General features: G+C 36.5%; 2 protein-coding genes across 2 annotated transcripts; both read right to left on the bottom strand.

Annotated features, from left to right (window-relative positions):
• Positions 1 to 11,117: 11,117 nt before the first annotated feature.
• On the bottom strand, positions 11,118 to 80,845 carry LOC145681573 (uncharacterized). Its single transcript, XM_081753208.1, has 7 exons — positions 80,762 to 80,845; positions 78,061 to 78,135; positions 55,288 to 55,405; positions 39,716 to 39,897; positions 22,991 to 23,095; positions 18,767 to 18,928; positions 11,118 to 11,392 (listed from the first exon to the last, which is right to left on the bottom strand). The coding sequence occupies exons 3-7, from the start codon at positions 55,372 to 55,374 to the stop codon at positions 11,389 to 11,391; spliced, it is 540 nt and encodes a 179-aa protein (XP_081609334.1). The 5' UTR covers positions 55,375 to 55,405; positions 78,061 to 78,135; positions 80,762 to 80,845; the 3' UTR covers positions 11,118 to 11,388.
• Positions 80,846 to 105,319: 24,474 nt separating this feature from the next.
• On the bottom strand, positions 105,320 to 129,135 carry LOC145682098 (uncharacterized). Its single transcript, XM_081753693.1, has 4 exons — positions 129,051 to 129,135; positions 110,316 to 110,399; positions 107,944 to 108,055; positions 105,320 to 105,464 (listed from the first exon to the last, which is right to left on the bottom strand). The coding sequence occupies exons 2-4, from the start codon at positions 110,392 to 110,394 to the stop codon at positions 105,320 to 105,322; spliced, it is 336 nt and encodes a 111-aa protein (XP_081609819.1). The 5' UTR covers positions 110,395 to 110,399; positions 129,051 to 129,135.
• Between the last annotated feature and the right edge of the window lie 15,044 nt (positions 129,136 to 144,179).

Here is a 144,179-nt window from a genome sequence, read left to right on the forward strand (position 1 = left end):
TACAAACTTATTCCACAATATTTTAATGGGTGGGGGAATCATGGGCATTTGCGCGCACCATTACCCCATACGTGCCGTCGAAATAAACTTGATTCGCAACAATGGGATATTGAGCGACAGGGCAACCTCATTATAGTATGTTCTACAGGAAGGAACTTCCTTTCGCACTATACCTACTTTAATGTCATAATTTGCAAAATGCAGGCTTACCTTCTTATTTTTCAGAGCTCGTAAATAACAAATGTAGGAATTTTCTTCCGTCGCGTCTAGCTCACTCATCAACACTGAACGCACTGGGTCGTGTCTGCAGTATTTCGCCTGGAAGCACCTAGGAACCAACACCTTACTGGAGTCGCTATTGATATTCCAAATATGAGAAATTGTGGTGCGCACGATTACCCGCCCCGCACGATTCCCTCACTTTGCCCTACATGGCCAAGAGTTTCCATAGCGGATTCGATATTGTTAGAAAAAAATATGTCACCTTCCTTCGAGAAATGTTCAGAAAGACAGCACGGCGGTCACGAAAAATACTAAATAAAAATGCTTAGACAAATTTAAATCACAAACAAGATCGTTGAGATCACCTTGTGTCAAAATGTGTGGGGTATTTTATTCACAGGGCAATTCAAATGTTGGGTCGGCATGAGTGGATCCCCTCTTCTGAAACTTCTTCATGCTCGTTATAAGATTCATCGCCACTCACTATCACACTTTCTGGGGGCACTGGTACCGGCAATTCCTCACCGTGGCATACAGGTCTCATAGCAGATGGTAAATTCGGGTAGACCCTTATTGCTCTCTCTTCTTTGTTTCTGTAATGCAATCCGTTGGTTCTCGCCAAATCATGTAAACGGCATATGTCGTGAATCTTTTGCCTAGCCTGTCAGGAATCTAACACATGTTAAGAAGCATATATGGGGGTGGGGACGTTTCTTGTCTTGGACGCCAACCTTACAGCCGAAATAAAGTTCATAGCACTTGTCTACGAGCGGAGTCAATTGTCGTTTTTGTGACTTGATACTCACCTCTCCACAGATATAACAAAAAGAATATGCACTATTGACAGAGGTACGAGGCATTTTCTTCTCCTGAATGACCACAACACTGAAATTTCACTAACCTATTAACAACATGCAACATGTAGAACAACATGCAACCACTTCCCACGCTATCAGAACACACAATGCTACGATACAGGTGGCAAGAACCACAACGCAATTCTATGTGATTGAATACGACTCTTCGGCAATGTTGCCAAACGTCACTCATTTCCTGGAGTATGTTCCTTGACCTCAGGGTCATGCATCGGAATTCCCTGCACTTTTCTTGATTTTATCTCACTTTCTCTCAACTTTGTTTTAATCAATAAATCTGCAAATTCAGCCATGGCAGAATCAACCATATGCACTTTTTTTTTTTACCGATTTTCAAGGATTTCAATAAGGAGGGGGTAGCATGTCACAAGAAAACTTAGCCCAATAGTCAAAAACTGATTTCATTTTCGAATTTAGGACCCTCGACTTAGCTTAGAACACTTTTCAGATTCCTTGTTGACCATATTTTGTAAACAACCCTTGGGCCTTCATGTCCTGTCCTGGAAGGGGACCAGAAACAGGCCCGCAATCAGCCACAGAAGTTTGGGGGGGCATGAATATGTTAGGGGGCATGTCATTAAACATTTTCTTATTAATAGTTAAATTATATTTTTTGTATTAACAATAGCATTTTGTGTTAGTATAAGATGGAGGGGCCACGGAAAGTTTAGGGGGGCCGACCCCCCTCTGGTTGCGGGCCTGACCAAAAATAAATGTAAATTTCATGTTAAATTAATGAAAATAATCGATTACGAAGAAAAACGGCGGATGGTCCTTTATGTAAATTTATTCTATACAATAACCGCCTGCAAGCATGTAAGATTTACGAGTAAATAGTTAGTTACAACAACCAAAGCCGTTTGAGCCAATATAATGTGAAAATTAGTTATATAAGTGAAATTACCAGAGACTCATTTCAGACAATATACGAGTCTAGAAAATAATTTCTTCTAGTGTTAATATGTTATGAAACACAAACAGTAAAAGAACAATAAAGGTCTTCATTTACTATTAACACTATCATTCTTACCTCTAATTTGTTAAGAGATTTAGAAAGGATCGTATGATGTATCAAAGATTCCGTCAAACTATAGACTGAACACGTTCGACGCTGAATTGTATCCGATTTTGAAATTGTCTTCAACATTTTGTTGCAACATGCTATACATTATTACTTCAAAGAATAAAAGCGGAAATCACTGTGGAGTAGCATTAATATCATCGGTATTACCTTCGGATGAAAACAAGAATTATAGGAATGATGAAAAAAATGGATCAAAAGATTCGGATCTTGGCCAAGAATTAGTTCTTGAATTACGTGTCACAAAATATTTGAACGATTCCTAAATCAAGTTTTCGTATTTTCTACGGAATAAGCACACCTTACTCAGTTAACTAATAGTTTGGGTTTGGCTACACTGCATTTAGTTCTCCAGATATAAGGCGTATAAGAACATTTTTGATTGAAATATATTGGATATTGGAACAAGGGCCGCAACATTTTTGAACGAACTGTAAATCAAGTTTTCGTATTTTCTAGGGAATAAGCACATCATACTGAGTTAAATAATAGTTTGGGTTTGGCAATACTGTATGTAGTTCTCCAGATATAAGGCGTACAAGAAATGTTTTGATTGAAATATATTGAATCATTTGATCCAATAATTTAAATTCTGAATTTCATTTATCATTCCCATTGACATAGAATTATCAGAATGACGGCTGTGATAGAAAAATGAAGCAAATCGGAAGCATATTGGTATGCTCAGTGTATGAGAAGTATTATCAACATTTTAACACAGTGCTAAATACATTTAAAGAGAATTCATGATGTGGTAGAATCATTTGCGTGCAGATTTAAATAGATCGTGAAATAATAATAATAATAATAATAATAATAATAATAATAATATAATAATAATAATAATAATAATAATAATAATAATAATAATAATAATAATAATAATAATAAACTTTACTTCTATGGTTAAGATAATTGTCTAAGACATTTTGCACTGTTATTTTCCTGGCGTATGTTAAAATAATTTTAACTTTATTCAGGTTGATAATATGAGTGCAAACTGACATCAAAACTTATTCATGCAGAAAAAACTCACCAATGTGTACTACGGCAGAGTAGAGCAAGACGAAGTAGAGTAAGATAGGATAGATTAGAGTAAAATAAAATAGAATATGGTAGGGTACAGTAAGGTAAGATAAGGTAGAGTAGAGTTGTTGTGAACGAGAAATTTAAATACGAAATTTCATATCGCCAATGTATCTCTATATTCAAGAGATTTTGAGACATGATCTTCTTATTATAAGAATTGCAACTTTCTTCCTCTCTTCTCACCTAAATATCAAATTTCATGTCTCTAACCTTAAAGAATTTCGAGGTATGACCATCTTATTACAACAATTGTAACCCCAACTTTTTTCAACCCACTTATTTTCTTCCCTTCTACAGGTAATATCTAAAAACGCTTGAACATGTATCTAACTATTTTAAATCGATTGGCCATATATCACATTTCATGTCCTTGCCCTTCAGAGATTCGAAGGTATGAAATTTCACTATAAAAATTGTCACCTTCATTCTCCCTTCACATTGGTTGCCATGTGTATCAAATTGATACACAAGATGACTTCTTAGGCAGGACATGTGCATAAAATTGATATACATATTGCAGACAGTGTGTATACCTGAAAAAGATCTCGGCCTTTTACAGTCCGCAGCAAAATAATCTGCAACATGAACATTTAAGTTTATTGTGAAACTTACTACGCCTAACAGGGCCCACACACGGTCCACGGTTTGTGCAAACATCGTGTTTGCGCAAACACTCGGCCATACACGATACAACTGTTTGCACAAACTTCAGTTCAATTTTGAGTTTAATCGCGTAAGCATGTCCACTGAAGCAGCTTGTTTAGCAATAGTAATTGCTTGTGCTTTGGAAGCACATTTCCTTTGGTACATGCAGCAAATAAACGCAGTGTGTGTGTGTGTGTGTGTGTGTGTGTGTGTCGGGAGGGAATGTGGGGATGTTCACTTTCTTTTACGCAAAGACGGCGCTACAGGACGATCAATATCCTATAGTCAGCGAATTGTTTACTGGTACGTTGAAACTTCGGTTTATAATTTTATTATTCTAAAAAGCACAGCCTAACTGGGCTCTACTCAAATAGCTTAGACGAACAAAACTTATTTCAGTTTTAGTACTTCATTGTTTCTGTGAACAATATTACATGTAGTTAAACAGTTTTATATGTTTATGTTTGTGAGAGAGAAGTAATTCCGATCATGTAATATGCAAATACATACTGTACTGTATAATTATTTTATTCTCTAATTTCTAATATACGTTAATGTATAGTATATAAATAACACCTACCCTCAGTGGCGCAACTTCAAAATCAGGCCCCCCACACAAACACAGATACAGAAAAATCTTGCCAGGACTTATTAGGACCTATAAAACAATTTAAGCATTTCATGTTTCTTTCCAGCACAGACATTCAAAGTCAGGCAATGAATGACACCATGTAAACACGAGTAACTACATGTAATAATCAGAATATTATCGCTACTTTGAATTAGGACTATTTACTAATTGTTTAAAACTGAATATAATATATATGAATGGAGTTTTCATGATTGTTACACTGTTATAATTCAACGAGGATATGTATGTGTACACGGCTGATTGACAGTGACAGTTCTGGAAAAATATTATGTTGCTTATTTTCCTAATGATCTTTTGATTACCAGTTACATACGCATATATTGTTGTGAAATCTAATTAGTATTCAAATAAATTTTGTAATATATTAAATTTACCTCAGACTTGTAGCCAAACGGATTGTAACTGTTCCGAAACTAGTTCTAAACTTACTCAGAAAAATAAAGATATCTCTTTCCCCAACTTTGATCAAATCAGGAATGACAAAATCAGGTGTTATACCCGCTCAAAACCAATAATCTTAGGGTAAAATAGTGCGTATAGTTTTCAACGGGAGTAACAAAAATTATTTTTCTTGATTGCGATTTCATGTCTGACTAAAATAAAACACATATAATCAGGGCCTTCTTACGTCTTGGGCCTCCCTGCCGTTGCAGAGGCAGTAGCTCCGCCACTGCCTACCCTACAGTTATTTTTTTTCTGTTCGTAAGATTGCTCTAATTTAGACTTTAGTCTGGCAATGTCAGCTTATGACCTTTGTCTGATCACGTTTTTCACCCTGGCAGATGTTATTGGGTACTAGAGTAGACGAAATTTGTCGCTTGGTGTTGGTGAGCTCATTGCTTGATGAAATGACAAAGCGACTGTTTGTAACAAGCTGCTTGCAAAATGGGTCTGCAGTCATTCAGTCAAAGATTTTTTTATCTTATCAACTAGAACACAAAACCTTTTGTACGAATGCAACAAAACTCCGCGTGCTGTTATGCTCAGTGGAGGGATGATCGGTGGCGTTGGGCGCTTGAAAATGCCTGTTACGTGATGTCATGCAGATGACGTCACTAGCAGAAAACCTTGTATGTGGAATTATCAATCATGTCATTGCTGGAACTCCCGCGCTTCGGTGTTGATCCCACCCCCTTCGGCCGCACGGACGGCCGCGAAGGCGCGAACTCCAGAAACTATTGAAGTTAGCAGCACAACGACTGTTGTTACCAACAGGCACGTTTGAAATGGTGCGGTGTGAAGAATGAAGCCTATGTCCATTTTTTTTTTTTTTGGTTGAGAACAAGGTCACAAATGAAAATACGTACCTATCATAACATATGCACAAATTTACCACTACTTATATTAAATGAAAACATGTGTGGTCAAAAATATAAAACTATACTTACTAGTGTTTCTTCCACATCAATATTTCATCCAAGGTCGAAATACCGGATAATTGCATTTCCTAGTCCCTCAGAAAGTCCATATGGGAAAAATACCACAACGAGGGTACATACACGTTATCTGTTCCACTTCCAGATAGTACTTGCTCTTCATTAGTTCTCTTCGGTATGCAGAACGAAGTGAATTGATTTTATTCTTCACTCACTCTCTATCCGTCGTTTGATCTATTTCCTTCATTTTATTCACTAACTTCTCATATGCCGCATTTTTCAAATTCCTGTTTTTATAATCTTCACTCTTTACCTTCCACAGTTCAGGTAAATTTCGATAAAGGTCAATAAATTCTCGCCAGAATTCTTGATTCCTATTCATTGACGCCATAGCGCAAGAAATAAGCGTCTGTACACTAGGCTTCCTACTCGGAAATAAAGCTCGTGTTTGCACAAACATGCCCATACACGGTCCACGTATTTGCGCAAACATCATGTTCGTGTAAACAATTTTCGAACGAGTTCGATGTGGAAAAGGTTTGCACAAACGTTTGCGCAAACAGTTCATACAGCGCCACACACGGTCAAACTGTTTGCACAAACAGTCTTTTGCGCAAACCGTGGACCGTGTGTGGGCCCTATAACAGCGCAGGGAATCAACATAACGTCTAAGTGGCACGAATCACTCCAGGAGAAACCTCGGCGTCCTCCCCTGCACATTTATTTTGGAACAAAAGACTTCGACGTTTAACAATAAACTTACATGCTCAAGTTGCATTTTTTTTTTTTTTTACAAATCTTTTCCCCTGCCTTTCTAAGTTTCTAGCATAAGCGATTTGGTCTGGGCGTTGTTCAGTCAATAAGTTAGTCACTTATTAACTCATTCATAACTTCCTTTTTTATATGTAGACGTTAACTGAAATGCTAGTTCTTCCCATGGAAAGAGTAAGTTAATGTAAAAGTTTTTGATTCCTTAGGATACGCATGAGGGATGAATTTTGACTTAAACGTAACCTACAACGCTGCTGTACATGTCATGGATTGGACTGTAATATCGAACGTTTTCTATTAGTTTTAGATGTCACCCACCTCATAGCCTAGCCGATACGGTTGGGGATGAACTTTTATTTCAACGACGTCGGGAGTGTAACTAATAATCTCAACAGCATCAAAAACAATGGGTTGGGCAGTAATATCAGTTGGTTTCGATTATTTTTACATGTCACCACTTTAGTCCTTCTCCTCTCTTGCTGAAAATGTACCAAAATCTAAGTTAGTCCACACATTTATGTGTTAAAAATAATCAAAATCGGTTCAGTTAGGAGTAGTTTGCAGGAAAATATTGTTGAAGTCATTTTCATGTGCGCAAAAGATATCCCACTCCTTAAAGCAGAAATTTTCGAAAATATTGAGACACGGGTCCTATCGAGGAGATTCGGACCCGTGGAGCTCTGTGCGTGCACCAATGTCTGCGAGTTATAAAGAACGCTGAAATAGGCGATAAACAAAGGAGCCTCAGTCTATAAGAGCCTTTGCAACGTAACGCAAATTATGAAACGAGTAATTATAATTATGCCAACTTCGCAAAATAATGCAAAACACAAAATTTGCATTGCGTTGACGCAAACTGCTACGGAACGAGGCTCAAGATGTCCGAGACAATTCCCTGAGATCCACAAAATGCATTGTCCCTCTCGCATAACTTTCCTTTACCTTCACTCACGCCCAAGAAACCAATTACTCTAGAGGAAACTGGTTTTACCTTTTAGCCCGTTCGTACGGTGCGGGCAAAGGTGGAGGGAAGGGGAATGCACTCATAACTACACGATTCTTCTTGTAGTTGAATAACTACAGGTGGTTTCCTGCTGCGTTGCCAGATTGAAAATCTCCTAAGAAAGCGAGACAGAATGTGGGAAAAATTCATGGACTTTTCTAAATTCATACATTTCGCAGAAACTTTTAACATTGAAAGAAGGTAGCAAGTATAAAATGATCAATATAAATTAGTTTATATTATATTAAATTTATTTTGTAATATTCTAAGGCTACCGCCTGTAGGTCCGGTAGGCCACAAAATACGCCACTGTTGAAGCTGTAGTGTTGACAATTACTACGAGCTTAGCTAGCAAGTCAAAGAGAACGACTGGAACTGGTCGATAGGAAAGTGTCATATGCCACGTTGACAGACCAGATTGCATACATTTTTAACGACCCGTCAGATATGGAGAGAAGTTGTCTGTGAGGTTTTAATGCTCCACTGTATATCCCGGACATGGCACCATTACCCTATAAAAGTGTCAGTCCCTGCAGAACTCTTTGAATGCTGTTAACTTAATGCGCTTCAAAAGAGTGCTGTAAAGATCACGTGTCACAAGGTTTTAACCAAATCTACAAAAGTTATTTTGCGACGGGATCATGGTGTTGCCCGAAAAATGGCAGAAGGTCATCCAACAAAACGGTGTATATGTGGTTTCATGATGTTGTTTTCAAATGACAATACGTATTTTCTCAATTTTGACATCCAAATGCTTAATACCTTTTAGGTACCTGATAAATCAGCAAATAAATTATGTAGTATAGTGTATGAAGCAACTATTTTCATACTTAACAGAAAATAAGTCATGTTATATTCTATAAATAATTTATAGGCTGATAGAAACTAACTCTTTGGCTTAGGGAGCTCGGTAGTTCGTTTCCGCATAAATAAATATGCACATATGATTTGCGAATTCAAACTAGTCGGGTTTGTACACTCTACAGTGCAAAGATTGTTACATTCTCATTTTTCTTACACTTTCCGACGTGACTCCATTCAGGTGGTTTACAGCAAGGACTGTAATCATCTTGTGTGATACCATCATTTCAAGCATCATGATTGAAGAACTATTGTATCATATAACGAGTTCCGTGTTATGTATTTTTTTCATTCACCAGTTTGTCCCTTTTGAGTACACAGACATTTCCTAAGATTTTGTTTTCGAAAACCGTTAGAAGTATCCATAGTAGACACGAATATCTGTAGTAGAGTTTCCAAAGAGTACTCTACTACGAGCAATATTATCCTTTTATAGATTCACAATTTTAGTTTCCTCGGTATCAGATGGGATTATTGCAGTTTTTGTTCTGAGTAATAAAATGCATTATCGTCATCAATCTACTTTTCAGATTCTTCGTTAATTTCAATTTTATTTGTTATAGCTACACTGAACTATTTAAATAATTACACGCTGATAGTACATTGTTTCTCAAAACCCTCCTATTAAGTGTCACTATTTCAGAAAATAATAAGTATAACTGTACCAAACTTGTATGATTTATTCGTGAAAACAAAGTATCTGTTAACCGTGCTTTTGTTTCATTTTCGTAGAGATAAAAAAATTGGCCGCTTACGAAACTGAGTAATTTATATTCATAATCGAAGAATACATTCGGATGGCCCAGCGAGTCGAATGAGTGGAACGAGCATTCCAAGTGGCATTTAGAGTGGAATTTGACCCAGACAAAGACACAACAACAAATCGACTGTACAAATTATGACAGGTTTTCTTCTGAATGATTATTTTCACGGGGGGATTTCATCTACATCAAGATGCCAAGAGAACATTGCCAAAGTCCATGAAACATTCATAAGAAGCCTCGCAAAGTCCAGGAAGCGGTCAGAAAGTCAACATGTTGCGATTACTTCAAATCTTCACCAGATTGTATGACTGTTTCCTATGCTCTGTGTCCACGGTTGAGGTTATGACACCTGTGTTTTTAGAGCTGAATGTGTCTTTCCAATTGTACTTCCAAATGTTTGAGAAATGAGTTCATTCTCCTCATTCAAATGCGTTATTTGGGGCTGTGCTCACAAATCATTGATTTATGCAAGATGGTGCACGTTTCCATAACACAATTGTTATCTTCAAACTGTAGCACAAACACTTGCGTGTTCAAACTTGCGTGTGTAGGTACAAAATGTTACAGCACTGAATCATCCAAAATACTATGGCTGTATCGTCGACTGTCCACATATTCACCTGATCTTAGTCCGTTAGATTTCTTTTTTAAGAGTAAGAACCATACCTACCACACAAACACTAAGATCTTGGACAAGGTAAAAACATGTATCAAGTGTGCAAAATTCTGCTGCCCCCTCCCCCGTCAACATTTTCATGACTGTGATGTCCAGGTTTGGAATATGATTTTGTTAAATAATTGCTGCGGATGGCTAATACATCGAACATGTTGTGTTGTAAATGCCACATCCTATACATGTAATCATCTTAGAGTGAACTGTCCATGTTTCTACATCCGTGCTGGTAGGTAGGTTTTGGACTATCCTGTAACTTTAGAAATCCAAATTTAATCGAAAGGGCGGTTAATACCAACGTTTCGTTGAAATCTTAAATAGTTATGCCAAAGTGAACTTTTCAAATTGTTCTACTGGTTATGAGTTCGAGAATTTGAACCAGAGAACGCATTATTTCCCCATAGCCTTTATAGAATTCTTCAAACATTTCATTTTGTCCTTAAATTCTGCAACTGATTATATATTTTACCTTTTATACGATTTGATTATGTTTGAGCATACGTATTAAAGTAAGGTCATCTTATTTTGGCTTAAACACAAGAAACTACATTTTATCTGTGATAATCATCACATGGATCAACATAGAAAATGAAAATCACTTATTTATGTTTTCTTTGGCAATAATATGTATTAGAATAGTGCTGTAAATATTCACAATTAGGAAACACAGTAACATGGAAAGTTCTATTTCAGTTTCTGTATTTGTTTAATATCATGGAGTTTGAATCATAAAATAAGAATCATTTTCCTGAATACACATAGATATTATATAATTTGAAAAAAAAAAATACGTATAAGAGTAATCTCCGCCCATGGATAATCAGGACAATGTATTTAAAATTCTATAAATATAGTTTGTTTTATTCGTAACCGATTGAGAAAACAAACTATTTTACAGGGAGTATTAATTGCAAACAAGTGTTAAATTCCATATGATTGTGTGTGTTATGTTGTAAAAATGTACGAATTTGATTGTATCAAAAGTGATGTGAGATTGCTAATTTTACGAAGGTGTGTAAAAGTTTAATTCGCTCTTGTATATGAAGAAATATGTTGAGTTACTTGAACTGTGTTGTGAGAAATTAACAAGTTTTCATTAGTTAAAATTCTTTATTTTTACAGTATTTTATGTGAATCTTACAATTAAGATTCGTAATTATTTGGTACATGATTATCATTTACTAAATGTTAGACATTTTAAGCTTTTTCGATTTCTTCGGTATACAGTTCTGCAGCACATTCGCATCTCCAACGGTGAAACTGCTTTCGTTCTCAAAAAATCTGTTCTCATTACATTTATATAGAATGTGTTTGTGTAATATTTAGATTATTGAGTTAAACTTGTTTCCTCCAAACCGTGGTAGATTTTAATGAAATCACCTATAAAGAAACAAAAATACTTTGAGTATAAAAGGGTGAAGTTTAAATATAAAAGAGTGAATTAATTTACGTCAAAATCTTTATACAAAATGTAGTCATATTGAAGAGTAATATCTATCTATCTATCTACACGATTTTATCTATCTATCTATCTATCTATCTATCTATCTATCTATCTATCTATCTATCTTTACGTATGCCACACACGATTTTATTTCTTAGTGTAGAAGTACCCCATCGCGATGTCAAATAGTTCTCTAGCCCAATTCCACGACTTTTGACATTTAAGTGTATGCACTTTCTTTAAGGTTTTGTTTAATAAACAATAAAATTGTTAATAAGAGACGACATAATTAAAATCGGTGCAATCAACCAAGGAGATCTCATCAAAATTATTTCCACTAATCACCTATACTGTGGATCTTGACTACAAATCCTAAGATTCAAGGTCTGAACAGAGATCAACCAATCATATTTCTGCAAATATAACTTTTTACCAATTTCTTCAGACTATGAACCACGTCTACAAACCGCAAGGCTCAAAGTATGAAATTGCGATTTTACTATATTAATTTCTTTTAATTATTGATTTAGAAGAAGCGTACGATAAACTGCAACGGAATCTTATTTGGTGGGCACTGAAGAGGAAGTGCGTTCCGAAGAAATACTTCTGTATAATTCAAGATGTGTATGATAGATAGAACAGGTGAGGAATGCGTGAGGAATAACAGAAGAGTTCACATTTAAAATGCAACTTCATCAGGGATCTAGGCTTATCCCATATTCTTTTGCACTTGAGATGAGCGAGCTTAAAAAGGATATTCAAGAGTTTGCATCTTAGGATGTGCTATTTCTGAGCGATATCATGCTAGTGAGTGAGACCAATGCAGTGCTGCAAGAGAAATTATATATGTGAGGATAAGCATTGGAGAACAAAGTGTTTAGAATTAATAAAGACAACATTTATATTGTTCTTTTATGAAAAGTACTTGAAAATACAAGAATACGACTGGATGAAGGACGGGTGGTAATGACTAAGAAATTCAAGTACTTGGGGTCAATACTGCAGGAAAATGGAGGAATAGAAGATGTAAAACGCAAAAATAGAAGTGGTTGGGCAAAATAGAGAGAAGTAACTGGAGTACTGTGTGACAGGAGGAGCGTACCAATACGCTCTAAAGGAAAAGTTTACAAGACAATACTGAGACCTGCCGTATTATACAGAGCGGAATGTTTGACAACGAAGAAGATAGAAGAACAGAAGTTGCACTTGCGGTGATGAAAATGCGGTCGTGAATGTGTGGAGTGACATGGAAGGACAGAATTAACAAGGAAGTTATCGGGGAACAGTAAAAGTGAGATCAGTAGTAGAAAAACTGTAAGAATGTAGGCTAAGATTGTTTGGGCATTTAAGAAGATTTTCGGAATATGTAAGTTACGGAGTGGGTGCTGTACAACCGAATGGGAAACGAGCGTACGGCCGGCCAAAGAAGAAGTGGAGAAATTGTGTGAAGGACGATATGGTGCAATGTGGTGTCACAATGGATATGGCACAAGATAGATGGAGGACAGCAATCCGAAATGCCAAACCCAGGTAACTGGGGAAAAGACTTAGAATAGCAATAATTAGTTTTATCTGTCAGATTTCACGTTCTAAATTTATAACTTTTAATTTGAAGACATAAAACATGTGGATATGACGTCAGGACACATAAATCAGATTATAAAGATGTATCAAGGCTCTGTTCCACGTTTCAAATTTTCAGATGAACAATTTAGGCTCATAACACTGTCATAATGTTTGCTTTGAAGACAAGAAATATGCGGATGTGACGTCAGAACATTTTCCTTCTATACATTTATATGTAAATATACAATGACACTATATAAATGTATTATTATTATTACTCAGTGTTTCAAAATCATTAATTGGTTTAGTTTCTAAATTTTGAGAACTTTAGTCAAGGACCTACCTGTAGAACTGGTATACATCTCCTAAGATAATTATTATTTGGAGAAAGTGTCTTATAAATCATATTTACCATATTTGATTTCAAGCTTTTGGGAGGTTACCTTGAACGAGATCAGTCGTAACACTTGAATGCTCATATGGGCTACATAAGACTTCATCTAAGATGCTTAAAATTAATAAAAATACATCCCAAATATATCTACCAAATTTCGTTCCCGAATTTTGGGAAGTGGTAACATTGACCAGGTATCATCGCATCAGAATGTAGCCCTTGTTTTATCTTCTAGGGACCTAACGCTCAATCTACCATAAGCTATAATACAATTCCGAAGTAATGAGTTTATTATAACACAACCATTTCATCTGCTTTACCTAATTTTTCACTTATTGAAGGTGAAATATGGATTATTTAAATATACTGAGACATAAGCCTAAGTTATGTAGTACAATTACTAACTTTTACTTTTTGACAATTCACAAAATTGAGAGGTAGACCAAGTAGCTCTATCACATTTGGAAGAGAGTGCATCACGACACCAGTGTTTTACGAAAGAAATTAGTCCCAATATCCATCCAAGTAATAGTTGCAATAAAACCACTTCTTAGACTATAAATTAGTTCATAAACCTTCCAAATCTGAATTTTTGGCAATATGGAGGGGGAAAGTATGGACCTTCCAAACTTACAGAAATATACGTTTTGGTTTGAGAGAACATTTCCTAATATACAAATTTAGGAATTAGCTAAACGTGCTCTGTCCCTTAATTTAAGCGACAGACATCAATGTACTTATATCCTGTGAAGGAGAATTGATTCCTTTATTCATCCATATGATCACATGTTGTAATAAAACTACATTGTCTCTTCCACCCAAGAGAGCCTCAGGCACTGTTAATATAAGCTCGATCTTCCTGCTTTCCACAGCGTTTATTACTTTTTTCCGCTTTCGCTTATTTTTAACAGGTGTTTCACAGAAGGATATTTTCCCTCTTCTTGGAAAACAGCCCGTCTCTCTTCCATCTATAAATCCGAACCGAAAAATCACGTGTCATCCTATAGGCATATTTGGCTTCTTTCAAATATACATCCATCCTGTGCGAGAAAATTCCCGAATACAGACTTCTCAAAACCTCTCCCTATATTAACACAGCCCAACATGGTTTTGTGTCCAATAGCTCTTGTCTTACTAACTTAAGTAACATGCTTAATCATGCCATAAATGGTATCTCCAACAATGCACAACTTGACACAATCTATTTCGATTTACCTAAAGCCTTCGATTCCATTAACCACCCTTATATAATTTACAAAATCTCCAATAGATTCGGTATTCATGGGCCACTCTTATCCTTATTGACTAGCTACGTACAAGATCGCACCCAGAGAGTCGTCTTGCCGGGATAAATTTTTACCCCGCTGCCTGTAATATCCAGAGTAGCACAGGGTAGTGTACTTGGTCCACTCTTATTCATATTGCATATAGATGACCTGGCTAATTGCTTCAGCTCAACCTCCAGTAGAGTCTAGTTATGTGCAGAAGACTGTAAAATCTTCAGGGAAGTCAACAGTACAGAAGATTCTGACCTACTTCAAAACGAAATAGATAATTTTTCCTCTTGGTTTAAAACATGGCTCTTAAAAGTAAATCCCGATAAGAGTAGATCCATAACATTTTCCCTAAAGAAAAACATTGTACACATCTCATACAACACAAATGGTTCACCCATTCGAGAGTCAATAGTCATAAAGATCTTGGAGTTACTTTTGACACAAAACTAACTTTTGCAGGACATATTATATAAACGCTATCACTAAACAATCGATACGTCTTCTATTACTTTTGTACAGATTAAGAGAGATAAGGAACCTGTCTTCCTTAGCAACGTTCTACAAGACAATAATTTCTTTTAAATTGGAATATTGTTCACCTATCTGGACAATGGAAGCTCCTACAAACCTATCCCGGCTAAACTCAGATCACAACTTCTTCCTGGCAATAGTACGTTTCAGAGTACCTCACACACGTGCAATGACAAAGCACGAATTGCTACGAACACTAAGTATTCAACTACCTGACACTCGTCATAAAATCAGTGATCTCAAATATCTCTACAAACTCACGCATTGCCAATTCAGATCCGAAATGTTACTCTCAGAATTGTATTTCCGAATTCCATTCAGACAAACTCGTAACATACATCTTTTTCATTTTGTATGACGTAGACTGTCAATAGATCAACGTTCTCTGTTCTACTACAGGCTTCCTGAATTATACAATGAAATATCACATACACCCGTAGATATGAAACTGCATATAACTGCACTACGACGTCATTTTAATGGATTAATTCTAGTCACTTATTGTCAAGCTTTCTTTTTATTATTTGATGTTGTTATTTACTATTATTATTATTATATTATCATCTCTTAGATTTGTTAGATATTCCAGTGTAAATTGGTATTGAGCTGTATCCGGAATTATGTTTGTAAATATATAAATAAACAAATAAATAAAGATAAATTAGACTAAAAGTGTAGTAAATTACGGTAAAACGTATTGGGTATGTATGTGTTTGACAAAAGTTCTATTCATTAATGAAACAACGTGGCCATGTATATTTATAGAAGTACATACTTTAGCCCTAAAAGACAATTGATACTTTTTAGTTTTTGACATTTTCCAAAATTTAAAGTGGGTCAACAAAACAGTCCCGAAATTTAAGAGGGGTACATCATGGGACCTATGTCTAATGAAATAGAATGGACCCAACCATCTATGCATAAGACTCTACGATTCTATATAGCTTCATCAAAGAAGACTAATTAAGATAAAAACCGATCACAAAGCAATTCATATTGCCTATATATCTTTCGGCAACTTTTTACCCATACAAGTAGATTTCAAGTTTACAGAGGCGTGTACTCACGACACAGAAAATTAAAAGCAAATTTTATTTCTTTAACATTTCCCAAACTTAAGAGGTCACTCACTAAATTCTCCCCAAAATTTGAGAGAGAAGCATATCTTATGAAAGAGAATGGACTCATGTACCCAATCATATAACCAGATAACGTAATAAAGCCTTGTCAAAGAGAACAAAGTAGCTCAAAACTCTCCAAAATTTGAATTTTGGCATTTTTAAAACCTTAACATGGGAACGAGTTGAGACATCTAAACTTTCAGCAATACATCTCCAGTCTTATACTACCATACATAATTTTTATTTTTGGTTATTTCCCAAATTAAAGAGGTAGTACAACACACGTCTCCCGAAATTTGAGAATGATTGACCAAGGTATCGCGTCAAAATAAAGAGAAGAGTTTCCGGTATGAAATCATACTACGAGGTCAGGTCAAGTGATATCCCACAGTCAATCAGCGATGAATTCGATCAAGTGTCAAGATTAGTACTTCGTTCAATAATTAAAAACACGATATATATAGTAGCATGAGAACCAGAGGAACGTAACCCCAAAAATGTGGTTTTCGTTTTCTTCATGTTTGGACATAATTTTGAAAGCCTCACTTGGTGTAAATGGAACGTAACACCATCTGTTCTCCTTGTCAATCTCTGTTGTAATGTAGCTCAATTACCATCTAATTAAAAACATATCTTTCTAAGAAAATAGTATTTTTGTCCTCTCGCCTGTGAACCTACGAAAATGGAGTTACGTTCCTCTGGTTCGCTTGCGACGATATGGCCTTTCTGAAAGATCTGTTCAAAAAGAAAGCTAACTCCCAAAAAAGGGTCAAAGAAACTGTCCTTGACTTTTCCATTTTTGTGGGACAAGTATGTAGTTGTACTCCATACTTGTAGCGATTTTGTGATATTAGGATAATGGAGATTTTGAAGGAGTAATATGTGGGCTTGAAATATTGTTTCAAATTGGGAAAGACATTCACAAAAACAGTGAAAATGTTGTAGGATGAGTACGTGGAAGAATGTACGAGCTGCACTCAGTGTTATGATCAACGGCTCCGACTTTCCAAAATTTATGTGGGTGCATATGAATGGCGGGACGTGTTAGCCTATATGCTTTCACGGTAATCTCGATATTTGATTGATTTATTTTTAGTTAAAATCTTTTATGAACACTGTCATAAAAGGCTGTGCTGTGATAAAGTAAATATACCGGTACTATAAGGATAAGTTGAGGCTGACCTAGCTCAGTCGGTAACACGGCTAACTTAAACGCAAGAGAAACTGGTTTAAAATCGGATCCAAACTAAAAACTTGTGGGTGCGCCGCACCCACAAGATTATTTGTGTGGGTGCCGGAGCCTCGGAGCACCCACGTAGTTGGCGCGCATGGTTTTGAGTGTTTACAGCATTTCAAAGTGGGAAGAGCATTCATCCAAGACGAGGCAAAGCTTTGACGACCGCGAACATCATGTGATTACGTTAACGTTTATATAGTGAGCTATGTTGTACTGAAAAGTCGTTGTTTGATTGATCGTCCGCAAAATAACTGAGGAAATAGAAATCTTTAAATGGCCCTGTCATGTGATCTTAGCTGATAACTGAACTTGCATCGTGTTCCTGCAGAATTATGTTCAAAGTTGCAAACACTGAACACAAAGAAACACCTGTGGAAACTATTGAATCCGAAGATCTTTCGAATTGTGAAAACTTAGGCGATAGCTTCTTCAAATACATCATTACGGGTGACGAGACTCTAGTCTGTGCCTATGTTGTTGAAACAAAGGCACAGTCATTCCAATAGGTGGGGATTCTTTCACCTTGACTTAAAACAACATGTCAAACACACCCAAACGTGAAAGTAATGCTTATTGTTTTCTTTGACTTTGTGGTACTTACGTTATTATGAATATGTGACACATGGTAAAGTCATCAACAAGGAGCATTACTTAGAAGTGTGAGGCATTTGAGGGAGGTTATGAGGAAGAAGAGACTGGAAGCTTGGAAACATGGATTATTGGTGCTGCATCATGGCAAATCTCATAGGCACTCGGCGCTCCTCATTAGGGAGCTTTTGGTGAAGAACAATGCGACTGTTGTACTCCAACCACCCCACGTGCCTGATTTGGCCCCTGCAGACTTCTTGCTATTCCGCAAGTTGAAATTCGCCCTGAAAAGTCATTGTTTTCAACGTATAGAAGAGATAAAAAGAATAGCTACGAGACCTCCAGTCTATTGCAGAACGTGCGTTCCCACCAAAGCGTGTGTTAAAGAGGCGATGGGAACGACATTAATCATGAAGGGGACTATTTTGAAGGAAATGAATCTGAATGATTTGCAGAAACGTCAAGCGCCATTGAAAATTAGATTTCTTTCTTGATAGACCTAGTATCTGAATAGGATTTCTCCTTTCTGTCATTTCTATAGTCTACAATAACAGCAAACACCCCAGTGAAGCACATGATAGAATAAATATTGATACCTGAAGTATGGATCTTGCAATAACTCCTCGCATGATGGTCGCAAAGCCGGTCGCCACTTAAAGATAAGTCGAATCAACTTTCTAACATCACATGGACATTTATCGAAAGGAATATACGGATCTGTTGCTCCCGAAAAGTCAAAGTCCACCGTTGAATGTCTCCTGCAAATCAAAATTCAATTTATAGATGTTACTCATGTAAAATTTTCATATTAACTTCTATAATAAATTAATTTTTCGAGAAATAGAACACAAGTCAGCACCCACTCTTCAATTATGGCACAGGCGAAATATGAAATGTGTAAAGGGTTGTCAAAAAAATAAAATTGCAAAATTGGAATCATGTAGTATTTTCGAATTAAGGCAGTTGGGAGAAGGAATTGATGACGACATATGGAATAAATAGTAAAAATGAAAATAACAACCGATTAAAAAGATTTAAAATAGTGTTTCTATAGAATGTAATGAAGAGAAGAAAATATTTTACTTTTTTTTTGATGGAGTTAATTGAAGAAATGAAACAAGCCCAAGCCCAAGAGCATTGAGCGCTTGTTAAAATTTTATCCGCAACTCTTTCTAAATAATTTTTTGGCTTCTTTAAAACAGAATATTTCATATAATTTTTAAATTGACTCAAAACTAAATATTAAAATATTATAATTTTATTTAAGAAATTTAATTCAATTCAACAGATTTGACTCATTTCTGTATGAAATAATACACCCTAGATGCGCTAAACACTTCCTGATTTGCTTTCTCTCATTTCAAGGATTTCAAACATAAACAACCTATTATTTACACACGTCAAGCATCTAATACTAGCTTCCAAAGAATAGCTTGTTGCGTTGAGGTTTACAACATGAACATGTCCAACTGTAAACATGATTAAACTATAGTGTTCCATTTAATTCGGGAGATGGTAAGTTGAGTGTAAAGTGAGTGAAATGTAGCCTTCAATTGTATACCGATACCACTCGAAGTTCCTACAATATAATCATTTTAGATTTATAAAGCAAGGATCTACTTCAATTTTAGTAGTTAAAAGGAAACATAATATCGCGCAAAACATCTGGATTAATTAGATAAGAAAGAAATTAAACGGAAACAATATTGTCAGCAAAGATGCAATCTTTAATTAAGATAGTTTAAAGAAAGTAGAATTCAAAACTACAAGATAATAATGGAATACTGCAATGAAACGCCGGCAATGAGTGGATAGAAAAAGGGGAATGCGAACCCTGTTATCTGAGGATTTGAAGAGGAACATTTTGCTTGTTTACTATTTCAACCACTAGGTGGATTTAGTTGTTGCAAAGAGACCGAATCTGTTTCTGAACTAAAAGAGTTCTCCGATATTTATCAATAACTTTATAGGTTTCTCAGTATAGGGAACATTACAACAGAATGCATAGGATAGAATTTAAAGCGCTTGTTGATGCAACGTTGGGTCCGGCATTTAGATGTTACAAGCAAGGTTTTCAAACTTCTGGAGTGAATAAAGGAATCCAAAGTAGGATAGGACATATGTGTCTTTTTATATTGGGCAACGGGGGGATGAAGGGGTAAACACTCCCTTAAAGAGCGAACATAGGGCAATATGTCACATTTTAGCAAAGCCATAAGTAGCAACACACAATGCGGATTTGCTTGAAACTCCTGCAGTGAATGAAAGAATCAATAGTAGGACATACGTCTTTTTCTTATCGGCCAACGTGTTGGATGAAGGGGATAAACACCTCCTAAACTGCGAATATTGGGCAATATTATATCATGTAGGAATGTCACAACGAGCAACGCAGTCTGTCGATTCGCTAGACGGTTTAGAATTCGTAGAAAAAGAAAGAACAAGGGGAAAACATTGTAACAGCAGTCGATAGTCTGACAAATGGCGAATCAATTATGAACACTGTATTGTCATCTGCATGCAATATGAGAAGTGCTATGAATTCCTGTTGCTGTGGAGAGTTTTAACACACAATGCTCATAAAATTTAGATGAAAGTTTTCGAAGCTTTAAAAATGTTTAAATTTCAGTTTTAAAGTGATAATTTAAAATCTTTTAAATGTATGCAAGAATTTTTTACAATAGAAAATTTAATTAAAAAGTTGAAAAAACTTTTAATGAGAGCACAATTTTTTAAATTGAGAATTTTAAATAAAGCTGCGCAAACAAAAATTGAAACAATTCAATCTTTTTTTTTTGTAAAACAAACAAAAAAAAACATTTAAAGTTTTGGGAGCAATGAATTTAACAACGCTATGATGTTTGCTACGCGTAGACACACATTTTGTGAGATAACTGTACTTGTCAAGCTGCTGCCTAAGCTTAGTATATTAATAATAAATAGATGTTTTAGGATAAATTAAAGCTTGTAGTATAGTTTTTGTTATTTTTCTCAATACTTGTTTTTGCTGACATGTGTCGTTTCACAAAAGCGATTCAATTATAAAAAAAAATTAAACATAAAATTTCAAAAACTTTTGAAATGTTAATGACCTTAGAGAAATCTAGACTTTAGACTAACTAAGGCCGTTGAATTTGTATCCAGCAATTTAAGTTTAATTTCATTTACCATCAGACCTCTATTTTCTCCGACAACTACATTGTTTATAGTAATTCTGAAAATCTTTTGTCACCACACAAGGAAATACGAATGCAAAAATAATTGCAGGTATATTGTGAAAATGTAAATAGCTCTGGGGTAGTCTCATGTATCGAGTTAGGTGGCTTTCACTATTTGTAGTTTTACCGAAATAATCAAACATTAGAAAGGAATACGTAACTGATGATGTTATGGATTTTTTAGTAACCTGTTAACCAGCGAGGCTATATGAAACTTGGATCTACAGCTTAATATGGGATCCGAAGTTTGCTCCTGCATGGAATCGGACCCCGGTTTCCAATGTCAAAGACACATACACTGTCTACATAGCCATAAGGGAGTTTCATTGATGATTTTATGCTGTATAACTACAATAATTTGATACGTAATATTATACATTTTATCACTATAAGCACTTACTACATTACAATTTAAATATATTATGTTTTTTAAATAATCTTTGATTGAAAACTAAAACCAGTAAATTGATAATTACAAATTGATAATTCCCTTTCAATTTTGTTATACATCAAAATTCTCTTGAACTTAGCTAATCATCAGAGCAATATTTTGCTGGTTTGAAGATAATATATGGCAATAATAATTTCTTCGTTGAATAATATGCGAATATGGCTTAATACACACATAAATAAATTTATATTGATACCGTCAGCAAAGCTGCTGTATCGGACAATCGTAAGTTACCAATAATGATCATATCTTAGACAGAGTATATAGTATACACATTTGCCAAGCTTAACGTCTAATCTAAGTTTAAATACAAATTCACATATTTTAACTTTAAATGAAGAAAGTCTTAAAACTTCACACATAACGAAAATGAAATGAAAATAAATTTTTCAGTTTTACGTCTCACGCGTATGCCGGTTAGGCCAAAGAAGACGGTGATGATGAGAAATGAATGAAATGATGGGATGAAAAAGTGGGAGGAAACGGGAAAACACCAAGAAATCTCACGAGCACGGTGTTTGTCCACCACAAAGTCCACACGGCGCGAGCTGGGATCTAACCTGAGATCAGAAGCACCGGAGATGTATGCTCTACAACTGAGCCACCGCACCCCCTTAACACATAACGAATGTTAATACTTTTAAATGAATGAGTTGTTCTGGAAGGAACACACAAAGATTACTGAACACATCCACTCTGATTTTTTTGTAAAATGTTTACTTCTATTTGACTAAATATTAGGAAAAAGCTACCAAATACAGTGCACTCGCTTTATATGACAAATTGGCATTGTTCAATACTACGAAGTTTGAGCATTGATCTCAAGGACAAGTGTAGATAATTTGATTCCATATAACCCAACTAAGTACTGTAGTTTGTTTCAATTCGGAATTCTACCAAGTTGAAGATAAAAAAAAGTTGACACAGAAGAATAAAGAAATACTACAATCAACATTATCATCTAAAAAAATGAATAACAACTGAAAAATTTAGAAGTTGGTCTTAGAATATACTTTTTCAAATTACATTTAAGAATACTTGAACAGCTGTTCCTACTTGACAATACTAAGTTTTTTTTTTTTTTTTTTTTTTTTTTTTTTTTTTTTTTAAGTTATGAAAGATGTGACATTGATTCAGTTGTATTTACTTACGTTCTGCGATACCAAAGTTTAGTGTCAGGATCAGGTTCACCGATAGATGCTTCAATGTTTTCTAGTAGTTCTTCGGGAGAGCGACATTCAAATGGCATCCATCTTCTATAAAAACGAAAAACTTAAGGCAAGAAGTAATTTCTGATAAACCATTATTCTATATTGCTACAAATATATTGATACATAGAACAGTTTCACAGCGAGCACTTCATACTCTAAATGTAGATTTTTCGTAATTTGTTTCATTGGAATTTCAGATAATTTCATTCAAAGTGGACAGTACTGCAGTAGCAAAAATACTACTAATAGTAATAATAGGATAGTAATAATAATACTACTAATACTAATAGTAATACTACTAGTAATACTAGTACTACTAATTAGAGATGCAAAAAAGCCGGCTTTTTTGAATCGATGGTTTTTTCACATAAAAAGCCGGCTTTTTTGGGAAAAAAACGAGAATTTTGGAAATTTTGGCTTTTTTCATTTTCATGATTTTTCTATCTAAATAGCTTTCTTATAGTATATTCTATACTTAAATAAGAATTCCATGACCTAAATGCCATATTTCGCTCTAAAATTCACCATCAAGATGGATGGAGCACATGTTTTACGAATTAAAGCTAACATGAAGAATGTAGTATTTGAGGGCAATTTTAGAGGCTATTTAACTTTATTTTAACTTTTGAGTTACCGATATTTTTTCTTCTCGATATCATTTCAGTTTGTCGTCTGTTTCATTTCTAAGAGCTTAGTACTCTAGCTTCTAACGCAGAAGTTAAACTTACGTTTTTCTATATATCCGTCAAAGCGTACGTTTTTCAATATATCCGTCTAACCGTACTTCCACATTTCTGTTATACTGTAGCTGTGCAACGATTTAGCAATAATTTTCCGGATACAACCTTGAATACTAATTTATACAAATAATCAGTAGCGGATTTAGAAACGTACTTTGGGACGGTTTTCTCTGATTGTTTCATTTTCTAAAATCTCCTAATTTTTATGGGAGGAGCTTGAAGTTTATGAGTACAGGCATAACTAATACTGTATTTCGTTTCGTTTATATATTTAGCGATAATCTTCCGGATACAATCTTGAAGATCATTTTATACTGAGAATCAGTGGCGGATTTAGAAAAGTATTTTGGGAGGGTTTTTTTCTTACTAATGTTTAGTTTTTCTAAACATTCGTAATTTTTATTTGACGGCAGCTTAAAGTTAATGAGTAAAGCCTTAACTAATAGATATTTCGTTTGTTTTAGACATTCCGTAATTTTGGGGAACAGGCTTCAGTCCGAAAGACCGCCCCCCCTAACCCTCGCAAAACCGTCACTGCTGGTAATTAGTAATAATAACGATTTAAAAACAATAAGAAATGAAGTCAGCCAACTCACAGTATACGCACTATTTCTACTTCATAGATGGAATGAAGAAAAGTTTTGTCAGAATGGTCGAATGCTGAGTTGAATTCCGGACTTCTCGATAGAAGCGCAAAAGCTCCAGTCAATCATGTTTGTTGTGCAGTTGTATTTATCTTAACTTAAATATATTCCGTAGTCCTTTTTTTGTGTGTGTGTTGGTGGGGTGGGGAGAGTTCCATAATGATATGAAGGGTGTGAGCCAAGAACATGGTAACTAACAAATTTTCATTGCTGAGTTACGCAGCGTCATATAGGCAGCAACGCATACCGCTTCGTTTAATCTCTCATGTATAGACTTATGTGAAAAATCAGCTTTCCGACTTTCAAAATGGATTGTGCAGCAGAAAATTTCTAATTTCTTAAAATAGTAAAATTATGGGTTACCATGTTCTTATCTCACACCCTTCATGTTCAATCCCTCTTGTTAAAAATACAGAAAACTTGAGGACTGAATAAACCATGATGGTGCTTATATAAAACTGTAGAATTTCAAGAATATACAAAACCAAAAGCTCTAGGTGTGCAGCCTTTAAGTGTATCATATAAATCTAAGTATTTTTCTTATGTTTTATTTTAATTTTATTTTGTTCCAAAAAGAGGGTATGGAATATTTTGAAGTAAAAATACTACATAGAATTTTGCTACTTATTTGAGTATTTTTTTAAAAGAAGTATTTACTTTTAGGGTTGCCTGGTTTACACCAGCTGTTTTTCTTCTTTTTTTTTTTTAATAAACAACTGGTTTAAACCGAAAAAAAATAAAAGGTACGAAAAATGCGAATCGTGTGAACTTCATGGTGACGTTTCCATACATCAAACCATCTGCATTAGTTTTATTTCCTTTTCACCTTTTAATCAAGGTGTCCCATGTTCAATTCTCGGTCGAACCACAACCCTTCTTTCATGCGTAAACAAAGTAGCGGTTCGGATGTCACTTTAAGAGAAAGTCTTCTCCTTGATAACCTCCGTATTACGTAAGGATGTTAAGCCTGAACAAACGAAACGAAACTAAATTGTATATTTCTGCATGCCTGAATGCCTGTTGTTTTATAAAGAAGCCAAGGTTGCTTAAATATACTGATATAAATTAACAAAATTTATCGATTGCCTACGTAGCTTCCAACATTAGCTTGGATTGTATTTTCAATGATATGTACGCACTAAATTTGTAATTTAATACCTCAGTTTTAGCGTACTTATTATGATACGTTGACCTTTAAATTTTACATGCAAAGCAATAACAGGATTTTTTCCGTTATTGTTTTACATTTAGAGTAATAACGGGATTTTCCCGATGGCTAGGGCGGGAGTTTCTCAATTTAAGAAATTTACTGACCGGACTTCTTTAAGCTTATGTGACCTCTTCCAGCATAACCCCGTTGTTGCATAATAACACCAAGGCGAAACAAACTTATTTCTGTCAATATGTAATATAAATACATAAAGCAAAATATCTAAACCCAAAAAACCTGGTTTAAACCAAAAAAGCCTAGTTTAAACTCCCCCCCCAAAAACGGGTTTTTGGCATTTTCAAAAACAACCATGGCTCTTGCCAACCCTGCTTACTTTTGTATGTAGGAGGTTAAAAAAAGTCTTATTATATACATTGGTTAATTCTTTGGAATTCATAAGGTAAATATGTTGAGAAGTAAAACTGTTTGAAATATCTTTTCGAAATTCATGGTTTATTTTCGAGGTTTTATATTATTATCGGCATCAACCACTAATTAAATGACTTTTTGTGTTGTAGAGAAGCGAAACAAAATCTGGTTTATCAATTTAAAGCAGAATTTTCAAAAAGCCCAAAATTTCCCAAGCAAAAAAGCGAAGCAGAAAAAACCGAGTTTTTTTTTCCAAAAAAGCCGGTTTTTTTCCGAGCCCTTGCATCTGTACTACTAATAGTACCTGGATAATTAAAGTTATTGGACAAAAATATTCACCATCCAAATAATATAGAGAACCGTCTTTTACATGACAATCACACGAATCTAGTCAGGAAAAGATGCATGCAATATTTATATCCAGTCACATAAAGAGCAATGAATAGGGAAATACCCACCATACTATGTACGTTGCTGCTTCTCGAAGCATTTCACCTGCTGTTACAAATGACATTAGGTTGATACACAGGATTTAAATCTAAGAATTTCACAGGATTCATTGAGATTAGTAATGCAGGATGTTCTTTGTGCTACTAAGTTGATTCTTCGAAGACAGAGTAGAATAGGTCATGCATGGAGAAGACGTAGGTCAACGTGCTGCAAGGTGCAAGGTAGCAGTAAACGCTCAAAGTACTTGAAAGAAATTCTGGTACCATCAGGGTTGTTCATTTGCACTAAAAATTCTTATTCCGAACAAGTTTTTAAACACACTTTTGATTAAATTCATGAGTGGACTTATGATATGGTGTATGTTCAACCATAAACTTAGAATACAAGTGAAAGGACTTCGAACAAATTAGCTTTTTTTTTTTTTTTTTTTAAATCTTCCAGAGTAAATTATCAATCGTTTTGAAAAGAAATATATTTGTAAGGTTATGACGCGCTTTAAACAGTGATCTCTTCTAGAAATCTGTGCTATGATATCCCTCACATAGAATTTTGTTTTCCCTTTCCTTTCCGAAATTGGTTATTATGAGCCTTCCGTGAAAGTTTGGAGCGAGTCTTTCCTAGATGAACAGCGGTTCTCCCCTAGATTAATGCTACTGCTTATTAATGTTAATGAACTTTTAATGCATATTGCAACAATAACGTTTATGTATATTTAGTTGTAGGGCAACAAGGACATAATCTGGTACCTTATGAAGACAAATCTTGTGGCTAGACTTGTTTAAACTTGTTTTATTTATGCTGTTTAAGATATAATAAGTGAGGAAGCCATAGGTGATAGAAGTATATTTTTAATTACTGCGAAACGAATGATAAATATTAAGGAAATACCAAGTTTAAAAGTAACAAAAATAGTTTAATTTATGGAAATAATTATCGTGATAAGTTTCTTTGATTATTAAAGTAATTCTAATCGAAGTGGGACCGCAATATTTAATTGTATATATTTGTTACAATATTATATTCTTTTCTATAAAATAATCAAAAATTACATACAAAAGGCAATACCATTAACGATTTCTTTACAACTTCTGAAAAAAATATTGGTGGAAGCATATTAAGGAAAACACAACACATTAAGCAACACGAATGAAAGCTATTCCAGAATATATGTCAGAAGACGGCGACACTCCATTTTCGGTGTTTTTCGAGCGACTCTCGGAGCATATGTTCGTAATATTATTACAAGATGGAGGGTGCTATAGTTTCAGAACTGCATTACTGAGATGGATGACAAGTACACAATCGGCATTGATCACAAGATGGATAGAAGAAGATTGTGCGATTGTTGCCAGGGAGCAGGTATCCTAAGCGAAGTGGAAGGGGAGACACTAGCGTATCAGAAACTATTTTAAGTGATTTATCGCTACTAAATTACTGCAAAAACTATATCACCTTCATTTCCTTTACTGTCAAAATATATTAGCAAGGACAAATTAAATCAGTTCATAACGACAAAAATTCATAAGTTCCTCAGATTCATGGTTCAATAGACTAATCTTCTAAACAGAGAATTTGATGATTCATCATATATTTAAACAACAATATAGGCCATAATTTCAAGCTAAAACAATAAAAGTCGGAGCTATTCGAACCCATAAACATAAAGGTCACCCATATCGCCCATAAACATAAAAGTCCTGATATTTGGACAGAAGTTATCCTATATGTGAAAGAATAGGATAAGGGAGTCCTCTGGATTCCGTATCAATTATCTACAGATACATAAACATTTTACTTGAAACTTCACAAGGAAAATATCTTATTTATATAAAAAAGACATACTGAATAAAAATAAAAAAAATACCTTATTTATAGCTCCAAGAGATGATTTTAATAGGAATAGGTAACTTCTAAAATGTATGTTGTTATTTATGTTCTTTTAAAAATCGAAAATTAAGAAAAGAAAAACAAAAATTACACTAAAATTAGTTTTCGCGCCAACACGAAAGCATGAAAGATGTCGACGTTCAACACATGTCATATGGCAACTTGAAATGGTAATAAATTATATGGATAACTGAAAGAATGTAACGGAACAATTAAAAGAATATAACGGAATAACGATCCGTTACACGCTGCCCTGTCCTCATAAAAATTAATAAATATAGAGGATCTTTCCAGTTACGATACTTTGCTAATAATTCTTTCTTACGCTCTAATGAATACTTAAACGTCTTGATGTCCCGAAACTTAAGAGTACCTATAGAACTTTGTCTAAAGACATTAATATCAGACAATGCGTGAGAGTCTTCGTAATTATGATCGGTCCTGCATATGTATACATATATTTATAAACATGTCATATGCAACTGCAGGTAAATGAATTGTCCTAAGCATAACCAGATCATTCATACTCAATGAGCGCAGTGCTGAGGAATTTATAATTTTCTTTTTATCTCGTTCAGTCGAAATGTCCGTCATCAAATAAGGATCCTGCATTTTAATCTTTGATAGCTCCAGTGGCTACACTGAAACTATCCAGTTATGAAAACAGAATGAACAACTCTGACGGTCATCTACCATTTGAACTACTAATAGGATTATTCAGTAGATCCTGTGCTTTCTCTATTGATTTGTTCCATCAGGTGTGATCTTCATGGCATTTCCATCTAAGTATTCTGTTTAGCTCCCTATATTGTCTTTCGATCAATTTGTTAGCTTGAGGGGAATATAAAGAGATGGTATGATGGTTGATATCGTGCTTCCAATAAAACTTCTTCTGCACACCTGATAACAATTGCCCCTAATCAGTGATTAGATGCCCAGAGTGTGGGAAATTAGATTTTCGTTAATGCCTGGATTATTTCCCTGGTATCGTCATTCCTCAAGGAGTAGAACGTGACAAATCTAGTGTAGACAGCAATTATCGATATAACAGAAGCCTTTGCTTTTGGGCAATTTACCGACAAGATATACGGAGAGCTTAACTTTAATATGGCATAACTCCCCTATAATCGGGCTTTAGTTTAATTGCACTTGAAGCAGTCATCGATGTGCTTGGCAAAATCTTAGTTTTGTCCCGGCCAACAAAATAAGGACCTAGTAAAGCTCATACATTTTAATGTCAAAATGTCCTTTGTCATGTATCTTATCGACCAGTTCATGCGCCATCACTCCTGTAATTGTCAAGAGCCACTTCGTGTTAGTTATCTTTTATAGTCAATAAGTTGTCCATTTGAGTTATCTCCTTTGAGTATTTCCCTCACTCAAGTAGCCTTATTTTAATAGAATAATTGTCCAAAGAATGGTCGCGCGCCACCTTACCAATTGAAACCATTCCTGGTACTTCATGGAAAACGAAGTAGCACGCAAATTCTTGAGGTCGAAAGTTTTGGGTTGACAATTTGCAACCGTCTCCCCCTCTAGGCAGGTTGCTCCTGACTAGTGGTCTCAACGGGTCGGGTCGGGTCGGGTTAAAGACCGACCCGACCCGACCCGTGACCCGAATTGACTGACCCGACCCGATGACCCGACCCGACTGACCCGAACCGTGATCCGATCTGATTGACCTGACCCGATAACCCGACCCGAGCTGACCCGGTTGACCCGACCCGACAACCCGACCCGAGCTGACCCGATTGACCCGACCCGACAACCCGACCCGAATAACCCGATCCGACAACCCGACCCGAGCTGACCCGATTGACCCGACCCGACAACCCGACCCGAATAACCCGACCCGACAATCCGACCCGAGCTGACCCGACTGACCCGACCCGAGTTGCCTGACCCGACAACCCGACCCGAACTGACCCGACCCGACAACCCGACCCGTTTGAGAGCACTATGGTCACGACACTGGGTGAACGCCAAAATGCACTCACATTGGGAAACTAGTTTTAAAAGCATAATTTTAGAAAATAAAGCATAAAGCATAATTCTTGGAAAATTCTCTTTAACTGAAAGTTTAACATACTGTGTTAATATTTTTTAAAGCCGATATTTACAATGCAAAATCATTGAGAACATACCAATGCAACAATGAAGAGCTTATTTTCATTTCTGTAAACTTTCCGGTGCAATCCTTTGATGTGGAGAAAAGAAAGAAAAAGAAGAAATTTTTCCGCCAACAATGAATAGTATGCAAGAACTCCATATTATATTGTTACAGTGACGACGCCAGCTTTAAGTTCTTAGGAGGGCAAAGGAGGGGTAGATACATTTTCGGGGGGCGGCTATTTGCCATACCAAAAATGACATATTTATTACGTTTGACTTATTTTACATTACATTGTGTATTTCGTTGCTGTTTTTATGTTAGATCTATATGATTATAAATTAAACTTATTTCAAATAAAATTTGTAACTAACAAATAAGTAACGTCTGCACATGAAATATTTTTCAATGAAACTTTTGAAGCCTAAACATAAATTGAATTACTTTCGCGTATGCTACAAGTAACACATTCGTCTATATGCTACGTATCTCTCGCTCCCTCCCTCCCTCTCTCTCTCTCTCTCTCTCTCTCTCTCTCTCTCTCTCTCTCTCTCTCTATATATATATATATATATATATATATATATATATATATATATATATATATATATATATATATATATATATGTGTGTGTGTCTGTAGAGAGAGAGAAAGAGAGAGAGCCAGAGAGAGAATTTACGAGGAGCTGCTGAAAATGTCGTAGTCCAATCCAGAAGGAGTGTAGATACTAGGTAGAAAAATGAAACCGTACTTTAGAAAAACATATCTCTGTATGTACAAATATAAATTTTTATATTAATAATGAAATTCTTATTGTTTCTCAGGCCTCTGAAGTGATTGTGTGTGCCCAAACAGATAATTTCACGAACATCCAGATCCTTACTGTTATAACATTTTTGTTCCACCAAGGAAAGTCACCGAAGTAAATTAATTAGGAAATCAGTGAAACACCGCGGGACTCTCCTCCGTTATATATAGTGTTGAAGAAGTAATTGGCTTAGTATAAACGTAGCAATTTCTCAACAAATTATGCTTTACATCCAGGATGATTAAAAGCAATGACTCTTCCTGGAATCATGGATGCAATTTGTGACATTATTCTTGAAAATTGCAGGATTTCAGCCAGTGGTGGATATAGCCCGGGGCCGGAGGGCCTAGGCCACCCCAGTTTTTGTGTGACAAAAATAATTTAAGCTATTTATATCTATTATAGTCTGAGGTCTGCACCCCGCTTTCTCAGTTTTTACCTTCTCAGCAAAACTTGTGTCAGGGATTCTGGGCATTTCTTTGGAACTCGGCGGTAGCATAATTCAGAATGGCTTGGGTATGCGCAAGTTCTCGGCATAATGGGTTCCCAAAATATATGTCAGGAGAATAAAAGGGTAACGGCATTAAGAGAAGTATTCTTCCAATTTGACCGTAATGCTGATCAATTTCGCTGACGAATAGTAACCATAGATGAAATATGGTTGTACCACTATGATCCTGAATCGGAACAACAGTCAATGGAGTAGTAGCACTCATTTCTCCATCGCTCCAAGAAGTTCAAGACACAGAAGTAGGTTGAGAAACTGTTTGGAACATTCTTCTGGTATAAGTATGGAGTGGTAGACTACCTCTTCAATGGTCAGATATTTAATCCAGAATCTCTACATTACTTACAAAACTGAAAGAAAAATTCAAAGTTCAACGCTGCGGAAAATGAAAAGAAAGGAATTCTGTTCCTTCAGGAGAATACACCTGTCCATCAAGCCCCTGCGAACATAACTGACATTGCATAATCTAGGATTTCAATGTCTAGATCATCATTCTTATTCCGCAGATTTAGCTCCGTCTAACTATTACGTGTACTTATTTCCCAAACTTAAATAACACTTGAAAGATGCCATTTTAGATCTGATAGGTGTAGTGCTACGAACAGTGGTGCGAGGAAATCTAGATTTTTTTAACTTTTCTGCAAAAGCTGGAGCACTGTACAGCGGGGGACACTTCTAAATGGTACAGCCATATGGAGATTCACGGCTAAGGTGTACCATTTAGAAGTGTCCCCCGCTGTACAAGGTAGTATATTGACTTTCGGGGGAAGAGAAGAAGAAGTAAAACTCCACCAATCCACGTGCACTCCTTCTGGGTTGGGCTACGAATTTTTCAGCAGTTCCTAGTCAATATGGTAGACGTCACGTCAGTACTTTGAAACAAAATAAGTAAAGGAGCACTAGTATAAACCAATTACTAACTAAAGATCAGCACTCTGACAATACATTTTATGGGGAATCAATTTCATTCCATAATTTTATTATTATCATTTGCAGGAAGGGAAAACACAACTCTTTTTATCTCCTTCAAAAAATTAAGCCCTAGTAGTTGCAAACTAAGCTGTTATAAGCACATCCTCTGAACATTGGAAGCCGAGAATAATGTTTCAGAAAAAATAAGTTTTAAATAAAACAAAATATGAAACTGAAAACTTCAAACCTGGACAAATACAAGCAAGTTACGTAACTGGTTTTACCATTCTTTTGTTTCCAATCGAAGTTGATCCAATGAGAAGAAAACAAGTCGACCAAATCTACTATAGTTCGCTAGGCACAATTATTAAAAAACATAAGAAAGAAGTATAACTAAAATTTACCTCAAAAGGGGCTAAATTAGAAAACAGAAATATGCGTGCATACCCAGACGCTCAAAGAAGAAAGCTTGAGGATTAATCTGCCACATAGTAAATTCATGGAAAGTAGACTACAATTTGTCAATGAGATTGGTTATGATACTGATATATAATACTACATGAAGAATGTTTAAAGATTGTACGAGTCCGGGGGGGGGGTGCAGTCCAGGCGGCAGTCAGGGGGGCAGAAGTAGGTACTAGGGGGGCGCTCGCCCCCCTTGCCCCCCTCTGGCGTCATCACTGTATTGTTATGTTTACTTTTTGAACTTAAGCACTTTCTGTACTTCGGTGGCATCTTTTACTTTCCCTTTCTGTATATATGTACCTGTAAGGCGCACACAAATGATAGAAAAAATTTATTCGAGCAAAGCACATCTCTTTAAAATGAATTAAGTAGAAAGTCCATTAAATATGAGAGAAACTAGTTGCAAAAAAATATCAATAAATAGATCAAGATATTTAGAATATTTGATGTATAATAAATATACATTATACACGATTAATGTAAAATAATCATTGAAATTAACAATAAAGCATAATTTTAAAAAAGCATAATTAAACAAGAAATAAAGCATAATGTGGGTTGCTCTAACAATTAAGTTGTATGAAGACGAGAAGAAAACGAAAGCTGATTCCTTAACGAATTTCGTTGATCATCTTTGTGTCTACAAAAACGCATTCCTAGAAACCTACAAGCTAGGTATCATCTCTGTGATTATATCAGTTTCTAGTGCTACATGTGAAAGGTCATTCTCTTCTTTGAAAAGATTAAAGACTTGTATATGCAAGTCAATGACTCATGATAGGTTGAAAAACTTAGTGTTACTTTATATTGAGAAGAAAATTGCTAAATCGTTAGATCTTTAACAAGTTGTGGATATGTTTGCTGCTGCCAACACAAATAGAAAGATCCTCTTCAAGTAGAGGCATGAACCTATAAGTTATTTTCTTTACCTGTAAAAGTGTATTTGCTTCCACTTAAGTCAACCAGCTACACATACTTTAAACGCCATGATTAAATAACTATTTACTTATATTAGAAATCAATTGCATTAATGAATCCTAGTTGTTTGAGGTACTAAATTCTTATATTTTCACTGTTTTCCAAAGAGTAAAATCATGAACAATAAAGATGGAAACATTCACCTTGAATACACACACACACACACACACATATATATATATATATATATATATATATATATATATATATATTGGAGATGTCCCCCTCAAAATCCTCTTGGGCCCTTCATTGCCCCCCCTTCCCCCCTGAAAAAAACTCTAGCTACGCTACTGGACACCATGCACCAGAGATAAATTCTCTACCACTGAGCCACCGCGGCCCTGCTTGGGCTTGGTCGTCCATACCCAATCTCTCTTTTGGCGTTGCTTAAACAACTTCTAGTTTTGTTCTATATCCAGACTCCATATTGGCGTAGATATTAATATTATAGTCGATTGGTAAAATCAATCTTCCACATTTAAAAATTAAAGTACACACAAGTATAAAAATAAGCATTTATCATAAAAACACTAGCTGCAAGTGTTCAAAATAGATTTATGGTTTCTATAAAATCAATTGAAAATTGCTATTTTTAATTAGGCAGCTAGTGAAAAACAGCAGCTTTCGACTCCAGCCGAGTTTAAACTCAACCTAAACTCAGTTGACCAAAGTGAACTGACCCGACTGACCCGACCCGACAACCCGACCCGATAACCCGACCAGATAACCCGACTGACCCGACCCGACAACCCGACCCGAGTGACCCGACCCGATAACCCGACCCGAGCTGACCCGATTGACTCGACCCGACAACCCGACCCGAATAACCCGACCCGAGCTGACCCGATTGACCCGACCCGACCCGAATAACCCGACCCGACAACCCGACCCGACAACCCGACCCGAGTTGACCCGATTAACCCGACCCGACAACCCGACCCGAATAACCCGACCCGACAACCCGACCCGAGCTGACCCGATTGACCCGACCCGACAACCCGACCCGATTAGCCTGACCCGACAACCCGACCCGAACTGACCCGACTGACCCGACCCGATAACCCGACCCGAGTTGACCTGACCCGACCCGACCCGTTTGAGAGCACTACTTCTGACATTTCCCGGAACAGTGAGTACTATTGCGTGTTTTGGCACTTAGTTGCTGAACGATTCTTTCGTTTGACATCTTTTATCCGTTCCATATTTCTTACGAAAGCCGGAATAATATCAGTTGCATCGTCTTTGGTTGTTCTCGTAGTCATCGATTCTATTTTGTTCTTTCTTCTCCATAATAATTATTTTGATTCCTCCCATCAGGGTGTATAGAAGCTTCATTTTCCTTAGGTTGAAACTTCACTGGAGTCATTCTTGTGTAAGAAGTTTTGTTTGAGCCATCGTTCTTGTAAAGATAATTCGAACTTAAATCAGCAGAGTTTAATTCCATTAATCTAAGTTATAAATCCTCGACAGTTTTCTGGGAAATAACCCGTACCAGCCTTGCTTCCTCCGGTGGTAGACAGATAAGTAATACATCGAATAATTCTTTCTCGTCGTACTATTCAGAATTGAATTGAATAGGATTTTGAATTTAGCATTCCGATAACAGTGAGGCTATATGAGACGTAGATTTACAGATTAAGGTGGGATCAGGGTTTGATTTGTTAATTTACCACTGGGGGAAGGAGTAGGTGGATCTCAATGTGCAGTGCATTTGCATACACATTAGGGGCAGTGGGGCTTCAAAGTTGTGAGATGGCCAAAAATATGTGAGATGGAACTTCCTCTAATCAAAGTTGTGAGATGGAACTTCCTCTAATCAGAGTAATATTTTATGTTCAAATTCAAAATCTAGCTAAACAAAACATTCAATTGTCAAAAGTAACAAAACAATAACAGAAAATGTAGTAAAGACAGAGTAATACAAAATGTACGTACATACAACAAACTAAAGTTGTCTTCTTTAAAAGAAAAACATTACTTACGTTTTAGTTGAAAAGGCGAGATGCATGTGAACATTCTTCGTTATTTCTTGCTTTCCTGGTAGTATTGTCTGTAACACTGTGACGCTTCAATTTTATCAACATTGTTGCATATTTTTCGGTATTAAAGAAACGCAAAGATGGACCATTTATATATACGAAAAGAAGCTTGCTATGTTACAATCTGCATACGATTTCTCAGATCATTCAATGTTTGATTCATAGCACTAAACCCAAATTCACATTCAGCAGTTGATATCAGTATTACTTCCACAGCTTTCTTAAGTTTCTAAACAGCTGGAGGCATATAAGAAGGATTGTTCTTATACAAACAAAATTCTTTCACTACGAAGGAAACACCATTCATTGACTATTTCAACAATTTGGATAATCGAGGGATGGCATCATCTCCGAAGAACACTAGTTCATTTTGATCAAAGGCCAAGAAGCAGGGTTTAACACTGAAGCATCAACGAAGAAGTCTTTATTTGGAAAACGGACAACTTATCTAAAAGGGATTGAAGAAATATCAATAGGAAAGTGTCAAATTTTGTTTTATCACTAGCAGTAGGCTTAGTGATGGACACTCCTTTGAATGTATTTCTTTGCTCTAATTCATTAAGAGCACTTCTTGATCTCGGGGGATCAACAATTTTTAACGCGCAAATTGATTGATATATCAAATCGACTTCTCGTTTGGCTTGAACTGCAGATGCACTTCCGTTATGCAAATAGAGCGAAAGACCTTTCAAAATTTCAAGAACATCATAGATTAATATAAATACTCTGATGGATAACCAGTTGGTTAACTTCTTTACTAAACCCTCGAATTTCGATCTCTCATGCAGCCGACCGGATGTAACTTTACTACATTTAGTCAAAAGTCTGCACAATGCGATGTAACTTTCCCACAGTAATCGCACAGAATTGAATGAAGATGCAATCCAACGTTTTCCAGACACACGACCCGATTTCAGAATATTTGTTTACAGTGCCTCTGATTGTTTAAGTAGTATCTGGTTTGTCGTTGCGTGAGTACGTATTGGTTGTCTTCCCGTGGAGTAAAGAAAACTACAGGAATTGCATTTTAATTGCCACAGAAAATAACCCAAAAATTAACCTATTGGAGCACAATACTTCCAGCATACTTTCACTTCTTACAAGGGCTTGATATGTTAGTCAGCTGCTTTGAAACTAATTGGGAGAATATTTTGAAAAAAAATCACAAGTTATTCTTTAATTGCACAAAAATTGACAGTTCCTAAAATATCTTTTCTTCTTTCTGAAGTAAGGAATATTGATTAAAAGAGCGTAATAAAAAAAACAACTACCTTTTCCATTGTTTTGTAGTGTAATATACGAGAGAAGTGGTGTGTTTAGGAGTGTATATACAATTAAATTTAGTGAATTCAACATAATTATAGATTTTAGTAGACCCTATTATTTTGTATAACTGGAGTGTGGAGTGATTTTAAGTATCGTTGTGTTTTGATGTGTTTCAAGAAGGTGAAAACTGCACCTAAGGGCAACGAACATGTTTCGGGAAGCTGCAAAAGTATTTCTTTAAATGTCGTAGCATATGCTTGTAGTATTTACTGTCTTGCATTTTTTAAGAGTAATAACATACATTTAAAAGCATGTGTGGTATTAAAAATTAAGTTGTTCATTAATCAAAGTTACAATATAACTTTGGCAAAACATGCATCATTATTCATTACTATGATTAATATCATCCTTCCTGTTTATTTGTTTCGCAAATTTGTTATTCAATAATCTCATCACACAATTTTACAGACAGAATTTTAAGATGTTCATGAGCAAGGAATCAAATCTCTTCTTAAACTTTCGTTGTCTAAGGGCACAAAGGGCTATTACCTATTGACTTGCTCCTATCAATTTATTTAATAAAATATGAAATACGATATACGGCATTTTAACTGAAAAAGATAGTATCCTATTAAATATATACAACCTTTCGTCAAACTAAGTGTTAGAAACAACCAGAAAAACTAAGATTTATATAATTGCCCCTCCACTTTTAACATCCAACCACCATAACTGTATATATATATATATATATATATATAGTGGTGTGCAAAAATTGAGGTCGGGATATATAAAATAATATAAAATATTGTGTAGTCGGTGGCAGTAAATGAAAATTCACTCGCACGTTGCCAGAGATCTTCAGGAAGTATACACGTTCCATGTCTAGATGTCAGCATGACCATATCACCGAATGGATCTGATTCCCCAACACGAAGCAGTTGAATAAAAGAGACGAGGCAATGTGTGTCGGTCAGAGAGCAGTTGAGATGCATTCCCGTGTCACAGCAGCATGGTCAAGAGAGAACATTTGGATGACATAACACGGAGAAGAATCATCGAGAAATTTCAACTTCGAAAGAAGGACGAAGTTGACGAATGTTGTCTAGGACTTTGGGATTGTTCAGAGCATGGGGATGTTCCGAACCACAGACAATGTTGTGGGGATGAAAGGTGGTGATTGACCACGATCAACAGCAGCTGACGACCATTACATTGTGCAAGAAGTAAGAAGGAATGAACCTCAAACAGTCAATTACAATATAATTCGAAACACATTATTTTAGGACTGTGGCCCAATCTCACCCTTTACAGTAGCATGCTAACTGGATGTGTTTATATCTTTGCTTGACGAGCATTGTTCCGCTGACACCGGCAGTTCTGTTCGTAATGGTGTCAAGAACACCAGAACTAGACCGAGGTGGCAAGAAGTGGATAACGCCAACCAATCAGAAATGTGTTTCTCGTTTCTACTTCCGGGAGCATTACTCTCCCGAGCTAGTCCTCTTATCTTTCGAGAGATAGGAACACGCAATGAAATCAAAAACATTGTTGTACGTCGTCGTTTCGGTAGTCCATTTTTTTTTGTGGGGAAACATAGTGTTGAATGGGTATATCAACCTTCAAATTTTGAATGCGGTACATTCCTGGTCAATGTTAGTATGACTCTTTACTCTTTCCCCACATTCGTCTTTTCAGAGTTGCATTCTCCGCCAACTTTGTCTTTATGGATGACAATGTGCTACCGCATCAAATACCGCAAGTGGTGGAGCTTTTGGGACGAGAGGATATTAGATAAAAGAGTAGCCTGCCCGTCTCCCCGATTTCAAGCCCATCCATAGGATATTATAGCAATATGTTTTGCAGTATGTCCAGTTGTTCTGAAAATATATATATCAGGTGTTCTGAAAATGGAGCCCACGGACTACAGAGCATTATTCTACAAGAGAAAATAACGCGAAAAATGTATGCATATCTTTCGTGTCCTTGTCTGAAGACGTAAATTGTTCTATGTGGGAACGTCGCAGATAAAGAACCATAGAATAGATCTACTAATCCATCAATTCTTTCTAGATGGCAGTTAAAGTCGACAGATGTTGACACTAGCACCACTTATTTCTGTAAAAATCGATGTAACTGCTTGATGGATTCGTAGAGCGATCGATGACTTTTGCTTTATTTTGATCTGAAGAGTAGGACTCTGCTGCCAGTGGGCGCCATGTTTAGAACACAAGTACTGTACATATGTATATAGCATCAGTATTATGCAAATACTTACTCATATAGCTCAAATAAAATTACTCCAATTGACCAAATATCGGCTTTAACACTGTAATATGTCCGTGTCATCGTAATTTCTGGACATTTATAGGCTAATGTACCAACACGACGATCTGTATACGGAGGACCTTCCCGTTGATTTGTAAAGGAACCAAAATCCGAAATCAGCACTCTTTCTCCCTAAAATATAAAGGTAATCATAACACATATATTATAGTGCAGTAATAATATTATTTGTAATTTAGTTGAAATATGTTGCATTGAATAAAAGGGATAATTTACACCTGCATGTTGAATTACTGGTATTCATACAAAATGGTGTCCCGACAAAACGTACCAGCGACAAAACGTACCACTTGAATTTTCGCGACAAAACGTACCACTTTTGACGACCTGTCAAAAATGACAACCTGTCATGGATTAATTAAAGCATTTCTGATATTTATTCCACGACAAAACGTACCACTTCAAGCTTTTTTTTTTTCAGCGTGTTCACAGATTATTTTCCAGATCGAACAAACTTCTCTTAAAGGTTCTGTACGTGACAAACGTAACACTAAACACGTTTATCAGCGAGTAAGAGAACACGAGTCTTCCAAAATACATTAGACCAATGTGGGTGCTTACATATCTAACAAAAGAGAACATAATGTTAAGAAACTACTTCCTCATGAACAGGTAAAACAACGGCAGTATAAGATTGAGAAGAACAGACAGGTAATGTATCGAGTTGTCAAAGTGCAGAAACTCATTTGTAAAAGAGGGCTCATTTACAGAGGAAATGTAGCAGCCTATAAACTGAAAGACACAGCTATAGATTATGGAAACTTTTTGGATATTATTCCTTTCTTAAGCAAATTTGATCTTCCGCTTAAAAATAATTTAGATAAGGTCACCAAGAAGAGTCATATACGAGGAAGTAAGCAGAATAGTGGTCGCATAACTTTTACTAAACACGGTGAATTATGTTTTGAATGCTATCAACACACTTATCAGAGAAGATATTTCGAAAGAAGTCTCTCAAGCTTCAATATTTTCTGTTCTATTAGACACTACTCAAAATATAGTAGTTTCAATCCAGTGTTCTGTTGTTTTACGGTATGTTTTTAAAATGATTGTTAAACAAAGTATTGTTGTCATTGTAAAATGCATATCTACCACAGGCCAGTGTCCCTGCGGTTTACTGCTGGAAATTCTGCAGAAGTTGAACCTTGATATTAAGAAGTGTATTGGCAATTCAACCGATGGCTCAAGTAACATGCAAGGACAATATTCGGATTTTTTCAATTCACCTATGATCAGTTACATGTGTGACTCAGTTGATTTTAAGTTTAACGGCCCTTTTAGCAGCGAGGCTATATGAGACGGGACTGATTTACGGGAAATCCGAAGCACATGAGCTCCCGCCAGGAATCGAACCCAGGTCTCCCACGACAAAGGCGCATACGCTAACCGCTTAACCGCTAAGAAACTCAGTTACACGTGTGGTGTTACGCTCATATACTCAATCATGTCGTATGTGATCTGACAAAAAATTGCATTGATTCTGTGTCATTGTTCTGCTGAATGACTGTGCGATATTGATGCATGAGTCTTATCAGCGAATGGACATTTGGAAGATCAAATGTTAACAAAGGCGCCTTACAGTTATTGCGGAAACAAGATGGTAGAAAACACACTGTTCTTCAGAAAAGTTTGGTCATTTTACGAATCCAGAAAGTGCTTTGTATATAGAGTAGACCACAATAGTTAAGAAAATTGCTTCTACAGAAAATATCAAACCAAAAGCTAGATGTAAAGCGAAAGGATATATAAAAGATCTTTTCAAGTTCAAAACAACTCGGATAGCACAAATGTTCCTTAAGATATTTCAAGTGACGACCTCTCTGTCAAACTATCTCCAAATAAAGGGTGCTGCTAGTGTAGTTTTATCGGATGGTGCAGATTACTCTGTTCCAAGTGAAAGAGTAGAGAGATGATTTTGAATCCGTTAAGAATGCAGCATTAAGCTTTGTAGAATGGGCCAATTACAAATTTGAAGACTTAGAACGTGATTTCTTTTATTTCTATTGACCTGTCGACAATTCGCCTTCAGAGATGGACCAAGATTTTCCTGTGAATATGAAGTTGAAGCTGCTTCTATCCAATGACCAGGTACTGCATTGACGCATTCAACACAATATTGGACGTGGTAGTTTCGAGTATTTCTTCAAGATTCAAGAAGCAATGTACTTTATGGATTATTTGGACCCTAGACACTTCAACCAAGTAACAGAATTTCCAGACGTGCCTTTCGATAAACTTACATATTTTCTGAAAAACTTCAGTAAAGAAGTTTCCAAGGATACTATAAATGTATTCTCTTGGACTTTTGAAGGACGTGGATACCCTTGAAAGTCAGTCTCGATGACGAGCACAACCGAGAAAAAATGACTATGCTGATGGTGCAAGTGATTCAGAATTAGGAGAAAATACATTTGTTTACAAGGAAAGCGAATGCAAGACGTGTTGCAAAATTGTCCAATGTGCTGCTTTTTAATTTTGCAGAATTGTAAATTTTGCAGTAATACTTATCCAGGTTTCCAGCATACAAATTTTTACTGACTTTGCCCGTAACTCAGGTAACATGTGAAAGAAATTTTTCAAAACAGAAATAAACTGAAATGCATTAAAAATAGGCTAACGAGTACCGTGTCTCAGGAACAATTGAAAACATTTATATTGATGTGTATTGAAAAAGATTTATTAAAAAATATTTCAAATGCAAAAGTGATAGATATAGTAGCATCAAAAACTAGTACACTAAAACATCTGTTAATTTTGTAATATAGTATACGTTCTCCTTGAACTTCATATATTTTGAACAATTCAGAATAATATACTGATGAAAGAATATCAGGTTTTAATTGTCAATTGTTAATACTATTGACTTACTGTAGAAAGAAAACTGTGCAATTGATTTGTGACATTGAGATGCTGGTAGCCCTTGTGGGAGAAAGCGTCCGCGCCCCTCTAATAATACCTATCCGTCCCTGGTCCAAAGCCTGGATAAAGTGTGATGGAAATCAGCAAATATTCAAATCTTGCATATGCAAGATTCTTGCTGGTCTTGGTCTGGCGAGAATCTTGCAGGTATGGTCTTGGTGTTTCGAGAATCTTGCATGCATGGTTTTAGTCTTAGAATTAGTCTTAGTCTTGGTCTTGCATCGGTTCTTTTCTCACCACCAATCTGTTCAACTTTTAACCTTATTTTGGCCCATATATATATACTTATATACCATCGTATAAAGTGGTACGTTTTGTCGCCTGTCATTATTTGATGGCTGATTGGAAGACTCTTCGCAAGTAGCCTTCCAGGCAAGTGGTACGTTTTGTCGCTTGTCATTATTTAAAGTGTTTTTAGAAAACCTTTCACAAGCATCCCTCAGGGTAAGTGGTACGTTTTGTCGGTGGTACATTTTGTCGCTAGTACGTTTTGTCGCGTATTCATACAAAATATGAATTTTGGCTAAACGGCTCCTGAACGGGACGTGTTATCATCTGCATGATCTTCAAATACACTCTCAATAATTAGTCAGGTTTCTAGCCTCAGCAAGCCATTATCACACTTCACATCTCTCAACAACTGGTGTTTCATGCTTGAATGAACTTTATCTTTTTCCTGAAATCAGAATTGCAACCTTCTGTCTTAAGATTAAAAAAAATTAAATCTAAATATTTAACAGAATAAGGGAATATCACTAATAAATTTAATTTTGAGAGTATACTAAGTAATATGAAGTACATCGCATATAATATTATTATTAACTTCCTAGTAATGATAGGAGACAAGACTTGAAACTTAAGGCTTTTATAAGATTCAGGAGTAGTAGTTAACTCTTGCGAGTGACATCTTTCTGGACTATCTTCTCAAACGTAAGTCAGTTTTATCAAAAACGGCTCAGGAGATTCTGCTTATATTTCATAAATAAATATTTAAATCCAATAACCCAAGAGTAATGTGTAAAACAAATTCTTATATAAAAATATGCAGGAAAAATAATTTCCTGTTAGGGCTGTTTTTTTTCTCTCTCTCTCTCTAATACGGCATGCGATTTTATTGATACTTCCTTCAACTTGCAGAAATAACTCTGTTTGGGATTGCAATACATCAAGTTTACGTGAAGTAAAAGGAGTAGGGGAGACTTGCCCAAGATGGGACAGGTCATAAGACGGGACAGTGGCAACACTGCTTCAGAGATAGCATGGGCTTAGGTGATTGTGGCGTCAGTTTGATGAGTACTCAAGAAGGGATTACATACTGTGACAAAGGACCAGCAGCTGGACAAAACGAAAGAAAGAGAAGCAACATTTAAGAATATACCATATTTTCTAAAATATATCTGAAACATTCAAAACCGGTTTTCTACTACTCTGGCACACTTTTTTAAAATGCACAGACATGTGTCATTTTTTTAAAGAAAATGGACAAAGCATTGTAGTTCCACGTTGGCCAAGGTGATTTGTAAAAGGTGATGAAAACTGGAACGGAAGTGTATTTCCTAAGACGGGACAAGCACGAAATCCTAAGATGGGACAATGTCCCGACTTAGGAGAAAAGATAAACTGAATGGTATTTCAAGTTGTATCCCTACCCGTGCATAAACTTTCAAAGGTACTTACTAAGAAAGGTAAGAAGCAGGTTGGTGCCCTAACGTCCGCTGAACGCGGTTGAAATGTTACAATTGTGTATGCTGTGAACGCCTGTGGAAACTATGTCCCTCCAGCTTTCATATTTGCACGAAAGAAGGAAAATCCTGAGTTGACAGACAAAGATCCAGAAGGTTGTGTTCAATTTGTTAGTTCCAATGGATGGATCAGAGGTGAAGTATTTCTCGCGTATCTCAGGCATTTTGCCTCTTATGTTAGACCAAGCAAACAAAACCCGGTACTATTGATTGTTGACGGCCACACCTCGCATACAAAGAACCTTTCCACTTTGGATTATGCGTCAGAAAACGGTATAGTGCTTTTGAGCTTACCACCACACTGTACCTACAAACTCCAACCACTAGATGTGAGCGTGTTTGGTTCTTTGGAACTTTATTATGATCAAGCGGTGGAACATTGGCTTCGGCATCATCCTGGAAGGTCTTTTACTGAGTATCACGTTGCGGAAGCGTTTACAACAGCTTATAGTAAAGCAGCTACTGTGGCTAATGCTTCAAGTGGTTTTCGTAAAACAGGAATCTGACCTGTCAACCGCCATATTTTTTAAGACCATGAATTTGTAGTTCAACCTGTGGTTAGAAGGCTTGATACGTCTGATGTTCGAGATATCAGCGACGGTTCAGAACCTCCCGTTCCTACAAATACCCAGCCTACGCATTCTGTTGACCTCGTACCTAGGGCTATAACCCTTTCCCCACTTGTTAATCAGTCAGTAGTCAACCAAGATAATGCCCTTCCATCTACATCCAAAACACCATATTCTAGCACGTCTGCACCTCAGACATCGCATGTAAACCCAGAAGACATCAACCCAGTTCCTACATTAGGCCTATATTCTCAAGAAAGCAGTCCAGGAAAGAAACTTAGAGCATCAATAGGAGCGACTATACTAACCTCTACTCCATATAAAACTCTTCTTCGATCAAAAGTGTCATATGTTCGCCCTACCCAGGCTGCAAAAGCGTCTCACAGTGTTCCAAAAAGGAAACTCCAGCTGGGGCCTACTCAAACTTTAACATTTTGAGTAACCAAGAAGGGAAAGGTAGTCAAGAACAAAAAGGAATGGTATTGTTTGGTGTGCGAAAATCCATATTCCACTTCAACTGTAGGCTGGATTCAGTGTATGGGTTGTAAGAGGTGGGCTCATGAATCATGTTCGGCTGCGACCAATGGTGTGTATTATTGTGCGGAGTGCAATGATTAGGAGTGAACAGTGTTGACGATTGTGATCATAATTCAGTAATTAAGGCGTATCTAAGGTACATTAGTGAAAGATACCGGTTAATGTAGTGCCTAACTATGAATCGTTCCTTGCTAATAATAATCACAATAAACTAGTTATGACGAAGTGTGTCGCACAGTATCTCCACTGTTGTGTTCTGTAATTGTATCTTCATGTCTAGCCTAATTTTCTTTGTGTGTTTCTCTTTGCGTCATTTTCTTTGTATTCCAGATATTGATATTACTATCATAATTATCTAATTGCTCAAAATATTGTGTATTTGGAACTGAATTTGAGTTGATGTCAAATTTACAGTAATCTATGGTAGTGACTTGTGCTTGTGATAAACAGTTTATAAGTTCATAACAAAACCTACGTTATAACTTTTATAACCTACATCATGTCTCATCTTTGGAACTGCCTTGTCCCAACTTATGCACACTATCTCTTAAGACGGGACAATCACAAGCCTTTTTCTTTCTTTACAAAAATAATGTTTAGTATTGTGGCATGCCACTTGAACTTTGCATTCGTGGAGCAGAAGGAACATACATTTGAATGCATGTGTTACCTTTCTTATTATTACATTTGTGTCTTTTAAATAAATTCTTATTTGAAAAGTGTCCCATCTTGGGCAAGTCTCCCCTAAATTCTACCCGATGTTGCACGTTTGAACATGCTCATACAAAATAATTTTCCAGTGAAACCTACCGAATAAATTATTCGATTTTATTAATATGTGTGTACAGTTATCTTCTTTATCGCATTCAAACAATCCTCACTTGTTGCGATTGAATATAGAAGTGTAAACGGGAACAAACACCCCAGTCTTTGGGATTTCCATATTTTAAATAATATAATAAGAAAATAATTTTCTGTGAAGACGTTAGCCAAATTGCTAGATTTTGACATAATAAAGAGTATAGTTTGTTTATGGCTTAACAAACATCCCAATGCATGTAGTTAAAATAGATCAAGGCCCCCTTATTCTCCCGATACTCTGAAAGTTATTTCCGCGATAATTTTCGTGAAAAGTATTCGCTTTTGAACAACGTAGTATATATATTGCTTGCGATTTAAATTAGTGAAGAATGCGGATAATCCTAGGTAGGTCATCCCGTTGGCACTTGAAAGTCTCTTCAATGGTAACTTTCGTTAAAAAAGAAAAAAAAATGCAATATGTGCATTGTAGTATATTATTTCTGATTCTTCAAATTTGCCTCAATTTCCTTGAGTTTAAAATTTTCAAGCCATCTTTCAAGCCTTTTTTTTCTTTTTCCGCAGCGCGGGTATATGAGATTTGGACGTACAGTTTAATGTCGAATCCGAACCACTATCATTCAATAATCTCCTGCCGGGAATCGAACCGGGGCCTCGTCCATCTAAAGGGCACGTGCTAGACATAGACCAGCTGGGAGGGCTTTCCATCTATAGACGTAGCCAGAACTTTTCGTATGGGTATGCACGAAGGTAATTAATTCCTATTCTTCATCTTACTATAACGTTCTTACGTGCTCATTTGATCTAGCTTTAAGTTGATTTCTAAAACATAAAATGTTATTTTAAGGAATCACTCCGTGTCCTTTTGGCCTAGCCGGCATAATGTGGGACGTTAAACTGAATGAATGATGACAAAGGGACGTATATTTCCCCTGCAATTTTTAACTTTCAAGTACGCCAATGTAGTGGTAATAATTTATACACTACTATTACACTGCCAGTCCTAAGCCTGGATAAAGTGTGAAGGGAAGTTGACATTGCGCCTCGAGGTTGTGGCCTACTTAGTACAACCTACTAGCAGAAGGCATATAATTTATCGTGACATTTTATAAATGACAATATTGCATGTTATAAATTCATGTGGATATTCTAACCAGTAGTATTTTGCCTAGGATGTGCTAACACACTGAAGAATCTCTTGAAGAAACATCCAAATTTAAGGCGCCAACAACTGGAAATCCCCCCCCCCCCACCAAGAAAAGATAGTTTTAAAATGTTAAATTACACTCGAATATTAATCTAGCAAACAGTAGGAAATATTTTTCATACTACAATTTCTAATACTATTATTATTATTATTATTATTATTATTATTATTATTATTAGTAGTAGTAGTAGTAGTAGTAGTAGTAGTAGTAGTCTATTATTATTATTATTATTATTATTATTATTATTATTATTATTATTATTATTATTATTATTATTATTATTATTATAAGCATCGCCGATTTTCTTCTGACATGGTCTTTATTTTTAGTTTAATGTTCCATGATTATGCTTCGAGGCAGTGGCATAGAGAGGGAGGCTCACCCAGCTCGACCCCCCCCTTAGTGCCGTAATATCGAATATGATTTTGTATTCTTATTTGTGATTCCGGTGTTTTGACTTTTTTAAAAATATAATTTATCATCACAAAATATATTTTAAAGTCATGTTCAAAAGAATAACTTGTTCATTCTTGATTGATTTTAAACTCAAGGAAATTGTGGCAAATTTGAAGAATCAGAAATAATATACTACAATGCACATATTGCATTTTTTTTTTTAACGAAAGTTACCATTGAAGAGACTTTCAAGTGCCAGCGGGATGACCTACCTAGGATTATCCGCATTCTTCACTAATTTAAATCGCAAGCAATATATATACTACGTTGTTCAAAAGCGAATACTTTTCACGAAAGTTATCGCGGAAATAACTTTCAGAGTATCGGGAGAATAAGGGGGCATGATCTATTTTAACTACATGCATTGGGATGTTAAGCCATAAACAAACTATACTTTTTATTATTTCAAAATCTAGCAATTTTGGCGAACGTCTTCACAGAAAATTATTTTCTTATTATATTGTTTAAAATACGGAAATCCCAAAGTCTGGGGGCGTTTGTTCCCGTTTACCCTTCTATTTTCAGTCGCAACAAGTGAGGATTGTTTGAATGCGATAAAGAAGATAACTATACACATATTTTAATAGAATCGAATAATTTATTCGGTAGGTTTCACTGGAAAATTATTTTGTATGAGCATGTTCAAACGTGGAACATCGGATAGAATTTACTCCTTTTACTTCACGTAAACTTGATGTATTGCAATCCCAAACAGAGTTATTTCTACAAATTGAAGGAAGTATCAATAAAATCGCATGCCGTATTAGAGAGAGAGAGAGAGACAGAGAGAGAGAAAACAGCCCTAACAGGAAATTATCTTTCCTGCATATTTTTATATAAGAATTTGTTTTACACATTACTCTTGGGTTATTGGATTTAAATATTTATTTATGAAATATAAGCAGAATCTCCTGAGCCGTTTTTGATAAAACTGATTTACGTATGACAAGATAGTCCAGAAAGATGTCACTCGCAAGAGTTAACTACTACTCCTGAATCTTATAAAAGCCTTAAATAATGAAATGAAATCTTTGAGTTTTACGTCCCATGTGTGTGCCGGTTAGGCTAAAGGAGACGGTGATGATGAGTAATGAAATGGTGGAATGAAGAAAGAGGGAGGAAACGTGAGAACCCCGAGAAAACCCACGGCCACGGTGTTTGTCCACCACAAAGTTCACTTGGCGGGGGCTGGGATCGAACCCGGGACTTCAAGCACCCGAGGTGAACGCTCTACCACTGAGCCACCGCGGCCCATATAGATATAAAATCCTTAAGATTCAAGTTTTGTCTCCTATCACTACTAGGAAGTTAATAATAAGATAATATGCGATGTATTTCGTATTACTTAATATACTCTCGAAATTAAATTTATTAGTGATATTCCCTTATTCTGTTAAATATTTAGATATATTTTTTTTTATCTTAAGACAGAAGGTTGCAATGATGATTTCAGGAAAAAGAGAAAGTTCATTCAACCATGAAACACCAGTGGTTGAGAGATGTGAAGTGCGTTAATGGCTTGCTGAGGCTAGAACCCTGACTAATTATTGAAAGTGTATTTGAAGATCATGCAGATGATAACACGTCCCGTTCAGGAGCCGTTTACCCTGAATGGGTAACCCTGAATTTTTAATTACAGTCAACGAATGATGATCACACAAGAAAGTTCGGAAGAAATTTTAGAGTCGATTGTAATTTCTGAGTTATTTGATATTAAATAATAAATGCAAAATTGACTGGAATAATAATAATAATAATAATAATAATAATAATAATAATAATAATAATAATAATAATAATAAATGTATGAGATAATTTGCAGGTTTAATTTTATCTTAATCGTTAAAGGTCATTTACTACTAACAGGTACAAATAGGTTTACACAACATACTTCAAATACACAAGATACTTTACACTTATAAATACATGATATTAAATAATATAATTTTATCTGCCACCATCATAAAGTTTAACGTGATTTTTTTTTTATGCGGACTATTATTTTCATGTGCACTCATTTTTCTAGACAAAAACCACTAGTGTTCGGAGTAATTGAATTTATGAATACATTTTCTGTTATTTTATATTTCGTAGTCAATTTGAATTAGATCCATGGTAACGTCTTCAAGGGTGGTATCGAGTAAAGCATTGCTTTTATAAGTAGAGTATCTCTTGGTATTTGGTTTGTAACATGCAATACGTATCGGAGCTTCTTCCTGGAACAGAATACGGAACTCCTGATTCAATGGAAGAGACGTTAACCACATATACTCCGCGAAGTTCTATGCTACTCTGTCCAAGTATATAAATTCATTTCACTTTTTTTTTTTTTTTTTTTTTTTTTTTGCTTCCTTGCGTCTCGTTTATTCTAAGGTTAAATATCACCTCGAGGTCTGCATAAAGAACCTGAACTGTGATTAGGTGCACAAACTTCCACACCACTTTAAAGTCAGAACCCAAAGTGCTACAAGCACGGGCTAACCTGCTTCCGGGGATTGCGGTGGCTCAGTGGTAGAGCGTTCATTCTCTGGTGCATGGGGTCCCTGGTACGATCCCAGCTCGCGCCAAGTGAGCTTCGTGATGGATAAACACCATGTGCGTGGGTTTTCTCTCGGTTTTCCCGTTTCCTCCCATTGTCTCCATTTCACCATTTCATTCATTTCTCATCGTCACCGTCTCCTTTAGTCTAGCCGGACGTAAAACTTAAAAGATTTCATTTCACTTTTCTAACTTGCTCCCGTTCTCGCTATGTAAATAATCGAGCACAGGCGAAGATGCATTCCTTTGTATCGTTCTTCCTGCGTATAACAATGGTTCACTTGAAGATGACAGTGAAGATGGCGAATATTTGATGTTGAACAAGTGAGAACGGCCGCATTTGATCGCATGGAGATTAAGTGGCACTAAATATTTTATTAGGTATGTTTATCATTTTAATTAAAATAGTCTTGAAGTAACATAGCTTTTGTTTCGTAATATATTCTTTTTATCGATACAGGGACGGTTGTTTCAATTTAACACCAAAAAGTACAGTAGGCAGGGGCGTCATTTGGGGGGTCGCAGGAAGGGGCAATTGCCCCCCTGCGTCTGAGATTTATACAGATGTTATCATAAAATAGTAGAAAATCAGCAAAAAACGCGAAAATTTACTTATATCAGGGATCTTGCCCCCCAAGCAAAATCTGAAATGACGCTACTGACAGTAGATATATGTCTCACATTACCTACATAAATATGCGATTTAGTTGGTGTAAAACTCTCGTTAAATATCTGTGAGTAGATATTTATGATTTTCTAATAAAAGAGAAGTGTAAATATATTTTTCTTTTCAACATAATTAGCTATACCAAATTAAATTATTTTGTAACAAGAACATATTTGAAGATCTGAAGTAAATTGAGATCTAGGTGCCATTTGAACAGTTTTGAGATAATTATGCTTTTCCTAGAGAATTTGTGCCATGTACATACACGTCACGCATTCTATTGGAATGAACTAAACTACTACTTACAGGTTTGGCGCTTAGATCCGAATATACTTAAACTGGTTTGGCTCATAGACCATCATTCCGGTTATAACTCGAAACTTCAGAAAATTGCACTTAGATCGAAATTTACTTCAGGTCTTTATTTCCCCTAAGAAAAGTTTTGATATATAGCCAATTTTTCAATTTTGTTGTACATTGGAGGCGTTTCAACAAAATCTAGAATGTTATTTTTCAACTAAAAATCTATTTTCATTCTTTTCCAGTGTTAAGTTTCAGATAAAAGTTTATCTTCATTTCTTTCAACAACATTATTGTAATTTTTCAACCTTTTAATACGTTCAAATTGGCTTTGCGGACTAAACCGTTGACTCTCTGGATTAGACGCGGTGGCTCAGGGTAGAGCGTTCACCTCCGATGCTTGGGGTCCCTGGTTCGATCCCAGCACGCGCCGTGTGGACTTTGTGGTGGACAAACAGCGTGCTCGTGGGTTTCCTCGGGGTTTTCCCGTTTCCTCCCACTTTCTTCATTCCACCATTTCATTCATTTCTCATAATCACCGTCTCCTTTAGCCTAACTGGCATAACCCTGGGACGTAAAACTTACATATTTCATTTATTTATTTTTTTTCTGGATTAGAGCAGCAAGTGTACTAATTTTTACGTTTCCAGCTCAATTTTTCTAGTACTTTGCTTTTCAGCATTTCTCCCCCACTATGCGTCGTGTAAAACCACTTCAGTTTTAAAATTGTGCAATGTTTCGACAATCGATCGATTGATATCAAATGTAGAAATATTGATATCGAAATATTTCTCTGATCTATGTATCCAATAATTCGATATTTAGATATGGTCGATATTTTCCATCTAATACAGTAAGTAATATAAAGTGATCTTATGTAAGATTGTATTGTACAAAATCGGCAGAACCGTTTGATTTTTGGTTGGAATATTGGTTTAGTTTTTCTGTCAGCATCAAAGCTATGAAAGATGTGGATCTACAGCTTAACGTGGGATCCGAACCACATGAGCGTTAACCGAGAATCTGAAACTTTTGAAATGTACTTTGGAACACTTTATCATCTATCTTAAACTGTGTCTTTATATTGTTACTTTGATTGAAATGTGTTTCCTCACGGAAATATAGAAGGTTCAAAACTAATGTAGTGAAAATAGAGAAGGTCACAAGCCCCTCAAGTTAGGATGATGAAACTGATGGTATACACAGTTCATTATAAATAAATGGACACGAGCCCTTACTTTTTAAAAATTCCCGTTACTTTTTAAAAACTCCCATTTTAAGGGTGCAGGAAGAGGACATGTTGTACATTTTTGCGCCACACTGAAAGCGAGGTTGGTTCGTTGTTTGTGATAGCATCACGAAAAAGAGGATTGTTAGTTGAAATGAATCTTGGAACATGATAGGCATCTCTTCCTCAAAGTGGGTTATTATTCTGCCATTTTGATTATAGAACTCATTCTATGTAGGAAGATCTTCATGAAAAAAGAAGAGTATTTTATGGGATTTTTTCATCATACTTTTTGAAGTGCGTATCCTAAGGAGGAAAGAATTTCGAATATAATTTCCATAAACCTATTCTTCCTGTGCGAAGAGCGAATATTGCAGTTAGTTTCCTTATAAAACTTACCTATGTATAGTTGTTTATATGCCCTATTCAAGAACGAATAGTTTAATTTCTCAATGATTCTATAATTTAACAGCACACTTGGATCGTTTATAGGTCCCATCGATGGTAAATGCATAATCGACCGCTATCCAAGACTACAAGTTCTGAGATGACGAAGAGTCAGGGGGATACATTCCGGCTTTATACAGCTCACACACGAATTAAACACTGAGGCAAGCTCTTCTTAAGACTCCAATGAAAAGTCGACGATTTATACAGGGTGATTTTTTAAAACTCGCAGATTTCATTTGGGTCTAGAATTTCTAACTGAAGTCCGATTTTCATGCGATTTATGGCAAAAGATCAAGGAAAGATAGGAGATTTATGGGATTATGTTTATTGGTTTAAATTCATCCGGGATAATATCGATCACACCTCAAGAAAAACAGCAACTATTCGCCAGTGTACTTTACAATTGGAATGAGGTTTCGGATTTCTGAAGGGAAATTGCAGATTACAAATTAAGTGTTAGTGAGAATATAAACTAAGTGTTAGTAGTAACATCTATAAATCACATGTTAAATAGCTATAGCCGGTTTCTTGTGTCAAACGACGGAGGGATTTCTAGGGCGACCGAAGGAGTCGATAATTGACATCTTCCATAACACCCGCCTGCGGGTTTCGATGCTTCCCTCTCTCAGTCAGAATCGATCCTTTCACTAGCGACCATATTATGTTCCTGTCTGAAGTAGAACGTGAGGCAAATTTGTTCCTAAATGCCCTTTGCGTAGCAGCAACAGATTGCGTTCTCCAAAAACTTTTAACGATAAACTTATGTTGCTGCAAAAGCACACTATTCTCATTCTGTCCTGATAATATTCATACAGTAGCACAGAACTGTACAGTACATTTACCAATACAACGGCCTAGTTTCCTGTTTCTTATTGACCTTTGCGAGGTTGCTATCTAACGAAAAAAAAAAAAAGAAAGAAAACCCTCAAATCTCCACACCGCACCGCATCTCGTTCCAGTTGTAAAGTACACCGGCGAATATTTGTTGTTTATGTTGAGGCGTGGCCGATATTACCCCAAAAGAATTTAAACCAGTAAACATAGTCTCATAAATCTCCCATCCTTCCTTAATTATTTGCCACAAACCGCATGAACATCGGACTTTATGTAGAAATTCTAGACGCAAATGAAATCCGTAAGTTTTTTTTAAAAAAGTCGCCCTGTATATAGATACAAAAACGCTCACTACAACAAAGTAGAATAGAAGATAAGTGCCGCTCAGCTTTGTAATTGCTACTTTAAATGTCGGTTCTTTTTGTTTGTCGAGTATTGATTGCTATCTCCTGTTGCGAGCTGAAATCTAGATCTCCAAGAACTGCAGTGTACCGGAAGCTGAAAATTTGGGAATAGGAAGGGAGAAGATACCGTTTAAAGTTTACTTTTTATCTATCACACTAACATATAATCCAAAGACCCGATGAATTTTCCTCTTAAGGACTGTTTAATTTACAGAATATGTAACATTGAGTGGAATTGACTTTGACATCCCTACTGACGTAAATCGTCAAGATTTTTTTTTTAATTTCACGCATGTATACTAATGTCCAAAATTATTGTCGCATGTCTATCAATATGTTGTTGTAGGAATATAATTTGATAACGAATTCGCCCGGTATTTCTTATAATGTTAGTATGTGTATAATCGGCAGACATGTATGTGGCAAATTTCATATCAAAAGAGCAGTAAATAAGAACAATAAAACTAAAATAATACTTTCTTGCAACATTTAGTTTCACTCATTCTAATTTTCGTATTTATAATTCTTTTCCTATGAAATCTTCCACATCAGTATTAAAAGTACCCATCAAAATCATTATCAAATTATATTCTTACAAGAAGACAGTTATAGATATGCGACAATCATTTTGGACATGAGTGCACGGTACATATAAAGGGAAAATATGTGATTATAAAGAAATCCGGGCTCTATATATAACATATCTCTTGAATATTGACTTATGACTTTTAACCTATTTTAGTTCATTCCTTTAATGATTATTTTTGTACAGCAAAACAAAATTAAAGACATATCATAAAATTTGCATTAAATTAGTATCGAGGGTTACTTACTCTAATTAACAAGTTGCCTAACTTCAAGTCCAAGTGAATTCCTCCGTGGTAATGTATGTGTGCGACGCCAGAGACTACCTGCTTCATAATGTGTCTTCGAGAAAATTTATTAAACACCCTAAAATAGGTGAAATACTTCAAGATATATTCAACATGGACGCAATGAAATGTAAACTACATATCCGCCCTAACGCTAGATGTACCATAAATATAAAGGTACAAGTACTTTTAGTTTTTCAAAAAAGTGGAGAAAGGAATTGTCTAACATGATATTTTGAACGAAAATCGAAATTTTCGATATTTTCTTTTACTTTAACATTACACTAATAGGTTCCGAGACTAAGGGGGTGGGGGTGAGTGATGATGCTAATGAATTAAATAGTAGTAGAAAAGAAAAGTGAACTTCCTCGTAGTAGAATCAGGAAAGAGGAAGGAAACGGAAAACCTTTCAGAAATCCACGTCCATGATGTTTATCCATCATAAAGCCATAAAGCTCGAATCGAAACAAGGACCTCAAGCACCAGAGTTGTTCTTCAAAACAACAATCTTTTCTTTGAAACGACAAACAACGATTGATTGGGTTTTGAATCAAAATTTGAAAGTGAAAAAATCAGTCTGAAGTTGTACATCTAGATATATCTTTATGCTTTTCGGAACAAAAGATCTTTTCTTCCTAATAATCAATAAGAAACGAAAAATAAATGATAATTTGATTTGGAATCCAAATTGGAAAGTGGAGCGATCAGTGTGAAATTGATCCTACATTTATTTTGAAAATATCTCTACGTTTTTCAAAACAAACGATTCTTTCTTCAAAACAATAAATAGCCAATAATTGACTTCGGTTTCGAATCAAAATTTGAAAGTAGGGGTCCTGTGAAGTTAGTGTTCTAATATTATGTAAATAAGTTATATCTTTACGTTTTCAAAACAAACTATTTGTTCTTCTAAACAATTAATAACATAGGGAATTTAAACTATTGACTCGAGTCTTCAATCGAAATTTGATGGTGGTTCAATGTCAAGTTGTCCCAAATTTATTTTATAAATATCTCATTATTATTTTGTAAATAAACGATTTTTCTTCAAAACAACAAATAACAAGGATTTATTTTTGTTTTGAATCGAAAGTTGAAAATGAAGATATTAATGTTAAGTTGGCCACATCCCAACTTCAATTTTTAAATATTTCATTATACTTTTCGAAACAACTGTGTTTCCCTTCAAGATAATCAATAACAAAGGAAAAACAAACGATTGTTAATCTTAAAAATATCGCTGCTTGGATAAGTACAATTTAATATTGGAGTAGATATATAAGTATCACTTTCAGCGTACTTTCGCTTTGGACACATTTTTGTATAGAAATCTCACTATCGAAACACAGTTCCCCTAATTATCTTACGTTAGTGCAAAAGTATTTAGAAATAAGAGTGCAAAACTATTAATCAGAAGTTTAAAGCATTTAACTATAAAATACTTACATATAAATATTTTATGTATAAAATAATTACATCTAAACTTAAACCTAATCACACGTACGATATATTAACTTAACTCTTCTATTCTCTTTTCTTCTTTTTCTCTTCTACTAATGTTTTAAATTTAATATTTCTTCTTTCTTTAAATCAATCCTGTAATGTCCCCAAGCTAAAGTATGTATCCCATCTTCTAGTACAAATCTTTTATCATCGAAGGAGCTTAATGCTAATTTGTTTTCTTCTACTGAAAAATGAAATGAAATCTTTAAGTTTTACGTCCCACGGTTATGCCGGTTAGGCTAAAGGAAACGGTGATGAGTGAAATGAAGAATGAGGAAACGGGAGAACCCCGAGGAAACCCACGAGCACGGTGTTTGTCCACCACAAAGTCCACACGGCGCGAGCTGGGATCGAACCAGGGACCCCAAGCGCCGGAGGTAAACGCTCTACCACTGAACCACCGCGCCCTCCTCTCTTCTACTGAAATTATATATACCTCGATTGTGTTCTGTATTTGATGCATTTCTTAATTTTCTAAGACACAATCGTTATAAACCTTAAAAATATTTCTGGATTAAATATATTTGATTTTAGTCCTTTGGTTTTCTTATTAGATATTCCTTTTTCTTTGTATTTCTTCATCATCTCTATCTCCTTTTTCCTTAATAGCATATATTTTTGATTTAAGACCTACAACCTTCTTTATTACAACACGTTTAAGCTCATCTTGAAATTTTCTTACTACTTTCTTGTTAATCTATTGCAACAAATATTCATTATTTTCTTTGTAACCAAATGTATTTAAGTGCTCATATAGGTAGGAAATTCGTCTTGGCTTGCATCGACTACCTCAGTTTCGGCTACTTTTTTTTTTTTTTTTTTTGAGATTACATACAGATTCTACCACATAAGTTTTCTATACATATAAGTGTACAGAATTTCCTACCTGCAGATTTTACAGCATATTACCCATACATATATTGCTACATAAGTTTTCTATAGTTTTGTACACAGATGATCTTAATTATACATTCAATTTCTACGAAATAGATTTTCTAGTTTTCTTTTTTTTTTTTTTTTTACAGTCGAGTTGCAGCATAAATGTTACATATAAATTTTCTTCTAAGTTTTTGTCACAATTTTTGCACACATTTTCCCCATAATATCTAAAACTCGTAGTTTTGCTATTTTCCAGTTAATACAGTTATTATTATTATTATTATTATTATTATTATTATTAATATTATTATTATTATTATTATTATTATTATTATTATTATTATTATTATTATTATTATTATTATTATTATTAAAATCTTACTATGAATGTGAATGCTCATGTGAAGTTTTCGAGGAAGCGGAGAAATCATCATCATCATAGGTATTCTGCCTTTATTGGCAGGTCACTTGCCGCAGCTGAGAAGCTTCCATGCTCCACGGTCCTCCACTAACCTCTTCGTCTCCGCGTATGATCTTTCTGTTTTTATATCACCCATTAATTGTAGTCTCCTTCGCCTTCTCTCTCTCTTTCCCGCCACCATACCTTCTAGGACGTCCCTCATGATACAGTCTCTTCTTAGGCAATGTCCCAACCAGTTTCTCAACACCGTGCTCGTGGGTTTTCTCGGGGTTCTTCCGTTTCCTCCCACTTTCTTCATTCCACCATTTCACTCATTTCTCATTATCACCGTCTACTTTAGCCTAACCGACATAACCGCGGGACGTTAAACTTAAAGATTTCATCTCATTTTTTTTCAACCAGTTTCTCTTCCTCTTCCTAATAATATCTAAAAGTGTTCTTTTCTCACCCACAATTTCTAACACTCTCTCATTCGTTTTCCGCTCGACCCAACTAATTCTTTCCATTCTTCTCCAAGCGAAGAAAAGAACAACTAATTTGGAAACAAAAATTGATGTGCGAGAACGGTTTAGGTGAAGCTGCCCTCATGAAGTTTTTCATTGTTGAATAAGATTGGCCTAAATTTATGATAACTTTTAAAGTTTAATTTCTGTCTGATTAAAATATTGTTCAAACATAAGATATATATCACATCAATCTGAACATGATAACAAGCCAGAGGGTAAATTCTCATGTGAAGTTTTTGAAAAAATCGAAGAAAACGTACTTTTGAGGCACCAGAGTCTATGTCATTCGTTGCCAATAATAATTGAGAGTGTTTATTTTGTGGAAGAAATGGTTATTTATTTATTTACTGCATAACAAAATACAGTGTTAACCAGCAGATTGTTCTTTGTCTTTTCTTTAATGCTCTTTTCGCACATACCACTTGTAATTTCCCTGTTTGTGTGATTATTTATAATAATTACAGTCACTGTTATGTGCATATTTTCTAATCCAAATTGCTATGTTACTAATCAGTGATAATTTATATTTGGTGACTTAAAAAACAAAAAAAGATAGAACAGTGACCATTTTAGTTCTGTTCTCAGTGGAGAATCACTGTTTTGCTATTTCATTTTTTAATAAATGAAATACTAAACTCTATATTCACCAACGTATGAGAACATATTACAGCAAGCGTTAAATATTCGTTTAAGTTCTTTCTTTGAGGTTGATTACAGAATATCCTAATGCAATAAATTAAGCGTGCCAGCAGCGTTCCACAATAGTGTTAACAATTATATTTCAAATAAGGGCATTAGTTGTGTTATAATCAGAGGCGGATTGTCAGGGACGTTACACCTGTAAAACTTAAATCTTTTCAGCTTCAGATTGAAAGAGGAAAACTTTTTCTGCTAATTATTGCTAATTGTGCTAATTGTTGTATACAACATTTAATACATTAGGCAATCCTTTTCCCTTACTGCCAACGATAATATCTTGATTGTTTACCAGTGTGACTTCCCTCAGGAGCCGCCTCTGGTTATAAACAAACATCATTTTATGCAACAAAACAATCTCTTATCTATACTTATTCAGAATCAAAGTATGGCAAGCAGCATTGGATATTGTGCGATAATGGTAGAGTTGCACTCATTAAAAGAATCGATTTTAAAATATGAATGGATGTAAACGTAAAATCACTTTCCCATGCATTACCTTACACAAGGTTTCATAAATGTGTTAAAATGTTTCAGAAGTTCGTTTCTTCAATAGTCAAGAATAGTAAAGTCAAATTACTGTTTTTATAAGTTAAATAATAATAATACTGGAACTACTTCACTCTGTACTCTATGTTTCTAATTGTAAAATACTTGTTCTAATTTTTTACGTTAGAAAACACTATAAAATTGTGTAATTTAAATACATAATAAATATACTATGGGAAAAATCGCTCAATTTAACTGCTTTCAGATAGGAAATAAGTAGGGATGCGCACGAGTCGAGACATGTCTCGAATCTCGACTCGACACGACTCGAATTCGAGTCGAGATTCGAGTCGAGACACACTTTGTAAAATTCGAGACGAGTCGAGACAAACATATTTCTCGACTCGAATTTTCGAGTCGAGACACGAGTCTCGACTCGACTCGCATGTCTCGAAAATCTTTCTATAATTTTTAATATTATTTTGAAGAAAGTACTCACTCAGAAACACTCGGCACGAGAATTTCGGAAACTGCAGGACTTGTCAGGTGTTCGAGGAGTGCTGTGGTGAGTGTCTTCAACAAATATCGAAACTAAGGGGACACGACGTCCAAACGTCGAGGTGTTGGGCGCCCCCCACCTCATTAAATATGTTGGACGTCGTAGGCTGGGCAGACTGGTAAAGCAGGACAGCAGCGAACTGCGTCGGAACTAACATCAAAGTTTAATGCTGGGCAAAGTACTAGTGTTGTAACATTTCCGGAAATTTCGAACCCCTTTGTAAAAAAAACAGTTTTTTCGATTTCTTTCCGAAAAAATTGGAAAATTGAAAAAATGATAAATGTTTGTATTAGGTTAATTTTACTAGTAATGATATTTTTTTTCAAACGCGTAAAAAATATAAGTTCAAAAATTTCAATATTGCGAATATTAAAAAATAGCACTCGAAAATCAAACTATTCCAGTTAATATCTACATATTAAAATACTAAATTTATACGTATATGATTGTCCTCATAGAAAAGTTTATATATTTGTCTCCAGTCCTTTCGGCAATGACATCTCGAACCCAGAAGTGCTAGAAACGTGTCGTTTTCATTGGTCGATTCCAAATTGAGTGTAAATTGTCCAGTTCTAATTAATATTTTTTAAAAAAGCATGACCATTAGTTCTTTATTACATTTTTAGTGGTACACTGGAAGTTCTGAAATTTTTGAAAAAGTAAAGCATCATACCCTACGAGTTATATATTCCAACATCACATACTTGTACATAGGGGTTGTATATCTCTCATGGTTGTATATCTCTCATGTGTGTTTTTCATGGCCAAATGATAAGAAAACGAAGGATATCTATTTTTCCAGTCTAAGATGAATCTTCATTGTTTGGACAGTTTATTTTTTATTTTATTTTTTATTTTATTTTTTATTTATTTATTTTCCTTTTTTTTTGCCCAATGAACTCCGTATATCACTAACATAATTAAACGGCGTGACAAACATCTTAGCATTTGAAGGTGGCGCTCCAAGTTCCCTTTAAATGCTGCTAGCAAATGAGAGGCCAGCGGTATTGCCACGTTTATTTCGTACACATCCACGTCTATCCATTGCCACCTAATCGAGGTGTAGTTCGTCTGTTTACCATAACCACACCCCTTAGCCTTTCAGCAACATCGCGTCAGAGCTTGTGTTTTATTCGTTTAACTGAAATGCCAAGATGTTTGTCACAGGCTTTAGTTGTGTGTGTGTAACATTTACTTATTACATATTGGATGCAAAAAGAAAGAAAATACTGGTCATATATGAATTCGAAATTCCAACCACAAGTGGGCTCAAATCTTGCAAACGGTAAGAGATATTGAAAAAAATAAATAAAAAAAAAACCTTTATGATACCCCTTGCCGATTTTTATGAAGGCGTCCTTCACTTGTATCTGTAAAGGGACATGTACAGGTATGAAGAATGACAAGGAGATTCATGCTCATATGTGAATGATAAGCTGTGTAGAGAGGGCAGGTTCAGCTAGTTGAAAATGAATAGTCTGCGCTTATTTCTCTTATGTCGTTTATTCGTGGATGTGCATTAATTACAGAACTTTTACAGTTCCATACAAACCTACCAACATGAAGTGCTTCAATTGCATCAAATAGGTCTCTTGAATGAAAGTGAGTCTTAATATGCTCTTTGGTCGTGTGAAGTTTTCTTAATTTTAACCAAATTACTTCTTAAGAGAAAGAGCAGTAGACAAATTTCACTAATACTCATGCACTAAAACATAATCGTATAATCACTATTACCGTATTTAATATTTTAATATAGACACTTATATAAACTTTAGGTACAAAATCCTGTATGAAAAGAAATACGTTTTCTGCTGCGACAGATTATCTATTACAACCAAAATGAAACTGACTATTTTTCTTTGAACTCTTGAATCATCAGACCGACCTCGATAAAATTTTCGGGACAGAAGAGAAGAGGTGAAAATGACCGGGGTCGCTGAAGTGAACAATGACACTTCCGGCCGTTTAAATCAAAATTCAGCCCCACAACTTGGAGGAGGGAGGATATATATAAAAATTATTGAAAATGAGCTATATTAGTGTCAAATCGATAGTTTTTGGGGTCGCTGGGATGAACAGTGACACTTCTGGCCGTTTAAATCCAACTTCAACCCCGTAACTTGGAGGAAGGGGGAATATATATATATATATATATATATCGATTTTTTCTGGTGGTACGCATCGGTACGCCATACCGGCATCTTTTAATGGTAGCGGAATATTTCCTCTTCTGTCTTAAAAATTAGTTGACAAGAAAATCTAAAAAATACCAAATAGTAAATGTATAAGTTTATTCAAAATCAGAGGTATTTTCGTTTTCCTTTTTCCTTTCTGGAGACAGAGCTGTGAATCGTTGTTCCTTCTTGAAGCCAGTTAATAGTATTCAGGGATCTTCGCTCGCTGGTATGTCCTCACGCTTCCCTTTGTTCATTCCTTTTTCGTACGGTAATATAAACCATAAAGGTTCTGAACCGACCAGATTTTTTTCCTGAAAAGACTGACGTCTCACAACAAAATAATTCCAACAAATTTGTCGCTAATTCAATGGCTATTAGAGATGGAAAGATGATGGTTGAATCCCTGAGATAAATGAAGCAATAAGGAAAAAGTGGACGGTGAGCAAAAGTCAGACTCTCTTTCTTTCACACATACACACATATTATATATAAAATTTCCATTTAACTATCTATACAAGCCGGCTACGAGTCTTTTGTTTTGGCCACAGGTGCAGTCCAAACTACCCTTTCCTCCTATTTTACAATTTTACAATTTTAAATAGCCTATCGAAGGACCGCACAGATGTTATCGAAACTATTGTGCTATTGTTTCTTTGTATGCTTTGGCAGAAACTGCTTTAGATATCGAAGCCCGCTCACTTTTGTTACTTGCGGATACGTTGAGAAAAGCAATTTAGTAAACCAGGCTTTCTGTCTAAAATCTTAGTTTTTTCCACATTGACAAACAACTTAACTTGTCGCGCTCTCGAGTTTGTGCTCAATTACAGGTGGAAAAGATTGAAGTTCCGACCACAGCGGCTCAAGAGATCCTGTGAATCTGAACATTTTGCAAGCGGCTTCGGTTTCGGGAAGACTAAAACGTCGTGGGACACACTGAACCACAGACGCGTTAGTTGACACAAAAAAATGCATAACTTTTGTGACTCCAGCAAAACGTTTAGCTGCATAATTTTTAAGGATGCAACTAAATGCATAATGAAAACTGTGTTAATTGATGCACTTGTGTGCATAAAATTTATTATGCAGATAAACGTTTTGCTGAAATCACAAAATGTTATGCATTTTTTTTGTCTCCTACTGAAGCATTTACATGCATTAATTGAAACAATGGTTGGTATCGCTGGTTGCATATTCCCTAAATATACAGGATTTCCAAGGGTGTGAAAACGATTAAATAAATTTAGAACACTACTAAAAATATGTAATCGAGGCTTTTTGGGTAATGCAGGACAGAGTACAGATATTCCATATTACATGAGAGCCTCTACGGCCATTTTGGAAGTAGTCATACTGGATTTGAGTTAATTAAGTGAAATATAGACTTTACGATACACTACTATTTTTGAAATAAAGTGTGATTTTTAAAGACATTAACAAGATTGTTTTCTATATTCTTTGTTAACGAAATTTTGATCACATAGGTCTAGATACAAAAACTTGTCATTGTAAATTTATGATCATAATTTTGTTCAGGATGCAAACAAGCAGAGAGGAAACTACCATAATATCGTTACGAAATCACACCTTATTTCAACAATAGTATCGGATCGTAAAGTTCCCATTTCACTGAATTAATTAAAATCCAGTATGATACCTTCCAAAATGGTCGCAGAGGCTCTCATGTAAAGTGGAATATTTTCACTCTGTCATGCATCACACTAATAAACCTCGATTTCATAGTTTTGGTAGTGTTGTAAATTTATTCCATCGTTTTCACACCCTTGACAACCCTGTATATCAGATGTGCAATATACAATTTAGGCCACTCAATTTAGGAGATCCATCTAAACTATGTCACAACCATTATGAGAAAATAGTTACAAAAATAAGGCCTTCAAATAGTATATCTTACAAGTCAAAAAAGGAAAAGAACTCAATTTATTATACCTAGGTACATAGCTTTTTTTTACAGGTTGCTCCACAAGAGCAGTTTTGCCATTTTCACTAAAGCTAAAATCCCAAATTATCTTTGGTGAAATAAAAGAACATGGGTCAATGTTAGAAAAATCGTACCGATAGCAAATCTAGCGATGGGAAACACAAAACTTTACAGAGTAAAAAAAAAAAAAAAAAAAAAAAAAAATGGAAACTACCAACTCAGATTATAAATCAAACTTTGTATGTCTATGTTCTCTGAATCTTTCTATCGCTTTTTCATAATATACTTTAGTATACTAATTTATGCCCGTTTGGCCTTTTTCCGTTTCGCCTTATGCTCTCAAAACATTTTGCCATACAACCGACAAGGATGTTATCTTAAGGCGGAAGGGGAATTCCCGTTTGGTCTTTTCCTGCTTGACCTTATAACAAACAAGGGAATTTTCACTCTGTTTCTGTAACAAAGAGGGATTTATCTTATTCTCAACTGCAACGTCTCTTCTATTTCAGACAAATTAAACTCAAATATCTTAGAACATAAATTTTATTATCACACCCGAAATAGCATATCAAGTTTCTATGTGGATATAATATGAAACAGCATCAGTATATGAAATTACATCAATTTCACTGTTCTTAAGTCTATCTTTTAGGCGGTGAATCCTGTCGTCAAACCGTCTCTACCTTAGCTTTCTAAGTGTGTTTTCTGATAACCACTTGAAGAAGTACTCGCAATCTTTCATTTTTACGTTGCCTGTCTTTCATTAATTCAATGAAAGAATGTATGTCTAAGTGATCCCTTGATGCCTTTCTTCGTAATTTGACGTGCCACTGTCTTGCATTGTTAGTAATTTGTTCTTGATCGTTTTCAAAGTGATTCCACAAGTCACTGCAAATAGGTAAAAATACATCATTGGCACATTAAAAATTCAAAGGATTGCAGGAGAATCTACGTTGGAAAGTCGATGGCAAAATTTTGGGTGAACCTAATTTATTTCTTTTGCAAAGCAAAAGAATGTGTTCTTTTGATAATTTACACATCGGTGAATGTAGAATCTTTAATACATGCACGTCGCAAGAAAATCTATATTACACTTTACATTAGGTGTTAATGGAAAAAATGCTATACTGTAGAGTGCTCGGGATAGCTTAATTAATGATTTAATAATAAAAAACAATCATTAATTTTTTGCACTAAACGCCATCTATTTATGTAGGAAAGAAAACATACTTACAGAGAAAATAACGTGTCACCATCATCCAGCCAAGTGTCTATAAGATAATCATGGAACTTCTCCTTCATAGAACGTCAGGCGCATCTTCTTGCAAACGTACAAACACTACATCTAAATGGGAAGTTGGTACCAGAGGCTGTGCTGCTGCATGTCGAATCCATCTTTTTACTTCAGTGTTCTCTTTGTACAATTGAGAAAGTTCTAACTGCTGAACCTTCCTCCAAACAGACTGAGAGAAGTGGAAGGAACATCCTGTGATTTTAACCAGGAAATACTTTATTTATAGCATTGATTGCTACTTTCTTAAGATCAATAGAAACTTCTTTCAATTTGAAACGCAGTCCAAATTTCTCAGCTTCTTCCATGATTATCTCCAGTAGTCTTACATGTGTCTCTTGCTTTTTACTGGGCAATATGCAGAAGAGGAGAACAAATACCTGGCCGAAATATTTTCCGTGCAGGATGTATATTTGGGAGAAAAGGAGAGGTACAGTCTTAAGTGTCCCTCCATTACAACCCTGTCGCACTGACACATAATTTTCAAAGTTCCAATAGTGCCGAAAACCTGTTGAAGATAAAAAGACTAGAATAAACAACACAGACATTCTAAAGAAAATGCTTATTAATATTATTACTCCTATTACTATTGTCATAACAGATTTTCACGATTTCAAAAAAAAAAAAAAAAGAAAAGAAAAGAAAAGAAAAGAAAGAAAAAGAAAAAAAGAAACAAGAAGAACGTAAGAAATGATAAACTATTTTCTTGATTACTAAAATATAACTTACAAGAATTCTACTGGTGTCATCGCCTTCATCCCCCAATAAAAGTTTTTGCCGTCCTGCGTTTCGCTCCACGATCCTTCCACATTCAATTTATTCAATCTTTGCGATAGTGGTGCCCGATTCATGCTCGTACGTTATATAGAGAGTGTTTAACGGCACCAAAAATAGAGACAACAGATGCAGTTTCACCACAGTAATTTCCCTTAGCAATCTTCTTCCTGGAGAGAAGAAAATAAATTCATTTTAAACATCAACGAAAAAAGAAAGAACTTTCCCTCTAGAAAGTAAAGACAGACGGAATATTGCTTAACTACGACCGGTTAATTGTGTTACACTATAAATAAAAAAAATGGACTATGTATTTGTGTGCTAGCTAGGATGCCATTTAAGAAAAGTTCCACATCTAAAGTTCTAAAATAACTTTTGGAAAAGTTGCACGAGTAAATATTAGAAACATGCAGAGAAGCTTCAGTGTCAAAATTACTTGTACCTTATTACAACTATTATATATACTTACCTATATGTCTTAGTAATTGTTGATGTTCGTTCTTCCGCCGCTCTCTTCTTCATATGTGAGGTACAAATACAAGGCTACATGAGCAATTTTTTAAACAGTGACGCAGATAACACAAAATTCTGAATACTTGCTTTGATTATACGCTATTCTGTTCGTTCAGACGTAAATACTACTAGCATTACAAATGTTTTCCAAAATGACACTAAATTTCCCTATCATAACTTGAAATCCTCTTCGCTGGTGTAAGGCGAAATGGAAAGGGCAAAGAGGAATTCCTGTTTCGCCTTACAATCAAATTAGCATATACTATACTACATCATAGCCTGAAGTAATGAAAACAGGCACAAGGCGAAACGGGAAAAGGCCAAACGGGAAGACATCCAAAGTTTCATTTTAAAATCATCTGAAAGAATTGTTCACTTACATTTCCCTGTTTTTAATTATTAAAGATATATTTTGCAAACGGACAAATACGTGGACGTTTCGAATTAGGTACAAAAATATGAAAACTGTTCTTGTGATATGTAATTACAATATTCTAAAAAAGTTATATTTCTGGGATAAAAGTCTGTAGGTCTATAGTAATTTACCATGTTAAATTCAAATCTGAAATCAGAATTTCGCTATCAGGTTTACTTTCTCAGTAATATAGGATGTTACGTAAGTACGCGACGCATGTTCTTAAAAAAAAAAAAAAAAAAAAAAAAACTGAAAATGGAACAGTAACTAAGACATTACTGGTTTAGCCTGTAGCATGTTTTCTAGTACGTGTGTCTCTTGTCTCTACTGACACATCATCAGTAGCCTTCTGACATGCTGAGTTATGTTTCTTTCATTTCCCATTCATGAAACGACGAATTTTATTTAAAAATGAAGTAACAGTCAGTTTAAATCTCATAATCAAATTGAATTCATTGGAAGAACATAACACTAGTGGAAAATCCTGTTAACCTCTGAAAAGTTAATCTGATAATGATACCAGAAATTACATTTGAAATTTCCTTTCCTTATTATACGCTGTGTTAAAACGGCACCATTCACATTTCCCTATCATGTCCCTGAAACGGAAAGTTTGAGGGGGAAAATAAGGCTTTTGGTAGAAAAAATCCCTTTTTTCTATTTTGGGTCCCTCCGGAACACCCTGTGTTAACACACAGATCTCAAATAAACTGAAAAATACTAAATGGTGTACGAAACGTGTGTACAAAATTTCAAGCTTCTATCTTGAATAGTAAGGATGGGAGAAACAAATTACCAATCAGCTAAGAACATCCCCACAGTGGCCCAGATAACTCAAAAAGATTCGGATGTAATATAAAAATTTTCTGAGACATCCTAGGGTCATGTTTTACACTTCATTCTCATCAGAATAGAACAGTCTTTCAAACGGTACCATTCATATGTTTCCGTCATGTATCTGAGGCGGGAAAAATTGCAAAAAATGGGATTTTTGTTAAAATATCCCTTTTTTAGCATTTCTGGACCCCTCCCCCCTGTGTTAACACACATATCTCAAAATCAACTGAAAATGTTAAGGGCATAGTGAATATGTCTACAAAATTTCAAGCTTCTATTTAGAACAGTAAGGTAAATATATATATATTAACACATGTGCTAAGAATATCCCCACAATACCCCAAATTCCCGCAAAAACGGGAAATTTTCTAAGACATCCCTATTTACCCTAGGATCATGGTTCGTACCTCATTTTCTTCAGAATGGAAAGTACTTTCTAACGTTACCAATCACATGTCTTCATCATGTATCTGAGGCGGGAAAATCTCGATAAAGAGATTTATTAAAATATCCCTTTTTAAAACCTTTTTACCCGTTTGAACACAACTTGCGGCACCGCAGAGATCTGAAATATATCTGTAGAATACTAAGGAGTACACTGAATGTATGTGCAAAATATCGATCTTCTAGGTGCAAAAGTAAGCCCGCCAAAAAATAATATGCCCACAGTACCATAAATTCCCGTTTGAAACAAGATCTCAGGTAAAAATTTCCTGAGACATCCTTATTTACATTAGCATTATGGTTCGTACCTCATTCTCTTCAGAATAGAACAGCCTTTGAAACGTTTTCCATTCGCATGTCTCCGTCGATTATCTGAGCGGGAAAATCGAGAAAAAGGGAATTTTTGTTATAGGTGCAAAAGTATGTAACTCAAAAAATAGTAAAAATAGGCCTAACAAAAAATTCTTTAGTTTTAAGTTATGACGTATCACACCCTATGTTTCGACCCAGAAAGGCGTAAAACCATACGTAACGTGTTCTAGAACGCTTCCACTCTAGAAAAAAAGCTTTATTAGTACTTTTTAAATCGAATAATGAAAATGCAACCCTAACGTATAAACATATACGATATATGTAAGGGTTAATGCCGTGCTACTGTTTTTAACCTTCAATTTATTTCCTGCTCAATAGTAGGCATACCCGTGTTTTGTCAATATTTACTTCAATATCACGAAATCGGGGCTTTTGGCCCGATACTCTAACCAAAACATCACAATTATGTGACCATGTGTGACTTTTAGTAGATACTCAACTATTGGTATGTGCAGGACAAGGGCGCCGTTTTCTGTGTAACTTTGGAGGGCCCTAAGAAAGATATGCATTAGTAGAAAGGAAAAATGAACGACTATGTACTGTAGAAATAGGAGAACCTCCTTCAACTTAGCAATTTGGCCCCCTCGTTAGAGGACCATTTCAACTTTGGGGGTCCCAGACCACTAAACCCCCCAGGATCGGCGCCCTTGGTGCAGGAGTAACAACTTATGCGAGTTAAATGAAGTTTTTCTAAATAATCAACCTTCACCTAATAAGAATATTAAGTATTATTATTACTATTATTATTATTATTATTATTATTAATAATAATAATAATAATAATAATAATAATAACAACAGCAGTTCGGAGTTCACGCATGCATCGGATATATTTAATGAGAATCAAGCAGCCACTAGCATGAGTCACTTCAACATACAGTATGTACTGTAGTTAACCTAAATAGGCTATTTCTTCACTCCTTTGTGGATTTTTGTAGGAAACGAGTTCCTTCTGAGAATCCCTTATGGCTTTGTCTCTATTCTTGTTGCTATTTTTGTTTTGCTAACGGTACTTTTCTTAATAACTACATACTTGCACTACCTAACACAATAATATCGTATTTTAATATACACTTACCTCCGTTTTTCTAAGCCGACTCCAGCACTAGACAAAAGAACACACACAATAACAAGTCAGAATTCGCTCCACAACAACACGAAAACCAGTCGAGCATGCGCAGTAAGTGCTGGAGACTAGCTTCAAACAAAACACGACAGGTGACGCTCACATCAAGAAGAAATGCATCACTACCGATGCAAAGATCTGCATCAATTGAGTAATCTTAAACCACAATGCATTTAAATGTGTCAAATGACCCATTTTTTATTTTCGATCGTTCTCTAGGGTTGAAAATGCTGCGCATCAGTGACAAAAACGAAATTTATACATATTAACGCGCCATTTGATGCACGTAAATGTTTCAAATTTCCTATGATGCACTTGTAGTTCTGTGTGGATGGATATTCCGCAATGAAGTATCTTTCATTTAGTAGGTTGTGTGATTTGTTGTGTGGTGTAGCAGACAAGAAAGCTGTAAATATTTTTGAATTTTGAAAATTTTAATTGAATCTTAAAACGTACGTATAAAGTGTGTAGTGTATAGAGGAACGTCCAGTACTTATCTCCAGATATGACAAAAAATATAGTCGCTTTTTAAAATTGCCTAGGATCATGTGAGTGCTAAGTTGCTGTCTGGAATAGTCTATAAAACGTAGATATTTCAACAGGGACGTACGCAAGGGGTGGGATTTGAGGGTCCGTACCCCACGAAATGCGGATTTTTGTGCAAATTTAGTCTGATTCTAGGCACAAGTTTACAAATTTTAACATAATTTATTCTCAAATTGGATTTGAACCCACCAAATACTTTTGACTCTTCTGAAATAAAGAGGGGGCGCGATGGCTTAGTGGTAGAGCGTTCACCTCCGGTGCTTGGGGTTCCTGGTTCGATCCCAGTTCGCGCCGTGTGAACTTTGTGGTGGACAAATACCGTGCTCGTTGGTATTTTCGCGGTTCTCCCGTTTCTCCCCACGTTCTTCATTCCACCGTTTCATTCATTTCTCATTATCACCTTCTCCTTTAGCCTAACGGGCATAAACGTGGGACGTAGATCTTAAAGATTTCATTTCATTTCTCCTTCCGAAAAAACTTCCTGGGACATTTTATGAAAATGCTGTTCTACTCAAAAGTGTAGGGTTTGAAGTCTGAACCTTGGGAGCTAATTGTGCTCATTATTATTATTATTATTATTATTATTATTATTATTATTATTATTATTATTATTATTATTATTATTATTATTACTTTGAAAGGCTTGCAACCAACTTTTCAATTTTTTAACCATTATGAACGTGAGGTCCAGCGTACGGGCACATTTAATATTAAAAAAACATTATATATAATTTTCAATATAGATGAGGTTCGGGATGGATTTCATCATTTCACTTTAAAGTGCAACTTGAGGGAAGGGGAGAGGAGAAAATGACAGATATTAGTGTCGAATCCATAGTTTTCGGGGTCGCTGAAATGAACAGTGACACTTCCGGCCGTTTAAATCCAAATTCAGTCCCATTAGTACTCTAAGGGGGGATGATGACATGTAAAGATAATTGAAAATTACTGATATTAATGTCGAATTCATAGTTTTGGAGCTCCATATGTCCGTTGGTGACAGTTTTGGTGCCCTTTGTGTTCAAAATGAAACCTATTCCCCCTGTGCGAAGAACGGGTATTCTGCTAGTCTGTAATAATAACGAACGGAAGTTTGACATACTCAACCCTTTAATATATTTCTCGCTGCTCAAATTTCTCACGTGTGCGGTATATGTTTGTATGTGTAAATAAGATCCTCTCTCTTTTTGAGTTATTCGAAAAATATACAAAGAATAAGGAGGGGTTTTAGAAATCAGAAAACTAAAAAGTAGAATTAAAACCTGTTTCTTTAAGTATTTTTCCGTTAGCGAAATACAATGTATAAACAATAGGACGTCGATAATCCGAACGTCAAAAATCCGAACGCGGTCCCTAGAAGCTTTCTTAACGCTAGCGATAAATAAACAATAGTGTGTCCGTCCACATTGTGTGAAGTCAGTGTTTTTATAAAAGTACATTCATATGTAATTGTTTCTTATACATATTTTTATTTTCTCTTAGGCCTATAAGTTTTAAGTGTGACGTACAACATCAGTGTAATTTAGTGTACGAGCGTGTTCTTCAGAAACATTAAATTAAATCCTAATTAGTTCGGATTTTCGACTTCCTATGCTTCAGACATGTTACAGCAAGTAAGATTACTAGCATGAGGCCAAGAAATAGTTTTTAAACTATATTTTCTTGTTTTTGCCAATATTTCCGAACAAATGATATTTCTAATGGATTCAAAATTTCCGGAAATTTTACATAGAACAAGGAAGATATCTCTATAAAATATATGCTTGATTTAACATATTAACTAAAATGATTCTGGTTCCGTTATTTTAACCCTTCCCTGCCATCAAGGTGGAATTTCATAAGATTGTTCAAGATAATTTTAATGTGTCTATACTAATCAAGCTAACTAGGGTTATATTTTAGTTTGTTTTGTAGCCATAACTCCATTCTATCACGGTGCTAACTTTGAAGTGTTTGATTGAGTTGTGCACAAAATTTCCCTATTCTAATTCAAGAAACATAAGTACTCAATTATCTTAACTCTAAACTAGTAAATACAAAATAGTTTTAATTTTGAAAGCATAATATAATAAAATATTCTAAAATTTCAATTTTACACAAATTTTCCGTTTTTTTCAAGCTCGGGAAGAACGTAAAAAAGTGTTTTTTTAAATCCAAAATTTCCGTTTTTTCCCAGGCCTTGACAACACTAATCTGAACACACAGTGCACCGAACAGTCCTAACAATGGGCCACCACAGCCGACGACCCATTCATGTTCGAATGTTAACACCATGACATCGACAACTACGACTGAAATGAACGCGTTACATCGCCACTGGACCTTTGACAGAGTGTTGAATTGTCTGATGAATCCCAATACCTTCTTCATTATGACGATGTGAGTATGCGAATCCATCGTATTCCAACGGAACAACTCTTAGACACCTGTAGCCAGAGTTGGCGTGGGTCAATGAAAACTTGACCCACGACCCACTGACCCACCACCCACCGTGACCCACGACTCACTGACCCAACACCCTCCATGACCCACTCTGACCCACGACCCACCATGACAAACTCTGACCCACCACCCACGGTTACCCACTGACCTACCACCCACGGTGACCCACTCTGACCCACCACCCATCATGAACCACTCTCATCCACTTTGATCTACTCTGACTCACCAAAATCCATCGTCATCAACTCTGAACACGATCCACGGCCTCTTCTGAACTGACTAAAGAGTATACACTTGTAATAAAACAAGACTGTGAAATTGCCACTAATCGGAGTTTGAATTTCTAGTCAATCGCTCAAGCACCACTCTGTTACAATAACGGTTGATCTGACCTTTACGATATAAAATGGTAAAGTGTTTGTCAGTGAGGAAATTGAAACAGTTCGAGGTGGGGGGAAATTAGTGTGTGCCTAAAATATACTTGTACTAAGAGAGTATTCTTGCAAGTGTTAATTTCTTAACGCATTCCACAAGAAACTTCTATTCGCAAGGAAAATACCCCTGTACAATATGGAAAAGGTTATGGTTTCTCAGTTCACAGTATTTTTCTCACAAAAGACTTGAAAAATCAGTTGTTCATAGGGTATAAAAGTGCTCGGATATCCTATATGAGAACATCTCCATAAATTGATTGATTGATTGATTTTGAGTTTTACGTCCCGTTCAGCAGCGAGGCTATATGAGACGTGGACCTACTGATTAACGTGGAATCCGAACCACATGAGCTCCCGCCGGGAATCGAACCCGGGTCTCCCACGCCAAGGGCGCGTACGCTAACCGCTTAGCCACGGAGGAGCTCGAACATCTCCATAAAGTATGCCCATAATAGTAATTTGTGCAATCACTAAAACACCACGTTAAATTTAACTTACAAATATGCATAATTGCAATTATAATGAATATTTATTCAAAGTAGTTTACCTAAAGAAAAGAAATGAAATGAAATGAAATTTTTGAGTTTTACGTCCCACGTTATGCCGGTTAGGCTAAAGGAGACGGTGATGATGAGTAATGAATGAAATGGTGGAATGAATAAAGTGGGAGGAAACAGGAGAACCCCGAGAAAACCCACGCACACGGTGTTTGTCCACCACAAAGTTCACTTGGCGGGGGCTGGGATCGAACCCGGGACCCCAAGCACCAGAGGTGAACGCTCTACCACTGAGCCACCGCGGCCCCCCCTAAAGAAAAGAAGAGACTTACTAAAAATTAGGTACAAAGTTGAATAACACAAATAAGCCATTAGTAATACAAGTATACATTTTCCGTAACTCGTAATTTTCCACCTTAAAACAAATCTAAAATCGGTTTTATTTCCTGTTAGTAACCTTTTCGTGGTAAATCATCCGCAGCGGAATGATGTCCATCCTACAGCCAAGAAATAACTTGCTCGTCTACTTTGAGCTGGTCTAGCGATAGGCCATTAACATTTATGAGCAACAAGTTAGACAATATTTGAGCACTCTGTAAATTCATAAGGGGAAATCCCCGTTCGCACTCTGTCGTGGAAATTAATAATACTTCTACCCGATTTCTGCAGCTTCTCATCGACAATCTACTTGTTAGACTTAAGTCTGATAACGATTTTATTTGGTCAGGTTTGAAATACTCAGCAAGAAGTATCATTTCTCTATCACCATATAACATCATTTCCATATCGACCATGTCAGTTGGCAATGTCGACCCATGTAGAACAGAACCTTCATCTACCACGCCTTTGATAGGGAATCTTGTGAATAAATTATCAATTAAAGCCTGATAAACTGATTTGTTTATATATTTAATTTTTGTAATTACACATGAAGGTTTGATACCATTACCAAGTTCCCTCCCCCGTCTAGAAAGCGAAAGGGAACGAGGTTCCTGGAAAGTGTTCAGAGTTGAATGGGAATTTCCCTCCTTCTTCAACTTCAATTACCACACTGATGTTTGCCATGTGCCAAATTACGATGAATTTCAATTAAATTATCATAGTATAATTATTTCCTTGTTGAATTATCAATACTTTTCAGTGGAAAAAAGGATAAAATTTCAAAGTTCCAAATCAAAGTAAGTAGACCAACTTAAAGGGAAAAAGTGTAAAATTTTCCATACAATTATGCGTACAATCCAAACTTCAAATTTCCGTGCAACTAAGCTTACAGTACAAATTTTATGGCTATTTTTCTCACAACTTTATGGGCTGATTGCTCTGTGCTGTAAGCGCTCCTAATAATAAACATAAGCTTCAGCAATGGATATAGCAGAAAGCAATGGATATATGAAGCCAAGCACTGTATTTTTTCTGATTCTTTTTCCTTTAATAGCATCGATCGTTTTCGATCATTTTTACAAACCAACTCACTACCAATTTTCCATATATAGAAAGTCCCCCCCCCCACATAAAAGAGAATTTTAAAAATTGCTATTACACATTCTGTTTATTTTCAATAAAGAATTAATACACTGAATTTCAGCTCCGTAAGTTTAACGGCGTGCGAGATACTCATTTTTTTGTTTTCGCAAAAATTCGGATCCTCACTACCTCGTTAAGATATTATGCATTATAATAAAAGCAATATAACATCCCAATTTGGATTAAGGCCTAACTATATACCAAAAGTAATTTCATTTGACTTTGCAATTTGACCGTGATGATCAGGCACACATAGTTACATTCAATTTTTTATATAATAATTTATATATTACAGTGATACAAAAATGTATTTTTTCCAGTAGTTAGCTCTAAAAACTCACAGGTCTCGAAACCCAAGTTGTAGTATAAGTCCTATTGTTATTATTACTATTAAAAATATCAATATCCAAAAGTGCCTGAAGTTCTTTCTTCACTTGTTTAGATATACTCACCTCAGGTAAGTAAACAGAAACAAGTGGAAAAGAAAGGGAAATGAAGGTCTTGAAAGTAAAACGAAGACAAATTTACCAGTCTTCAGAAGATACTGTCTACAATGCAGTGAGCAGAGAGGGTCGGTAGATCATACTGAGTCGGTGGCTCGCAGTGGGTGGTGGGTCGCAGTGGGTCACGGTGTGTGGTGGGTCGTAGTGGGTAATGGTGGGTTGTGGGTCGCAGTGGGTCACGGTGGGTGGTGGGTCACAGTAGGTCACATGCTGTTGATCCACGACCCACTCAGAAAACTTTACCCACTGACCCACCGACCCACTGACCCACTCCATCTCTGACCTGTACTGCGGGACAGAGACAAGCTGGCTGCGGCTAAATTATTATCTGGGGAACATTCTCGTAAGAATCCATGTGTCTAGTGGAGCTCGAGCAAGGCACCATAACGGTCGAGGCGTATCGTGCACTGCTTGCAGACTACGTACACCCCTTCATGACGACCATGTTTCCTAACGGTAGTGGCATTCTCCGACAAGCATGCCACAGGGCCAGGAGTGTGATAGTGTGGTTCGAGGAACGCAGGAGCAAGTTCCAAGTGATGTGCTGGTCCCCCAACTCGCCGGATCTGAACCCAATTGAACACATTTGGGATGTGATTGAACGCATCGCCCCCTCCCCGGAATTTACGGGAATTAGGTGACATGTGTGTGCATATGTGGTGTCAACTCTCTCCAGCGAGCTACCACGGATCATTGCGCGCATGCCAAGACGCGTCGCTTTTGTTATCCGTGCCAAAGGTCGACATACTGACAATTAGGTAGGTAATCATAATGGTCTGGCTGATGTGTGCGTATATTTTGTCTCGACTCGAATTTCGAGACGTCTCGACTCGAATTCGAGTCGAGTCGAGACAGAGACATATTTTTGAGTCGAGACACTAGTCGAGACAACGTTTTCTCGAGACGAGTCGAGACAGGCTTAAATCTCGACTCGACTCAACTCGTGCGCATCCCTAGAAATAATATCACAGGAAAACCAGTAAACACTACTTTGCCTGACACTTCTGCCATTTTTCTTTTCTTTCTTTCTTTCTTTTTTTTTTTTGCGTGCCGTACAGGTATGTAATAGGACTTTTTAAATATTTCAATATATTTATTTGTTATATTTTTCATAAGTAGAAGCTTTGCTTTGTTATAATTAAATATAAACTAATTATATACGATTGTACAGTTATCCTGTATCACATAGTGTCTGATGAAGCCAAATGAGTTAGTTGGCGAAACTGTAACACGTGTTGAATTTTAACGAAAATATATAGTTTTGCTCAGCAAATAATTAGTTTATATTTATTTGATGTTATTAAAATAATTTATTTGTTTTATCTTAAACTATTCCTTTATGCGATCCTGAGCTATTTTGCAGGTACAACGGCTATTTAACGGTTAGGCTGATTCGTCTACTATTAGCTATACTTCCTTAGTCTTGCGAATCTGAGCGTAGTTTTACTGCTTTGCGCCTCAAGACTTACTAACGAAGTACAATATCTAAAATACGTCGGAAGAGCGTACACTGGGGCATTATGTCATGTACACAACAACATACTCGATCAAATCGATGTAAATGTTCTTGTGAAAACTTTCATTGAAAGATCGAATAATTTCAACTCATTTTTGTGTGAAACTCTTTTTTCCTTTCTGTGAAAATATAGCTAAAACTATGATAGTTTAGAAATAATCGGCGAGTCGAATTCTATCGACTAGTTCAATATTGTGAATTCCACATTTCGTCTTAATGACTCATACAATCCGTCACCGCCATTTATCTTAGTTGTGTCTTAGTTGTAAGCTCAAGTTCGTTCAGGAAGAACATTTAACATTAACATAAAATTGAAGTATACTGTACTAACCAGCGTTTCTTATAAAGTATATTCTTTAGTGACTCTTCGCAGAAAGCGTATACTAGGAAAATATTCCGCCTGCCACTGAAAAAAAACGAAACAAATACTGAATTTTAGATATATATGAAATTTTAGATGTATATTGAATTTTACATATTAAAATGGTGCTGAATGTTGCTTAGCAAATGATATTTACAAAATTATCACATTGGTTTAAATAGTATAGTGATCGGGGTCATTATTAGGTAGTCTGTCCTTGATAACTCTCGTGCGCTCTCATGTGTTTATATAGTCCCTTTTACACAACAATTGGTCATGTAATGATTATAAGCACTGAGCATACTTACAAACTAAATAATTTTTTAATGGTTGTTAGCTTTATCGGAGACAATCTGTAGGTTTTGGGAGACGGTGGTCGCCAAATGACGTGGATTGAATACTTATAAACTATAATGTTGATGAACCTTGATTGAATGATGATTTATTGTTTGAAATGCTGGTTTTTATACTGTTACGTAGACTATTTTGGTTTTTAGGAAAGCACTTGTTTACAAATGGTTTTCGTTATAAAGGAAAATATGTTTCCCTTTCTTAAAATAATTACCTTGAAAGTGCTTATATAACATATTTTGGATTATTACTGGAAATTTTATTTACGTTTTTCTTTTTTCTTTTTTCTTTCTTTCTTTCTTTCTTTCTTTTTTTCTTTTTTCTTTTTCTTTTTCTTTTTTTTTTTTTTGCAACAAGGTCATAGGACTTGTTTTTGCCCTGGGATTAGTTTCTTAGTTTTGTTCTTGGTTTAGTTTCAAAGATATGTTTACAGATGAAAGATCCCAAAATTCACGTGAGTATAGAAGATTTTTTAATTTTTTTACTCCCTATGTCCTTTAGAACATGATAATATATATCTTACATATATACGTAATACATGGGAGGAAACTTAATACATGGAAGTTCCCCGGGGTTGTAATACTGCAAATTATGGATGCGCTAAAATATCAAATAATACTTCGATAAAGTGGATACTTTCAAATATCTAGGATCAATATTAAGAGACCAAAACCATATTCACGAAGAAATTAAATGTCGACTAAAAGCAGGAAATTCCTATTATTATTCAGTTCAAAATCTTATATCATCGCGAATTCTGCCGAGGTATTTGAAGCTTAAAATACCTAGTTATATAAAATGATAATCATGAATGTTGTTCTCTATGGTTGCGAAACATTTTCGCTTACTCTGACGGAAGAACGTATGTTGAAAGTATTTAAGAATAAACTCCTGAGACGAATATTCGGACGAAGAGGAACGGGAGCGGGTAATGACGGAAACTTCATGACGAAGAATTACATTATTTATACGCTTACAAAACATTATTTGAATAATCAAATCTAGGAGATTCAGGTTGGCAGGTCATGTAGCCAGAATGGAAGAAAGTAGGGTCGCTTTCAAAGTTTCAATTGAAAGTCCAATTGGAAAACGACCATTAGGAAGACCTACGAGCAGATGGGAGGACAATGTTGAGATGGATTTCGTAGAAATAGGAATACAAAGTAGAAACTGGATCAAGTTTGCTGAGGAAAGAAATCAATGGAGAGCTTTTGTGAACGCGGCATTGAACTTCTATTGGCCATAGAGGTAGTTAGTTAGTTTTAGCTAGTAGTCAAATTCCTTCTTTTCTTTTTTCTACCTTCCACTTAATATTCATTACTGCATGATTTGAAATTGTTGAGTTTCATTTATGCGTTGAAGCATAACTCCTCATGATCTTAGTTCCGTGCGAATTGTCAGTCCACATCTCCATTTGCACCCCTTCGTGTAATTTTAGATAATTTGGAAATAATTCGTGATTCAATTTCTGAGCTCATTAAATTGACGTGACATTAAATTTCTGAGCTCTAGACCTTACGTGATAGATAGACTGTTTAGTTGGATTTCAATCTCTTTACTTGCAGTTTCTCATAATCATCGTGACATATAATATTGATCCCGTATTTCGATTTTCTTTTTATCTTTAAAAACTTTGAAACATTCTATTTTATTTTTGTAAAAAGCGAAGTAAGATTTTATTTACATCTGCACAGTATTAATATCAACACCACCATGCCGAGAAAAGGTTGGAAAATTGACCGTCCAGAAAATTGGAGACATAATGCAGGTTTCCGTCACATCTATTATTGACAATCTAAGGAATTATTTCTGGAAAGATATAACGAATTGAATACTACAATCGAGTTGAGTTGTGTTATCACAGGAAATGCCACTTTAAACGTGAACGGATTTCTTACGAATTTTTACGCGCGATGAGAGGTGGTTTTATTGTTTTGATCCTTATGCAACAAGATATACCGAAGAAACATAGTGACAATCCAAAATAAAGAAAGCAAAAACAGAAATATGTAGTTAGGGCGTGTATTTAGTCTTCTTTGGTAAGTAAGGCATTTTGTATAACGATATTGTTCCTACAGGAAAAAAAAAAAAAACTATAACCGGTAATTACTACATACATGTTCAGAAAGATACACTACGAACAAAATTAAACTCCAAAATAAATGAATCAATTAAAGTACAGTGCCATACTCTGTTTAGGCTCTCAAAATACAAATAGTTCTGCCTATTTTGAGTTGTTAAAGTAAGAATATGCTCTAGTTGCTGATTTTTGGCAGCTATTTTTATAGCTAAAAAGAAATGTGAAAAATATTACACTTACATGTAAATCCTTTCTATGATCACAACATTATTGTGTTCAGGAATCCTAATTGCTTTTATCTCTGACTCATTTAAATAATCTGTACTGAAAAAAAATGAAATTAATATTCTTTTTGCGTCTTTAAAACAAAAGATACAGTCTACAGCGAAAGAAAATAACACACTGGGTATACACTTTCTATACGAAATATTCTATTTCCTTTGTGGATGACTGTGTTAGAAAGAAAATGTACTATTATAACCCCAGTGCATAATAAAATTTACTTTTATAATAATAAGCTTGAGAAATAATGTCACATTTATGGAAATATCGTTTTTTGTTTGCTATCTACTTGTTTTCCTTTCCTTTCCTTTCCTTTCCTTTCCTTTCCTTTCCTTTCCTTTCCTTTCCTTTCCTTTCCTTTCCTTTCCTTTCCTTTCCTTTCCTTTCCTTTCCTTTCGTTTCCTTTCCTTTCCTTTCGTTTCCTTTCCTTTCCTTTCGTTTCCTTTCCTTTCGTTTCCTTTCGTTTCCTTTCCTTCCTTTTCCTTTCGTTTTCTTTCCTTTCCTTTCATTTCCTTTCCTTTCGTTTCATTTCCTTTCCTTTCATTTTCTGAACTTACCTTGACTTCATAACTGATTCCGATCTTCTGTATCAAAGGCAAGAATGCTTATCACTTAGCCAATAAGTTTTGGTGTGTGTGTGTGTGTAACGGAAATGCCTAAATATCTAATAGGGTAATTTGAAAATATCTTGGTATGACTTACAAAACATCGATTTATCTATAAAAAATTGTAAAATTTTTCAAGTCTTCTTAACACTAATAAGTGTGTTTGATACAGTGATGCTCTGAAAGCCTTTTGCGTCATCGCAAGAACTTGGTTCCTTTAGGTTTATGTCATTCTGCACCATCGTCTGAAAAGAAAATTGAAGTCCACCAAGATGTTTTTCATTTTTCTGAAAAAGGTAAAGTGTAGTAGATTCAAATTTTGTGAATAAGACGCATAAGATGGGAAATCACGCCCCAACTTATTGATTTTAATCATTACAACTAAATCTATTGTCATGATGGAAGATGTTTCTTCTTGGATAAACTTAGATGTTATTAAGTTTATCTTCCCCTGTAGTTGGCCCGCAATGTTTTCGCAGTGTTCAGCGATGGTAGTTTTGGAAGGTGGAAGATAATAAGAAGGATATCTTTTTCATCCAAAAATTGAGTCCATGATCTTTCTCGTTTTACAAATCGGACATACAGCGCAGCCTTTCTTTAGGTGGAGAATCAGGATGTTCTCAGTATTTTGACTGTTGTTTCATTCATTCTGGAGCATAATAAAGTTCTCATGTTTTATCGATGATTATAAATAGACACAAAATCATTTTCATTTCTCTTAAAACCGATCAAGTTGTCCTTAGGAATTAACATTCTGATTTGTCTTCGGTCAAGTGAGAGGAGTCTCGGTGCTTATTTTACAGGTAGTTTCTTCATTTGGAATTTATTATTCTGACAACTCTTAGGTCAAAATATGACATGTTCATTTTCATCATAAACGCTCAGAGCTTCTGCAATCACGTTTAACGAACGATAGCATAAGAATTTCACTGTTTCGGAGGTCATTTGGAGGTCAATGGTTGAATAAAGAAAGTGGGATGGAACGGGAGAACCTTGAGAGTAACCACGCACACAGTGTTTGTCCACTAAAAACCCACTTGACAGTAGTTGGGATCGATCTATGGACCCAACGCGTAAGAGGTGAGCGCACTACCGGATCCAAGATTTGTTACATGAAACACTGTGAAGGAAAGAAATCAATTAGCGAAGATAGGCGAGTAGCACAGAGGGTTAAGGCACCAAATGCTATGGGGCGGTAGTTATTATGTCAACTTCACTTAACTCAGCTTTAATATGCATGCAAACAGGGGCGGATCCAGGACCGACTTCCTGAGGGGGGCGGTGAGTTGTCATACTGCTACTTTTAAGGGCTCCAAACTTTGTAAGAAAGTTTCCTCTCCTGGGGGGGGGCGATCGCCCTGATCGCCTCCCCCCACTGGATCCGCCCTTGCATGCAAATTTACTAGCTTATCTGTCCTACTTTTAAGCGCGTAACGTTCCTTTTTTGGACGTTCCAAATCTGGAAATATTGTGTTGATCGGTTTTCGTCATAAATACTTTTAATATAGAAAAGTAATTCACGTGAAATATATTTACGACGTTAGAAGGCACATCTCATAATTTATAAAAGGTATAAATAATATAATGTATATATGTACTGTATGTTGTACGTTTATAACATGAATAAAGGTTTGTAATTTTATTGATAGAGGCCGCGATGGCTCAGTGATACAGCGTTCACCTCTGGTGCATGGGGTCCTTGGTTCGATCCTAACTCGCGCCAAGTGAGCTTTGTGTGGACAAATATCGTGTGCATGTTTTTCTCGGGGTTCTTCCGTTTCCTCCACTTTCTTCATTCCACCATTTCATTCATTTCTCATCATCACTGTTTCCTTTAGTCTAGCCAGCATAACTGTGGGATGTAGAACTTAGGGATTTCATTTCATTTCATTTTTGGAGTAGTGACTTCGACTTTATTCAAAGTAAAGTCAAAGTTTGGTTTGGAAAAAATCATCGAAATTAATTTTATTTCTTCGGAAAATTCGATTACGTCATTTTAGTATTTTAGTTCTTCTAATGTCATTTTAACACAGCCACCGAGTTATGTCACTGCTTGTGAAGTATTGCTTAAATTTGAGCTTTTGTACGGGACAACTGCAGTTGCTTCCACTAAAACAGTCGCCACCACAGTCAGCTGTCTAAAGCAACTTTCAGTACCAGGCATTCCTGAAGAAGAATTGTGTTAAGTGGAAGCATTCGTATGAGGACACGGCAGTTGACGCCACCGCACAAAGTTCTAATGTATCTTCTGAAAAAAAATCTTAGTTGGAGTACTGATTACAGGTGACAAATGCACAATTGTTTATCGCTTAAAATGCACTTTATTTTACATCCTATACTGGAGTCCTCCAACGTCTTAAAACAACCATAGGCTCTTCATATATTCTATGTATATTACAATGCGGTATCATCCCTGTGATGAACGCATAAGATACCAATATCAGATTGTTGCCTGATAATACTGATCTTTCTGTAACGTACAACGTGTGCCCATGGAAGCTAACTAGTCGTCTATTAAGTTTTGTTTTATGTATATTAAGCATATATTAATCATCCGATTTTTAGCCATCCTTATTTGCCAAATAAAGTATTTCTGGATGTATGTTATTATTGAGTTCAGTTGATTTTGAGTTTAGCGTCCCTTTCAGCAGTGCGGCCATATGAGACGGGACCTACTGATTAACGTGGAATCCGAACCACATGAACTTTAGCCGGGAATCGAACCCAGGTCTCCCACGCCAAAGGTGCGTACGCTAACCGCTTAGCCACGAAGGAGATTATTATTATTATTATTATTATTATTATTATTATTATTATTATTATTATTATTATTATTATTATTATTATTCAACCAATAAGGAAAGAAGTATAGGAGGAAAATACGTTGTTGACAAAACCAAACATACTTCGATGGGATTCCTCGTGGACAAGTAGTTAGAACTTCGCTGTCTATGCAGAAGGCCAGGTTTGATTCTCGATGGTAGGTACTGCGGTTTGAAAAATGAAATGAAATGAAATATTTCAGTTTAACGTCCCATATTTATGTCCGCTAGGGTAAGGAAGACAGACGATGATTAAAGCAAGTGAGTGATGATGGAAGAATTGATGGAATGCAAATGTTGGAAGAAACGGAGTACCTCGAGAAAACCCACGGAGACGATGTTGTCCGCCATAAACTTACTTGGTCGAGGATCGAACAAGGAACCTTACGCCACAGAGATAAGTGTTCTACCACTGAGCCACTGTGCTCTTTAATGTGGTTTGAATTAAAGCTACGGATCTAAGTCTAATATAGCCTAGTAGCCTTCGTGCTATATCTTTATATATATATATATATATATATATATATATATATATATATATATATATTGTGTTCTGACAACCCCGTCTCACTACAGAAAAAATGTCTTGGCTTGACATTTGATGTGCAAAATTAGCACAAGAGGGAGAGTAGAAGCCTTTCTGATCGTAATCACTCACCTGGGATTTCAAGTAAGTTCCTTTTCTTGCACTAGAAGACCTACTATTTTACATTTCAATTAATTTTGTTTTGCTTTCATCTCAGTGCTGCGAGATTCCGTAAGCTTGTTTGTTTTTTATTTACGTAAATGTGCGACGCTATGTTTGTAGAAGTAGCAGTTTGTGCAGACTGCAGAAAGCTTTCATTTTTAAGAAAAGTTTAATGTCCCACGATTATGCACTGGGGCTGAAGGAGACTGATAATGAAACGAATGATTATGATGGAATAACGAAAGAGGGAGGAAACGAGAGAACTCTGGGAAAAAAGGGGCCATGGTGTTCGTTCATCACAAAACACTTGGGAACAGTGTACTTATTACGTTACGACCCAACAGCTTTTCAACTTGACAATAATTACGGGGAAGGTTCTAGAATGCTGGCCCGCACATATAAGTAAAGATAGTTTAGTGCCCAGAATGGTTACTTTCTTTATCGAAGGTCAATATCCAATCCACGTAGTAATGCCAAGTGAGCGATAGCGGCTCAAGATTGGTTAGTATCCAGGTTGATTACTTCAATACGATTCAGTAGGGATGAAGACCAATGTTCTAAAAAAAGCTACCATAATTACGTATACATATATTTTGGTTAGGTTTGGTTCATTTTCGTTCACTTGCATAGTACATAGGTTTGGACCGACGAGGTTTATGGAACTTAACCCGGGAAGGGGTTGAACAGGGACGGATCCCTCACGCCAGAAGTGAGCACTAGGGTGGGTCATTTTGCCACTTTTTTTTCGGAACGAAATGTAATACCTGGCAAAAGTGGCCCACCTACATGGACATTACAGGTTTAGATTTTTTCTCAATTCGGATAATATCTTCTGTGAGAACTATTGTCTCAAAGTTTCAAAATTTCACTGAAAATTACAAAAAATACCAAAATTGTTCATTATTTTTAGTTATGTTAAAGCAAACTTTTTTTGGTTTGTACATGCCAGATGCTATGAAAACTGACATTCATGTCAGAAAATGCCAGTTATATGCCCCTGCGGTGGGATAGGGGTGTCTCCTCTGGGGCCGGAAAAGGGAGCAAATTCAGTACAATTAAGCGTTTCTACAGCTATTTTGTCCTTGTCTTTTTCTTCGACTGGTGGTTCGTAGCGGTAGCAGAGCATTGGTATTTTAAACCATGACACTTCCACTTCTCCAACTCTCAATATCACATCGCTCGTCTCCAGCACCGATCTGTCTAACTCAGCGTCGCAGTCAGGAACGAGTCGGATACGCTTCGAATTGGGCGCAATTTCTCAAGTGCTATATTTTGTTACTGTTGCCTTCAGCTTATATGAATTGTCCGTTGCAGATAATAGTTTGCTAACCACTATTTTCGCATAAAATACGCTAGTTCCTTCTTGATCAAAGAGGTCCCAGAATTGGTTGCATCGGGTCAGTTGATTTAGCAGTAACAAAACAAATGAAGAAAAGCGCTTAACGTTCGTGTAAAAGGCGTAGACATGAGTTTCCTTTCTCAATCATCTGCTTCATATGACAGCCAAAATTTTAGTGGCAATGAAGCACACCTTGAAGACAAAGCAGAGGATAGCTCTTCTAAGGAAGAAACCAAACCCAGAGACGGAACATCTAAACCGAAGCTAGATTTGACTGAAATTGTTATGATTGCTCAGAGATACAATTTAAGCGAAAGGGCTGGTCACATATAACATCAACTGTACTTCAGGCAGCTTTAAAGGCTGGAATGGTAACATCTCAACAATATAGCGACATAAAATCTGCTTTAATTGTGGGCAGGAACAAAATAAGCCGTGCGAAACTTAAAGTTGATCGGAATTTAAAAGAAAGTTCTGGAAATGATGATTCCATTAAAACCTCTACTTTGATGGTCGAAGGGCAAACTAAAACACACGCAGGCATCATTAGAGAAAAGCACTTATCGTTGGCCACGTGACACCGTCCTCTGGCTCTGCACATGACGAGTCCACGGCTATTTACGAGTACATCAAGAACCAACTCAAAGTTGGCTTTTGAAGTTGAGGTTCTTGGGTGTGATGGAAAAAACACTAACACTGGTTGGAAGGAAGGTATTCTTCGAAAATTAGAGGAACTAACAGGATAACCTATGCAATGGGCTATTTGTGTGTTGCATTTTAATGAACTTCCGTTCCGAGCTCTCTTCACCTTATTCAAGTTCTGTTCTTGCACAGGTCTCATAGGCTTAAAAGTATCTGACTGTGAAAAGCTTCCAGTGATGCCATTCAAACCAATAAAATGTGACTTACCTCATCATAGTCCAAAAGAGCTGAGAAAACTCAGTAAAACCTGAGATACTTGTTCCAGATATCTCAAGCCATTGACTGCGGAGCATGCCTTCTATGATCCCTAGCAAACTAAACAATCTCGCTGGTTAACTTCTGCAAACAGAATTTTAAGATTATATATTGCACCAAAGAAACCAACCAAGAAATTAGTAGAAATTGTGACATTCATACTTACAGTCTGTGTGGTTATGCAATACCATGTCAGAGCAGTCTTCCATTGCTGATGGTCCTCGTCACGTCTTTGGGACCATTCATAGGTCTAAATACTTACCTAGGGAATACCAGGCTGTAATCCGTTCATCCATTCAGACGAATGCATTCTTCGCAATTCCAGAGAATGTTCTTGCCATGATGACTGATGGTCGGCTTGCTGTCCGACAAGATACATTACATAAGATTCTTAGTGCTCGAGAATACGAAGCAGGGAATCTTCATAACTCCATTAGATATAACATCATTCCCAGTCTGAATTTTGAGGCGAAAGATTACACTGAAATGATCTTTTGCGAAAGCACTGATGTTTCAATAACTGTGCCACCAGTTCTAAGGACGGTATCAAACAAATAGCTCATGGACAAACTTTCACTTCCTGACAACACTGTGTCAGAATGGTCCTTCACCGTCTATCCGTGCCACGGTGGCAGTAGAGCGGATAGTGAAATTAGTCACTGAATCAGCCTCTCGAGTAGGTGGCAGTGATACTAGGAACGGGATGATCAAATCAACCTTACTCTCTAGACAAGCTGTGTGTGTAAATTTCAATCAAAGCCCCAATTTGTAACAATTTTTCCTACCAGTGACGATCGAATTAGTTCATCCGGCCTCACATGTGGCTGGTTGGTTGGGTAGGGCTGGCGGAGGAGCCTTATGTGCACCCATCTCCACGTGGTGGGTTCTGGGTCGCTTGGCCAGGCTATATGGCCAGGTGAGCGAGTAGCTGCAAAACCGCTTAACTGTACTGAATTTGCCCCTTTTCTGGCACCATAGAAGGCACCCCAATCCCCCCAAGGGTATAGGCCTATAACTGGCATTTTTATACTTGAATGTCAGTTTCCATAGCAACTGACATGTATGTAACCAAAAATATGTTCACTTTAACATAAATAAAATTAACGAACAACTTTGGTATTTTTTGTAATTTTCAAACTTTGAGGCAATAGTTCTCACAAAAGATATAATCCGCTTTGAAAAAAAATCTATACCCATAATGTTCATGTGGGTGGGCTACTTTTGCCAGGTATTACATTTCGTTCCCAGAAAAAAAGTGTTAAAACGCTGCATCCTAATGAGCACTCTATCACTGAGCCACCGTGGTCCTAGCTCTCATTTCATAAGGTAAATATCATATAGTATTGACTCTTGGATTCAGTGATTTGAAACTATTGGAGCATTTTGAAATTACACAAAGGTATATAGTTTGCATAAAATAAATGATTATTTGTAAGTAAGTAATCGAAAAAATATCCCATGTTGGTAGAGGAACGTATCTTCATACAGAGTAGTATAACACGGTCACGTCCGTAACTAGGATGTAGGCCAGCGGGATGTCCTTTTCAACCATCCCCTTTAAAAACCCTTTTCGACCATCTTCAGGTCTTCTTGAAACTTTGAGTTGTTTGTTGGTATGTATATATGAAAGTAAAGTGAGCTCAAGTTAACTTCCACAAAAATTAACTCATTCCCTTGCCTTAGTAGTTTGAAATAGATATTAGTAATACAATTTTGAACAGTTAGTAATGTGCGATGGTTCTAGCTCATGACGAACTGCTTCCTTGAAATCTCTGGTTAGTTCATACTAGGTCTAGAAAATGTAATTTTCAAATTAAAACTTTTTTCATCGTTTTGGATACAGAAATTTGGAATATAGGTATACATTCCCCCCTCCCCCCATCTGCGTTGATATGGAAAATTGGTGTGTTTGCGATTTGTATTTGTCTTGACACTTGATTTGGTTACTAAACCATAGTTTAAAGCCGTGAATATGCATTCAAGCCGCCACGAGAGTCTACAACGGACGTTAAAGCAAACGCCTGTCGTGGGTTCGAATGTCAAGCAGTTGTTTTTAATTTTACCTTTCGTTACAGTGAGGCTATTATAGCATTGGAGTGGGTTCATTGGTAAAAACTTAAAACAATTTCTGAATTTGAACTTGAACAGATGCTATAGATGTTATGAGATTGAATGCATGAGATTCAGAGTTCTTATCGATAAGTAATAGTAAAGATAGAATGTGGTTGCTACAGCAACTTGAAGACTACATAATAGTTGGTAACTGAGTATTTTGGTTGTTTTACTAATGGTGGTTCACGGTATGATAACCAGATTCCATCAATCAAGTACTTGTATTATTACATTTTTTTACGTTACAAGCGGGGCGTAAAACTGAAAGATGTTTTACTTTGTTTAAATGTGTTTTCTTTATACCTGTGCCCAACCTGGCTCTGTAACTCTGTACTAATGGGCCTAAATTCCCTAATGTCACGAAGATAATTGGGTCTAATTCCCTAATTGGTATAGTTTAAGGGTACTGTCATAAAATTAGTTCCGTGATATTGGTGTGTACAGTTCACTATTTCAGATAAACTGCGTTAAATAGCATAATCATTATATTGGCATTTAGAATACAAGACGCCTTTTCAATTCTTTACACATAATTTATAATTTCTACTTTACGTTAACTATATTGTTACATTGTGTTTTAGTAGTCTGTCTGCCTGTATTCTACGCTGGTCTAATGATTTCCATGTGGCCTTGGTGCACGTGGTCCCTCTTTCAGTTCTCAGTGGGAGAGTGGAAACAAATTACTTCCATAAACGCGTTCACTTCTATTAATCATCCATCTCTATTGGCCTAAAGGTCGTAGCTGTGCTACATGAAAAAAAATAAAAATAATTTTTAATTCCCTAGTTTGGCTTTCGTGTGCTTGCTGGAGTTGAAAGAACTTCAATGGAAGAGTAAGTTATAGAATTTATAACTAGTTTAATCAGTCGGAAATTACTCCGATTCCTTGAGTTATTCATTCGGTTATTAGTTTGTGTTTCTTCATAGTATTGTTTCACTATTTCTAGAAGGAATTAGGTATTAACAAAACAACTAATACGCAAAAACCCACTGTGCTAGGCTTTATTTGATTCATTTCGATTATTTCTCCTATACCGTTTAATGTGTTTTGATCCCCAAAGGCGCACACTTCTAGTGTTTTGTTTTGCTTGAGACTGCAGATTTACCCTGCTGTATCCAGATGGAAGACGCAGTAACTCTATGGGTTCAAACGAAACTTCTTACGAGAGGGTGGCGGACTTTTCCAGATATACAATCCGAGCTTTTTATATTTGAGTGACGCAATACGCGAGTTGCACTAAAAGTTTCGGGAAAATGATAGAACGCAAGAACGTCAAAGTACAACAATTGTTGTTATTGCTTTTCAAAGTACTCCCCCTGTGCAGCATTGCATTTTCATGCGATAGAACCACATCTTGAAACAGCTATGCCACTCCAAAGTTGGTACCTGTAAAACCTACAATTTGTATGCCTCGATGGCTTGTTCTGGAGGTATATAAGCGCTTCCCACGCAACATGTTTTTGATTGTTGGGAACAAAAAGAAATCACTGGGGGCTGTCAGCGGAATAAGCCGGATGTATCATGACTTCAACATTTTCCTGGTTCAGAAAATCACTTGTGGCAGCTGCTGTGTGCGAGCTGGCATAGTCGTGATGCAGAATGATTCGACGGTTGAACTGTCTGCTCACATTCAGTTCTTCTGGTAGACTTATGGCTGTGCAGGGGCGGATCCAAGACGGATTTCTCGGGGGTCGGTGGGTTGTAATACTGCTACTTAGAGCTACATTGAAGAGCTCCAAACTCTGGGATGGGTTTAATTTATATATAAAATAAGAAAGTTTCCTCTTCTGGACCCGCCCCTGTGGTTGTGTACCATTCTGCATTGACTGATCTGCGATTCTCCAATGGGGCAGTTACAATATGACCTGATTTACCAAAAAAATATGCAATCGTTTGTTTGGAGGCACTGCGTGCATAAATCATAAAACGTAAGTGCTCTTTTATCAGGTCCATTTTTGATCACGACCACCTCAATTCAAACTGGTGCCCTGCAACGACAAAGATTCTGAGTTATATACGGTTTTGCATTGAACAAAGATGACAGTTTATAATTGCAACAAATTCTAACAGATTACATTTAGATTACGTTGTTCCCAGTACGTGACTCCCGAAAATTTCAGTGCAACCCTCGTGTAATATATATATATATATATATCTATATATATATATATATATATATATATATATATATATATATATATATATATATATATATATATATATATAATATGAAATAAGGGGAAATATTTTCCTGGCAAGGCAGAAATTCTTTAACGAGCCGGCGAAATTACTTGGGAAGAGGGGAAATCTTCATAATCTTACGAGTCTTGGTGGAAGCTCATGTGATGCGGATTCCACGTTAAGCTCTAAATCTAAGTCTCACATAGCCTTGGAACTCAATTGGACGCTAAACTTCAAATCAACCACGCTTGTGTAATGACTTGTGGTTTTTTAATTGCGAAAGATTGGTAATGTAATGTACAATATAAGCATTTTCTCTGTTAAATAAAACTAAATTTTTATCTTAACATCCCAGGATTATGCACTTTAGGCTAAAGGTGACGAATCATTAATGAAAGTGAGTGAGTGTGAAAGTTATCGAAGCAGTTATCACGTGTAAAACATTGCATGCGCTAGACATTAGGTCATCTGGGAAGGTCGCGTTTTCTCTGTGATGGCGCTAGTATAAATCATTCCCTTATATTTATTTCATTTAACAGCCCTTTCTCATTTGGCGGCGAACTGCCGCGCGCGGCGGCGGTTATTCTTGGCATTAAACAATTGCGGAAAACGACACGAAATGAGATACAAGTGTCTCTGAGTCATAGGCGATACCCAACAACGAAGTGTGTATGAGTTTTCTATTTATCATTTGGCTGAATTCAATGTTGCATTTCATGCTAAAATCTTTACTTTATTTCGTACTTTAAAGACCAAGTTTGATGTAACAGTTTTAAATTCTTGCGTGTATATGTTGTACACTAGCATCTTACATGTAACCTTAAGAATCATTGCTCTTTCTTTAAGAGATGAATGAGAACGTTACATTGCTCTTCATTAAAAATGCAACACTAAGAAGGCCTCGTTGGAAGTCCAAACTTGCATTGTGTGGAGCATGGAAGGTTAAACAGTTCATTAACGTAAGTGCCATGAAGAAGCACCAGTTATGCCTCTAGTGACAGCAAGCGAAGGTCAGTCAGTCATTTAAATGATAGGCGAAAGTTAGTGTGGCGTGAATGATTACACAGTGTAGGTATGGGATACTAGAATGCAGTCGATTACGGAGAGAGAGGATATTTCCTTTCCAAACTAATCCTACTTCTGTATACAGCATTCCATTGACAGCATTCACATCTCTCGCCCGTGGCACTAGGCTGGATGACGCCATGTTGGTCAGGCACACTGTGTTAAGATGTGTCGTGTCATTATGTGCCTGTTCATGTCTCCTACGCATTGACGGACATTTGACCAGTCAGCGGTACGTTAACGAGGGTTGGATTCTATTGTGGTCCCTTTATTTCAGGTCCTACTGGATATTTCATTTCTCCAGGATAACGCCCTACACTACCTCGCTGGATACACTACACTACACTACACTACACTTTCTCTGCTTCCTTGTCCGGCGATATCCTTCCATCGCTCGCCTCTTAAACATGTCAGATCGATGATTGCACAATACTTCTCATACCTGCGAACTTCTCTAGCTACAGTTGATGAGTTGTGACATCGGATCGAAGACGCATGGCTTACCATACCCAGAGAGAAACTATTCTCGATGCCTTGCCGTGTTGCGCCCGTTCTGGCTGTTAATGTTGGGCTCCAGACAACTGACCATCGCCAGTTCTGCTCCGCTGTCACCACGTTGTCACACAACGAATGCAGCGGTGAATTTAAGCATATTCTACACTCACTATTAAGTACAGGTCTAGGAACTTTGATGCAGCTACCTAGTCTCCTTCTTGGTGTTGCATTTATAATGGCAAGACTGTGTAGGAATCATCTTGTAAGCGAACTTGTTTTCGGCTGACACCATATTTTTAATTGTATCGACATTTAAAAAACAACTTATCTGTTAATTAAAATGTACAAGTTGTTGTTTCTGGAAAATCCTATTCAGGCCTTTTGTGGTAACAACTTCTGCATTTTGGAAGAGGACACTATTAAGGAAAAGAGTGAGGTAAAGTCGTCTTTATATAGTACAAGCAATGGATGATAACAGCTTAATAAATGATGTACGTAAATCTTGTTTGAGTTTGAATACAAGATTGTACATGGTTGTGCATTTTGCATTATTATTGAAGTGCTGCAGATAACTTACTGCAAAACGTATGATAACCGTTTACAGTAATATTGTCACATACTGATTTATTCTGTATGAAAACGAAAAGAGTTTAATACATGGTTAACCTCCGTTGTGCCAATAATTCTAAAATTAACGCTTGTCACTTTTCAATACTTATCTTCGCAGTAGCTTTCCAACCAATTAGCTGGAAGTCCATATTTCTGGGACACGCTGTAGGTAAATACATTTCTCTGGACAGTTTGACTGCTCCGAACTAAGTTTTGAAAAGTGTAGTATTGTTAATTTTTTATTATTATTGGCACAAAGGATTTGAACCAAATTTTAAACTATTCAAACTATTTTCATACAGAGTGAAACTGAATGAGACAACATTATAGTTAGAATGTATCACGCATTTTGCAGTCTGTTACAGCACTTCAGTAATGGTGCACTATACGTACAATCTAGATCCTGCATATGTAAAATCCATATATTACAACAGGATAATACGTATGCGATATAGGTAAAATCCATATATATCATTTATTGCATACGTCCAATCCGTATATTACAAAAAGGCAATACGTATGCGACATGCGTAAAATCTGTATACTTCATACAGACAACCTATAAGCTACATACATTCAATCCATATATTACATATGTCCAACCTGTACACGACATACGTATAATCTATATATTTCATGCGGACAGACTGTAAGCTATATATGTGCACTCTGTATGGTATATACGGATATTCTGTATGCTGTATTTGGACAAGCTGTATGCGACATAAAGAAATTCTGTATAATACATACGTACAATATGTATACTGTATCTAGACATACGTATGGGGCATAAGTGCAATATAGATGCTGTATCGGTGTTGAACGCAAGAAACATACGTACAGAACGTATATTATGCTCCATCCTGATAGTCAGTGTGTGTCATCATTATTAACCCACGTGCTACAAATGGTCCTGACGTCACAAAGCTAGATGTTACCTCCGTATATACTTGTTATTGCAGATGACGTCACATGACTGACGTCCTTACACTTATACGGACAGTACGTATAACACATACTTTTTCAGTTATACGTTTGCTGCAGGATGTTATATACGGTTGTACGTTAAGTCCAAAAATTACAGGAATTACGAATGTAACCTACGTTTTTAAGTACGCCACCTACATTTTTTTCTCAGTGTATGCTAAACGGAAACTGGCGTAGTCGTGTGAAGAATGATACGACGATTTGGGTTTGCTTTACACAAATCTCGATGACTTCTGGGAAATAAATTGTGTATACCACTCACTAGGGATGATTCCATACCGGGACCAAGTACCTGGAGAAAACCTATATATCGTCTGAAAGCTCTTGGCATGATAAGTACGAAACCGTTTTCCAATCACGGGCAAATCAGCAACCTGACCCTATAAGAGGCCAGTTCGTTATATGTCACCTTCGTTATATATTTGTTCAATTGCAAGCACGTTATATGCAACACTGTGATATTTACACTTGATTGACAACACTGAGAACGTAGAATGGTTGGGAGATGGTCACACAACGTCTTTTTGCCATAGTGTCGTGTAATGTTTCTGCCAAGCTTGGTGTATAATCGTCTCATCGTACGAACCTGTTTCACACCCTCTCACTTTTACAATTGGTTGGCAATACTGACAAACTGGGGTCCTCGAGAGAGGAATACGTCCACAATATATTTTCTCTAGTAACGAATGGCGTTTATGCCACGTTACATGGATATACATCCAGTGGTAGAGAAATCATCTGCCACATTGTATTTACAATTTGTTGGCAACACTGACCAAATGGGTATGTTTGGGTGCAAAGTGATTTTACCAAACTCTTGCCCGAGCCACGTTCTAACAATGAGCCAAAAAGGAACGTGATGGGCTAAGGTGCTTAGCGTGATGCATCGTAACATTCATTTTTAATTATGTCGAATATGCCATACATATGATCAGAAACATCAACAAACTGGCCCCTTGCGGGTTTGCCCGTGATTTGAAAACGGTTTCGTACTTCTCATGACAAGAGCTTTCAGACGATGTATAGGTTTTATCCAGGTACTTGGTCCAGGAATGGAATCATCCCTAGTCAGTATTTACAGTTCTTCGATCTTGTAAAGCGATGGTTGCCACATGTCCGGTATAACCGAAAAAAGAACCAAGTTTAGTTTCCTATAACGATGTAGCATACCAAATATGACTTACCTTGGTTGAAATTTGTCAGTAATTCATTTACATCTATTGACATGAACCTGTTTTTGAGCTTCGGTCAAGTTGTGTTGATTCAGCGGGTTGAAAGTTTCCGTACTTTAAGACGACCATGTAAAATCGTATGTATTGATTTCATTACAATGTTCAAAGATGCCAGAATATCGTAGTATACCACATGTCGATTTCTCTCAATCATTTCAAGCAATGTATCAACATTGCTGGCGATAACAGACGTGGATAGACGACCTTCATGAAATTCATCATTGAAGAAATTTCGACTACGCTGGAATTATGCACAGTCCTATTAGATGTGCTTCATCTTCTAAAACCCAATGGATATTACTCAACAAATAATGCTTCACGTGCATAAAGACCAAAAGCTGACTGTATCCGAAATCGTGGATGAAACTCATGATATTATTATTAAAGATTGCAAAATCTCACAAAAAAAATTGTGGCAGAGATTATGGACATTTCTCGGGAACGTGTCAGTGGCTTAATTCATTATGACTTGGGCATACACGAGATCTCGACAAAATGAATTCTCAGATATCTGTCAGTAGATCAAAAGTGTGAAAAAAAGAGCAAGGGAAGTCATCTCCCATTTTGACCGCAATGACGACAAATTTATGTTACGAAGAGAAACCTTGGACAAAAATGGTTATATCACTACGATCCTGAAACGAAAAATAGTCAATGGAGTAACAGCACTGATGTTTTTTTTTTTTTTTTCGCTCCAAGAAGTCTAAGAGACAGAAGTCGGTTGGGAAAATGTTTGCAACGTTCTTTTGGGATAAGAATAGAGTCCTATTAATAGACTACTGCCCAAGAGTAAAATATTTAATGCAGATTATTACTCAAAAACTTACAGACAAATTGAAGGTGTAACGCCGCGGAAAATTGAAAAAAGAAATTCTGATCCTTCAGGGCAATGCCGCTGTCCATTGAGCACTGCAAGCACAACTGATACTGCGTGAGTAGTGTTGTAAAACAACGTTTTCTTTCTGTGAAGTTTTTTTTCAATAAAAAACATTGTTCTTTTTCATGTTTTTTTTTTCAAATGCCTGTTTTTTTCTGGCAACTATTATTTATTGATTTACGTCGCAGATTATTGAAATAATCAACAAAACTTGAGTGGAAGCCCTCGTAACTTACAAATCTTTTGCTTCTTTGCACCTATATACTAGCAAAATTGTGTGATTATTCCTTTCGGCCCCAGGTCATTTTTGGCGTTTTCTTACATTTCCAGTTAATGACTTATTGCTCAAAAAACATTCATTCGATTGATATGGTTAAGGCCTTGTTTTTTAGAAAATGGATGTGGCTATGTTTTGGTGTAAGTTGCATTGCAGTGTTGCCAATGGGTGGGAAATTATTGAGGGAAATGTAGGGGTAAACATTTACAAAAAAATCCCCAACCGAATTTCAAAATTTTTTGTATCTAGTACCACTGCTGCTATATGGGTTCAAATCTCCTAAAAAAATCTTTGGTGTATTGACAAGGTACAGTGAAATCCTGAAGTCGCTTTCTTCCATCCAAAGAGGGAAAGAAAAATTCTGTCATACACATGAAATTTTGACACTTTTTACGCCTCACTAGCAAAAACAAATATGCCGGGGCTACAGCTTCTCTAATTATCCTATTGAAACTTTTTATGGTGCGTTGTGTAGGCTAAAGATGAGGATGTTAGACACTGGTACGTTTGTTCGAATATAGCCAACAAGAAGGAAATAATAGAAATGAAAAAGGGATTTTTTCCAAAATTTGCCCTAAAATCTGGAATTAAAATTTTCTGTAGCTGGCAACACTACTATCAGACACACACAAACTATCTTAAAATAAGATTGGTATCCCTCTAATATATACTACAAGTATTGTGAGGATATCTAATAAAGTAACCATGTCAATAAAAAATATCTCATTTTACCATTAAAAAAATCACAGTTATCTTCCCAATTAGAGAAAAAGATCTACTGTACTTCCCCTAATTATCCTATTGAAACTTTCTATAGTGCGTTGTGTAGAGCAAAGACGAGACTTCCAGATACTGGTACGTTTGGTCCGATATAGCCAACAAGAGGGAAATAATACACAAAACATATAATTTCCCCCTAAAATATGGAATTAAAATTTACTGTAGCTGGTAACACTGCTACCAGACAAACGCAAACTATCTTAAACTAAACATTGGTACACCACTAATATATCCTACAAGTATTATGACGATATTTAAGGAACAAAACTTCTAATTACCAAAAATATATTACTGTAAACAGAGAAGTAAGGAAAAACTACAAAAATCAAGGGTTAGAACCTAAATACGAATTTTTCGTGCGTTCCCTAATTACCGCATTGTAACGATCTGTATTTGCGTTTGTTAAGTAAGGACAAATGTTCGATTGGCGTAAGTTGACTTGCACTCGGACGTATAGGTACGGATTTATAAACAAAAATTTCGAATTTTTCCCCAAATTTAGGAAAATTTTAATTTTCCTAATTGGCAACACTGCGCACAGGCCCGTCCAATTGAAGTCAACAGTTAGGTATCCATCCGAGGTATCTACCTGGCAAGTATAAGGAGGTCTTTCTACAACGAAGGAAGCTACAGGGAAAAAAAGAAGTAAAGGAAATTCGAAATTATAAAATTCTAGATTTTTTGACTGGGGTGAAATTTGAGAAGGAAATTCGACACCAGAAGAAAAAATATGATAAACTGTAGTCCAACCATATTTTGCAAGAATAATATCCTGATATCATAATTAGAGTCCACACAGGAGCGGATTAAACAAATGACTCACCCGTGTGTGCCACTTTGGCTACCTGGGCCACCAAGTATACATTTGATTACATTTTTTTTTACTATTAACTCGTGTTGTTGTTGTAGTTATAGTCTCGAATAATAATAATATCGTTGTTGTAAACAATAACTTTATAAGGAAAATTTTCAATCCTTTTTGCATCTTAGTTCCAACACTGTTGGTGAGAAATGCAGGTTGTTTCAAAATGAATTTTGGGGTTTTAGTCTTCGTAGTACTTATTATATTTTAAGTACAATTATAAGCAATGCATCAAGTAAAAGAGCACCTCAAACAGTCTTTGCTACAAGTGTTCAATGTGAGATTCATTTGTCACACTGCACACATCTAGTTGAGAGGCGAAAAAGGCCCATAAACTTTCTGCCATATGGCACAAAACACATTCAATCAAGGGGAGTCTCGTTTCAACTGTACCATCTCCTGAGGATTTGCTGACGGCGAGATACAAACATTATGAGTGTTCACATTAGCTCTTAGGTGAAATGTCGATTTATCACTGAAGACGACACGATCCAGAAAATCTTCATTGTTATGCAACAATATTTCACTTGCGAAATTGGCACGTAAACCGTAGTCCGTAGGCTTTAGACCTGTAGCAATTGTAAACGATAAGGACGTAGTTGCAAGCGTCTCCTTAATATTCTTCACACAGACCGTTGCACTGTACAGATTCAGTCTTTATTAAAACACAAAAAACTTTCTGCTCTCTAGTCTACATCTTTGCTACTTGCTCTTTCTAACGGCAGACAGAAGCAACTGTTTGAGTTGCTCTTTCATTTGATATAATATTTATAATTGTAAGTTAATTGTAATAGATACTACAAAGTTTCAAAACCCTAATATTAATTTTGAAATACCCTGCATTACTTCAAATTGTGTCATCCTATATTCATCTCTTTTATATGCATGTCATCAGGGCCAGTCCTAGTCAATTTGTCGCCCGATGCAATGGCATAATTTGCCGCCTCCCCCTTTCTCCAGAAAGAACAAATCTTAAAAGTAATGATTTTAAGTATGCTACTCCAGCATGAACAACAAAGGTGAGGGTAAGTGCAGTTGCACTCAGAAAGGCTTAAATACTTACTGAAAATGCAATCCCGTTGTGTCTGTTTTTTAAAAAATTAATCTATTATGTTAGTAAAAGATAAAGCAAACACACCTGCAGAGGAAAGATGGTAATCCTTTTTATAGAATTCACTATCGAGCTTCAATCTCAATGTATCAGTTTGCAATTCCAGTGCAACTAGCTCTTTTATCTTTATTTCTTGATTTCTCTTCAATATCTGTTAACATTTTTTTTAAAAAAAACTTGTTTCTATCTTCAGTTTTAAGGAACTTGTTTCTGACAAAAACAAGACTAGTTGTCATATCAAAACTGTGATAACTTACTAAATGGAACAGATATTCACTACTATTCGAGAATTGAATTCTTGCATTTGGCAACAATCAAGCAATTTGTGCTCGGATTTATTCGACAATTTGCTTTAGCATTGTCCATGGGGCCTTAAACTAATGGAACCTAAACATAATTTATGAATGTAGTATTCAAATAGAAGGTCAGCTTAGTAAATGTAACTACCATCATCATGAAGTCTGTTTCCAACAAGAAATATTTAATTTAAATAATATACTTATGACAGATTTTACCGGACCATCCAAACTTGCCGCTCCACGCAAATGAACGTGTTGCATATAAGGTAGAGCCTACTCTGCAAATCATATATATCTAGTCGACAAAATATTTATATATGGCATTTAGAAAAATACTATTATTCAAATTAGTATTAGTTTTTACCTTTAGACAAGTTATTTGAATTTTATACTGTTCGAGACATTATTTTCGTACTTATTAAAGGCCTGCTTTCACGAAAAAACAAAATTTCATTTCTACTTTTATTTCTTAGTTGATATTGATGAAAACTGCTGAAACCCAAATTGTTAATAGGTATGGCATTCTTGTAAATTGTAAAATATTTGTAGCGTATCAGTATCTAGCGTTTAATTTATGTTGCATTTTACGGTGATTATACCTACATAAAAATATTTAATACTTAAATAGACCTAAGATGCATTAGAAATGACTATTTGAAAAAAAAAACGAAATTTAGGAAAAAAAACGAGAGGCAATGTTTCTTTTCTTAAAAAAACGTACATTTCTGAAAAAATACGAACGGTTTTTTTTTCTATTTACAACACTATGCATGAGCCAAGGTTTCTATGTCTATATCATCCTCCTTATTCCCCATATCTAGCTCCGCCAAACTATTACTTCCTCAAACTCACACAACACTTGAAAGAACGGTATTTTAGATGTAATAAGGAAGTGATTAGTGGTAAAGAACATTGGCGCGATAAACAGTCTTCAGAATTTTTTAAACCTGGTCTGCAAAATATTGGAGCACCGTACAAGGAAGTGTATCCAACTTTGGAGAAAGTAAGTAGAATAACTGTAAAATTTCATCATTCCATGTCCTGAGTTGGACTATGACCTTTTCAGCAGCCCCTCGTAACGGTTACATCAAGGAATTGTGAACTTCAGAATGTTACCTTCAACTCGCGCTGCAAAAGCATCAATTAGTCCAGTAAAAATAGGGTTGAGAAAGGAACAAATTAGTAACAAGCTGAGAATTGGTATGGAAGTAGAGGAATGTGTCAGGAATAACATACTAAAAGTCCCCTAAAATCCCACTGTAGCTTTTCCCGCAATTTTGAAAAATGGCCCGCATTATTCCAGTGTTAAATTATATAGAGGTTATTGCTGAGAATTTACTTTTGAAAAGTGAAAAGTGTTATTGCGCAAATTTGCACAATTAAAGAATTTTGGTTTTTAATTACAATGGCGCAACAAATTCCCTATCACACTTTATTTGAGATATGGGTATAGAATTCAAGTTTGGCAAGATTTGATGCCTTACTGGCGCATGTTAAGCGATCAGTTGTAGTCCAATAAAGATAGCTCATTTTTCTGCCAAGAACGGAACAAATTAGTAACAAGCTGAAAATTGGTATGGAAGTAGAAGAATGTGTCAGGAATAACATACTAAAAGTCCCCTAAAATCCCACTGTAGCTTTTCCCGCAATTTTGAAAAATGGCCGCCATATTTAGACGACGACAAGGAACTTATGGAAAACGTCACCCTTTACATTTATTCCTCTAATCACCGTTCTAATTATCACAAAGCCATGGGTCATATATTGTTTGAAAGTTTGAAAGACAGAGAATCTAAGTAAATAACATATATGCTCATCGTGCTAAATTTCTAGAAGAAGAGGAAGAAGAAAGTAGCTTTTTATTTTAAAAAAGGTATATTTCCGGAAATTATGGGAAGTTTGTAACACTGACAGTTATTGCACATCAACAAAACAACATCAACATATGTCCTTGATATTTATCTCAAACATAGCCAACAATGATACAAATTGGTGCAATACAAGCTGAGGAAAAAAAATGATAACCAATTTTACTTTCTGACCTCTGTATACAAAAGTGCATAAGGTGACATTCACTTTCATGTTTCTAGTCACCTTCTGTTATTACATAGGACCAAGAGTTATATATCATTGGAAATCTTAGGAAACTTAAATTCGAACGAGGTAACACGTATACTAATCAAGGCCAACTGTGGAAGAAGCGCAAAACCCAAAATTTGAGGACAAAACGTGATTTTCATATAAATTGTTTAAAACTTGCAACACTGACAATTATCGTATGTTAATAAAACTGCACCACTGTTTTCACTATCATAATTATTAATTTACTTTAAAAATAGCGTACATTTTTCTCAATGGAGTACGCTTTAATGACACATAGTTTTACCCCACGTAAATATAGCACAAAAATTATTTATTGACAGTATTAGAAAGTAACAGAAATTGGTAGTCTGCTTTGCAGGAGTAAACCGTAATTCACACACTTAAAATCACTCTCAACTACAATAGTCATTTGATTGTAATTTTGTTTTTAAATGTCGTGTTTATAACAAGAATGCCGTTTTCCTACTATTATTCTTCAAATCAAACTTAAATGTTTACATTAGATGTAGTATGTACTTTAAGAACATTTTTGTAACTAGTCCATTCAGACATATTTTACTCGTACTAGAAATCAATGAGATTATCATTGTTATCTCGTTCATCTCGATGGCCTTCATCATTTGGTTGTGCATTCTTACATCCAATTCGTCGACACTGACAAATTAGAGCACACAATTCCTGCTTTCCGACAACCGCACATACGATCACAGCTATTTTTACAGTTACAGGATATTAAATGCATGCCATTACACGGAGCGGGTTCCTTGGTCATTCTTGTTGGTATGAGAATTCTTCCTAATGCTTTTCTCCATATTCAGTCGCTCGCATATCATTTCTATGCCATAATTGAACCTGATGATAAGTTCTCAAGATATGATATTTCGCAGCATCACTGGTGGGTGGCAATGTTGCTAATTGTATTTCGTTCTGAATGGGGCAGCGATTTACTGTACAGATGTATGAATGATACTGGAATTCATTCAATGAGGTTACTATTGCCGGAGATTATACACTAGCATTATCATGGTTGAAAACTTAAAGTAATCGGCATAAATCTTCTCGAAGTAATCGCAATACCTTTTTCTTTCCCTGTCGATATAAACCACATGATGTGTCGCATGGTAAATGAGCAAAACAGTTAGTACATTTGCCCATGTATCTTGCAGCTTCTTAGTAATAAATTATTTTGTCACTTCTTGTCCACGTTCTGTCTTTCGAAATGTGGTGCCATACTGATTATTATCTTTTGCAAGCAAAAAGATTAAAATGTCAACATCCTCGTCAATTACTATGATGTACCTACAAGGATTTAAAGACTTGGCTACTGCAGTTCTAGCTATGAGTGTGTCAGCATCACTTCTTGCTTGCTGGATTTGAATTCCAGCTTGTGTCAAATGAACCATCAACTCATGGGGGAAACAATCCTTATTTTTAAAATTACAAAAGAATTTATCCTTTTTAGTTGATAATACGGTTTCATTTGTGAATAACAAATAAATGAAGTTGCTGAGTGAATCTTTGACTACGTCGTTCCTGCTCAGCGGCTTTTGTACAGTTTTCAGAACAATACCCATCAAAAATAACTGTTGCTTTCGTTCCAAAGTTTGTGAGCACATTGCACACATACGAGTTGTACACTGTCAGGGTATGCTCCATGTTGTGGCCAAACAACATGATGTAGAAGCCAGCCTCCATCTATAACGTACTCAGTGTTCTCAATTTGAGTTTTAGGATCTGTCCGATATTCAAACATGTCATACAAAGCAGACTTTTTCGTTTTCCTCATGGACATTCCCGTGAAGAGAGAAGTGAATAGGGTGCAAGCTCGTAAGCAAAACATTGTCGGAGTTCTTCTTCGGACTTCAACACGCATGTGATTAGGTTGAAGATTAGCATGGTGTTTACAGCCAGGACGCTCATCACTGATGCGCACTGCATTGTGCATTGCGGATAATGGGATGACTTTATCTTTTTATTTAAGTTTTACATTTCCAAAAGTTTGTCCAAACATTCCTTCCATAACAGCCAATCCGATTTCCTTAGCTTTATCACAGTTAACCATTTCCTTACCTATTATGCCAGTGCTTAGGGACGCAAGCTCCGGATGTGAAGGAAATGGAGAATGCGTCTAAACCAACGCAAGACTTTCTCTACAAGTAATATATCGCGCGATTGATTGCTTTCGTACAGTTCCACATGCCGAACAGTGTGAATTTCATGTCTATCTTTGCTTAATAACTTTTCAAGACATTCTCGTAAGTGTTAAGCTGCTGGCATACTTGACACCCACCTAGATATTACCTTTTCAGTCATGCCTCTCTCATGGGACAGTCCACCATTTCTCTTCATTGCTCTCATTAAAACCTGCTCAATCGTTATATCAGACCATATGCTACTCCAAAAAATATATTTCCTGCGAATAGTGAAGTAACCGTCTCGTGTAAATAGCTGGAACTCATGAGGATCCATTTCATCCTTCAGCCACAAGATTCCTTGTAAATATAGATGTGCGTATTTGGCATACAAAAGATACCCAGCTACATGGAAGTACGGCAACATTTTCCGTGTGCAGTGAAGGTGAAGACTCCAGTCTCCAGTTCTTTCGGCACGAATGAAAGGACACATAATTTCTACAAGCTGAAAGTACACGGCAAAGAACTTAAAGGTACGGCTTATTCTGCATATTCGAATTGACGCACAAACTTCTCAGTGGCGTCTAATTCATTAAATATATAAAATGCAAAAATGAGCTCGCAAAGCACGAGCATAATAATGGCCTGACACCATACGTGAAATGGAGTTACTAGCATACACAAGACCAAAGTTCTTTCATGTCACTACTTTTTATTATATATACAACTGCTCCCATAAATGGCATTAATGTGTGGAAAATCCCAAGTGTAACAACCGCCGACGGTAATTCACCAGAATTTCTACATGCTGCTAATTGTCACATTATTTAGCATACAAAGGTTGATCGAACGTGACTATGCACGTTTTTGCTTGTTTCCTGCATATTCTTTACTGGCAAACATAAGCGCCAAGTATATAAGATTCATGCTTGTTGGCTGAAGATTGATAAAAGGTAGAATCACTACTTGAAATGTTTTTTAGTTACTGTTGTTGCTTGTCATCAGCTGCATAAATCCATACCAATTCGGGCAAGTTGCTCTTTTCAACAACTTGAGTATCATCCACGTTACATTGTACAGAAGTTGGTTTTGAGTTTGGACATTCATAACACGAAGGTGTCTTATATCTTCAATGATGAAACCCGAAAGTCCATTACCTTTGTGTGTATATGTTAAAAGTGGTATCTTCCATTCATTTTTTGACAGTGTACGTTCATTGAGCCGAGATGTTGCTCAATGATACGCGAGGGACAGAGTATTTACGGAAAACATTAGGAGGTATTCTCATACCAACAAGAATGACCAAGGAACCCGCTCCGTGTAATGGCATGCATTTAATATCCTGTAACTGTAAAAATAGCTGTGATCGTATGTGCGGTTGTCGGAAAGCAGGAATTGTGTGCTCTAATTTGTCAGTGTCGACGAATTGGATGTAAGAATGCACAACCAAATGATGAAGGCCATCGAGATGAACGAGATAACAATGATAATCTCATTGATTTCTAGTACGAGTAAAATATGTCTGAATGGACTAGTTACAAAAATGTTCTTAAAGTACATACTACATCTAATGTAAACATTTAAGTTTGATTTGAAGAATAATAGTAGGAAAACGGCATTCTTGTTATAAACACGACATTTAAAAACAAAATTACAATCAAATGACTATTGTAGTTGAGAGTGATTTTAAGTGTGTGAATTACGGTTTACTCCTGCAAAGCAGACTACCAATTTCTGTTACTTTCTAATACTGTCAATAAATAATTTTTGTGCTATATTTACGTGGGGTAAAACTATGTGTCATTAAAGCGTACTCCATTGAGAAAAATGTACGCTATTTTTAAAGTAAATTAATAATTATGATAGTGAAAACAGTGGTGCAGTTTTATTAACATACGATAATTGTCAGTGTTGCAAGTTTTAAACAATTTATATGAAAATCACGTTTTGTCCTCAAATTTTGGGTTTTGCGCTTCTTCCACAGTTGGCCTTGATTAGTATACGTGTTACTTCGTTCGAATTTAAGTTTCTTAAGATTTCCAATGATATATAACTCTTGGTCCTATGTAATAACAGAAGGTGACTAGAAACATGAAAGTGAATGTCACCTTATGCACTTTTGTATACAGAGGTCAGAAAGTAATATTGGTTATCATTTTTTTCCTCAGCTTGTATTGCACCAATTTGTATCATTGTTGGCTATGTTTGAGATAAATATCAAGGACATATGTTGATGTTGTTTTGTTGATGTGCAATAACTGTCAGTGTTACAAACTTCCCATAATTTCCGGAAATATACCTTTTTTTAAATAAAAAGCTACTTTCTTCTTCCTCTTCTTCTAGAAATTTAGCACGATGAGCATATATGTTATTTACTTAGATTCTCTGTCTTTCAAGCTTTCAAACAATATATGACCCATGGCTTTGTGATAATTAGAACGGTGATTAGAGGAATAAATGTAAAGGGTGACGTTTTCCATAAGTTCCTTGTCGTCGTCTAAATATGGCGGCCATTTTTCAAAATTGCGGGAAAAGCTACAGTGGGATTTTAGGGGACTTTTAGTATGTTATTCCTGACACATTCTTCTACTTCCATACCAATTTTCAGCTTGTTACTAATTTGTTCCTTTCTTGGCAGAAAAATGAGCTATCTTTACTGGACTAAATGTCTGAAGAGCTTCTTGAGTTCATTATGCAACATGGAGATAAGAGTATGTTCCCAAATACGTGGAACACCATTAAAAATAATGCTAACCAATTCTGTTTCAATTACTGACTATGAAATATCAGTCAGCAAATTGAAACTAATTCTTTCATACTTTTAAACATCCATAGGAACGTGATCTTGGTTAGTAAGTGTTGAAAGGAAAGGAGATGTAAAAGCAAACCTTTGAGAATGTTGCAGCTGTTGAGAGAAAAAAATAACGTAATTTATATGTAGGAAAATTACAATAATGTCACTCAAAAGTGAGATAATGTTTAATTTCTTCAATCGTTTTAAATGATTAGATTTTATAAATGATTGTAAACTGGATTGGATGATGAAGTTCAGTTCTCCTGAACTCATTATATTTACTCATATTTAACAAGGAAATAGAAATGAGGAAATTAAAATATAGGCGTTGAGGGATAGGGAAGGAAGGTAAGGGTACAAATTATCCACTTGTCTTAGGCGCTGTTAAAGCTAGATATGCCACTGTCCATATCTATTGTAATGTTTCAATTTACTTTTTATTTGTGACTTGGTGTGGATTAATCTATTCGACATGAATCTCGATGTATCCTCTGCCTTAGATATGTTTACGTTACAATCATGTAATCAAAAACTGAAATTTGAATTAACTCTGCGTTTGAAGTCTTTAAGAGACGCAGTCTAGATTCAGGAGATGAAAAATTAGTAGTGAATCGCTTCTGCTTTATAAATTGACCTAAAGTTACTACAAATTTAGAAGCTGTATTTGAAAGTTGAAAATTAAAAAAAGAAGTAGATAAAACTGGAATTCCCCACATCACGTGTGGATTACTTTTCAAAAGTTGGAGAACATGTTATATTCCTTCTATGCTTTATGTCAACAGCAAAGAATCGAACTACCATTCAATACTTACCGACGCCGTGAAATTGACTTTATCGCCATTCTCCTTCTATTATCCCACCTGTCTTTAGCAAAATAAACTTCTCCGTATGTGCCATAGCCAAGCAAGTCACTTATTTCATAACCTAAAATGAACAGTTAAGAGATAACTTCAAATTATTACTCACTACTCAGAGGTGTTTGTAAAGTACGAATTCAGTTAACTACCTTTTTTTAAATATTGCTTTATCCAATCATTTTGTTCTGTGAAGTATCGATTGGACTCATAAATTCACAAAGTTACGTAGTATAATATTCAGTTTACAAATTTACAACAACTTATAATGTTTCATACTCTCTTCTCGTTAGCAGCGTATCCAATGCATTCGCTATACCATACTGAAGTTCTGAGATAATTCTCAGAGTAAAAGAGAAAATAAATACCATTTGCACATCCTACACATAATTGTACTCTCTACTGGCAAGAAATTTGACATTGCTTAATTGAAACTTAGATGGAGCAAGGTTGGAGTAATATACCTACAAGATGCTGTAATGTTAAATTATCGGAAACTGGCCTTTGTGCCAGATCGAGCACAATTTGTGACACAAATGTTGTGAAATTTCACAAGGATCTTGTTTGTGTTCACAATTGTTGTTTATCGGTAGGAAGGAGCATTGTATACGTCACCTTTTGCATCTTCTCGGTATATAGGGCTACTAGAAACATCTCTGATTTGATGACTCATAGCTTCCCAGAGAATATCACTTCCTAGTTCCTGTATTTACTAACATGGTGTTCTCTTCAACTTCCTCCATCAACCATTGTCTAAGCTTCATCACCTGACTGAAAAACTGTTTGTTTCTCCTCTAAGAATAATGTAATTAGGTATTGAGTATTCGGCACATTCGTGAAGAATACATAGAATATTCATACCTCACAGAATGTTTACCAATCATATTTTAGGGTAAAATGTAGTATTTAGTGACTTAGTACCGATAATTACCAGAACCATAGACATAAAACTCACTTGCGTTAGCTACTGATCCACTAAGGAGCAAGTTGAGTTATACGTCTTAAACTCGTTTCGTGCACAAGTCATGTGAAATCATTACTGGTGACCAGTGGTGCCCACCCACCTCTCATGTCCATGACGCACCCCCCCTCAATTGCCTATCCGTAGGTGTTCTGCCATGAAAAAAAAAATCTTTTCGATTAATTTTTACACCCTCTCAAACATATTTATATAGATTTTTACCCCCCCCCCCAAATATTTCAATGACGCAGTTTGCGTCATAGCTCCCTCCTTGGGGGCACCCCTGCTGGTGACCGGAAAACAAGATATCGGGAAACTAACAACTGTGATCAAAAACGCTTAAACGTCTTTTATTGTTACTCATGAAGTGCTAGGCCCACGTTATCCAACGGGAGTACAATGGATATATCAGATGGAAAACCGGAGGGGGACTTTGAACCTGGTCGTATCTAGTTACGGTTAGTCGGTAGTATTATTCAAATTCTAGATATTATGTAGTACGGAAGGGCAGGAGAGGTCACGTAATTGTCACATGATGATACCGTAATGTGACATAGTAGGAGAAGTCGGGGCTACGTAAACAAAATGACAAATGAAAAGAAGATTACGTCTTGTGATGTCATAGACTGGATGCTAGCTGCCGTTGTAAAGATACAATTAAAGTTGCGCCGTCTTTCAATTTATTGGCAAATTTAACACTACAGCGTTGGTATCGTTTACTAAATGGAGTGATCTGGTATTTATGTGTGTTCAGGGTTGTCACTGACAAAACTACTCCGTCCTTTTTTGAATGGACAACACACTTCGTTTCATATTATATTGATATTGATTCCTCCCTATATACCTCCACGATCTACCTAAGTATGTAAGAAGGTGCAGTAATTTAACCCACAGGAACCGCACTACTGACCTCATTTCTACTCTTACCGAAATTCCAGTCCAGTCACTTATTAAAATGTTTGCTTCTCGAGTATACATGCTCAGAATCCAAAAAGTCTTCAAACTTACAATAAAACAAACGCATTATTAATCTACAAATACGTTTTTGTTAGGTTACCCGTGATAACACAAAAGTTAGGCTTTGTAATCCTTTCTTGATCATTCCTGGTGTTTATATATATATATATATATATATATATATATATATATATATATATATATATATATATATATATATATATATATATATATATATATATATATATATATACAGAGAGAGAGAGAGAGAGATGAAAACTAGCAACGCATAAAATCGGTAGTTCATGAATCGTGAGAGGAAGTAAAAATACTTAAAAGTAATGTTAATTTATTAAAGTTAAGAAAATATTTCCGGGTTAAAAAAGTTATACAAAATGAAATTAGTACTTACGATCCTCGAATTCAGAGCGACTGTGAATTCTTATCTGTTCTAGCCTTTCTACTACAGCTTGTCTGTCTTCATCCGTCATGATTCCTGTAATATAAGTCATTTTAAAATATAGCATTACTTAACAAGTTGAAATTATGAACAAATTACATGCATATATTGAAAAAAAAATTAGAAGTGAATCAAATGAAGATTGAAGATTTAAAGTGTCAATAACGAAGCACACTTTTATTCAAAAATCCTCATTAATGTTCCAATACAGTAATCAGAAGTCAACTGTTCAGGTCAGGCAACAGTATGTGATTGGACTGTTAAAGATGTGTAACAAAAAAGTTGGTGTCATGACATTCTCATTTGTAAGCAGCAAATGATTTCCTACTTATGTGCAAAGCTTTGAAGTTTATTATTATTATTATTATTATTATTATTATTATTATTATTATTATTATTATTATTATTATTATTATTATTATTATTAGTAGTAGTAGTAGTAGTAGTAGTAGTAGTAGTAGTAGTAGTAGTAGTAGTAGTAGTAGCTGTTGTTGTTGTTGTATCAAGGTCGTAACTTGTGGGAGGGCAGGGCGGTCAGCTGCCCTCGAAGGAAGCTTCCAGCCGTTTGAGGGGAACCCACTTTAAGACAAAATTTTCTTACTTCATATACGATACGAACATGAAATTATAAATGAAACATCAAACATGTTTACTACATTACATAAACAAAACAGCACACAAAAGGTAAATAAAACAAAAATGAATCGTGGGCCCATTTCAATAAGAAAATGTCTACTATAACGGGCCCTAGAAATAATGTTTATTCGTATTGCTTTGAGATTTGTCAATATTGTCCTCTTAATTAATTTGTCATTTTTTGGAAGTGGTCCAGAGGCGTAACTAACGGCCCCGCAGACCTTGCAGTGCGGAAGGGTCCATAGGCTCCGAGGAACCCATAAATAGTAAGAGAAAGATGGAAAGAGGGAGCCCAAGAATTAGAAAAACAACTTCTTCTAGGGGGCCATAATACACTATTAATGCTTGCCCCCCAGAAAAAATATCTTATTTACGCCTCTGATTATTATTATTATAATAATAATATTATTATTATTATTTAACTCTTGGATTGTGCGAATTCTTTGCCGTCTCAGAAGAACAGATCTATTCCATTTTAATTTTTTTCGTGTATAATTTATTCAGGCCACTGTAGATAAAAAAAAGCAATGGAGATCTAAAATAGAGGGGAAATAAAGAAAATCTAGATGTTCAAAGATAAGACATAATCTGAGAATTTTATACCTAAATCACTTTCGCATATTCAGGAGTTCCTCAGAAACGATTTCTTTAAAAAATTCTAGTATTTTAAAAATGACCCTAGTATTTCGAATGTTAAATAATTTCTTTTGATTTATACCTTGTACTTTCACTTGGTTGTTGATGTGTCTTTTATAGACCCTAATAACAACACAAGGCCAATGTCCCTATATTGTTGATATAAACTACCTTCAACGTTGAAATTATGAAGAAAAAACCTGAAATTACATGACAATGTTAAAGACTGTTGTTGTAGATAAGCATTTTCCATTTGTTATCCAATGCAGTTAGTCTGGAAACTAAATATTTAATATCCACGATTTAAGGCTGTATGTAATACCTTGCTACAAGAAAGAGCTACGTTGAGCAGTTGAAAAGTATCAAAAATATTTAGCTATTCCTACTCGAGCCACGCATATTCAACATTATAACATTTTATTTTCCCAATGCTTCCGTGTTTAATGTATAATTCCATTAATATTACCTGCAATTAAAGTAAACAACATTTATTTTTACATACTACCGACAGACTTCACTTCAATGGAGACTCTATTTGTCTTGTTGAAGAATTGTGTGCTACATTGATATTTATAAGTACGTTGACAATAGTTCGCTACACAAAGGGTTAGTCCTATCGAATCGGTCTAAATGGAGTAGCAAGACGTGAAGTTTATGATAGAAGACAGCAATTCTTCCAGTAGTCAAAGTAGGATTAAATCATAGTGATTGGTAGGGAACTTTCACATTAATTCCAGGCGTGGTAAGCGTAACTTTAACGGCTTGGTGACTGGGAAATAGAAAACAACTGGAAATTTCTTCGGAGTCCAGAGACAGAGTCAAAATAGAGTTCTGTAGCCAAACTATTCCCAAATTCATATCTCCCACAATGAATTGTATTGCAAAACGCTAAAACGAAGAAGTAACAATGCTGGAAATATGGCTGGAGGGGAAAAGACAATCAGGATTAAAAAGATTTAAGTAGGAATATGGAATGTGTATAACGTGTTATTGAAAATCAAACAAATTAAAGAAAATAATATTAATTTGTTAGTAGTTAATAAAATTAAATAAGAAGGTTGTTACAAAATAAGAAGCTAACGATTTAGAATGTCTTATAAACGCCAGAAAGATATGGTAGTGAAAGTAGAGTTTGTTGCTCATAGGGTTATGATGTTAAGATTAGAGAAAAAGAGAATGATAATAATGGTAGAGACAAACGATATGGCTACCGTTCAGCCAGCAGAAAAAGTAGAGGAAAATTATGAAAAAAAAAATAATAGAAGAACTAATATTCAGAGACAAGTAGTGCATTCATAATTGTAATGAAGATTTTAATGCAGTTAACAGGAAAGTAGGTGAAGATCTTGCCGTAGGCAAATGTTATTTAGACTTGTGAAGTAAAAGAAGAAGGGGGACTGATCAATTTCTGCAGAGAGAATTCACTAGTAATTGCAAACACTTGTATCAACCGACAAAGAGATTATATACACGATAATCCTTAAAAGATGGTCGGATATACAGTATCAAGTAGTTTATATAGTGTAATGATTGTGAAAAACTGTCAATAACATAAAGAGCTCAAAGACACTTTCTGCGGCTGACATTTTCTGTTAGTATAACGTAACTTTCTGCATGAATGGAAGTATCAAACTGAATATATATAAGGAAACTATTAAATAATAAGTTGGATATCAAGAAGCAGAAAAGTAAAGTATTGAGTAAGAACTTCATAAGTAAATTTGAAGAAAATTAGTCAACTGCAAAAAGCATATACTGGGTGTTTCAAAACAATACCGACAACGTTTGGGAGGTGATTCCTGACACCAAGATAAGACAAAAACTATAGATCAACTTGGGTGCACAAATCCTTCCTTTCGGAGTTATAGGCTGCCGAAAACATGAAAAATTAAAGTTTAAAGGTCCATAGCTCCAAAACTATGGGACTTTTCGTAGTCGAGTCAGTACTTCTCTTAGGAACTAATATGTGAGCTATTCAAAAATCCATGTTTCAGAATCCTAAGATACTCACGCAACAATTTTTATAGAGGGACTTTGACAACAGGCATACAATTTGAAGTACTCACCAACTACCTTTATAAAAATCATTGCGGAAGCACCGCAGGATTCCGAAACGTGGATATTTGGATAGGGAACATACTAGTTCCTAAATGAAGTCTTGACCCGACTTCGGTAGGTCCCATAGTTTTGGAGCTATGGACATTTAAAGTTCATATTTTCATGGTTTCGGCATCCTATAACTCCGAAAGGATGCATTTGTGCACCCAGGTTGGTATATACTTTTTGTCTTACCTTGACGTCAGGAATCACCTCCCAAACGTTGTCGAAGTTGTTTTGAAACACCATGTATATACATGTATTAATAGGCAGTGGAATCATATTAAAAGTTGCAAGAATCAGATTGCAAAAGAAATAGAAGTTATCACGAAAAGAAAACTACTAAGAAATCATAGATTACGGTTCAATTATTGTTGTTATCTTAATGTTTGTCGTAATTCATAAGTAAGGTTAGCAAATATAATTAAAATTGTGAGAAATATAGACAATTGACGAAATAAGGTATCTATTATTATAGTGATACTTAAAAGAGAATAAATAAGACTAACAGATGTAGTTTTAATTTGTATCAACAGACGTTGCCACAAAAATAGTTGTGATAAGATTACAACTTAACTTTTAAGATATTACTTTTGCACTTAGAGTGAAATATTCTATATTCCAAAGAAAAATATGGTCATCTCCTAATTTTCGTCCTATCAATGTTGAGCCAGACTGCTTCTAGCAATTTCTTGATAGATTGGAACATATGTACGTAGTTTTCCACATCCCAGAAGATAGAAAGATTTCCACATTGTTTAAAGTTATCAGAAATGAAACCTTTGAGTTTTACGTCCCACAGATATGCCGGCTAGGCTAAAGGAGACAGTGTTGATGAGAAATAAAAGAAATGGTAGAATGAAGAAAGTGGGAGGAAACGGGAGAATCCCGAGGAAACCCACGCACACAGTGTTTGTCCATCACAAAGTTCACTTGGCGCGGGCTGGGATCAAATCAGGGATTCCATGCACCAGAAGTGAGCGCTCTACCACTGAGCCACCGCGACCCCTACAGTTATCAGAATCATGGCATAGGTGCAATATCGGTTGGACACCTCTATCGACGAAAAATCATAACAAATTGTCAAGAAAGCGATGAAAAGTTACTATGCAACCAAGTTAATGTAGACTCTGAAAAATATCAGATTCATGCAATACAAATTGTTTGTTTGGGATTGCAGATGAAACAATACGTCATAAACAGTCAAATACCAGAAATTTAACGCTTCAGAAAGCTACAGATATTGTGCAAGCCATGGAAAGTATTGAGCATCAGTTGCTTTTGTATAAGTATTCAGTGACAGGGATCTCAGTTTTATTAAGCTCGTTAGGAATCGTAATTACGGTTACCGTACTAGACAAGGGCATAATTCCAGTTCATATTCAACAGATTCTCGTAAATCTACTGTGCAATGCCATTTTTGAAAATAAGAACACAAGAAAAGCGCACGTCTTGCGTACGGGAATATTTGCGTATGCTATGGAGTCATTTCGTGTTAGTATGTCAGTATGACACCTTCCAGTCACCTGAAAGCGAATAAGAGGCTTAGATAGCAAAGGAAACAGTATGGCACGAAAGTCTAGTCCAAAAGTCCATATTGGAAAATTAATATCTCATCTAATCTGACACATTTAGATGCAATGATCCTGCATAATACAAACGCTAAATTCTGCTCAGATGAATATGGCAACAATAGACTGACAGGCATTGTATATTTCAATGCAAATGAAACCGAGCAGCACTAAATGTACAAAAAGAAGGTAGAATGTAGTCATACAGGGACTGATGAGACAGTGGGATTTTCAAAAAGGCAATTAGCTTATAAGGATTCAGTTTTACATCACTTTCCAAGTAGTAAGTGGATGACAATATCAAAGCAATCTCGCAAGAGTACGAAACCAATATTATTTAGGAGGTTGAGACAAGAAACAAAATAGCAAGTCCAAAGATATTAGTTTACCACTAATAGGAAAAGTGAGCAGAAAGGAACCCAGTTCACAGACAAAGGGAGAAGTGAAAATAACAGCGACCAAGAACAGAAGACACGGTATATTCAACAATTCGATCACAACCTAATTTTCGACAAGCTGATAAAGTGGCAAAACGAGATGCAGGTGCCGATAGAGTACCTGTTATCTGTAAAAGGTGAAGATGAAGAGAAAGAAGAATAATTCATTACACACTTCATGGATGTGTTACGACGGCCCTTTCAAGAACCACTGTGGACATTAAGTGATACTCCCATTAAAAGGTTCTTTCCAGAGACACTTTGTTCCTAGTGCAAAGAGGTCCGGCTCCGGCCGTTTTCAGAGATACTTGGTTACTAGTGCAAAGAATTTTGGCTCCGGCTCTTTTCAGAGACACTTGGTTACTAGTGCAGAGAATTCCGGCTCCGGCCCTTTTCAGAGACACTTGGTTACTAGACCAAACGAAGCCCGGCTCTGACTCTTTTCAGAGCCAATCCCAGTTAAATCAGAACAAACGCTAGATGGCCGCCCACGTTCAGAGCAACGCCTCCAGCGTATCAAACTCAAGTGGTACCTCCCCCCAACCAGAAGCACCAACCCCCGCAAGCAAAGAACCACAACCAGCACACAGGACTCACATCAAGCTCACAGTATCCAACTAGGCCAACCAAGCTTCCGTGACGAGGCAGCAGTGCACCAGCCACCATCAACCGAAGACAACACAGTCGACATGTCCGACCTAGCATCCGACACCGACCTAGACACATCAGAGGATCGTAGCTCCGAGGGGGAGTTCCAGAAACCAAAGAAGGAACGCCGTGCTCGAGAGACCAAAGGAGTGAATTACCTCATCGAGTTTCGCAACAAATTCGCATCCCTAGAAAGCATTGATACTAGCAATGGACATGAACCCTCACCCATGGAGCCAAATCCCTCCCCCCAACAAGATGCAGACCAGCGATACCCAGCGAAGTACGTTCTACCTCTGTATATTTACGGAATAGTGAGAAGAATGACATTCATCAAGACCATCTCAGCAACCTGCTCCATCCCGCCAAAAGTCCTCAACTCCAGCCAGTGCGTCAAAATTCATTGCCGGAGCATGGCAGACTTCAGGCAAATCCAAGCGTACTGCAACACAACAGCAGTACGAATTCGCCACCGAACTCCCAAAGCCAACCAGACCCATGAAGGTGGTCATACGAAAGTTGCCAATGAATACTGACCCCCCAGGACATCATGAATGACCTAAAAGCTCTGCAATACCCAGTCACTTCCGTTACGCAAATGAGGGGCAGGGCTGGACAGGATGGAACTCGCCCATTGTTCCCCCTATTCCTTGTTGCAATGGACAAACATCTAGACAACAAAGACATATTCGAGATGAAGTACCTGCTTAACTGCAGAGTAGAAGTAGAAAACTACAGAGGGCAGGAAATACTACAGTCCTTCCGCTGCCAGAGAGTAGGGCATTCACAGAGAACATGCAGAGCGGCACCGCGCTGTGTGAAGTGTGAGAATTCCCACCTCACATCAGAATGTTCAAAGAAAAAGATAGACAACAGGCGAAGTGCGTCAATTGCAGAGGAGACCACCCAACCAACTATAAAGAATGCCCTATCCTGAAAGCAGCAAAAAACAAAAGGACGCAACATGAAACACAGGACAATTCCTCAGACAACGCAGACAAGAAGCCACCTTACAAGAAAACTAACAACAGCCCAGCAGAGCCACCATCCAAGCAGACACAGCAAGATAGACAACACGACACCACCAACAAGAAATCCACCAGCCGCTCTACACGCCCCGAAGCAGATACAGAAGACACCGCCGCTAACAGCCCAACATCCCTTGTTGCCACCGTCAAGGACATCATGGACCTCCTCCAAGGGCTCAACCTTAAGAAGTTCCTGGACAGAATCAAGACAGGTCTACGGAAGATGCAAGATGCCCGTGATTCAGCGGCCAAGTTCACTATCATGTTTGAGATAGTCGCCTCACTCCTCGACGATGGCAGCCAATAAGAGAAAGAATGTAGCACGCGACTTCCGGGTCATACATTGGAATGCGGACGGGATTCGCCAGTAAAAGCCCAACCTGGAGGTCTTCCTACTGCGCCAGCGTGTGGACATCTGTGGACAACTATATCTTCCACCGAACTGACCGTCCAGGACCAAAAGGCGGTATATGGATCCTCATTAAAACTTCGATTCCCCACGAACCCCTTCCTCTCCCCAACCTTCACTTCCTCGAGGGAACGGTAATCATTCTGCACTCTCCAGACGGACCAGTCCACGTCATCGCTGCCTACAGACCACCGTTAGCAAGACTGGAAGCACAAGACCTGAGGAACCTACGGAGGCTTGGACATCGGGTACTCATAGGGGGCGATCTTAATTTCAAGCACCCCCTGTGAAACTCTAAAGTTTTCAACGCCAACGGAAACATACTTTTCCGGGCACTTAATCGGATAGATCTAACACCAGCAGCACCTGTTGAGCCTACGCACTATCCCAAAAATGGCGGCAAACCTGATGTCCTTGACATGATCCTGACGTCAAACCTGGCACTCTTGGATGGACCACACTCCATAATCGCCTTGGCTTCGCACCATGTACCGGTACTGCAGACCATCTCAATCAAGCATCAACTCTCCGCCCGAAGGCTTCCAACCATCACCACTACGGACTGGGACAACTACCGCCAGCTCCTGACAGAACTTGTGGACACAAGGACACCAGTCACTACGCCGGAGGAAATCGAAGATCGCAGTTGCCAACCTCACTGCCTCCATAAGATCAGCATACAGGCTAGCATCTACAACAACCACACAGCACGAGACCAACAACTCCGAGGAATTGCGTACCACTGCGCTCATTCAACTCGAACGATGGGCAAGAAAGCAGTGGCAACGCACCAGGCATCACAGATTCAAAACGTTGTGGAACAGCCTCACCACCAGGGTGCGTAAACATCTGCAAAGGCTAAAAATTCAAAAATGGGAGGACAAACTCCAAACCATGGAGTCACCCAACCAGGAGTTCTGGCGCCTAGTGGCTCAAGACCGTGCAGCGGCTCCAGATCATACCCCTGCAGGGACCGCAAGGATTCCTGCACGATCCAGAAGAACAGGCGGAACTATTTGCAGGCACACTAGAAGAAACGTTGCAGCAGAACGACACTCAGCCAGACTCCCGCATACTCCGAGATGTCCACCACAGCATGGAGCACACACAACTAGAAGACCCGCTACCACCGAATGCGTTCACAACGCCACGGGAGATCAGGGCAGTTCTTAGGACGATCCATCCTGGCAAGGCCCCTGGAATTGACCGCATACCTCCGTCAGCGCTGAGAGCAGCTCCAAGAAAAGCAATCGTACTGCTGTGTCGCATCTACAACGGTATACTACGTACAGGACAGTTCCCAATGATCTGGAAGGAAGCGAACATAGTGATGATCCCGAAGCCGGGCACAATACGGACCAATCCTAACAACTACCGCCCAATCAGCCTTCTATCGCAGGATAGCAAAGCATTCGAAAGAATACTCCAGCGAAGGCTGCAACAGCACATCTCAGATCATAAACTAATCCCGGACCACCAGTTCGGATTCCGACCGGGACACAGTGCCGAGCAACAGCTGGTCAGAGTAGCAGAGATAATCACAGCACGGTTCAACGAGGGCGGCCACACCTTGGGACTATTCCTCGACATGGAAAAGGCATTCGATAAGGTGTGGCACGCAGGGCTCATTCACAAGTTGATTCAACAGGAATTTCCGCAATACCAAATACGAATCATCAGATCCTACCTGGAAGACCGAAGATTCAGAGTATCATTGAACGGAAGCACAACAGAGCCAAGGACTGCAAGGGCAGGAGTACCTCAAGGCTCCTGCATATCCCATTTCCTGTACGCAGTATACACAGCCGACATCCCCACAACACCGAACACAACGATCGCCACATTTGCCGACGACACTGCAGTATTCGCAAATCTCAGGTACGCAACGTTGTACCTCCAGAGACACATCGACAACCTGGAGACATGGACCAAGTACTGGCGCATTAAGACCAAATGCGAGGAAAGCAGCTGTGGTGGACTTCACCAGGAACAGGAAGCGGAGAGAAATAAACCTCACAATGGGAGGAACGGCACTCACAACCACAGACACGGCGAAATACCTGGGAATACACCTGGATAGACGACTCACATTTGCAACCCACCTGCAGATCACCACCAAAAAGGCACTACAGCGCTTCACGGCACTGCTCCCAATGCTACTCGTAGCCTCGCTGTCTCAGAACATCAAGAGGCACATCTATACGATGTCTATAAGGCCAATACTGTTATACTGACATAATGCCTGGCAACACACATACAGAACACACCTACGTCCTCTGCAGGTCTTACAAAGCAAGGCGATCAGGACAATCACCGGCCACTCCAGGGACACGCGAATAGCTCAGCTGCACGAAGATCTGGACCTCCCGCTACTAGAGGAAGTACGACGAAACCAAGCCACAAAGTTCTCGAGGAAGAAAGAAATTTCCACCAACCTAACAGTAAGAGCCATAGGAACGACAAACCCACGAAGAAGACTCTACAGAATGCCAAGCCCCCCGTGAGAAGGACGTAAAGCAACCAAACAGCCACTGGGAAAAACAAATCAGGGCGCAACAGTAGCGATTCCACCACAACAACAAACGACTGCATACAAAGCCAAGGAAAGATACACAACATATGGAAGGCAGGGGCACAATAGCCCGATACTTCAAGAAAACAAAACCCGCGATGACAAGTCTGAAGTCTGAAGTCTGATGGCAGTTTATGAAATTCCTATGAATAAAAGCAACAAATCATTTTTAAAACAAGTCTTCTTGTTCTTGTTGTTTGGAGTTTTATATAATAACGACAATGCAAAGGGGGTGAGTGCTGGAAAGGAAAGTCTGGCGCATAGTTCAAAAAATGCACACAAACCTTACATATAATTGACTGAGAGATAGTCTATGCAAGTAATATATGATTAATTCAATGATTTTTAGAACCTTTTGTTTTCTAGCCATAATTTGAGATGGAATGATATAGCTGTAGACTTCAAATATATGCACCTGTTTCAGGTGAATCATAGTGGAACAAGTTACCTATTATAAAGGTGATATTATAGAACAAGCTTAGTGCATAGTGTTTCGTTCTAGAAATGTCCTTGATTTATCTACGGTTACTAGGTGAAATCTCTCCTTTTTATTTAATTGCATTTTCAATTGTGTTTTTCTCCTTATTTGACTTCTTATTCATTATTTATTTGTGATATTTTGAGTGATTAATATTTTATGGTGGTGTTTTTCATTAGCTAAGATTGAGGACATTAATATTAATAACTTTAAAGAGAGAAACATGATCACCCAAAATACCTTACAAAATGAATCATCTTTTAGTAATGACTAGCAGCGTTCACCCCGCTTCGCTGGGGTCACCCCGGAACGCAATAAACCTTGTTAATTAGATAATTTTTACTTTTTCGCTTTCAAGTGATATGATAAAAACCATAGTAGATTGCAGTAAATGTTAACATTATATCGCCTGTCATTTATGTTAACCCGCCGAGTGACACGGTCATGCGGGTTGCATATAAATACGTTTATTTTACCTATGATGAACTAACAAAGGATTTGTACGTTATGGACACTTGAATGGTCAATTATCTCAAGACACTGGTAATTGAAAATTAAAGTGATATGATAAAAACCATCTAGGGTCCAAATCCTAATAACCCCCCAAAAATGAAAGAAATTGGTTCAGCCGTATTAGCGTGATGAGGGAACAAAGGATTTGTGCGTTCTCTTTTATATATAAGATTGTGTTGATATTTCAGTAAGTGATATCCACTAGAACGAAAGATATAAGGACATTTTTCTAAATAAAGACATTAATGTTATGCAGTTAACTAGCTAACTAACTCTATAGGCTATGGAACCAGGGGGTTCAATGCCGCATTCACAAAAGCTCTTCATCGACTTCTATCCTTAGCCAACTAGATCTAGTTTCTATGTTATGCAGTTAGGAAAAAGGAAATACCACCCCAATCATCTGACGCCATATTACATATTTTTAAAAATCTCAAAAGGACGACATAGATTTCCAGCACATAAGGCATGTTAATAGGAAATTGCTATTTGTGGATATACCAGCTATATAATCCATTAAAAATATTGATAGAAACTTATTAAAAATAAAATTCCGCTCTATGTAAAAGCCAGTCAACTTCTTGAACACAATATTTTAAGTCAAAATCAATCAATCCCTTATCATTTCATTTTCTTTACAGGGATCATCAAAAGTGTTGAAAGTGATATTACCATGAATGATCTTTCTAAATAAAATACAATGTGAAGTTCAACTGACTTCAGGTCGAAGAATTTTTCGGAAAGACACTAATAATGAATTGAAACCCACTACAACAGTTATGTATTAATTAACAATCTTTGCGTTTTGACGTGAAATTATATTATAAGAAATGTTATGACCTATATTCCTTTAGTTCATCAATGCTTATTTGGATGTTTCAAATACAGTCATCTTAAAAGGAGTTATAGGCTTGTATGTAGAATGTGGTGGAGCTCATCATCGTGACATTTGTAATAACTCTATCAAGTGTATTAATTGTGAGGATACTCATACAGCAGATTTCAAGAGATGCCCACAAAGACTAGCATAAGAACAATTCATGAATCTCATGACTCGGGAAAAAGACATCATTTAATGAATTCAGTATCCTTATCAAAAAAGTCAAAGAGCAGTCAGATGCTATTTATCAATTTCAGGGAAAATCGTCACCCGAGGTATTAGATGCAAGATCATATCCGGAATCACGATTTTTGAAATCATACGCAAACGTACCTCATATGATCATATACCTCTTTTAGTAATTCAAAAATGGATTCTCCAGCCTCCCCTCCAGGTGGAAAAAGAGGGAGTCAGTACGATGAGAAAGTTTCAAGTGCATATATTGAAGAAATTACCGCTGATGATAGGAAACCTAGGATCAAGCTGTATAGATTTTCACAATTGTCTTCATTTTCTCAAGGTAAGATTATAGACTTCTCCGAACAACCTCGAAGGACAATTAAGACCACTTTTAAATAAAATTGATGATTCCTCTAATTGGCGAAGAAAGTTGTCTAAAGGCCATACACTTGTTTTACACAATAGAATAAGATTCCTTCCACGAATAATTAGAAGAAGGTCGGAATATTGGATAAGTCCATTCCCTCTACCACATCTCTTCCTTATACTAGAACTTTTCCAATAGTTTCAGTTAATTATATTAGAGTGCGGAATTTTAAAAGGAATGTTATGTTTACTTTATGTTTCTTGTAACATAATTACATCAGGTAAAAGATTACAATTGAATGTTGCAAGTAATGCTCTTTTCTACCGTTCTAAACATAACTGTAGAAGATTTAACAAATATATAATTGCGTAATTAGCATTTTTAGTTTATGGAAAGTCATTTTTATACTTCTGAAAAAAGTAGTATTACGTTGTCCTATAGCTTCCTTTTGTCTTTCTTTTATTCTAAATTTGTATTAATCAGTTTGATTGCAATAAGTTTTTTAACCCGCGGTGGCTCAGTGGTAGAGCGTTCACCTCTGGTGCTTGGGGTCCCGGGTTCGATCCCGGCCCGCGCCAAGTGAACTTTGTGGTGGACAAACACCGTGTGCGTGGGTTTTCTCGGGGTTCTTCCGTTTCATCCCACTTTCTTCATTTCACCATTTCATTCATCACTCATCATCACCGTCTTCTTTAGCCTAACCGGCATAACCGTGGGACGTAAAACTCAGAGATTTCATTTTCATTTCATGCAATAAGTTTTTAAAGAATTTCTTTCCATGATTGAATGACGTTGAAGACTATCTCCATTATTTTTTCTTATTGAAGGTATTGTATTGTTGATTGTCATTTCCGCAATTCTTCATTGCTTGTTATGTTCTTTGGGGGTTTTCTTTTATTCATTTTTTCTACATTCCTCGTTCTTAGGGTTTTCAGCACCTTTTCCTCCTGAGGTCAAGGTTGAAGATTGGGAAATGCTAAAGGTCCTAGTATTAGGATCAAATTCATTAGGGGATGTCAGTTCAATTCCCATTAACTTAGTGGTATTAGTATTCTGCATTTTGCCCTGGAACATCCCTGGAAGGAAAGTAGAAGTATTTTCTGTTCTTAAATGGTGATCGTCTTTAAGTATATTGGCATATTGAATATGTTTGAGAAAGCAGTTCCGAAATTTCACTTCCAAAGAAGTATTGATATTTGACCGTGAAAACAAAATAAACTCATAAGTTTTAAATGATGTTTTATTTACGGCCTTCATTTCCATGATTCTTTTCTGTTCTTTCTCCGCTCCAGACATTCTATTAAATTTGCATCATGTTGGAGTTGACAGAGGAAGCATTTTACTGGTTGGTTACAAAACTTAGTTTTATGTCGTGATCCACAATTTTTACAAATATTAGTTTCAAATTTACAGTTTGGATCTACACGCCCATATTTGAAACGATTACTATGTATCTTATTGGTGGTATGAAAGTTTCTACGGTAAACACATGTAATATAGCTTAATATCTCTATGTAAAGTTTAAGCATGAAAGGTTAAAATTACAATTCTAGTTGATTTTTCTGTCCATTTCAATCCTTATAAATTCTATGTGCTGACGTCACTTGAACGCCACTGTTAATATCACTCAGCAAGTAATCCATAGATATTTTCGTATTCACGTCCCTAATTACGGCAGTTGAAAAAGTTCATCATTTGGTATAATAAATACTTTCCATTAATTAATATTGAGATTTTGTTGTCCAGAAAATTATTCGCCTCCTGGCCTGTTCGGAACTGTCTTTTATTTAGGTTGCTGCTAATAAGGAAGTAAGTATCAATCTGGTATTTCGGCTAAAACTGGTTTTCTACTTACAACCATTACGAGATTTTTCTCTATATCTTCTATTTTTCGACTTTAAGAACTTAAAGTAGAAAGGGTTGTGAATTTCTTGATATTGCTTTTTCTAATTGATGAAAACCAGGGCTAACCTTTCGCAGATGGATTACATGCTCATGAATCTGTTTTCAACGTTGTATCACCATTTGTTATTATTTTAATATATCTTATCAAGAATTACTCATCTTTATTTCCGTCATTCACTATTAACTGTTAATGACAAATATACACTGCTCCACAAAACTTAAGCAACTCGAAGAAAGTGGCAGAAAATACAACGACACGAACACTGAACCAAGTATAATGAACAACCAGAGGGTCCAGATGCACAATGCAGCACAAGTGCAGACGAACAATACAGTTAGGATATACAGAGTGACCAAAAAGTTCAGCACAACGATACCTCAACAGGTGAAGCTGGATTGTGCGAGGACATAGGCAGTCAATATGGCGTGTAACCACCACGAACAGCTATACAGGCACGACATCTGGCCTCCATGCTGCAAATCAGAGTGTTGATCAAGTCTTGCGGCAGATGGCGCCACTCCTCGAGGAGAGCTGTTTGCAGATCAGGGAGGGTGCGTGCTGGTGGACTGCGCTGCGCTATTCCCCGCCTAAGAGCATCACACACATGCTCGATGGGTTTCAAGTCCGGCGAATATGCAGGCCATGCAATACGCGTAATGTTTCTGCACTCCAGATACTCGGACACAAGATGTGCACGGTGTGGGCGGGCATTGTCATTCATGAATAGGAAGTCTGGGCCAAATGCTCCGCGGAAATTGCGCACATGTGTATTGAGAATTTCATCCCGGTACCGTTGTGCTGTCAAAGTGCCATGCTACACAATATGGAGGTCCGTTTTCCCATCCAGCATAATTCCACTCCACACCATAATGGAACCACCGCCATAGGACGGCCATTCAGCAATGAAGTTTGGATGATAGCGTGTTCCTGGCTCTCTCCACACTAAAGTTCGACCAGAATAAGACGACAGGCTGAACCTCGACTCATCGGAGAACATGACACGCCCCCACTGGTGTTCCCCCCACGCAACATGTTCCTGACACCATGTGTAACGCGCACGTTTGTGCTCCAGTTTCAATGGCACACACAGCACAGGCCTTCTTGCATACAGTCCTGCTCTATTGAGCCGCCAACGAACAGTTTCACGACTCACGCGTTGTCCTGTAGCCTGAAACAACTCATTGGCCAGTTGAGAGCACGAAGCTTGACGGTTACGTTTGGCAGCAATTGTGAGAAATCGGTCATCGACGGCCGACGTCTTCTTCGGACGGCCTCTTCCATGACGTCTATTGACTTCACCTCCATTTTGGAAGCGACTCCACAGCCTCGACACAATTTTTTGTTCACGTTGAATTCCTGCGCCATTTCCACTTGCGATCGGACCAATTCCAATCGACCAATTATTCGCCCGCGGTCAAAGACACTCAAATGTCGTCTACCAGCCATTGCAAGGTGTGTACCCCACACAAGAACCACTAACTCAATGCTTGGAGCCTCGGACACTACTGGGCTGTGGTGTACGCCTCATAACATAATTTGTTCACCGCGCTTGCAACGGTGCTGATTATGATATAAAGTGGGTGCTCGCCTTGCTTGTGTGTCTCTGTGTATGTGCATGTCACTAACCAGTGTTGAATGGGCCCCACACGTCACTTATACCACGTTCTCTCGGGTTGCTTAAGTTTTGTGGAGCAGTGTATTTTGTATTTTCATGCTCTCTTTGCTCTTCAATATATATATATATATTCATCTATGTTGCATTACTGCGCAAAATTAACACCTTTCAAGTGTTAAGTGTTGGAAACTACGCACTATTAAGAAATAACGAAAACAATGAATCCTCAACTTCTCATGTTTCCATCCAGCACTATAAATAACTCTACTTCAGTATTATGTAAATAAAAATATAGAGGAATTGGGGCGAGTTCCCTATCAAATATAAATCCTCTGGACATCAAGAATTACAAAATGCATACGAAAATATTCTTTCCCGCACTAGCTTGCCACACAAGGCAATATATTAATGAAATATGAATTTCCCCTAGCGAGAAATATACTTCTACTGCCATATATACTGTCTGTTAAGAGAAGAGTTGCATTAATGGATGCAGATTGACTTTAGGGGAGCTGAGTGTAACTACAGTATGTGCACATATGACATAAAAACTGTAGTGCATAAAACACGAATTAACTTAAAATACAGATAAACTTATGCTAGGTGCCCACAAAAATAGTATTATCTAACTGAGTCAGGGCAGGAGTGCAGCAAGAGAAACGAACGGCAGCAAGGAGTTGCATCCGTATGGAGCTGGTCAGCGACGTTGTGTAGTCACATAAACGAAAATTGGGGCAAAGCACTTTCTATGGCATAAAAGCAAATGCCCTGGATATGGTACAGCTTTGCGACACTTCTATGATCACTTTGTTCACTGCTTCCACCTAGCACTTCACTTCATTATGTCTTTCTTATGGAATTCCATATTGTGAAAAACACAATTCCTATTTCATACTTCTACCTTATAATCGTACGTGTAAAAGGCAAGATCCTGATATATTTTGATTACTTATACAATCTTATTGTGAAATTTAACAATATATTTCTTCCGCGAATTTTACAAATTTATGTCTCTATGCAACTCCCTTTAATTAGTTTCCTCTCGACCTTCCTGCATTTTTCCTCATACTGTAGCATAGGCCTACATGTCCTCTTTTAGTTAACAAAAACATCGGGTTTGAATCACTGCCGCATTATGCCCTAACGCATGTTTTCCTAATATCGTACCAATACGCAAATTTATATACCGGTAGTCCAGAATTTCACTTCTTTTTCTCCCTAACCAATCACTCTACACTGATGACCATTATTCCCTGTTTTGTTACTCTCATCATGACATTGCGTCTGCTTCTGTTCAATTTTTCGAAAACTTCGTATTTCGGGGCCGCCATCTACGACATTTAACCCAAAACCAGCATTTTCATTAAAGGAACACTTCTTACTGTTGTCTATAATCATATTAACTACCCTTGTTTCTATAAAGTTTAGTTGTCATTTCAATATTCGGGTTAAGTTCCAAAGTTGGTCGTCCGTTTCTAGCAAAATTTTGAAAATTTACCGGGAAGAAATGAGTAATTTGCTTGTTTGTGTGCTTGACAATGTATAAGGAGAGCGAAAGCTATGATTATTTTCTTATATAAGCGGTTCTAAACTTGGAACTATTTGACAAGGGGAGAGAACTATTTGGCGCAAGGTTTCTGCATTGTAGGATTATGGAAATGTAATGAGCATTTGTTTTATAAACATGGCTGGTGATAATCCGGAAAATCTATTAAAAATAAGTAAAACTCATGGCTTAATAAATCTAAAAATAAATTGCAGAAAATGTGGTAAGCAAATAATGTAAAGAAATGTGGAGAAAGTTACAATTTTCAATGTAGCGGTAAGTAACATAACGGTAAGTAACATAATAAACATGGCGGGAAAGTTCTAGAGCTCAGGTTCCCCTTCCCATTTAGCTGTAATAATGACAGAAAATAACGTGCCCTGAGGTTCTAACCCTACTTCACTCGCTGACGCTCGCTCGGCAATACTGTGTGAATTTAATATTAAACTTTGGTATAAATGCCCAATATTGAGTGTACTTGGACTATATTCTTGTTTCTTTTTTTAACGGCATTTATAATTATATTGCTTGCCGTTTTCTTTCCGTTCCTTTATTTGCCATTTATTCCTTTATAAGCACATGTGTTCTAAAGTAAAAATGCATGCATAACTTATTAAATACGCAATCTTCCTACTTAACCTAAAAACTATTATTTGCACTTCTAAAAAAATAAAGAAACACAAAAAGGCGTGGAGTTATATTATACGGATCCATAGTATAAGTAGTAGTAGTAGTAAAATAGACGTAGTAGTAGTAGTAGTAGTAGTAGGAACGGGTTAGGTGGCCCGCAGGGTTGGTTGGGTTCTCTTCTCGACGTGAAATGGGCAAATTAAAGACTTGTCCAGATTTTTCTGTACATTTTACAATCCATGAGTCCGTATAGTAAAACTACACCCAAAAAGGAATTATCTCACCAGCTTATATGATTATGCAATTAGAATATACTCCAAAGCTGTAAAGAATGTTCTAGAACAATATATTTGACTTTACAGTGAATTAATACGTAGAATTCATCTATTACTATTAGGCTCTAGTCTTATTCTTCGTATATGCTTCTCACTACTATATATAGTTTACATCACTTTCTATCTCAATAACTCATTTTATTCTTTAAATTAATTATTGGTTTCATTATTCACTTTGTCGAACTGCATGCGATATCACTTACACAAAACGCCGCAATTATTATTCCAAGAATAATATCAATTCGCTTTCTCAACTCTTTGAGTGGAAACTACATTTTAATATTTTTAATTTCTTCTTCTTTGAAGTTAAGCAATAATTATGAGCAATGGCAAGCATTTTTGCCGATCCCAAACGTTTCAGTATTCGCGCACTACCCTGTATTATTTTTGCGCGCTACCCTAGGCAGCTAGTCATTTGTAATGTGTACATTCTGTAAACTGTACACAAAAAATTGAGCAAGTCTTTAATTTGCGTATTTGATGTCGAGAATAGAATCCAACCAACCCCTGCTTCTAACCGTTCCTACTACTACTACAATTACTATTATTATTACTATTACTAGTAGTACTACTACTACTATTACTACTACTACTACTTTACTAGTACTAAATTTATTCCAATGAAAAAGGTGTTATGAAAAATTAAAAAAAATAATCGCTAAATCTCTTTTCGAGTATTATCTTCAATTTTATTTTAACGAAAGAAGTGTTATAAAAATTAAAAAAAAAAAAAAAAACTTTCCTTGGGGCGGGTTTGGACCCACGCCAAACACGATTTTCCTTACTAGCACGTTGCGCTAACACGTTCAGTCAGTGTTGCCACAGTCCTGCCTCTGTAGTGGGCTGAAAAATAGTACCAAATTAAAACAAAAAGGGCTGAATTCATTATTTTATACCAGCGTAATACACACTGGCCCAAACCCCGGGGGATGAGGGGACATGTCCTCCCAATCTTGGAGCTGGGAGGACTGCCCCCTCCCCAATAATCAGACGTGAAAAGTGCTTTCTGGGATAAATGTGATGATTTGTGTCCGACTGCCACAAAGGAATGTAAGATGAAATTGATTTATCTTGGATTTTCCATTTTAAAAAAAAGAATCGTATTCTGTAGTATTTCAAGCTGAACTTCGTGCTGTAGTGCGTTTAGTAGTCTCATCAATATGCATTAATTCCACTTCCGCTTCTTGGGCCCAAATTGCAATAAATGCCAGAGGAGAATATGCTCCTCTCCTCATGCTGGAAAATTGTCTCAGCTGTACGTACGGGCACAAATCCCGGGGAAAGGAGGGGACATATCCCCCCAACATTGAAACTGAGGCTCCCCCAATAATCCGAATTGAAAAGTGCTTTTTGCAGATAAGTGTGATGATTTGTGTCCGACTGCCACAAAGGAAAGTGAGATGAAATTGGTTTCTCTTGGCTTTTCTATTTTTAATGAAAATGAAGGGGTGCGACTCTGCGTGACGTTACTTGATGTGAAATCTTATCTCCTCCACCTCCCTAGGCCCTAGAACACGAAGGGTACATGGACTACCCTATGTCAGTAGAACCCATCTTTTCAGAAAATGCGCATTTTATCTATTTGTTGTATCAGCCTAGGCATCTGCTTATGCTTCGTAAGCAAAGAAAATAATTCAATAGCTGGAATATTTTTCTCCATAATCTTGAAGTTACATCTGTTAACTAAAGATTATATGACATGCGTCAGATGTCTGTAACGATTCCTGTAATGCTATTGAGATTATCATCATTTTGCTCAAATAAGAGTATTGTTGCGTCATACATATTTGATTTTCTTTCTTCATAGTTTTGGCAGGGCGCAAAATTTCAGTCAGATGCACTCGCCATTCCAAAAATGATAGTCGCCAGGTATTTCTCACGTACAAATTGTGACCCCCCCCCGCCACACACAGCCTTTGGTTTGATAAAGAAAGAGATTACATCAGGGCATAAAATTTCAAACCCAGACAATCAATAGATTCAGGTTAATCAATTTTGAATTGCACAACTGATATACATGTTTAAAAGAAATCTTATCTTAAAACTTCACGTTTGTGTAACGCTCTTTGTCTTCACTGAAGTGGCAGTTGTCGATTGCAGTTTTCTGACCAAAGTCCTTAAGAGAAGGACCATTGATGGAAATTGTCAGGAAATCATCCAGTGTGCCAGTCATCAGTGAATTCCTGTAGGCAGTCTTAACTGTTGGGACTGCTGAAGCCTCTGTAGCATGAAGCAGTACTCACAGGTAGAACTGCACAAAGTGTGACAATTGGAAGCAAATTTGGGAATCCGTAATTAAGTTTTGACTGTAGACTAATTTTTTTCAATGTCTGACTCAATGTCAATGAAGAAAACAAAAGTTTATAATCTGCTAAGACAAGGTCCACTTTTTGCCTATATAAATCTGGATGCAAGTATTAAAAAAAAACAAAAAACAAAAAAAAAAACCTATTTCTTCCACACCAGATTCAAGGATTTTTCCTCAGCGACAACTGAGAATTAAATTTGTTTTAATTTATGCATAAATTGAAGTTTTAGTGGCAAGAATTGCAGACCGATAAATCCTATATGATATGATACAAAAATTACGAGTGAGTCTAACCCTTTATTCTATTCATACAAGAAAAAGGAAGCATCCTCTTGGCCTACCTAATTTCCCGGGATAATTTTCCCCCCGTTTTGATTTTCTTTAATTTAAAAATTTCCTTCCTTTTAAAATACCTAAATGATATAATTTTTCCTTTGCTATAATAACTCAAGTCAACGTCATGTTGATATCCGCGCAAGTTGATGTGGAACATCAGTTTCGCTTATCAACTCTTCACAGTTTTGGTGTTACTGATGGCAGCCGACTTGAATCAGAACTGCCAACGGTTGAAAGTACAAAGAAGGTGACATCAAGAAAAAGAAACAAAAAAGTAGAAAGGACGAAATAAAGAGAAAAGGACGCAGCTCTTACATGGAATGAAATTTGACAAATACAGTATTATTTCTGAACAAAGAGCATAAGAAAGTGGAAAGTCAATGATATTCTTAGAAATGGTGAGAAGGATTATTGTTGTACGTGGAATGCGAAAAACAAACAAATTTATTTCGGGGGAATCTTGAGCCCGATAGCCCCCTAAATACAATTCTGCTCCCCTGATCCTCCACAGCGTTGTTTTTCAACTTTATAAATATTTTGAACATCCTTTATATATATATATATATATATATATATATATATATATATATATATATATATATATATATATATATATATATATATATATGGGAACGGTCTTACCCGTCTCCCCCAATGTTGAAGACTAATTTGCGCTGATGGTAATACATGGCTCTATAAGACGAAACAAAAAAGAGGTGAAGTTCTAGAACACTCCCACCCCTCTTCCAAGAGTGCAAACCAAGAAAGTATTCTTTTTAAAAACATTCAAATAGGAGTAACCCGAAGTACATGAAACTTTCATCGCACGTAGGAAGTTTAACAGAGGACGCAAATTAAAAGGGAAAACAGTTATCATTTTCGGTATGTATTGTAAGGAAATCAAACGCGCCTTTATTTCAAAGTGATCAATAAACCAAAAAAAATATTATGGCCATATACACTGAGAAAAATCCATTCTCTGGACAGCGTTATATTGTACAAATATACGGAATCCTCTTGCTTACTACAGAAATCAGTATGGGCCATACGTTATCCATATGCTACATACGCACTGCCCTTAGATGTTACATCATACCGTTGCAGGATACCTGACATCTAACAATTTTCCGTATATCATATGCATATACCTACGTTACATTGCACAGCTATATGTTATATACGTCCACTTGTATGTGAGATTCTGACCGCCTATATTGTTTCATATGGAAAGTACGTATGGATGGAATATTTATACAGAAAGTATTATAAAACATATGTTTTCAGTTACACGTCTGCTGTACGTTGTCCAAAAACTACAGGAATTATGCATGTAACCCAGCTTTTTAAGTACGCCTCCTACAATTTTTTCTCAGTGTATAAAAAAATATAAAACTAGAAACTAATCAATTATCGCGTTTGTGTGTAAATAGTACGTTATAATAAAATATTTAAATATAAATTATTGCTCCTTATTCTTGCTCATTTCATGACCGAAGGAGAATAATAGAATGTAAGAATATAAGGTAAGTAAACTGACATTTGTAAAAAAATGTAAAACCGATCCAGGTACGAGATGGGAATTCCAAGCTGGCTACCCACCGTCACTAAAGGATGTCCGCTTTCCGTCGTACAGGGTACTAGAACCTTCCCTGAAAGACATCAAAAGAAAGAGATGTAGGGAAAGTCTTACTGACACTTTTGAAAATGTGACAAGTATTTGTTAAATGGTGCTGAATTGGGTAGAATAGTGCCAACTTTTCCACAAAAGGGGCTGAAAATGCCAGCGTGGTACCAACGGGCCGATGAATGACAAAAAGGGCTGAATTTGGTACAATTGTACCAAGTGTGGCAACAGTGCGTTCAGTTATGAGGGCTGCCAGGAGCAAGCGTTTACTTTGTTCTATATGAAGATCATGACTCGTGATGTAGTATCTGTATCGGCCAATAAGATCAGATGATATCTGAAACGTTTGGAATCCGAAAATATGCCGATAGCAAGAAGAAAAGGACCATTCACACACTAGCCATCAGGTATATTCATCTTCATCTTCACCTATTGATAAGTGTTGTGATTAGTAGAGTACATACAAAAGGCTGTTTCAGCGACATCCTTGGTATTGAAAGTGTAGTACAATTGTGTTTGTTGGTTAGAAGATGTGCTTTGACCTTTTCCGGTGAAAATTGAGAAATGAAGATTGGAATAGTCATCCCCTTTTGTTGGGAGGTATGAGTAATGTTAATTCCTTTACTTATGCGCACTGGCGCAAATCTCGGGAGGTGAAAAAGGTGACATGTCCCTCCAATCTTGGAACTGCTGGGACTGTCCCCCCAACAGTCCGATTTAATTTTTTTTTTTTTTTTTGAGAAAAATGTGATTATATGTGTCCGATTGCCAAAAAGAAAAGTGAGATGAAATTGATGTTCCTCTAGAATAAGCCTCAAATCTGCCCGCCTCCCAATGTTGAAGACAACTCCCCTGATCCTGTTTTTCAATTTCATAAATCTTTTTAACATTGCTTAAAAAAAGATTATGGGAATGGGGTGGGGCCCGTCCCCCCAATGTTGAAGATGGGTTTGCGCCTCTCCCTATATGTAATGTGCAGAGCTGATATGTCTTAGTGCTGTATTTTTATTTTATTTATTTTTATCCACCGGAAGATGAATTATATAAAAAATGATATTATTAACCAAGTAACGACTATAATATTTCAAAGAACAAGTCCACTTCAAGAAAAGTAATATTTGGGCGTTCAGAGCACAATGGATCCAAGTCCATTTTCAATAAAGTTCAGGTTTGCTCAGCAAATGAATTCTATTTCCAAACTTAATATCTTTGCAGTGTAACGCCCCATTGTAAACGATTCTACAATTGTATTATTAGTACAAGTTATTACTTTCCTCTTGTAATCCTTTTGTATTTGGCAACCCTGCCGAAGCATCATGTTCGCGGGTTCGCGCAAGGGATTCTGGGTACTCGAGGTCAACATGAAGACATCATGGCATGATTAATTTAGTGCGCGTTGATAAACTTTGTTAAATCTATAATTTACAGCCACCATCGTTACGTATTATAATTTGTGTGATTCACTTTATGCCTCAAGGAACTGTTTCATGAGTTTTGGCAAGTGTGCCACTATCTAACATAGCATGAAATTCCGAATGTAGTTGGGATACACTTATTAGCCCAGGCTGCCATGTGAACCATCTTTGTGAAGGCGTATGTTTCAAGTTGGCTCTGTTCAGTTACTTTTGCATACTCAAATATCTAGTGAATAACATTCTCAGAGCGGACTGCTCATCATGTTTTCCAGTGAGCCATATTTTTACTTGCAGTCAGAAATGTTGTATCTAATGTTCACTTAAATTTTTAGCAGCGGGGCCCCCCCAACTCATTCGCAATGTCCGTGAAGCGTATCAGAAGTAAGTACTTTCATCATCTGTCCTACTCCGAAATATCCGTGCCTTTATGTAATATGGAAGCATCAGGAGTTTATGGTAAATTTGCCAGTGAAAATATGACATTCCGGAAGTGGAATCCAGAACATTGTCATCATTGTGATTTATTCAAGTGGCAAGTACGGATACAGGTTTATCACTTGTTCCTGCTAATTTTGCTTGTGTTGTTTAGCCATTTAATCGTACGTAACCTGGTGACTTATGTGACCCAGTTCTCCCGAGTGACGATTTAAGAAGTCGAGAATTCAGCATTCTCCCCAAGAAGTTGGAATGGAACTTTGTACATAGGCTTACAATTTGAAGTGTCTATCCACAAGAGTTAATATCTACACGTTTAAGCTTCATCAATACACTATTTGTGTCTCTTACGAAGCGTTCAATTAATATGTCCTCAGTACGATGTTATGATAGCGCTACTTATTAGTCAAAATCTCCGTTGATATTCATAATATATATTTTATCTTCATTGTCTGTTAAACTGTCCAGTGAACGTCATGGATTTTTAGCATCAGGATCGGTGTGTTTACTTTTGGCGACGGTACCCCCCAGCTTTCACCTGCCCAGATCGAGTTGTGTGCAAGATGAAGAATTCTCCTCATGTTCTATCTTCTAGACGTTATAGCTTAAGGGAAGTTCTCCACAACAGTGATCAGTTATTCTGTCTCAGTTTCTGTGCATCGTATGCGTTTTGGATAGCAGTTAGTGTGTATTTCTTGGTGTCCAGTTGGAAATGTGCTCCGTCAATAGTGCATGTGCATTTATGAAAGGTATAGCAGTCTCTGTTTGTTTACACCTGTCAGAAGGGTAAGTACCCTGTGTTGTGTGTGTGCCCGCCTTCGTAGCAGGCTGACCATAATTCTGCTTTGTACAGAATTATCTTTTCTGCTGCTGATTAATTGGAATCATATTGCATAGCGCCCGTATGTGGATTCGCTGATGCCCATCTTAAGAATGTAATTTCGACGATTGTCTGTTTGCACTTATCAATGCTGAAGTAAGCCATAGGAACACCACTACCTATATGATTGTTTAGTTAACTGCTGTGTATTGAGTTTATCACTGTCGGAAGCAGGAGTGTGCTTTCAGTATTTAGGAGACACCTGGCCGTCTAGCACAAGTTGATTCAATATGTTGTCCTTTTGTTTCTACACTTAAAGCTGGTGTGACTTTTACTGTTGTCAGTCTATATGTATCACGTTACCGTCGTTTCCTTTTAAGTTCTGTCCAAATACGCCACTACTTGACGATTACATGGGTTTTGTTAGTCAGAGCATTACGTCTGTATAATTATGATGCTCACTTGTACCTAGCATCCTGATCAACGCTGACGTTCAGTAATGCATTGTCTGCTTTACTCCTAATGTCTAATATTTACACTTGTCTAATTTGTCCACCTTTTATTTACATTTACCGTATGTTTTTATTCATTTGGGACGAATCACTTGTCTTATGTTTACATACAATGTAGTGAGAACCTATCTAGCATGATGTTTCTTTGGGGTTCCCTACTGCCATGGTGATTACTAGTAAGTGCATCATATTATACTTCTGAGTATTACATAATTAGTGTAAACCCGACTAGTCGTGGTAAGTAAATCCACGTTTGCTCGAGCCATTTATCCTATTATCTGTTAATGTCATATTACTCGTTATGCAATTTTATAAAAATATATATGTATATGTTCCAATATTTTGTTTCATATGAGGGTTGAATCCCATATCATTATTTACTATTACAGTATAGCAATATGATGGGTGTGAGTTTATTCAGTTAAGTAACTGAGCAAGTCACTAAGTATAACATTGCAGGGTTATCTCAGAAAACAGTCACAATGGTAACTTCCGTATAATTTTGGTGTAATAATTGGTGAGATCCATTATCCTTAATCTGTGAATGTTTTTAAGCCAAATAAAATGTTGCCTCACCCTACCATAAGTGTTATGTTTTGTGAAATTAACTCCACAGCCTTGTATTTCAGCTTTAGTATTCTCGTAAGATTCAAATAGGTAAGGAAATCACAGCACAAGGGAAGGGCTGTGTTCTGTGCACTCGTAGAGTGTACAGGGGGCAGTCTCGCACAGGTTGGATTCGTTTGCCGTTGTACCAAAAGTTTTTTTTTTCTTTTCTCGTTGTTTTTCTTATTAATGCATTGATTTAGCGCAATTGTATACAGTTTTAGCATCTGTTGCTATTCCTTTCCTGTGTTCAGAGTAGATCACAGGTGGCGACCCCTATCATATTCTTATCATCTCAGTGCTCCGGTACTGAGCAATCAAACTTAGCTGCAGCCTGCCAGGGATTGGGCCCTCTGGGGCGCTACAGCGGTTTGTTTGTTTTTGGCGACCTGATCGCCAGGATATCAGCTGGTACCTTTTGATTTTTCTTGTGTTCTAGTGATTTCTATTTTTATTTCTCTATATAGAATTTTCTTGGCATCGTATTGCAATTTTGTTTATCAGTATCTTGTGTATTTTGTATATTTCTTAGCTTCCGAAGATGGATACCGTCATCTTTGAATCTTCCGAAAAAAAAAAAAAGTCTTACTGTTTTGAGTCAACCTTCATCGTAGGTGAGGTGCAGCGCTCTCTGTTGACATTGTCGAATTGGGTTGGGGACCCGCATCATACATCAGTGAAGTAAAAGTCAATTGAGTGTTTAACGTCGAATAAACTATTTTTTCAGTGTATCCTTTTAATTTTAGTGCATGTGTTAAACTGTTAGTGCCAGAATGAACAAGTCTAAGAGGAAAACTCGTCAGTGTGGCCATTCAGGCACTTTATTAGAGTGTACATCTTGTAACACTTGGTACTGTAAACAGTGTGCAGGTTTAAGTGAAGAAGCTTTTGCCGAAAAGGGCAAGCCCAATGTTTTGTGGGATTGTAATTCATGTTTGGTACAATTCCCCGGAGTAGCGGATAATACTATTGAAATAGATGATGTAAACGCTGGATCTTTGGTAGTAGTGAAGTTGGTGTTGCTTCTAATTTTTCTGAACTTTTAGCGCAGCTCACTACCCAAATAAACTCTATAAAAGTGGTTGTGACAGAAGAAGCGGTGCAGCTGAAATCAAAGGTGATTGAAGAGACCACGCAGTTAAGGTTGGACGTAGCAAACGAAACCTCCCAGTTGAAGGAAGAAGTTTCGCAGGTTAAAGCGACAGTGATTAGTGAAATCTCTGGAGTTGTGGGAAAGGAAATGTCAGAGCTGAAAGACACCGTGGACCGTCATATTAAGGAGCAGGATGCTCGTATAGCAGCCTTGAGTAACCAATTGGAAAGCAATACGGCGGAATTGAATCATCAGTTGGAAGTGGTGAATGAGAATTTAGCCTCCCAGGAAGAAACCCTGCTTAATTGCTTGAGAGACAATAGTATGTGTAAGCGTCAATTGGAAGCGTTGTCTACCCAGGTTAAAGAAATCCACCAGACCAGCAACTCTTGTTTAGGACTACGGGACGAACTTGAAGCCCTGAAGGAGAAGGTCGATAGCCTCTTTGATCAAGATTATGACGAAGAAGTGGAAGAGCAAAGTAACCAGCTCAATTCTGAGGTTGTTAACGTGGAGCGTAGACACTTCACAGACTTTGAAAGATTTCTAGGTCTTGTTAATCCTAGTACTTGTGAGAGCAGTAGTCAGTCTGAAATTCCAGTGGTTGTTTCTAGTCCTTTGATTGGAACTACTTCAGTAACCACCACTTCTTGTTTTCGCCCTGCCAAGGTTAATCTGTCCCAGGTACAGCATTTCGTTAACAATGTTAGTTGTGTTTCCACTGCTTCTTCCCATGGTATGCCGCATAGTCATTGTACTCATTCTCAGCCTAGCCATGACAAAGTTCTGGATGGTCGGAAAGCTGATGGTCTTCCTAGTTATGAGCGAAATAATTTATTCAACCCTTTTCTTTCTCAGTATGCTAAAGATAGGAAGGATTTGCCTTGTGTTTCGTCAGTCAGTGTTGGTCGAGGTGACTCTGCCTACCCAAGAACTTCCACTTTGGAGCCAGATGTCCCCTCTTTCTTGTCAAACGGTTGTCCACTGTCTAGCATCAATGGTAACAATAATAATGGTCATGGTCTAAAATCGTTACGTCTGTCCGATTTGAGTCATTTCCCTGAGTTTACAGGTAATGTGTTGGAAATTTCTCCACTTGATTTCTTGCAACAATTAGAACAGAATTTTAAGTTGTTGAATCTTGATCCTGAATATCAGGTGTTAGTTGCTATGAGAGCTATGAAGGACTCTGCTGCTTGTTGGATCTCGCAGGTCTCAGATCAAATTCATTCATATCATGACTTTAAACGTCTCTTCTTGTCGCAATATCTCAATCCAAAAGTTTGTAGGGCTCAGTGGAGATATTTGCTGTCCACCAAGTATAACCCCAGCATTCACGGAAAAGCTTCTGAGTTTGTGTGGAAACTTTCTAAAGGTTTAAGAATGCTCAAGAATAACATGTCACAAATAGAATTAGTGGATTATTTAATTGATACATTACCTCCAGAGTATCAATTTACTTTAAGTCAAGTAGAAATCACTTCGGTCTCTGAACTCGCTGAGCGCCTAATGCGGTTAGAAGTACCCGATAAAACTAAGCTATTAAACAGCCCTCTAGTGTCTTTAGAGTCATTTAGTTTCAAACGTAAAGCAGGTACTGATAATGATCCTCCTAGTAAGAGTAAGAAGCGCAATGTGCATTTTGATGTTAATCTCGCTACTACTATGATCAATGAAAACAATAATGAACAAGGTAGCTCTAGTGTGAATTCCAGTTCTGACAATAAGGTAACTACTAAAGAGAAATGGGCTCAAGTAGGATATGCCAATGTAAGGGATTACTTAGGTAATAATCCTCCTGGTAATAGTAACAGCAACAGTAATGGCAATAATGTTAATTTCAGGCGTAATAACCGAAGAAGGTTTGGTTTTGGTAACCGTAATAATAACAATAGTAGTAATAATTTCACTAATAGACAAGGTAATAACGGTTTTCAAGCTAGGCAAAATAATCGTAATGTTAGAAGGGTTAACGTTAGAAATCGTGACATTAACAATGGTTTTGCTAGAAACACTAACAGTCAATCAGGAAATTCTTGTGAACAGGCTGAACCTATTTCTTCTTGTTGTAATTGTAATCATTGTCCTAATTTTAGGAATAATCATGAAAGTATGGGTGTAAATTCACAAACTGTCTCTGAGCCTTATGCTCAATGTAATGCAACTTTAAATTAACAGGGCAGACTCCTGATTGGTCGCCTGGAGCCCGCCAAGATTGTAGTAAGCGACCAGAAGCTATATTATCTAACCGAACTAACGGTACATGGTTCACTCAGTCTCCTCTTCAAGTTTATTTTATTTTAAATGAAAATTCTCATGACAGTGTTAATGAAAATAGCACTTTCGTAAAGTCACCTTATCTGTCAGGCCAGATAGCAGATTTATCCCTATCCTGTATAATTGATAGTGGGAGCGAAGCTAACCTTTTGAGTTACGATAATTGGAAAAGAATAGTAGAAGTGTTACCCACCGCCAAGCTCGTGCCAGCCAAGCATGTAACTCTGCAAGCCTTTGTAGGTGATAACAAACACCGAGTTAGAGGCCAAAAGACTTTATATCTAGAATTCTCTGGTCATGTTCTCGAAGTTTCTTTCTTCATTGTGGAAGGCATGAAGTCAGACGTTCTCCTAGGAACTCCTTTCCTGAGTAAATACAGTTGTGTTGTGGACTTTTCTAACCGCATCCTTACCTTTAAGGACTTAGACGGCAAGCCAGCCAAGTTGAATCTGAACTCCGTATGGATAAGTTCAATGGAGCCAGAACCTTTAATACAAGAAGTGAACCAAGAAGACGATTATTTGGTGCCCGTGAGCGAAATTCAAGATACTATCTTGTCCAGAGCTGATTTAACGGAAGATGTTAAGTCAAGATTAGTAGATTTATTAATTCGGTACCGAGAATTATTCTCTGAGAGACCTAGGCCAGTAAAGATAAAGCCGCTGAAGATCGAACTTACAGATAACGAGCCAGTGGTGTGCAAGCCATACCCGATAGCCTACTCAATGCGAGAACCATTTAGAAAACTCTTGCAAAAATGGTTAGAATGGGGAGTCATTGAAGAGAGGTTGTCACCGTATTTAAATCCGGTGCACTGTGTATATAAGGCAGACAAGCAGTCTATTAGACCCACATTGGATTTAAGGCACCTGAATAGAAAGGTAATATCTGCTAATGTGCGAGTGGAGCCCATACAAGATATATTAGCTCGTCTCAAAGGTTCTATGGTGTTTTCTTCATTTGATTGTAAAGATGGATATTATTGTCTACCCTTAGAAGAAGAATCTTATGAGAAGACAGCTTTCTTATTTGAAGGAAGACAATATTGTTTTCGATACCTAGTGATGGGACTGAAATCTGCTACAAGTTTGTTTCAGTTCGTTATGAACAGTATTTTCGACCTGTCCACAAAACATTTTGTCTCCTGTTATTTAGACGACCTTCTTTGTTTTTCCCCCTCTATAGAACAACACTTCGAGCATTTGGAATTTATTCTGTATACGTTAAACAAGTTAAATTTCTCTTTAAATTTTCGTAAATGTAGATTTCTGTTCCCCGAACTGTTATTCCTAGGGCATATCATATCTGGCCGAGAAGTTAAAGTCAACTCCAAGCTGAATGAAACTATTAGAAATTTTCCTGTGCCAAGAACTCGTAAGCAGTTACGTCAATTTTTGGGCATAGCTAATTGGCGTCGCAAATTCATTAACAATTACGCCGAATTAACTGAAGATTTAGTGTATCTTCTACGCAAGGAAGTGAAATTTCAGTTCGGCCCAAGGCAACTGAAAGCTTTTGAACTATTAAAGCAAGAGTTAATTTCTCCTCCTGCCTTAGCATTGCCTGACATGAGTAAAACCTTTCACATCTTTTCAGATTCCTCTGCCATAGCTATTGGAGGATATATTGGTCAGTACGAAGGTGACGAATTTAGAGTTATCTCTTATGCCAGTAGACGTATTAAGCCCACTGAAATGTCCTTGTCTATTTTCCAGACAGAATTATTAGCAGTGGTATTTCTGTGTGAGAGATTCGCAGACTATATTCTTGGTAGAGAAACGGTTGTCCATACAGACAACAAGGCCATAACACATCTTAAAACTATACGTAATTTAGATGCTAGAACCACTAGATTGTTACTAAAACTTCAGGATTATAACTTGCAGTTTGAACACCTGTCTTCTGGTGAGAATTATATTGCTGATGTTATTTCACGTAATCCTCCTGAGGAGGATGAGTCTGGTAGTGCTATGTACATGGTGAATGTTGTGTTTAGAAATTTAACTCAATCTTCTTTCTTACAGCTAATGTCTAAAGAACAACAGAATGATGCTTTTGTTAGTAAATGTTTAACTAAATTGGAAGAAGGTAATTCAAATTATTGTAAACATTTAAACTTAGTGTATGTTAAGCAATCTAATGTTTGGAAATTAATTATTCCTAAAAGTCTAGTTCATGTGGTAATAGATGAAATTCATAAGGAAGCCCATTTTGGTTCCAGGAAATGTTACTTGCATTGTAGAAAACTTTTCTATTGGCCGAATATGAAGCGTGACATAGCTAAATTTATAAATGATTGTGAAATTTGTGCAACAACTAAACCATGTTCACAGGCCAAGGTACATCAAATTTGTCATGTGGAGGCAGACCGCCCACATTGTAAATTAAGTGTAGATCTTATAGGGCGTTTACCAAAGAGTAACTCTTATTCTTACATATTATCTGTTTTAGATGTCTATAGTAAATTTCTTGTGTTGTATCCAGTAAGGAATGCTAATGCTAAAGAGATCACCTCCATTTTCACTAAAAGGTATTTTTACCATTATCCTATTCCCCAGGAACTCATTACGGACAGGGGAGCACAGTTTGTTTGTTGCCTGTGGCGTCGTTTCTGTCGCAGAAATGGCATTCAACATTTGTTGTTGAGCCCGTATAATCCAAAATCTAATCCTGTAGAAAGATATCATTCAGAAGTTTCTCGTTTGTTAAGAGTATTTATTAACAAAGACCATACTCAATGGAGTCAAAAATTATCAGAGATTCAGTCATTGTTAAATAATTCTATATCTCTTACTACTGGTTACGCTCCTTCAGAGCTTTTTCTTAATTTCTCAGCTCTAGATAATTTCAAGAAAGAATTAGATTGGCCTTCAGAGTTTGGTGAAGTAGACTATAAGTTTAGACATCAGTCAGTGTTGTTAAATACAAAGAAAAGTCTCAAGAAAAATGATTCTAAAGTGAAAACTAAAGGTGTCGAAATTAAAATTGGTGATCTTGTTTTCGTAAAAAATCAGAAGCATAGCTCTATGATGGACAAGACCATTAGCAAGTTTTTCTTAAAGTATTTGGGTCCATTTTTGGTCATAGGTGTAGAAAATAATGCAGTAAGTTTGGTTAACTTAAACAGTGAATGGATTGGTACTTATAATTTAGATAATGTTAAGTTGTTCAACTGTTCTCTGGAGAAGCGCCAGGAATTGTTGGTGAATACATACTTATAAAAAAAAAAAAAAACTATTTGGTCAAAGTTTTTTTTTTCTTCAACCAGGGCGAGGTTGTAACGCCCCATTGTAAACGATTCTACAATTGTATTATTAGTACAAGTTATTACTTTCCTCTTGTAATCCTTTTGTATTTGGCAACCCTGCCGAAGCATCATGTTCGCGGGTTCGCGCAAGGGATTCTGGGTACTCGAGGTCAACATGAAGACATCATGGCATGATTAATTTAGTGCGCGTTGATAAACTTTGTTAAATCTATAATTTACAGCCACCATCGTTACGTATTATAATTTGTGTGATTCACTTTATGCCTCAAGGAACTGTTTCATGAGTTTTGGCAAGTGTGCCACTATCTAACATAGCATGAAATTCCGAATGTAGTTGGGATACACTTATTAGCCCAGGCTGCCATGTGAACCATCTTTGTGAAGGCGTATGTTTCAAGTTGGCTCTGTTCAGTTACTTTTGCATACTCAAATATCTAGTGAATAACATTCTCAGAGCGGACTGCTCATCATGTTTTCCAGTGAGCCATATTTTTACTTGCAGTCAGAAATGTTGTATCTAATGTTCACTTAAATTTTTAGCAGCGGGCCCCCCCCAACTCATTCGCAATGTCCGTGAAGCGTATCAGAAGTAAGTACTTTCATCATCTGTCCTACTCCGAAATATCCGTGCCTTTATG

This window comes from Thermobia domestica, chromosome 3, assembly GCF_964235325.1.
Source record: "Thermobia domestica chromosome 3, izTheDome1.hap1.1, whole genome shotgun sequence".
NCBI lineage: Eukaryota > Metazoa > Arthropoda > Insecta > Zygentoma > Lepismatidae > Thermobia > Thermobia domestica.

What these genes read in the sequence shown, in the direction of transcription:
- LOC145681573 (XM_081753208.1), bottom strand. Translation starts at nt 55,374, where the DNA reads ATGAAGCAGGTAGTCTCTGGCGTCGCACACATACATTACCACGGAGGA. An exon ending in ATTTTATTTGAGCTATATGA is followed by an intron (nt 23,096 to 39,715) that starts GTAAGTATTTGC and finishes TCGTTTTTATAG; the next exon opens with AAGATGGATGCCATTTGAAT. An exon ending in AAACTTTGGTATCGCAGAAC is followed by an intron (nt 18,929 to 22,990) that starts GTAAGTAAATAC and finishes TTTGATTTGCAG; the next exon opens with GAGACATTCAACGGTGGACT.
- LOC145682098 (XM_081753693.1), bottom strand. Translation starts at nt 110,394, where the DNA reads ATGACGGATGAAGACAGACAAGCTGTAGTAGAAAGGCTAGAACAGATA. An exon ending in TCGCTCTGAATTCGAGGATC is followed by an intron (nt 108,056 to 110,315) that starts GTAAGTACTAAT and finishes TGTTCATTTTAG; the next exon opens with GTTATGAAATAAGTGACTTG. An exon ending in AAGTCAATTTCACGGCGTCG is followed by an intron (nt 105,465 to 107,943) that starts GTAAGTATTGAA and finishes TCATCATTGAAG; the next exon opens with ATATAAGACACCTTCGTGTT.